This window comes from Hyperolius riggenbachi, chromosome 2 (genome assembly GCF_040937935.1).
Source record: "Hyperolius riggenbachi isolate aHypRig1 chromosome 2, aHypRig1.pri, whole genome shotgun sequence".
Lineage (NCBI taxonomy): Eukaryota > Metazoa > Chordata > Amphibia > Anura > Hyperoliidae > Hyperolius > Hyperolius riggenbachi.
This window is the reverse complement of record NC_090647.1, coordinates 47,483,055-47,601,309: the sequence shown is the minus strand read 5'-3', so window position 1 is coordinate 47,601,309 and position 118,255 is coordinate 47,483,055. Positions and strand designations below refer to the sequence as shown.

Sequence of the window (118,255 nt, the reverse complement as noted above, 5' to 3'; positions counted from 1 at the left end):
CAGCTGTCACAAAGGATCCGGCCACACCTCAGGGTCCCCTCGGCTGTCACAGATCAGTGTCCCCTCTGCTGTCACAGATCAGTGTCCCCTTGGCTCTCACAACGGGGGATGCCACACCTCACTGTCCCCTTGGATGTCACAAGGGATCCAGCCACATCTCAGTGCCTCCACAGCTGCCACAAAGGATTTCGGTACCACTCAGTGTTGCTTGGCTTTCACAGAGGATGCCACCACCCCTCAGCTATTGTGGGAACCCAGACGCACATCAGCGTTCCGTTACCTGTCATAAAGGTCCAACTACACAGTAGTGTAATGTTACCACGGCTGTCAAAGAGACCACTGCCACACATTAGTGCCCCTTCTGCTGTTACAGGAGAACCTGTTGCATGTCCGTGTCCCCACAGCCGTCAAACCACATTTACAAATCACTAAGTCTGGGAAGCCCACATCTGCACTCTTTGTTCCCTAGCCAGATGTAATCCCCCTCCAATGACATCAACTTTACTCAGCTATTGCAGGTACCCCCCCCCCAGCAAATGCTAATTCTGTCAGGTGTCTCCTCAATAGCCACAAATAATTCCACCAGAGTGTGTACCCCCACGTGCGCATATAATAATGGCGCTGCTAACTTTCGGAGCGGGAAGAAGCCGAAAGACGTTTCAACCTGTGTCTGCCGAAAGTCCAGGATGATTTTAATGCTATTCCCCCACCAAGATTGAAAAAAAATAAAAAATACTACTACTAAATGCAATTATATCAACACAAGAGGACAACCACAGGAAGGACTTCATTTGGGACGGGTACATTTAATAAATGTTCTATGCACTTGCTAACATGCTGCAATGCAAAATAAAAACAAAAATATAAATAAACTTAAAGGATATAAGAGGTGACATGATGGGATAGACATGTTTATTACGCTACCAAGCATACAAATAACTATGCGATGTTCATTTTTTCCTCTCTCTACTTAAAAGCATTAAAAAATAAGGTATGCAAGTGACAGTTTCTGTCCAGGGTCAGATTATAGCGTAACCTTCACTGATATGGAATTACGGCCATAAAACACTTCCCTGGCTGAAAACAGCTCCTGAGAGCAGAGAAGACATTAAAAGGATCAACAGTTCATAGACTTTAGCGCTAGCATGCTTCAATAAATGTGTCATTGAGCAGACAACAGTAAAAATGTTAAAAGTAGATTTTAAAATATAATAAAACTCTGGGATACCTGGGTTCTGTGGCTTGGTAAGCTCAGTGGAAGAGTGAAGAGACGAAGGATGAAAGGTCTCCCAAGCCGGAAACTATACAGGACCAGGCAGGGATGTCAAACTCCAGTCCTCAAGCGCCTAATTCTTCACACTTTTTGGCACAGCTCAAATTAACTGAAATTGGGACTGAATCAGGAAAGGTGTGATTGGTTCATCTAGTAGAATACATTTCTCAGTCCATCCTAAACACTGGCATGGATATGAACCTTAAGGACTGGAGTTCGACACCTGTGGTATATGGTGAAATCTCCCAAGGGCTACAATCAGAACAGTACACTGTAACAGGTATGAACTCTAGGGGTCCCCAACCACCGGTCCGCAGCCCAATACCGGGCCGCAGGACATGTGCCGGGCCGCGGTCCCCTGTCTCACTGTAGAGCAGCAGCAGCTCTAACTAACTTCAGTGGCAGCCGCGGCTGTTTGCTGTGTAGGGCGCGGTAATCGCGCTACCCGGAAGCCTCCAGTCCCGCCCCGCTACATCAATGCACTTGGCCTGCCTCCTCCACTGCTCAATTAGCTGAGCTTGGACCGAGGAGAGGAAGTACAATGAGGCTGTGGGGATCGTGGAAGGGGAGTGTGCTATGCCTGCTCTCCCCACTTCACCTATACTGCCTGGCTATTTATACTGGAGGAACCTGCCTAGCTAACCTACACTGGGGGCAACTATACTGACTACCTATACTGGAGGTACCTACCTAGCTAACCTACACTGGGGGCAACTATACTGACTACCTATACTGGAGGCACCTACCTAGCCTACACTGGGGGCAACTATACTGACTACCTATACTGGAGGCACCTACCTAGCCTACACTGGGGGCAACTATACTGACTACCTATACTGGAGGCGCCTACCTAGCTAAGCCAAAAGGCGGCTGGATGGTGTAATGGTTAAGGGCTCTGCCTTTTGAAGCAGGAGACCTGGGTTTAAATCTCGGCTCTGCCAGTTCGGTAAGCCAGCACCTATTCAGTAGGAGACCTTAGGCAAGTCTCCCTAACACTGCTACTGCCTATAGAGCGTGTCCTAGTGGCAGCAACTCTGGCGCTTTGAGTTCGCCAGGAGAAAAGCGCAATATAAATGTTATTTGTCTTGTCTAACCTACACTGGGGGCAATTATTAGGGCTGTGGAGTCAGAGTTGAAGCAATTTTGGGTACCTGAAGTCGGAGTTTGTGTCGGTGGTTTCATAAACTGAGGAGTCGGAGTATGTTTGTACCAAATCCACAGCCCTGGTAACTATTAGATTAAGAAGTCGGAGTCAATGGTTTGCTGAAGTGACGAGTCGCATGATTTTTGTACCGACTCCACAGCCCTGGCAACAATTATACCGACTACCTATACTGGAAACACCTACCTAGCTAACCTATACTGGGGCAACTGTACTTAGATACCCTATACAGGGGGTTCCTATACCTGGCTACCTACCTACCCACCCACTCCAAATGGGGGGGGGAAGGGGGTTGTTGCTGCAAACCCAAGCCCCCGCTGCCTCTTATTGTGCTACACCCCATCCCCAGAGAAAAGTTTGGTCTGGATAGCGGTTCCCAGCTTGAAAAAGGTTGGGGACCCCTGCTCTAGGGTCTGCATTAAACACTGGATACTGAAGAAAAGTGAAACTCTCCTGGCGCTGCAGTCAACACCAGCACAACAGCAATAAACTATAGCAGGTAAGTAAATGGTGAAGACCCCAGGGGCCCATGTAAAACGTATAAGGTGAAGGTAATAAGATAAGAATCTCTGAGCAATACGGCAGCAGGCTAGTACAAGCTGCGACCGACCGGAGAGCACAGCAGCATGTAGGCGAGAACCCCAAAAAGATGGCAGCAGGAAATTACAGAGTGGAGAAATACAGTAGCAGGTACGTATAAAGATTGGACTCATGATCATGAAATAAAATACCAACTAGATACAATATGAGAACCCCCCAGGAATATAGTGGCAGGTAAGTACGAGTCTCCGCATGGAACACACCAGAGAATACAGCAACAGGTCTGTATAAGGAAAGTAAATATGAGAGACTCATGGAATACAGCAGCACATATATATGAGGTAAAAAACCCCATGCAACATGGCAGTAGGCAGGGCTGTGGAGTCGGAGTAATTTTGGGTACCTGGCCTCGGTGGTTTCATAAACTGTGGAGTCGGATGATTATTGTACCGACTCCACACTGTACAAAGCAGTTAGGAGGTATTATTCCCCCCAGGGCACACAGCAGCGAGATGCCCCCAGGGCACACAGCAGCGAGATGCCCCCAGGGCACACAGCAGCAAGATGCCCCCAGGGCACACAGCAGCAAGATGCCCCCAGGGCACACAGCAGCAAGATGCCCCCAGGGCACACAGCAGCAAGATGCCCCCAGGGCACACAGCAGCAAGATGCCCCCAGGGCACACAGCAGCGAGATGCCCCCAGGGCACACAGCAGCGAGATGCCCCCAGAGCACACAGCAGCAGGTAGGTATGAGGACCCCCAGAGTATACAGCAATAAGTAGGTATGTGGACCCCCAGTGCATACAGCAATACATTGGAATGAGGACCCCCAGAGTATACAGCAGTAGGTAAGTATGATGGACCCCCAGAGTCTACAGCAGTAGGTAAGTATGATGGACCCCCACAGCCTACAGCAGTAGGTAAGTATGATGGACCCCCACAGCCTACAGCAGTAGGTAAGTATGATGGACCCCCACAGCCTACAGCAGTAGGTATGATGGACCCCCAGAGTATACAGCAGTAGGTAAGTATGATGGACCTCCAGAGTATACAGCAGTAGGTAAGTATGATGGACCATCAGAGTATACAGCAGTAGATAAGTATGAAGGCCCCCCAGAGTATATAGCAGTAGGTAAGTATGATGGGACCCCCAGAGTATACTGCAGTAGGTAAGTATGATGGACCCCCAGAGCATACAGCAGTAGGTAGGTATGAGGACCCCCAGAGCATACAGCAGTAGGTAGGTATGAGGACCCCCACAGTATACAGCAGTAGGTAAGTAGGATGGACCCCCAGAGCATACAGCAGTAGGTAAGTAGGATGGACCTCCAGAGTATACAGCAGTAGGTAAGTATGATGGACCCCCAGAGTATACAGCAGTAGGTAAGTATGAAGGCCCCCCAAAGTATATAGCAGTAGGTAAGTATGATGGACCCCCAGAGCATACAGCAGTAGGTAAGTATGATAGACCAACAGAGTATACAGCAGTAGGTAAGTATGATGGACCCCCAGAGCATACAGAAGTAGGTATTAGGATCCCCACAGTATACAGCAGGTAGGTGGGTATGAGGACCCCCAGAGCATACAGCAGTAGGTAGGAATAAGGACCCCCAGAGTATACAGCAGTAGGTAGGTATGAGGACCCCCAGAATATGCAGCAGGTAGGTATGAGGACCCCCACAGTACACAGCAGCAGGTAGGTATGAGGACCCCCAGAAAGTGCAGCAGGTAGGTATGTATTAGGACCCCCCACTGTACACAGCAGTAGGTAGGAATGAGGACCCCAAGGAGTATACAGCAGTAGGTAGGTATGAGGACCCCCAGAATATGCAGCAGGTAGGTAGGTATGAGGACCCCCACAGTACACAGCAGCAGGTAGGTATGAGGGCCCCCAGAGTATACAGCGGTATGTGGACCCCCAGGGTATGCAGCAGGTAGGTGGGTATGAGGACCCCCACAGCAGCAGGTAGGTATGTGGACCCCCAGAATATGCAGCAGGTAGGTGGGTGTGATGGACCCCCACAGCACACAGCAGCAGGCAGGTATGTGGACCCCCAGAGTATGCAGCAGGTAGGTGGGTGTGATGGACCCCCACAGCACACAGCAGCAGGCAGGTATGTGGACCACCAGAATATGCAGCAGGTAGGTGGGTGTGATGGACTCCCACAGCACACAGCAGCAGGTAGGTATGTGGACCCCCAGAATATGCAGCAGGTAGGTGGGTGTGATGGACCCCCACAGCACACAGCAGCAGGTAGGTATGCGGACCCCCAGAATATGCAGCAGGTAGGTGGGTGTGATGGACCCCCAGGTGACCCCGCCCCCTCCCGATCACTTACAGTCCAGGTGCTTCTTCTTGGGCCCCATGATCTCGTGGGTTGTGGCCTTGCAGACGGCCTTGGAGACGACGGTGCCGGTGACGCTGTGCTGCGCCGCCGTGATGCGGTCGGTGATGCTCTGTCCGGACATGGCGGCTCCGGGGCGGTCGGGGTGCGGAGAGAGGATCAGGCCTGGGAGGGATCCGGTGTGATCAGACCAGCCGCACACCTGAGCATGGAGGGAGGGGGAAGGAGGCGGGGAGGGGGTCACAGACACCACTGGTCCCGGCACGGGTGACACAGTACGGGCAGCTGGAGGAAAATGGCGGCTCAGCTCCACCTCGGCTCCGTGAGCGAGAGCCCGGCGGTGTCACGTGATCACAGGGGCGTGCTAGTTCACGGCGGGGCGGGGCTTTCCGGAGAGCTCGTATGCCTGGGGCGGGGACCTCTGGAGAGGGGGCGTGGATTCGCCTGGGAATCCCTCTGAGTGGGCGGGGCGCGTACCTGAGAATCAGCAGAGGCCACGCCCAGACTGTCAGCACACAGCGATGCACGGATTGCCCGCAGCAGTGGTGACGAGTGGCACGCTCCAGAAAGAACGGAAGATTCCATCTGTGCAGTGTGTGGGGGGAGAGAGCATAGCTTTGCCTGGTCCTCCAGGCTCCCCCACTGCAGGAATTCCTTGTGCCACCCGAATGGCAGTGAACCCACCAGTATACAGAGCCAGGATTCATGGAATTATTTGAGAATTGTAACTAGGTCTGAAAGGAATCTGAAGTGAAAAAAAATCACTTAAAGGACACCTGTAAGGGTTAAAATAAAAAGAGTAATCATAGCTCCCAACTGTCCCTCTTTTGGAAGGACTGTCCCTCTTTGGGAGCCCTGTCCCTCATTCCTCCACATTTGTCCCTCTTTCTATGTAAATACATATATTTCTCTACTAAAAAATGTGTTTTGACTCTAAACTTTATTCCCATCCTGTAAATTTACATATTACTCATTTTAAAATGTGAATATGAAGGAGAATGAACCAGGATAGAAAGAACCAGAGTGGATTGAAAGATAAAATAACATAATTTTCTTATGAAATCATTATGGTATGAGTTGACAAGAGGTGTGACATGGGCGTGGTCAGGGGTGCAGCAGGGGCATGGCTTAAGTTTCCCTCTTTCTCATCTCAAAAAGTTGGGAGGTATGGTTTAACTTACCTGGGATTTTTACCGGCCCCTTGCAGATGTCCTGTGCCCGCACCGGTACGCAAATATCCTCAGATCCCCCGCCGGGGCTCACTTTAGTTTTCTTGACTCTAATGTCGCTAGCCACTGTGCCTGCGTGGCCCTGGCCATGGACATCCTCGATCGCACTCCCATTACAGGGAGCGCCTTACGCAGTACAAGAAAACCTCGTACTGCACCTGTGCAGGAGGCTCCCAGCAGCGGGAATGAGGACGCCTCTTACACCTAACCTTAAAGAAAACCTGGGGAATACTTACCTTGGGAGGGGGAAGCCTCTGGATCCTAAGGAGGCTTCCCTTGTCCTCCGGTGTCCCGGCAATCCAGCGCGACCACCCCCCGAACAGCGGCAAGGTAAATATTTACCTACCGCGATCCTGCACAGCAGCTCTTCATTGGGGTTAAGAAGGAAATAGCCGAACCCAATCAGATCCGCTCTACTGCGTAGCCGCGAGTTCTTTGCACCTGCGTAGTAGAGTGGATTCGATCCAGTTTGGCTATTTCCACCTTAACCCAAATAAAAAGCCATTAGTTCACCTGCACAGGATCGTGGTAGGTAAATATTGCCTGCGCACCCATGTCAAGCCTTGTCGAGGGACTTTTGGGGGGAGCCAGCGCTGGATTCCCCAAGCTACAGATTACAGTGAAGCCTCATTGGGGCCCTGAGGCTTCCCCTTCCAAGGTAAGTATCCCCCAGATGTGTTTTTTTGTTTGTTACAGTGTCTCTTTAACTGTATCCAGCAATAAAGGGGTCAGCAGCAGGCCCCTCTGCTCAAGACAACTAAGTTCGGTGCAGAGCTGCGCCGATGATTTGGGCTCCGCCATCGGCCAAAATGTGAATTACGGCTATAGTGGAGCTCAGTGACTAATTTGGGCACCGGCGATTGCTACTTCCGGGTCGCCCAAGTCGGCAGCAATATGCAAGTGCTAGGCCCAGCAGCTTGCGCACTGCTGCCAACTTGGGCAACCCAGAAGCACCTTCTGCTGGCTTTAGGAAAGAATGTAGGGGGACAGAGGTGTAGGGGGCACAGGTGTGCATTAGGACTGTACATGCCTGCTTCCCCCGTTCTTACAATCTTCTTCACCTCGGTATCCTGGATGAGCGTGTCTGTACTGCGCATGCGCGAGTATGGTTCACACAGGCCCCATAGAACAAAACCATTCATGCAAAATATTTTGAATTTGTGCACGAGAGCTTCGTTCTACTGGGCCTGTGCATGTACTCGCACATTCGACAAGGAAATATGGGGGACCTAGGTGGGAACAGACAATTCTGGAGATGGAGGGCCGAAACAATTCAAACATTTAATTGCAACATTTCTTTTGTTTTCTTCCCACTTACAGTTTTGTAAGAAGTGAAATGATGATTCATACAATAGAGAGCCATTTGTTACTGTTATCTCTGGCCTTTGGTCTATTCACCTCTGTACCTCTGCAGGAGTACTGTAACTGTGTTTGCTATCAGTCAAAGTAAATATGTTGAATTACTGAAGAACAGTTGGGTAACGGGACAGAACCTCAGTGTCTGGTAATAGTGAGCTTACAAATCTCTCACATTTTGTCTGTAGTCAGCTGACAGGTTTACAGCCTCGTACATAGCATACCTATGAGCAGGATAAAGTCAATAGTCCCGGCGGCGTTAATTACTATTCCCCCTCCAGGCTGCCGTGAATAGTGGGGAATGATATAATTTGGCTTCCAGCTATTGCTAGCGGACGAATTACAGTGCCGAAGTTACTCAATGAGCGGCGCTATAGTGTAATTCCTATTACGGCCTATGGTGGAGGCGGCTGTGCCCAAATCTCCTGCACTGTTTTAACAGTGCTTGCGTACACATGCCTAACTACAGGCGTCCGATAACGACCACTTCAGCCGATAGTCAGAATTGTTTTCAGAGGCGCCCGACCAACAACGGCCGCTCGGCAAGCAATCCGCCTGGTGGAACTACCTGGATGATTGGCGGCCAACCTCCTTGAAGACGCCACACCCCTGCCTGCTGCATGTCCTTGAGCCGCTTTGTTGTCTCTCCCCCCCCCCCACACACACACACATAGCAACAGAACACGTTGCCAACTACACAGCTGGTGCGTCTGTACAGGCCAGCCTAGCGATGTTGCCCGAGGGGATCGGGTCCCGATCACGAAAGGGCGACATTAGTTGTTAGGTGTCTGAAGTGAACGAAAAAAACAAAAAACAGATACTTACCTAAGGAGAGGGAAGGCTCTGGGTCCTATACAGCTTTACCACTCCTCTGCTGGTCCCCTCGTTCCAGTGCTGGCTCCACCGGTAGCAGTCTCTAACCAATGGGTCAGAGACTTCTCTCTCCGAGGTTTTGGAAGTCTTCGAGAGGCCGAGTGTTCCCAAAGATGGGCCACTCCATACTGCGCTTGCACGAGAACGCTCTCTCGCACATGGGCAGTAAGGAGACGTGGTCTTCGGGAACACTCGGGCTCCCAAAGCCTCCCGCAGTGAGAGATTTGAACGGGACAGCCAGCACTGGAACAAGAGGAACGGGAAGGCTCTGTAGGACCTTCCCTCTCCTTAGGTAAGTATCTTTTTTTTTGTTGCTCTTTGCAAACTCCCTTTAAAGATGCTTATACACTTCTGTCGCCACAAATATATCTCATCTATTCATTTTCTATTGATTTTGGGCTCCTTATCAATCAAACGTGTGATCGTATATGTTGGAAATTCTCCATACAAGCAGGCAGTGGAACAATGGCTACATAAATTCCCCAGATTAAGATGTACTTTACTGGCAGTTTGTTTGATGATAGATTTTGCTGAGATGTACTCAAGGTGGAGTGTGCAGTGTGGAAGTAATAGATCAGTAACTGATCGATTTCTGATCAGGGAGGAGTCAATCGGTTGCTGAGCACTACAAAGCTTGCAGTAGCGGCAGGTAGAACTGTATCACATGGGGCAATGTGTAAAGGTGGTAAATGATTGACAACAGGTAGATATTGATCATGTTTACCAATCTAACAAGTGTAGGCCCAGCAGCAGGTGCAGTTTCAATATTAGTCAACAGATGGAGTATGCCAATGCCTAAAGATCCTGGTTGTTTAACCTCCCTAGCAATCAATTAAAACCGCCAGAGGGCAGCGCAGCACTTTAATTGTTTTTTTTTAAATTATGTAGCTAGCCTAGCGCTAGCTACATGATAGCCGCTGTGCAGCGGCATCCGTCCACCCCCTCCGATCGCCTCGGGCGATCAGCGCAAACAGGAAATCCCGTTCAGAACGGGATTTCCTGTTTGGCTTCCCCAGTCGCCATGGCGACAATCGTCAACGACGTCTCCCGATCCACCCTTCAGCGCTGCCTGGCGCTGATAGGCCAGGCTGCGCAAGGGGTCTGGGGGGGGGGTGCGGAGCGGCGGCGATCGGGAAGTACACGCAGCTAGCAAAGTGCTAGCTGCGTGTACCAAAAAAAAATATACAAATCGGCCCAGAAGGGCCTGAGAAATCCTCCTGTGCGGCATAGCCTGACCTGAGGTCGGGCTTACTGCCAGGGAGGTTAAACTTGAGGGACTACACCAAAAGCAATGCTGGACATGGGAATAAGAGGGGGGCAGGCAAAGACCCAATAAAAGAGGTCCCAAGAGAGATTGACAGAGGTCAGAAAAGCAATACCTGGGGAGATGGAATTGGACCAGTTGAGATAATAGTCACATTTAAAACACATATGATACTCCAGGCAGGGCAACTTGTGTCAACTTTAACCCCCCCCAGCATGCAGTGCATGCACACACACACACACACACACACAAACTTGCACTGTATTGAGAGGAAGGCGGAAAAAAGAAATTCACCCTGCTGTGGGTACTACAAAAGCATCAGTCAGGCATTTCACTACAGGGGACACTGGAGTGCTGGAAGACATCACAAATTAATCTGAAAGGCTGGAAACCATTGCAGGTTGGCGCTGGAGCACAATGTACTGTCCTGTGCAGACTTCCTGAAACAGAATGTCATTAATACAGTTGGTGTAGTATTGCATCCTGTACACTAGAGGGCATACCAGGCCTTTGCCTGGACAGCCTGTGCTCCAAAACAGCCTTGCTGGAAGCAAAGCTACATCCTAGCTAAAATAAAAAATGAAATCTACTTACCTGGGGCTTCCTCCAGCCCCTGGCAGCCTGTCGGTCCCTGACTCCCTGTGCACTGTGCTTATGTGGTTTGGAGCATTCTACGCAGGCACAGTACTTCTCCACCTGTGCAGAATGCTCCGGACCACGTGAGGGCGATCACGAGGGGCGCGTCTGCACGCTCGCGCAGATGCAGTAGATGCTGACCTGGCAAGGAGGATATCCTGCAGCACGGTGGCGTAGTGGTTAGCTCTCTCGCCTTGCAGCGCTGGGTCCCTGGTTCGAATCCCAGCCAGGGCACTATCTGCAAAGAGTTTGTATGTTCTCTCCGTGTCTGCGTGGGTTTCCTCCGGGCACTCCGGTGTCCTCCCACATTCCAAAAACATACAGATAAGTTAACTGGCTCCCCCTAAAGTTTGGCCTAGTCTACAGTACTTACACTACATAATATAGACATATGGCAATGGTAGGGATTAGATTGTGAGCTCCTTCGAGGGACAGTTAGTGACAAGATATATATATACATTGTACAGTGCTGTGTAATATGTTGGTGCTATATAAATACTAAATAATAATAATAATAATCCCAGGACACCGGAGCTGCGGCGAGGGACACACAGGTTGCCAGGGGCTGAAGGAAGCCTCAGGTAGATCTCATTTTTTATTTCGGCTCGGACATATCCTTTACCATCCTCTTTGGGTAGGTTGTGAGTGGTTAGAACCTCTATTAGAATTTTGTTGGGGTGGGGTCTTGAGTTTAAGAGAAGGACTGCTTTTGTAAGGTGTTTCTGTGTCTGGAGGTTTTGGTGTGGAATGTTCTGTAGCGAAAGCCTGATGGGAGAAGATTGAAGTAACAACTGACGGGGTGAGATGGGTCGTTTGTTATCCTGTTGGCACTGGTCAAGGTGTGTGGAGAGAAGTTCATTGGTGGCAGGGGAGTCCCGAAGATCCTTTCTGTAGCTTTGATTACTTTTTTAAGTTTGTATCTGTCACTCGAAGAAGCGCCTGAGTACCAGACAATGACAGAGAAGCAGTGGATTGATACAATTGTGGTGTGTAGAAGCTGATCAGAAACTCCATCGGCATTCTCAGTTGTTGCAGGAAGAACATCCTTGGCTAAGCCTTCTTCTGGGTCTTGGTGGTGCCCTCCCGCCATTGCAGATCATTAGTAATGTTAGTCCCTAAGAAAACGAATGCTTGGTACCCTGGTAACTTCAGTGCCTTCAATGGAGACCGGGATGAGTGTGGGTGAGTGCCTCCTGAAGTCCATGGTTAATTCAACTGTTTTGGCTGCATTTAGGATGAGCTCCATTTGCAGATGTTCTCTATCTCGTTTCGGTCTCATGGTCTCCTTTACTATTTATGAGGCCAAGGATGATGGTGTCATCTGCGAATTTGACATTCTAATCTGATATCGGTGGTCTTCTGAACTGGGGAACAGACAGGTTTAAAAGCCAGACTGGGAATCTAACTGTTCTATCAAAAATAAAAAATTTTGGCCGTATTCAATAACAATACTGGATACTACTATGTACGGCCTGTCCAAAAGTTAATGTTTTTTTATTGATATATAGATTCAGTAGAGTCTCATTTATTTGGTACGGGCGTAGAGCGTCCGATGCCCGATATGAATTATTGCCAGTTGCTTGAGAAGTCAAACAACCAGGGCCGGCGCTACCATAGAGGCTAAGGAGCCAGCTGCCCCAGGGCCCCAAAGCTTGTAGGGGCCCCCAGTGGCTACAAGAGGAAACAAAAATTTAAATCGGCCTTATAGTTTTTGAGAAAATCGGTTTTAAAGTTTTAAAGGAAAAAAAAAACACATTTAAAAACCTGCCGACTTCAATGGTTAATAGCAAATCCACCTTAAATGCTAAAAACCCTAAATTTGCAGGATATGTTAAGGAGATCATTAGGAATAAGAGGAAAAAACAATTTTTCAAAAAGACCATATAGTTTTTGAGAAAATCGATTTTAAATTTTTGAAGGAAAAAAGTATACTTTAAATGCGGTAAATGTAACTTTTAGTAGCAAACCTAACGGTAGTGTAAGTTTACATGCATCAAACGAAAGCGCAATACATTTCCTGACGGGGTTTCCAGGGGGTCTATACGCAGCCGCAGCGCTTTGGCCAGTATGGCTGTATGAAGATCCCTGGCATTTTTTCCTATTTTCCCCCCAAAAATTTTATGTTTAGAGTGTGGGAATTTCTGAAAAAAAAAATTATGTGGGGTCCCCCCTCCTGAAACTTTTTAACCCCTTGTCCCCCATGCAGGCTGGGATAGCCAGAATGTGGAGCTTCACACCCTGACTATACCAGCTGCAAAAAAGGTCCCCTAATGCCGATTTTTGTTCCGGGGTATATGTTGGGGGGGGGGGGGGGGCGGGTTTATTTTGCCCTGGGGCCCCATTGTTGCTTAAACCGGCCCTGCAAACAACAGCCCTTAAAATTAAAACTAACCTACCCCTTCCCCCCCACCCCTGTTCCCTGGATGAAGGGTGAATGGTGTGCAGCGGAAATGACTTATGAATCCTCTGGCCACCAGTCTTCCTTTCTCCTGCAGCTCCCATTTGTTTTGCTGCATCCTCCGTGCACAGATCCGATTAGTCACGTGATCTGATGCAGGTCATGTGACACACATGGAGCCATATAAGGACAGAAAAGTAGCTGGGAGCTGCAGGAGAGAAGAAGACCCGCAGGAGGATTTGTAAGTCGCTACCGATGCAGACCTGGCGGGGACGACCCTACTCCCCACCCCCCCCCCCCCTCACCCCCCCCCCCCCCCACCCCCAACAGGCATGCCGGTTATTTGAGACTGCCGAATGCCTGAGTTCTGATTAACCGTGACTTTACTGTACGTCTCTTTTGATACACTTTGGTAGGGTTGATATAAAAGTCCATACCGAGCGTGGATTCCTGGCTGCTTATAATGCTGCTCTTTCCTCCAAACTAATTTGTGAGAGATTTATTTGGGTCATTAACCCAGCAAAATATGTTATAAACAGGAAATGCCAGGGCTTCACATCACAAACTGGGCTGGGGGTGGCTTCATCCTTTGTCATCAGTGGATATTATTAGAGGACATGGTGCATTTTCCCTGTAATGTCATTATCCTGAGTCACGTCCAGTTTCCTCTTTGAAAATTAGGAGTCACCAGTCACGGAGGGGACGGTGCTGTATAGGCAGAAGAATGAAGGCGCGGGATCGCCTTCAAAGGTCACATTAGATATGATATATGGCTCAGTTTAAGGTAGATGCTGATAAACTGAGCCACTCATCGAGTTTGCTAATGCCTTCTGTTTTAGGAAGATAAAATTGTACTTTGCAGTTTTTGTTTCAATAAAGGGGCTTATAGAACCGGAACTCCTAGGAATGTGTAAGGGGCAAAAAAAAAAAAAAAAAAGACCAAAAACCCTCCTTACTAAAATGCTATGCAGAACAGAAGTTTGCGTTCTCAAAACAGAAGGTATTTGCAATTATTCAGGTTGGAGTGAGCATTTGATGTCTCCCATAATGCATCACTACTGAATATACAAATCACCCCTTTGTTGTCCCTGTATGCTAGACACACCTCCATAATCGCTGGAATGCAATGATGTGTCAGTTTGTTAATTGTACAGAGCCAAAATAATCCAACATGCATACAGACGAACGCTAATGTAGCAAACATGACAATACAGGTACATATGAAATGCAGGTTAACATTAACCCATATAAGAAATTCAGTAAACATGACCCCACATATGTAAAGTGGCAAATGTTACCCCACATAATAAATGCAGCAAATGTTACCCCGTATATCAAAATGCAGCAATTGTTCCTCTGCATAGGAATAGTTAACCAAAGGTGGCCCCATAGGTAGTCAAAGGTGTCCCCTCGCATAAATACTCTCCCACTACGGGTAGCCAAAGGTGTACCCCAGTATAGGTAGCCCCCCCCCCCCCCCAAAGAAAAAAATAGGTAGCCAAAGGTGTCCACCTTTTCCCCAGAACTACCCATTACTCACAGACCTGCAGATCAGCACCTGAAGAAGGGAGAGCAGTGCACAGTAACCACCTGATACAATTCAAATGCAGGAAGTGATGTCACTTCCATGTCTGAAGTCCTCCACGGTCACTGTGCGCCACTTACTCTATACAGGTCGCTGCTGATCTGCACGTCTGCGAGTGAGCGGGGAGGCACAGCCCAGCCCAGCACGGGAGGCCTCTGCTGTGAGTGAGTCCTCAATTGGCCACTTGGATCACTTGTACCTAGTGACACCCCTATCATGGGGCCTGATAGCGCAATGATGGTATTTGGTTTCAGTATGGGTAGCCGGAGGTGATTACTTAGTATAGGTAGACCTCTCAGTATAAGGAACCATGGCAGTTTTGCTGACAGTGGGAGGGATTTAAGGTTAATGTCAATATACTGGTGAACAGGTGAGTTGATCACCTTACTTGTAGGTGACTATGAGGATTATACTGTATGAACTATTGTTTATTTTTTACTGGAGGTACTCTTTGGTAGAGATGGCCCGAACCTCCGATTTTTGGTTCGTGAACCGGGTTAACGAACTTCCGCAAAAGTTCAGCTCGAACTGCAATAGACTTCAATGGGGAGGCGAACTTTGAAAACTAGAAACACTTATGCTGCCCACAAAAGTGATGGAAAGATGTTTCAAGGGGTCTAACATCTGAGTTTTTGCATGGATGAGTGGGATAGATGCCAAAAGTCCCGGGGAAAAATCTGGATTTGACGCAAAGCAGCGTTTTAAGGGCAGAAATCACATTGAATGCTAAATTGGAGGCCTAAAGTTCTTTAAAACATCTTGCATGTGTATACATCAATCAGGGAGTGTAATTAGAGTACTGCATCACACGGACACACAAAACTCACTGTGTAACGCACCGCAAACAGCTGTTTGTGTAGTGACGGCCGTGCTGGACTGGTGCGCACCATGGCGAGAGTGCAGGTGATGGTGGCTTTCCAGCCCATATGGTCGCCGGGCTGAGGTAGCTGAATGACAGAACAGTGACTGTCCAGCTGATCAAATTTGGTCTGTCCACAATGAAGCAATTACCTTATTATCGTGAGTGTGCCCCCCCCCCCCCCCCCCCCGACACACTCATATAGCCGTCGGTCATTGCTTCATTGTGATACGCAAGCCCCTTCACCGCGGCAAGGTAATGATCACGAAGGGGAATTGGCACATGTACATGCCTTTGTTTTGTTGTTGCAGCTGCAGTGCAGCCAGAAGAATTAGGCAGGCATGTACACGCACCAGAAAAATTATTATAGCGGCCGCTGCTAGCAGAGGCCTTAAAAATTAAGGAATCCACCTGGAGTCCTGGACCCTGTTGGTGGTGGCGGAGAAGGCAGTCAACCGGCCTGTCTGGGTCTGGCTATGATACTGCACTATTTCCTGTTATGTCCCAGTTTACTGTCTCTTTAAGAGGAGCGGGGATTTGTTTACCTGCTTACTTTTGTTTTGATGTGTGGGTTTGCATTCTTATCCCATGCCCATCGCCCGTCTGGATATATATAGTTTTAAAACATGTTACCCTGTTTTTACAAATATTTTCTATTTTCAGGCTGTTTCATACTTAAAGACAGTTTTTTAATTTTTATTTTCTCTCTGTTGCTTTAGACCACCACAACCCGCCCTTCGCCGCTGGACACCGCCTTCCACAATAAACCAGCACTGGACCTATGCGACTTCCAAGCACCGCCTCCTTGCTACGTTTCACTATGTTGTGCAGAAGTCTCCCGGCGCCGATTGCCCGGTGTGCGCATGTGTGGTGGCCATTTTGGGGTTGGAGTTTTCCTCCCCTGGTGGCTGTCAGCATGTTACCGAGCCTCGCGCTGCCGTAAGTGACGTGATGACGCCGCGGAGATCATGCCGCGTGACGTCAGACGCGTCAGGGGCCGGCCCCCTGTGTCCAGTTCGGCAAATTAGGGCTTTAGGGAGTATTTAAACAACATTGTATGCCGGTATCATCTACAGCAGCCCGATCCTGATATCCAGAACTCTTTGATAAAGGTATACGAAACAGCGCTGTCAGGGTTTTTGGACTTATGAGCGAGGTTCCACTTGGACTTTGTTGCTATTGCTGGTCATTTACACACATTCAGTTTGTATCATTGCCTCAATTTATGGACTCAGCGTAAACATTAAATTTTTTGCTTGTGTGAACCTGTTAACCACTTCTATACCATAAAATGTTGTGCTGATCTGTGCTGCGTGGGCTCTCCAGCCCACAGCACAGATCAGCTAGCAGCCAGGCCGATCAGACTTCCCCCCTTTTTTCCCCACTAGGGGGATGTCCTGCTGGGGGGGTCTGATCGCCGCCGGCTGCTTGCGCTTGCGGGGGGGGGGGGCTCTTCAAAGCCCCCCTCCGCAGCGCTTCCTGGCCTCCTTCCCCTTCCCTCCCTCTCCCTCCCCCTGTGAGCGGCGCAGGACGGATTTCCGTCCTGCGCCTGATGGGATAGGCTTTAGCCTATCAGATGCCGGTGATCCCCGGCCAATCAAAGGCCGGGGATCACCGATCTCCTCTACGGCGCAGCAGCGCCGTATACATGTAAACACCGGGGAAGGTCTTCCCCGTGTGTTTACATTTACCCTGCGAGCCGCCGATCGGCTCGCAGGGTGTTCACGGAGACACCCTCCGTGAACTGATTTTTCCATGGAATAAACTTCAGGATTCAGGGGCGTATAGATACGCCCGAGAATCCGGAAGTGGTTAAAGTCTCTATGTATTGTGTATAACCACTGTGTTAATAGCTGTTGATGTTAACAGGCTATACCAGCCTCACCTGCTTGTGATTTTCTTGTGCTTTACTTTCTCAATACAATTTAATCCTTGAGCAATCACTATTTGGTGTGCGGATCATTTTTATATAGATTTAGTAACTTATGGCTGTGGTCTAATCCACGATCCAGCACCCATGTTAGCCTTATAAAAGTTTATTGCTATTTATGCAAATTTGTGCATCAGGTGTGCATACCTTTCTTTGAATAAATGCAGCTGCAGTGCAGCCAGAAGAATTAGGCAGGCATGTACACGCACCAGAAAATTTATTATAGCGGCCGCTGCTAGCAGCGGCCTTAAAAATTCAGGAATCCACCTGGAGTCCTGGACCCTGTTGGCAGAGGGCCCAACCGTCCCGATCTCGTCGGGACTGTCACGATTTGGGGGGGCTCTCCCGCTGTCACGGTATGAGCCCCCCAAGTCCCGGCGGCAGTGGGCAGCAGTAAAAAAAAAAATGATCGAGGCGCCAGCCGCGCCTAAGTGATATGCGGGATGCCGGCCATATCATTACTACCTCCCTCCCTCCTTCCCTTGAGATCTGCCCCCCCTGTGTCCCCGTTAGCAGAGTGCGCAGCGAGCGGAGCGGGCTGTCATTACCTGCGTCCATGCACGCATACCGATGTCCGGCTTCACTCTGCTTCCTGTGACGTCACAGGAAGCAGGAAGCTGGAGAAAGACATCGGTAATGCGTGCATGGACGGAGGTAAGATGACAGCCTGCTCCGCTCGCTGCGCACTCTGCTAACGGGGACACAGGGGGGGCAGATCTCAAGGGAGGGAGGTAGTAATGATATGGCCGCATCCCGCATACCGCGCGCGGCTGGCGCCTCGATCATCTTTTGGCACCCATCCTCACCCTCCTCCCCACCCACGGGCAGGGTGTATGAGGGTATATTTAATTTAAAAAAAAAAGAATAAGGGCATAAATATTAATAAAAAAAAAAATATTAAAAAAATGATGGTAGGCGTGTCTTGGGGGTGTGGTTGGGGGTGTGGTTAGGGGTGTGGCCAGTGTCCCGGTTTCTTCGTTTAAAATGTTGGGAGGTATGCTGTTGGTGGTGGCGGAGAAGGCAGTCAACCGGCCTGCAGGCAGAGATGCTGTGTGGGGAGCAACTTAGTCTTGGGGCAGGCAGTCACACGGTATGCAGGCAGAGATGCTGTCTTGGGCGCTAACATTCAAGTCTCTGCACGACTTAGGCCCCAGATACCTGAAGGATTTGTTAAAACTGCATCACACCTGCCATAACCTCAGATCAAAAGGATACAATAACTTGACCACCCCCACAGTCCAACTAAAAACCTTTGGGGCCAGGCTTTCTGTCATGCTGCCTCTACTCTGTGGAATGCCCTTCCAAACTTAATCAAGACAGCTCCAACCCTAGACACATTTCAAAACTGAAAAGCCACCTGTTTAGTCTGCCATTTATGGTACTGATTTGAGACACGCTTATGCGCTTTGGGTCCTCTGGGAGAAAAGTGCTTTACAAATGTTTCATTGTTGATGGCCTGAATGAATCAAAACCTTCATAGAAATTCTCTTTTAAAGCTCTCTGGACATAAAGCCCAGGTGTCCTCCCCTCCCTGTCAGCCTGGAGGGACACAGCCAAGGAGGTCCAGGCTTGCTCTCATTTTTGGAGGACGCAGAGACGCAAGCGTTACACACCCATCTGTTCCATTCTCCGGCTCGGCAGAGCTTTGCTCCAGCTTGTATTCTCACTTGTCCCAGCCAGGAAGTGGCTCGCTGCCTCCTGACTTGTGTTAAACATCTGGAAAGCCCCGGAGCTAAGCCTCGTTTTATTTAAAGAAGCAGTAAACTGAAAATAGGAAGCTACTCTATGCAGAGAGCTATTGACAAGCGTAATAAATATGTATGTGAAAGTACCCATACGTTTTCAGGAATTGGTGGCATTTGATATGCTCCTGAGCTAGGCTTGCTTGTCATTGTTAAGGGTTATCATCTTTAGAAAAGTTAAAGAGAATCTGTATTTTTAAAATCGCACAAAAGTAAACATACCAGTGCGTTAGGGGACATCTCCTATTACCCTCTGTCACAATTTCGTCGCTCCTCGGCGCATTAAAAGTGGTTAAAAACAGTTTTAAAAAGTTTGTTAATAAACAAACAAAATGGCCACCAAAACAGGAAGTAGGTTGATGTACAGTATGTCCACACATAGAAAATACATCCATACACAAGCAGGCTGTATACACCCTTCCTTTTGAATCTCAAGAGATCATTTGTGTGTTTCTTTCACCCTGCAGCTATCTTCCACTGAAGTGTCAGGCTGTTTCTTCCTGCAGAGTGCAGACAGCTCTGCCTGTATGTAATTCCTCAGTATGTGAAAGCCCAGCCAGCTCAGAGGAGGATTTATCCAGCTTGTAAAAGATAAGAGAGAAGAGAGAAGCTGCCCTAATCTAAATAATACACAGGCAGTGTGCAGAGAGGGGCTTGGAGGGGGGAGAAGCATCACAGAACCACAACACTGAAGAACTTGGCAGCCTTCCAGACACAGGCTGACAAGTCTGACAAGAGAGAGATAAGTTGATTTATTACAGAGATGGTGATAGTAGAACGTGCTGCAGTAAGCCAGAACACATTAGAATAGCTTTTGGACCTTGTAGGATGATAAAAAACAGGATGCAATTTTTGTTACGGAGTCTCTTTAAAGAAGAACCCTAACGACATAGTAGAATGTAATACATCATTCAGGATTCGAGATACCCAATCAGGGTTTGGGTTCTCCAGGAGAAAAACGTTTTATAAACGTTTCATTGTTGTTTAAAGAGAACCCGAGGTGTGTTTAAAGAATGTTATCTGCATACAGAGGCTGGATCTACCTATACAGCCCAGCCTCTGTTGCTATCCCAAACCCCCCTAAGGTCCCCCTGCACTCTGCAATCCCTCATAAATCACAGCCGTGCTGTGAGGCTGTGTTTACATCTGTAGTGTCAGTCTCAGCTGCTCCCCTGCATCCTGCATAGCTCCAGTCCCTGCCCCTGTCCCTTCCTGGAGTTCTGCAGGAGGCGGGGAGAGCAGCAGACTGACACTATAGAGATAAACACAGCCAGCTCTGACAAGCTGTTTGTCAGCAGCGTGGCTGTGATTTAAGAGGGATTGCAGAGTGCAGGGGGACCTTAGGGGGGTTTGGGATAGCAATAGAGGCTGGGCTGTATAGGCAGATCCAGCCTCTGTATGCAGATAACATTCTTCAAACCCACCTCGGGTTCTCTTTAAAGTAAAACTGAGACAGGAGGGTTTTAAAAAAATATACATACCTGGGGCTTCCTCCAGTCCCGTCCAAGCTAATCGCTGGAGTGCACAGCTGGACTGCACCAACTGAAGGACTTCTGGGGCTAATTGCAGACAATTCAGGAGGCGGAGGAGGACGGTGAGGGAGTTATCAGCCTGGGGTGCCGGAGGAAGCCCCAGGTATGTATATTTTTTTCAGTCTCAGGTACACTTTAAGCAGGGCCGGTTCTAGACTTTTTGCTGCCTGAGGCAAACTTGTGAGGATGCGCCCCTCCTCCCCCCGAATTGCAAAGATCGCACAGCACGCAACAATTTGCACCGCACGTTATAGCTGCGGTGAGCTTCCCAAAAAACACCCTCAGTAAGCCAGTTAATAATTCCAGTATTAGTAGCTAGGTACAGTTGCCCCCAGTATAAGTTAGCCAGGCACTCTCTTCACTTCCTGTTTCTGCCTGGTGCTTCCCCCAGACTTCTGCCGCCTGAGGAAGTCGCCTCACTTGGCATCATGGGCGGACCGGGCCTGACTTTAACCATCAGAAACACTTTCCATATCTCTATATGCTGTAGCTGTACATTGGTATGTCACCCCACCCTCTCAGTAATGTTTAGCCTAGGCTATGAGGTCACGAAGCCGTCTCCTCCCAGTGCACTCTGGGAGACCACGGCCCTTATTCAATTCACTTTTTCCCCCTAAGCTTTCTCCTAGGTGAAATTTTCACACCTTATCAATAAAGTGGTTTTCAATCCACCAGCAAGCAATAAAATACACAGAATAATTTGATAGTGTTGGAGTAGTTGTAGCAGGTTGGCACTACAGTATTCTAAAGGCGAAGGAATGAGCAGTGCAATAGTGACTTGATTGAACATACTCCGTCGTCTAGTGTGGATAGCGTGCTCTAGCGTAGGTTATTCAATAATACAAACTTGGAGAATGAAGAATGCTGACACTGCTATAAAACACTGCTTTGATATACATCGCTTATATCACAAGGTCCATGAACATTGTGCATAGTCCATAACAATTGAAGTTGTTGACATCCAAGTTAGTGGATGATGGTGGTGCTGGGTACAGATGCCTGACAGCCGTTTTGCGCACTGATGCGCTTCTACTGAGGCTGAGGAGAGATTTTACATTGAGCAAACACTGACTCAATAATTTATAAAGTAATACTGTAAAATATAAGCAATCTGAATCATTAAATTACATTCAGTAAAGTTCCTCCAGTGTTCTCCCCAGAATTTTTTTCCAGCCGGGTGGCATGAAATAGTAGCCGGGTGGCATGAAAAAGTAGCCGGGTGGGTTGAGATGAAAATGCAGGGCAACTCTGCTTACAGCATAGGAGGAGGTCAGGAAGTGAGTCGATGACAGCCGGGTGGTCACCAAATCTAGCCGGGTGGAGCACCCGGCTAAAAAAGCCTGGGGAGAACACTGCCCTCTATAAGCCTCATACACATGCTAGACCGGCCTTGTGTATAGGTGTCCCCTGAGGTCGCTTAAAGTCGACCTTCCAGGCTGAAATAACCTATCATTGCTGTAAGAAAAAGTGATATTTACCTGCTGCAGTGTGATGTCCCACAAAGCCGTCCCAAAGACCCCGCATCACTCCACTTCCGGGTGCCTGGCCCCGCCTCCCCACTCTCCCTGGAGAAAAAACGCCCGGCTATTTACTGCAGTAAAAGGTTTTACTCCTTAATGACCCACTATGCTGGATCATCAGGCTACAACTGGTCAGTGACGGATCTAGGGGGGGGCGAGCGGGTATCTTGCCCCAGGCGCAGTTTGTTGAATTTTTAAAAAGGCGGCAAAATGAATGACAGTTTAGGCGCCAAAACCTGACCTTTAGGCGCCAAAACCTGACCTTGCCCCAGGTGCAACTTGGTCTTGATCCGTCCCTGCAACTGGTGGCAGAGTCCATTGTTCCCGTGCTTACCTTGCCTGCATAAGCCCTCCTCTCTCCTTCATAGACACAGAACACATTACTCGGCTGCTGCCTAGTGTAGTCACACTCTGTAAAGTATTTGGGCCCTGCAGTGTCCCCCGCAGGATCGAGTTGATGGATCGAGTTCCATCCTGGTGGAAGACACAAACTGAAGAGTGATTGTACATGTGTACACACCTTAATGCTGGGAATACACGTTAAGTTTTTACTTTAGATAGATGGGTTCGATAGATAAATTCCAACCTGTCGGATCTGGTCGATTCTACTTTCGTTTCGATTCTCCTCATTCAAGTGAATGTAATTGATAAGAAAAGATAAGGAATCGAGAGGGGAATCGAGCAGTGAATCGAGAGTAGAATCTATCGAAAGCGAAAACGACGGCAAAAACGCATCGTGTATTCCCGGCATAACACCTGGTACACACCATGCAATTTTAACTTTAGATCCTATTTGATCAAGCAAGTATCAGACTGATATTCAGATCTGACATTGATACTGTATAGAGGAAGCTAGCATACATACACACATTTAAAAAAAAATAATTCAAATTCTGATCAGTTATCTCATCTTTTTTCCAATTGGCTATTGACAAAAAGTGTATCGAAAGGACACACACAGTGAACGATAGCCAGTATTTCGATCATTTTATTTTTCAGCATGTCCGATCTGCTTCTGATTGAGAAAGACATTGATTTTACACTTGGGATCGGTCGCTGGCAATCAGTAGGCTGTATATTTTTTGGGCCAATTACAGGGGCGTTACTACAGGAGAGCAGCCCCTGCAACTGCAAGCAGGGAGGTCAAGAGCTGTAAGGGGGCTCCAACTACTACTTCACTCCCTCTGATACAGGGGACTATACTGCAGATCAGGTGTTTCTGTGGCTACACTTGTTATGGGTGTGAAGCACATGATGGCCACTCTTGTTTGAAGACCCTTGTGAAAGAGAGGCAAGGGAAGGGTTGGGAACATTAGAGGGCCTATCAAAGTTTTGCTGGGGGACCCCATGATTTGTAGTTACGACTGCCCAATTCTAAAGCAGCCCATACACTCAGCCGATTTTCTGGCCGACCGATCGATCCCGATCGATCGATCGATCAATCGATTGCAAATCGGTTGGCCAATCGACGGCCGATTTCGATCGATTTCGATGGATTTCCATCGAACTTGCAGGGTGGAAAATTTAGGTCGATCTGATGAGATTGCTTATCAGTTTGCATTGGCCTTAATGGAAATCTGATGGCAAAAAAATGCCATCAGATCGAATTTCAATAGATTTCAAACTGAAATCTATTGGAATTCTATCCTGGTAAAAAATGTTCTAAAAACGCATCAGATAGATCATCAGATGCATTTCTTATCTATCTGCTGCCAATCTGACGAGTGTATGGGCACCTTAACTTTTTGTTTGATTGGAAATAGGATCTGAAGTGAAAATTGCATGGTGTGTACCAGCCTTAAAGAACCCTAGCCTGTGCACAAGGCTTTCGTTTTCATTCATTAGCCATCTGAGATGATGCTGACCTAGAGAAATGAGGACAAGGAGCGCAGCAGCAAACACAGCTTTCCTCTCCCAGCTCTATTGTTCCTAATTTATGTTTACTTTGAGTCATTAATGTATAATAAAAAACACAAGTCAGCCAGTGTGTGTGATGAGAGTCACATGAAGGAAGGTCGGGGAAGAGAATTGCCATTTCTCTGTTGCATGAAAGAAAGGATCATTTATAGAAGGATATTATGAAAAACATTTTTAGGAAGAATTGCAAAAAAGTATTTGGGGACAGTGGCGTAGCTAAGGAGCTGTGGGCCCCGGTGCAAGTTTTACATTGGGGCCCCCCCAAGCACTCTATATATAACAACTGATATGGCGCATCACAACCTGCCAATGGCAACTACAGTGTCAGAGGTGGAGGAAGGGGATGGGGAGCAGTGTGTGAATGATTACCACTATTCAAAGCATCTATAGAAGTGATTATTATTAGCACAGGACCAATAGAGAGCTAATACTGTAGTTGAGGGAGGGCCCTTTGGGGCCCCGATGCGGTCGCAATCTGTGCAAGCCCTATTGCTACGCCCCTGCTTGGGGAGTTGTGGCTATTATTGGAATCAAAGGATCACAGGAGGTTATCCAAAACACCCTTAGGGCTTAAAGAGGAACTCCAGTGAAAATAATGTAATAAAAAAGTGCTTCATTTTTTCAATAATTACCGGTATGTATAAATGATTTAGCCAGTGTTTGCCCATTGTAAAATATTTCCTCTCACTGATATACATTCTGACATTTATCACATGGTGACATTTTTACTGCTGGCAGGTGATGTCACTGAAAGTAGCTGCGGCTTGCTTTTTTGGCAGTTAGAAATAGCTGTAAACAGCTATTTCCCACAATGCAACGAGGTTCACGACAGGAAACTGCCAGGACCATGGTCCTGACAGTTTCCTGTGGGAGGGTTTTCACCACAATATCAATCATACATATAGAGCCCCCTGATGATCTGTTTGAGAAAAGGAATAGATTTCTCATGGGAAAGGGGGTATCAGCTACTGATTGGGATGAGGTTCAATTCTTGGTTACAGTTTCTCTTTAATTGCACTAGGAGTCACGGCGGTTTCCGATTCGGCCACAGGTGTACATATGTACGTGTCACCGGTGAGTTGGGCGCCGGGAGAGCAGAATGACGGCTCTCTCTTTTGCTGCAAAACTCCCCGGTAATGCTAAATACTATTCCCCCTCCGAGTTTTCCCAACTCGGAGGGAGATGTAATTAGGGGAATTACTCTTACTCTCCCCACACAGCATTACATTGCTGCTGTGGGGCACCTGGTTTCGGGGCCCTGCACTGAGCGCCATGTGCCAAAACTACCTGCTCCCGGGCTACAGCTCCCGCTCTGCTGCGAAGATCTGCGCTGATTTGTACTATATACCTGGCTACCTACCGATACTGAGGGTGGTTTTTTTTGTTTGTTTGTTTTTTGTCACGCTGTGGCTATAATGCGCAGTGCAAATTGTCAGGTGTTGTGCAATCATTCCAAATAGGGGGGTGGGGGGCCCAACCTCAAGCAGCAAAAGTCTAGCAAAAAAGCACAAAGTCTTGAACTGGCCCTGTGTACTATGCAGTAACAGGTGCCTGAAACAGACCCAGAGTCAGCTCCAGGCTAGTCGCCTTGCTTAAAGAGACTCTGAAGTCTCCTAAAATTCAGCTTTTTATTGCAAAAACCTCTTTAACATTATTGCCCTAACTAAAACGCTGCATCACTGTGGCTGAACTCAAACTAATTCCTCCCAAACTCCCGGGGAACACTGCGGGGAGCACTTCCGTAAGAGGCAGAGCTTCCGGCTGCAGCTCAGCCTCTACACACGTCTATCAGCACGTATCTCCGCCTCCACCCGCCCCTCTCAGTCTTCCTTCACTGAGAGGGGCGGGGGAGAGGCGGAGATACGCGCTGATTGACTCAGAGCTGCAGCTGAAAGCTCTGCCTCCCGGGACAGCAAAATCCATGACCAAGAAAGTCGTGGATTTTGCTAGGGGAGTTTGGGGGGATTTACTTACAGTTCAGCCGCAGGGATGCAGCATTTTAGTTAAAGAGGTTTTTGCAATAAAAAGCTGAATTTTAGGAGGCTTCAGTGTTTCTTTAATATGCGTGGTCATTCCCCACTTTTTACTCACATATATTGCATAAGAACACAGAACGTCATTCAAGGTCAGAATTCAATATCAAACTAAAACATGAAGCAACAGTGTGATGTCATCCGCTCACTAATGGATTGTGCTCAGCCAGTTCAGCTGCAGAAGTCCTGATACACTCAACTTTCTTTATGAGTTATCTCACCTTGGCCATAATGCAATAAATATTGAATGGCTTTACCATCCAATTTATTAAAAAAATGTAATTGTGCATTTAATTAACTGTTATGTTAAGATTCACCAACATTAAAGAGGAACTTTAGTGAGAAGGGGGAAAAAATGAATCAAAACATTGCATTGTGAGAAGTTTAACAAATAGAAGAGAGATCAAGAAATGATTGATATTAGCCGTGTCATTTGTTCATGTTGTTTGAGCCACAACGATCCTGCAGGTCATCATCTTTACTACTGGCAGACATGAAAAAAAAAACTAGACAGCACAAACTGCCATTATTAACCACTTTACCCCCGCGCGTACGTATTTCTCCGCCCCTTTTTCCATCCTTTAACAACCAGGGACGGAGAAACACGTACTTTCTGCATTCCCGACGCTGCCCGCGCTCCCGCTCGTAAACACGCCGCCTGCCGCTAGTAAACACGCCGCCGCCCGCTCGCCCAGAGATCAATGAACGGAAAAATCCATTCCCGTTCGTTGATCTAAGCCCCGCAATGATCAGCTGCTCTCCTATGGGCAGCGCGATCATTGTGAGAAAAAACTCACGTGTCCAGCCTCCTTATTCTTCCTCCAAGCTTCCGGAAGGAAGCTTGGAGGTCGCATTAAAACAAAAAGTTACTGTGGCCATCTTGTGGCCAAATAGTAAACTACACCCTACACATTTTTCACATACAAATAAATGACTTTTACACATAAAATTAACTCATTACCTCCCACACTCCCCAATTTTTTTTTTTTTGTAATTAAAAAAAAATTAAAAAATTTACAATTAAAAAAAATACATAAATAGTTACCTTAGGGACTGAACTTTTTAAATATTTATGTCAAGAGGGTATAACACTGTTACTTTATAAACTATGGGCTTGTAATTAGGGATGGACGCAAAAATGAAAAAAATGCACCTTTATTTCCAAATAAAATATTGGCGCCAAACATTGTGATAGGGACATAATTTAAATGGTTTTATAACCGGGACAAAAGGGCAAATACGTTTCATGGGTTTTAATTACAGTAGCATGCATTATTTAAAAACTATAATGGCCGAAAACTGAAAAATAATTATTTTTTTCCCCACATTTTTCCTATTTTCCCATTAAAACACATTTAGAAAAAAATAATTCTTGGCATAATGTCCCACCTAAAGAAAGCCTAATTGGTGGCGGAAAAAACAAGATATAGTTCATTTCATTGCGATAAGTAATGATAAAGTTATAGACGAATGAATGGAAGGAGCGCTGAAAGGTGAAAATTGCTCTGGTGCTCAGGGGGTAAAACCCCTCAGTGGTGAAGTGGTTAATAACCATACCCACTAACATTGCGATAGGCTAAAAGGTTGTATCTTTATGGATTATGCATATGCAGAGAGCGAGATACTGGTTGCTTGGCAGCTGAAAACAGCTGTTATTTCCCACAATGCCACGAGGTTCATAGACAGCAAACTGTCAGCACCTAGGTCCTGACATCACACTGTGGGAGGGGTTTCACCACAGTATCAGCCATACAGAGCCCCTTTAATGATCTTTTCGAGAAAAGATTAAGATTTCTCATGGGAGAGGGGGAATCAGCTGATTGAGATAAAGTTCAATCCTTAGTTACAGTTCCTCTGTAAAGTGTAGCTGAGCTCAAGAAAAGTTTTGTAAGTGAGTTGTCTTTGTGAGATCCACTTACAAAGACAACTCCACGCACCTTTGTTTGCACATATTCTTTTGGTGGCCCGATCGAACATCTGATTTGATAATTTCATCGGTTTGGATGGAAAAGCATATTAACATTTGGGGATGGCGGCAGAAATAACCTCTCACTGGGCAGATTCCTGAGAGACTTTATGCTGAAATCAAAAGGGAATCGGTCTGTGGTGTATGGGAAGTCAACGCGCATCTCTCTATGATCGGATGCGTTTGGAGAGAGATCTGTCTCTTGGTCCATCTGCCCATCATTGCCAGGTGTATGGCCACCTTTTCACTTTAACCCTCCTGGCGGTTTGGCAAAATCCGCCAGGGGGCAGCAAATACGTTTAAAAAAAAAAATAAAAAAATGTTCACGTAGCGAGACGAGGTCTACATATACTGGGCCGGCGATCGGAGATCAGGAGATCGCGTTCAAAGAACGGGATCTCTTGGAGGGTTTCCCCCGTCGCCATGGCGATGGGGCGGGATGACGTCACCGACGTCATCGACGTCAAAGGGGACTCCGATCCACCCCACAGCGCTGCCTGGCACTGATTGGCCAGGTAGCGCACGGGGTCTGGGGGGGGGGCGGCTGCGGCGACGCGTATAGCGGCGGATCGGCGGGTAGCGGCGGCGATCGGGCACTGCACGCAGCTAGCACAGTGCTAGCTGCGTGCAGCGCAAAAAAAAATTATGCAAATCGGCCCAGCGGGGCCTGAGCGGTGCCTCCCGGCGGCATAGCCCGTGCTCAGCACGGGCTTACCGCCAGGGAGGTTAAGGGAAGCTTAGATGGAAAAATAACCCTTCTGGTGTCTAAGGCTGGATTTACACTTAGAAAACTGTGAATAATTGAATCTTAACTTTATTCCCAACCTTTAAATTGATATATTTCTTATTTTTAAATATTAATATGATGGAAAATGAACCAGATTAGACAGGAGCAGTGTGGTTTGAATGATTAAACTACATATTTTTCTTATAAAATCTTTATGGTATGCATGACTAGGGGTGTGCAGAGGGGCGTGGTGGGGCGTGGCTTAAAGGGAACCTGAAGCAAGTAAAATTATTTAAAATAAACACATGGTGTAGCTGCAAATGAATATTACATGCTTACCTCACCGTCAGTTCCTCTCAGAAGCTCACCATTTTCTTCTTACAGTTATCGCTTTCAGTTCTGACAATATTTTGTCAGAACTGAAATATACCAGTTGTTGTCAGTTATATATCAGTAGCTGTCAGTTACAACTGAATGTGCAAGGTAATTTCCATCTTTCCCTATGGCTCAAGTGGGTGATATTACAGTTTATCAGTGTGCTGACCAGGAAGCTGTTATGGGATAATGGCCATTTTTAAAATGTAGGACAGAGAATTCCATTGATGACCGTGGACAAACAGGACGCAGGAGAGGAGAGAGAGATTGAGGAGTAGACTACACAGGAGGTAAGTATGACCTGTGTATGGTTATTTTTACTTTTTATTTTCAGTTCAGGTTCTCTTTAAGTGATCCTCTTTCTCAAAATATTGGAGGTATGTGTAAATCAGTGGTTGTCCTATAATTTATAAGGCAGGACTGTTGACACTTTATAGCCCTGTTCACACTGCACGCGTTTGGAAACGCGTGCAGGTGGCCGACATGCACGACATCAGACATTGCATAGAGTGCAATGTCTGATGTTCACACTGCATGCGTTCCGGACCTGTGCGGTCCGGGAACGCATGCTGCATGCATTTTTTGTAAAAACGCATGGCTGTCCCATTCACTTTTCAGTGATGGGATCAGCCACGCAACGCATACGAACGCGGATGGCGTGCGTTCGTACGCGTTGCGGTCCGCATGCGTTGCGGTTCGCGTTCTGCAGTCTGAACGGGGCCTAAAGATAGAGGTACATTTGCTGACAAATATGTTCGCACATGCGCAGCTTTCAAACTTTGCGCCAAGGTGAGGAGCCGCCTGTATAAGCCTGTCCCTCCCTGTAACCAGTGCTGACAGTTCGTTTGCGGCTCTGGTTAGCGTTATGGTGGCCATACACGGTACAATAAAAACGTTCGATTTTCCCGTTTATTCGATCTAAATGATCGAATTGAATGAAAGTTGAAAATATTTTTTTTTTCGATCAAGAAATTCGAACGATTATCCCGTTTTTTCGGGAAAAATGATCGGACATGCTGGAAAAATCTTTATATTCGATCTAACAGAATAATTGAACTAAATTATCTAATTGAAAAATTGTACCATGTATGGTCACCTTAAGCTTGTTGCTTGATTGCTACTTTCCTGATTATCTGTGTTTTACCTGGCTTGTATCCTGATCATCCTCCAATCTCCGCCTGCTTTGATCCCTGGCTTGTTATACCAACTACAATTGCGCTCCTCCTGCCCTGATCCTTGGCTTGTTATACTGACTACGATTGTATTCTGCCCAGGGGCGTAACTAGAAATCACTGGCACTGGACCCCCCTGCAAGACTTTGGATGGGGCCCCCATTCCCCCCCCTTGCTTTCTGCACATGTAAACTGAGTACCAATGCATGGTGTGCAGAAAATGCATACATAAAATCGACAGTCGTGCTCCCAGCCTCAGCTTATTACACTCACTCTGTCCATCTCTGATGGAGCAGAACTGGCTCTGCAGACTTCTCCAGCATCACTATAGTACAGAGCACTTGGGGAGGGGTAGAGAGGCTGGGGGCGGGTCTCTTTAGTCTGCAGACTCCTCCAGCATCACTACAGTACATAGCTCTTGGGGAGGGGTGGAGAGGCTGGGGGATGTACACAAGACCCTGCTGCACACTAAATAGGGACTGTCTAGAAATCTTTCTCTACAAAACTTTGTATGATTCCTTTTCAGTGGCTGAACAGATGAAGTCATTAGAACAATTGTGCAGAGAGCAGAAAGTTTTTTCTCTTCATGCCCTTAGTTGTCAGTCTCTCAGGACAGGGAGAAGAAACTTCACCCCCTCACAGTGCCCCCTGAGGCTTCTGGGCCCCCCTGCAGCTGCATCCCTTGCAGGGTCTATTGTTACGCCCCTGATTCTGCCTGCCCTGACCCTTGGATTGTTATACTAACTACGATTGCTCTCCGTCTGCCCTGACACTTGGATTGTTATACTGACTACGATTGCTCTCCACCTGCCCTGACACTTGGATTGTTATACTGACTGTGATTGTACTCCACCTGCCCAGACTCTTGGCTGGTTATACTGACTACGATTGCACTCCACCTGCCCTGATCCTTGGCTTGTTATACTGACTGGGGTTGTACTCCACCTGCCCTGACCCTTGGCTTATTATACTGACTACGATTGCTCTCCACCTGCCCTGACCCTTAGCTTGTTATACTGACTGGGGTTGTACTCCACCAGCCCTGACCCTTGGCTTGTTATAGTGTCTACAATTGCTCTCTGCCTCCACTGATCCTTGGCTTGTTATACTGACTACGATTGTATTCTGCCTGCCCTGACCCTTGGATTGTTATACTAACTACGATTGCTCTCCGTCTGCCCTGACCCTTGGATTGTTATACTGACTACGATTGCTCTCCAACTGCCCTGACCCTTGGCTTGTTATACTGACTGGGGTTGTACTCCACCTGCTCTGACCCTTGGCTTATTATACTGACTATGATTGTACTCCACCTGCCCTGATCCTTGGATTGTTATACTGACTATGATTGTACTCCGCCTGCCCTGATCCTTGGCTTGTTATACTGACTGTGATTGCACTCCTCCTGCTCTGATCCTTGGATTGTTATACCAACTACAATTGCTCTCCGCCTGCCCTGATCCATGGCTTGTTATACCGACTACAATTGCGCTCCTCCTGCCCTCATCCTTGGCTTGTTATTGTAATGCCTGGCAGATCTCCTGCTTTCTTTTCAGCTGCTATGCCCCGATCTATCACCACCTTCTTCACCCTATGTGGATCGTCTCCGCTTGAAAAGGAGATGAGGAAATAACACCTGTCCAACTTCGGTTACACTCAGGCCTTGGAGATTCAAGGTATAGCAGCTGAGGCCAAGAAAGCCAGAGTACCACCAGAACAAACAAGACTATGTAGCTGGGTGATGGAAGAGGCTATACAGATCACCACAGGAGTTATGGATAAGGGAGCAAGATTGCCCAGAGCAACCGGAACTCTGGGCTTCCGATAACCGCCACAAATACACAAGACACAATTGTTGCTCAGAACGACCGCCGCCCTGAGCTTCTGACTGAGTAACAAGACAGACAGACGGAATGCTTGCCAATCTAATCACTGCCCCAGCGATAGCAAGCCTCCACACTGACTTGGACAAGACAAAGTAGTAAGAAGGTAACTAATAGCAACCGCAGCCTATAGTTACGTTCACAGGAAACAGGATTAGCAGGAACAGACAGACAGAAGGATTTTTTGCCTAGCAATAGCGAGCATCCACACTGATACAGACAAGACAAACAGGTAGGAGCGTAACTATTAGCAACCGCTGCTATAGTCATGTCCACAGGAACAAAGCAAGCAGGATAACTACCAGTCACCAACGTGGTGAAGGCAGTCTCCCACTAGCAGGATGGTAAGACTTCACTGACCCCCGCGGGTGCAGTGAACATCCAGTCAGGCAATGTAATGCAAAGCAAAGCAATACAAAATACAATATCACAGCATGGACCCAGCAACAACTCAGGTAAGCTGTATGCTGCTATATCGGGCGCGGTCTGGAATGAGAGGCAGGCTTTTATATGGACATCAGCCAATGGAAACTGACATGTAACTTCCCACACAGCTGAATGGTAATCATGCAATCCTGTGCTACGCTGATTGAAGGCTAGGGATTCTCATTACAAATGCATGCCAGATTATGCAACCACATGCATGCAAGAAATCTGTAGTCTGACTGCTGTTCGACTGGAGTAAGCCATAGGTGGATTCATGACAACATCCTGGGCTACTCTGAACTGCAGTGTGATTGCAAATACCAAAGACTCTCATGGCAATTGCAAACAAAACCAAGCAACTAAATGCAAGTAGAGAAATCAAAACTGCACGGCTGCAGCTCCGCTGCAACCAGCAGGAGGGATCCTTACAGTTATACTGACTACGATTGCTCTCCACCTGCCCTGATTCTTGGAGTGTTATACTGACTACGATTGCTCTCCGCCTACCCTCATCCTTGGCTTGTTATACTGACTATGATGGCTCTCCGCCTGCCCTGACCCTTGGCTTGTTATACTGACTACGATTGCTCTCTGCCTGTTTTGATCCTTGGCTTGTTATACCGACTACGATTAAATGCCGCCTGCCCTGAATCTTGGCTCGTTATACTTACTACTCCCTGGGAAGCCCTCAACTCAGTAGAGAGGTCAACAGTATACCCTGCGATCATAACACCTTCGCTAAATCTTTGCAGTACACACAGATGTCCCAGAGAGAATACTTTTATTTGTTGCATATTCATGATGCATTCAGCAGAAATGAATTGAAGGGAGGAAGGGCAATAAAGGCTGTTTTGATCACTTTACAGTAATCCTTATCCATCTCCTCCTTGATTTGTCCTTGCATCTGGTCCATGATAGCATTATTCTTAATAGGGAAATTTATTCAATTTGATACATTCCATCAAGAGAGATTCTGTTACAGATACCGACAAAGATGAAATTAGCCTTTTGTCTTTTTTTTTATCTTTGGAGAGTAAGAGAAGAAGTCCTTAAAGGGGAACTGAAGAGAGTGGTATATAGAGGCTGCCAGGTTTATTTCCTTTTAAGCAATACCAGTTGCCTGGCAGCCATGCTGATCCTCTGCCTCTAATACTATTAGCCATAGCCCCTGAACAAGCATGCAGCAGATCAGGTGTTTCAGACTTTAAAGTCAGATCTGACAAGACTAGCTGCATGCTTGTTTCTGGTGTTATTCAGATACTACTGCAGAGAAATACCAGCAGGGTTGCCAGGCAACTGGTATTGATTAAAAGGAAATAAATATGGCAGCCTCCGTATACCTCTTACTTCAGTTCTCCTTTAACCACTTTACCCCCCGCGGTATGGATTTCTCCGTCCCTTTTTCCACCCTTATAAAACCAAGGGACGGAGAAATCCATACCTCCCGCGCTACCGCCGCTGTCCGCTCTCCCGCCGCTCGTGCGCCATGAGATGAATGAACGGGAAAATCCATTCCTGTTCATTGATTTAAGCCCCCGCAATGATCTGCTGCTTCTATGAGAAACAGCGCGATCATTGTGATTTTCCCAGCCTCATAGTGCTTACTGTAAGCGTCCTTCCGGACGCTTACAGGTCGCATGAACACAAACTCACTGTGGCCAAATAGTAAAACTACACCCTAAAGCATTTTATATATACAAATACATTAAGTTTTACACAATAAATTAACTCATTACCTCCCACACCCCGCAATTTATTTTTTTTGTAATAATAAAAAAAATACAATAAAAAAAAAAAAAAACATAAATAGTTACCTTAGGGATTGAACTTTTTAACTATTTATGTCAAGAGGGTATAACACTGTTATTTTATAAACTACGGGCTTGTAATTAGGGATGGATGCAAAACTGAAAAAAATGCACCTTTATTTCCAAATAAAATATTGGCGCCAAACATTGTGATAGGGACATAATTTAAACGGTTTTATAACCGGGACAAATGGGCAAATACATTTCATGGGTTTTAATTACAGTAGCATGCATTATTTAAAAACTATAATGGCAGAAAACTGAAAAATAATAATTTTTTCCCAAATTTTTTCCTATTTTCCCATTAAAACACATTTAGAATAAAATAATTCTTAGCATAATGTCCCACCTAAAGAAAGCCTAATTAGTGGCGAACCCCCCCCCTCTGCAGCCGCCATGTGCCTGCGCCGGGACAAAACGATCATCCGGTCCCCCGCGGCGGCTTAGTTTTGTTTTCAGCGACTGAGGCTGTCGCTGGTTTCTGCACCTGCGCGGCCTACGCAATCTACTTTGTGCTCCCTTTGCGCGGGCGCAGTACAAGGTTTTCTCGTATTGGGGCTGTGCAGGATGCTCCAGGCCACGGGAGCGCGAACGAGGTTGCGCGGTGAAGACGCGGTGGCTGCCGACTTGCAAGTCGGCGATAATGAAACTGAGCCATGCCGGGGGTCTGGAGGATTGTTGAGGACCGGTCGTGGGCACATGACGGCTGCAGGGGGCCGGTAGAATCCCCAGGTAAGTTAAACACTTTTTACAGGAGATTGAGGGCCTTAGGTAAATGTTTGTTTTAACAAAATCTGTATGTTCCATCAGCCTGTATTTCTGGAAGTGCCGGGTTTTTAAACACGTGAGGAGCGTGGGTTTACAGCCCCTAGTGACCAGGCTATTTTTTACAATTCATGCCACTGCAGCTTTAAGGGCTCGCTGCAGAGCCGTACAACTGTGCACACAAGTGATTCCCCCACCCCTCAACCACCCCTTTTTTGCCCAGCAACAGAGCTTTCTGTTGGTGGGCTCTGAACGCTCCCAGGATGTTTATTTATTTATTTTGAATACATTTACTTTTTTTTATTTTTATTACAAGCCCCCCCCCCCCCCCACCAGCCAATTACCGCGATCGGCTGTCCTAGGCATCAGCCTATGACAGCCGATCACTCCCGATGCTCTGTAGGGGACAGCCGAGTGACAGGGTCGTAACTAGACTTTATAGGGCCCCACTGCAAAAATGATAACATGGGGCCCCCTTTGTCCCCGAACCCCACAGATTGAGCGCGGACAAAAGGCAGCAGAGAGCTCTGGATGCAGGAAATAATTACACAATTGACTTCATGCCAATTAATTGCCATGGAACGGTTGGCAAGCAGTTAAAGTGCAGCTTTCACAAAATGTAACTCCTGATTACGAACGTATAGACCATATATGGGACATGCGCCGTACTTCCCCTGCATGTTTTTATGGATGAGAAAGCGGTTTTGTCACCCCTCAGTAGCGTCCCTCACGGCTGCTTCTGATAAAAGTGACTTTGGCTGCTGTCCCAGCGCCACTAACTAAATATTTCCTGCCATTTGCCTGCACTCTTCAAAGTCAGACATGAGTCTAATCTAAACCCAAACATTCCACATGATCCGTCCTGACTTCTATTTTTAAACTATAATCTCTGGAATTTTAAGTGTAAGTGAAAACAGGGTACGACGGTCCGGAAAACGTTTCATCTGACAAACGCTAAAAGACGTCCAGTGTATAAGCGTCAACTACTTAATGTAACGCGACTGCTAAAGCCAACCTCCGGGAAGTCCACCGCCATCATGCTTTGTATATTCCCCTATACATCAGCTGGACGGTTTTTACAAGTCTGCAAAATAACTTTTTTCTCCTTTGTTGCTGTACCTAAGCAGTAGAAATCTGACAGAACTGACAGGTATTGGACTAGCCTATGTCCTCATGGGGGATTCTCTGGGTTTTCTTTATATTCAAAAGCACTTCGAGCAGTTGTTCAAAGCAACTGTTAGATTAGTTTGCAAACAGGTAGGGGGCGGCCTGCATCCTTGTACAGTAAAAACTTGGATTGAGAGTAACTAGGTTTAAAGGGGAACTGAAGTAAGAGGCATACAGAGGCTGCCATATTTATTTCCTTTTAATCAATACCAGTTGCCTGGCAGCCCTGCTGGTCTATTGAAACAAGCATGCAGCTAGTCTTGTCAGATCTGACTTTAAAGTGTAAAACACCTGATCTGCTGGATGCTTGTTCAGGGGCTATGGCTAATAGTATTAGAGGCAGAGGATCAGCAGGGCTGCCAGGCAACTGGTATTGCTTAAAAGGAAATAAACATGGCAGCCTCCGTATACCTCTCTCTTCAGTTCCCCTTTAAGGGCGCTTTGCAATACAAACAAACATTTTTGTGAAATTTTAACTTGATATACAAGCAACGTCTTGATATACAAGCAACGTCTTGATATACAAGCAACGTCTTGATATACAAGCAACGTCTTGATATACAAACAAAAAAAAGTATACATGCGTCACGTCATCACAACTGAGCCGATAGTTCTTCTCCCTTTGGCGCTGCAGGATTGTACTTAATTGTACTTAATTGTACTTAAAAAGAACTAGAGGCGTTTTTTTTTTAAATCTTATTAAGACACTGAGGCATGTTCCGGGCTCTGCTGTTCCCCTAAATAATAAGAAGATTGTCGCTAGCCTTCCGTGAACCTGTAAGTGTCAATCACTGCTGATCCACTACATGCCACCCCCCCCCCCCTACCCCCGCCGCTAGCTTCCTCCAATCGGAAGCTAAACAGTGAAGACGACAATAAATAGCCGGTGTAATGTCTGATTGCGCTGCCCGGAAGCTCCCCTCCACACTGAGTAGCACACATGCGCAGTGTGAAGTTAATTATGCTGCTGATATCTCTGCTTCCACACACCCTAGACTCCTCAAATTTTCAGGGAAGGGAGAGGATCCCCCGAACTACCTCTATACCAAATTGCAGTCCCCGAGCCCCGCTGGTTCAGGAGATAGATTAGAGAAACTTATCTCGGGAACCAGTGGGGCTTGGGGGCTGCAATTTGGTATAGAGATAGTTCGGGGGGTCCTCTCCCTACCCTGAAAATTTGAGGAGTGTAGGATGTGTGGAAGCGGAGATATTTATTATGTTACCATCAGCAGCATTATGAAATAGGAAATGTGGCCGCACAGTCTCCTACTGCGCATGCGGGGCAGCACAAATCCACAGGCAGCGTAATCAGACACAACACAAGCACAGTATGAAAACTGGGGTACACAACCGCTGTTTTTAGCCGAAATTTTCTTTGCAGGCAGCCGTGGCACCCACTATTTAGTGAGCATCCAAATTTCCTACTTTTGCCGGTAATTCAAAGGGTGCCTATAACAACGCCCAAACTTCCAAATTGCCTGTCACAGCGTTATTGATCTTTGCCTCTTCGTCAGCTTGGCCTGTGCATCATCACATACATGCTCAGTACAATCTCTGTGCTCTCCAAAACGGCCTATGAGCTGTTTTCTGCAAAATAACGACCAGTAAATGCATATCATGCTGTGCGTCACTCCATCGGAACCTGCCGCACCACAAAGCCGTGTTGGGGGGCAGGTGGGATCGCAGCATGAGGGGAGAGAGAGCGTGGCCATACATCGGCGGGGAGAGGGGACAGTCCCCTCCCCTCACCTCGGACTCTCCCCTCAGTGCTCCCCTCCATCATCAATCAGTGTTTGCAGGCGGCGGCAGAGCCGGGACAAGGTCCTCCAGCACCCAAGGCTAAGACACCAAAGTGCGCCCCTCCATCCCTCCCACCCCAGCCGTCACACACTGATTGCTATTAGACTAAGAGGTGCCACAGGGCCCACAACCTCCCTAACACCTTAATATCTAGTTATCGGGCTTGCAGTCACTGCTATGTATCCCCTTTTCTTATTTCTTTCTGCTTCAAACACAATTAGGAATGACAGCTGAATGAATTCTACGCCCCCTCCTACACTGCGCCCTGAGGCTGGAGCCTCTCCAGCCTATGCCTCGGCCCGGCCCTGGGCGGCGGGCAGGAACATATACCTCCATGCGTTCCACGTGCTAGAGGTTCAGCTCTATAAGTGTCTGACGCTACTTCCTGTTTAAACAGGAAGTAGCGTGAGGCACTTAGAAATCGGACCTCCACAGTGGATGGAGGTATGTGTTCCTGCCCGCTGCCACTGATTGATGCAGGAGGGGAGCGCTTAGGGGAGACCCTGAGATGAGGGAGGGGGGACTGCCCCCCCCCCCCTCCACCGCCGATAAGTGGACATGCTCTCCCCTCATGCTGCGACCCCTCCTGCCCCCAAAACAGCCCTGAGCGGGCCCGGGATTTCTAGTTACGCCCCTGTGGGCCCCCCAGGTTACGCCCCTGCCGACACACATTGCAATAGAGTGGTGCAAGTGGCTGATAACAGTAAAATGTGGTATTGCAATTAGGCAGAATATATTGTATATATAAAAATAAATTGTACTTAGTGATGCAAAACTGAAACAATACTGTCCATACACATCCAATCCAAATCTGGACTCGACCCTTCTCAGTGAAATCTTCAATATTTTATTTGTAATACAAAAATCGGTAGTACACAGTTGCTGTACCACCGTTTTTTGTATTACAAATAAAATATTGAAGATTTCACTGAGAAGGGTCGAGTCCAGATTTGGGTTGGATGTGTATGTACAGTATTGTATAGGTGGCCATACACTGGTCGATTTGGCATCAGATCAACCAACAGAAAGAATCTGATCAGGGAGGGATCGTATGGTGGCCTTTACTGCAAACAGGTTGTGAATCGATTTCAGCATGAAACCGATCACAATCTGTAAAGCTGCCGCTGCTGCCGCCCCCCTGCATGCATTACCTGATCCGGCCGGCATGACTCCCCCGGTCTCCGCTGTCTTCTTCTCCGCGCTGGGTTCCGAGACCGGCTGGCTTCACTGAACTTCCTGTCTGGGGGAAGTTTAAACAGTAGAGGGCGCTCTAGTGTTTAAACTTCCTGCCGGGACAGGAAGTTCAGTGAAGCCTGCCGGACTCGGAAACCAGCGCGGAGAAGAGGACAGCGGAGACTCGCGCCGGCAGAGCAGTTAATGTATTGCCGCTGTACAGGGCCGGTTTAAGCAACAATGGGGCCCCAGGGCAAAATAAACCTTTAAGGGACCTTTTTTTGCAGCTGGTTTAGTCAGGGTGTGAAGCCCCAACCGGTCGGAGCTCCACATTCTGGCTATCCCAGCCTGCGTGGGGACAAGGGGTTAAAAAGTTTCAGGAGGCGGGAGCCCACATAATTTTAAAAAAAAGAAATTGCGGCTGTATAGCGATCCCTGGCCAAAGCGCTGCGGCTGCGTATGGACCCCCTGGAAACCCCGTCAGGAAATTTATTGCTCTTTCTTTTGATACATGTAAAATTACACTACGGTTTGCTACTAAAAGTGACATTTACCGCATTTAAAAGTATACTTTTTTCCTTCAAAACTTTAAAATCGATTTTCTCAAAAACTATAAGGTCTTTTTGAAAAATTGTTTTTTTTCCTCTTATTCCCAATGATCTCCTTAATATATCCTGCAAATTTAGGGTTTCTAGCATTTAAGGTGGATTTGCTATTAACCGTTAAAGTCAGCGGGTTTTTAAATGTGTATTTTTTTTTCCTTTGAGACTTTAAAATCGATTTTTCTCAAAAACTATAAGGTCTTTTTGAAAAAAAAATGTTTTCCTCTTGTTGCCACTGGGGGCCTCTACAGTCTCTGGGGCCTTGGGGCAATTGCCTCCTTTGCCTCTATGGTAGCGCCGGCCCTGCCGCTGTATTGCATCGGTCGTCGGGTATTCGAACGCCGCTATCGACGCACTCCCGACCCGCTGGTGATCGAGCAAAATCTTCCGAACAGACGGATTGACGGGAATCGCCGGGAACGATTGATTTTGGATGGAAATCGATTGCTCTGTCAGCGTTTGTGCAACAATTTCACAGCAGATTCGATCACAGTGATCGAATCTGCTGTATATCGGCGGGAAAATCGTTAGGTGTATGGGCCATTAAAGGGAGAATTGATGAACCTCCCTCCATCTGTGACTCCCCATGGATTATTCACTAGAGCCTGAGGTCTGCAGACAGACACTTGCTTGTGTTGCAAAACTGAAACAACACACCTTTGTTTCCAAATAAAATATTGTCGCCATACATTGTACCAGGGACACATTTTAAATGTTGTAATAACCGGGACAAATGGGCAAATAAAATGTGTTGGTTTTATCCACAGTAGCATGTTTTATTTTCAAACTATAATGGCCGAAATCTATCTGAGAAATAATTTTTTTTCCATTTTTTTCTTATTATTTCAGTTAAAATTCATTTAGAATAAAATAATTGTTAGCAAAACGAAAGTCTAATTGGTGGCGGGAAAAAAAAAGCTATAGATCATTTCATTGTGATAAGTAATGTTGAAGTTATTGACACATGAATGTAAGGAGTGCTGAAAGGTCATAATTGCTCTGGTCCATAAGGGGAAAAACCCCTTAGTGGTGAAGTGGTTAAAGAGACACTACAAAGTTAATAACGTCCCCTGAGGGTACTTACCTTGGAAGGGCAGCACTTGCGCTGGGGACGGAGAAGGTAAATATTGACATGCCCACCGTTCGGTGACCTCTAGCGCTGCCACCGTCGGACGGAGGAGGACGGGGGAAGCCTCAATAGGATCCAAAGGCTTCCCCCTCTCGAGGTAAGTCCCCCCACGGGATGTTTTTAATTTTACAGATTCTCTTTAAAGGCAATTTATTGATGCAATGTGAAAACATCAACTAAGAGAAAACAGGAAAAAAAGTGAATTGAATAAGGGCCTTTATTCACACTAGTTTAGCTGCCGGACCTTCCCCAGAGTTCCCAGAGAGCGGATGGCAGGGGTCCCATGGACATGGTGAACCTTTTGAGAGTTAGCAATGAAGATGTTTGCAGATCAGGGAAGGATGATTTGTGATTTGTTGATTTGAGTTGCTGCCCTCTGGATGTCCTCCTTGTAGCTTTTTTAATGAATTGAGCTTGAGGGGTTCCACAAAGACACATTCAAATACAAGCTGACAGTCATCAGAAAGTCATCAGAAAAATAACAATGAAGTCTAAGGAGGGAAAATAAGAACAAACCTGGGTCACACACAGGACAGCAATCCGGGAAATAGCATTTTAGCATAAGGAAGAGCTAATGTTAATGACTTGTAGCTCAGGCACAGTACACGGCTGATACAGTCCGATCACACCAGACGAAACAAAACTAAAACCTGCTATGCACAATTCTGATTGGCTAACGACTGGCCAGTTATACCATACTACATGGAAGTGATAAAACTGAAGTCATTTGCCAATCAAAATCAAATGTGTGTACAGACTCTTATCCACTGGAGCTCTCTCAGACAGAAGGAGTTGCAATTCCATAGGTAAGTGCCAGTATAGGTTAGATAGTTATGTGTCTGCAGTATGGGTTAGATAGGTAGGTGCCTGCAGTATACTGTAGGTTAGATAGGTATGTATCTGCAGTATAGGTTATATAGGTAGGTTCCTGCAGTATAGGTTAGATAGGTAGGTTCCTGCAGTATAGGTTAGATAGGTATGTATCTGCAGTATGGGTTAGATAGGTAGGTTCCCTCAGTATAGGTTAGGTAGGTAGGTTTCCACAGTATAGGTTAGATAGGTAGGTGCCTGCACTATAGGTTAGATAGGTAGGTGCCTGCAGTATAGGTTAGATAGGTAGATGCCTGCACTATAGGTTAGATAGGTAGGTGCCTGCAGTATAGGTTAGATAGTTAGGTTCCCGCAGTATAGGTTAGATAGGTATGTGCCTGCAGTATAGGTTAGATAGGTATGTGCCTGCAGTATAGGTTAGATAGGTATGTGCCTGCAGTATAGGTTAGATAGGTATGTGCCTGCAGTATAGGTTAGATAGGTAAGTTCCAATATAGGTTAGATAGGTATGTGTCTGCAGTATGGGTTAGATAGGTAGGTGCCTGCAGTATAGGTTAGATAGGTAGGTTCCCCCAGTATAGGCTAGATAGGTAGGTGCCTCCAGTATAGGTTAGATAGGTAGGTGCCTGCAGTATGGGTTAGATAGGTAGGTTCCCCCAGTATAGGTTAGATAGGTAGGTTCCCGCAGTATAGGTTAGATAGTTAGGTTCCCGCAGTATAGGTTAGATATGTGCGGGGGGAGAGCGGACATAGCAGTTATAACTCACCTTCCACCACCGATCCCGCGCAGCTTCAATGTCCTTGCTTTCCTGACATCTGTCTCATTAGTAACAGCGCTCCCTGTGATGACATGCGGTACGTCATCACAGGGGGCGCTGTTACCATGCGACGGATGACGGGACAGGAAGGACACTGAAGCTGCGCGGGATCGGCTGAAGAAGGTGAGTTATAACTACCGTATTATGTCTGCTCCCCCCGCTGCTGCACCCCCCTCCTGCCGCACAATCCGGCACCCCGGGCGATTGCACATATCGCACGCCCATAGAAACAGGGCTGAGTTGGAAGCCCCTGGATGCTTCCATTAGTGGGCCTGAATGATTGTTTCTGATCGATCGTTCAAAGAATCGTATTGTTAATGGTCACCTTAAGAACTAGAACCCCCGAATTTCCAAGCCTGTTTATAACGTGTATTGTAGTCAGTGGCTTAATAAGAGGTGCAGAGGTTACGACCAGAGGGCCCTCCCTCAACTGCAGTATTATCTCAGCACCCTGTCAGCAAATGATGGCGATTGGCTGTTATAGGCTTCAGCCTATGAGAGCCGATCACTCTCCTATGTCTCCTGCCTTAGATTGCAGTGCTGTACAGCCTAATTAGATGTCCGCTTCGCCTTCCAAGTGGAGATGCGCGCACAGTGGTGCACGCAATCTCCTGCTAGCCCCATTGAAAGCTGCTCACGCCAATCAGCGTGGAGCGGTCCTGGGACTGCCGCCGCGTTCACGCCACTTGGCGTGGAGCGGTCGGCTAGTAGTTAATAGGGTGCTAAGCTGGTAATGATCACTTCTGTATATGCTTTGAATAGTGGTAATCATGTAGGGCCCTTTTTCACTAGCCGCAATCTGTTTTTTTGAGCAGATCCCCGGCACTTTGCCGATCGCTAGTGCACCACGATTTAAATCGTGATGCACTTTTCCATTAGCACGTTTTGATTTTCTGCAAATCGCAATCGTCGGGCGGCATGATAATTGGTGCGATCGCGCTTCACTCCCGACGGCTCACGTCGCAATCACGGCAAGTGGAAAAAGAAGCAATTGCGATAGTGCTTGCAAGTGGAAAATGGCCCAAACAAACTGTTCCCTTCCTCTGCTTACACCTCTCATACTCTGGCTGCCCTTGGAAGGTTTTGTTGCACCATATGGATTAATATGTGTAGAATGCTTGGGAGGCCCAATGTAAAACTTGCACTGGTGCCCAAAGCTCCTTAGCTATGCCACTGCTTGTAGTACAGTGTATGTACTGCAGGATGAGCTTCCAGGATTCTAGCAGTTTATGAAAAAAGTATGCTAACCACCCTCCTCCCCTCCCACCACTTCCCACTCCCACAAAAGAAAACCATGGCTAATTTTATCCTGTACGTCACTCGGTGACTAATAAGTAACAGGTAGCTGTCTTGCCAAACCACAGGCAGCGCTAGGTCCAATGTTAGCATCGAAAATAGCTATTTCACCAGAGAAACGGTCACTTGTGGAATGTACCTTGTACTGAATTGAGACTCTCAGTGGCTCACACGATTAACTGTTCTGCAAAGAAAAAAAATATCTGCTTGTGACTCCAGCCGCTGATCTAAATATACCACCGGTATGTTACCTAAGCTGTGTGAATCAAGCTTTCTGTACCCAAAAATCGTCTTAAAGCAAATAAACATACCCACATCATACTCAACTCTCTAGTCTGCTCATCAAGCTCTTTCTCCTTCTCTGCATCCTGTTTGTCCACTGTGATCAATGGAATTCTCCGTCCTAGTTTTTGAAAATGGCCGGTACTCCATAACAGCTTCCTGGTCAGCACACTGTTAAACTGTAATATCGCTTACTTGAGCCATAGGGAAACATGGACATTACCTTGCTCACCAGTTGTCTTTTCAGTTATAACTTGCTTGTGAGAGGTAGAGGTGTGAAAAACGCTGGCACTGCAGTCAGTGGACTCCTGTATAGGTGGGAGGGAAAGGAGATGGCTCAATCCACACAATCAGGTACGGATGGGTGAATCTTCAGCTAGCTCAGGCAGCAGTGTGTCTGCATCGGTAGGAAAGAGGAAAAGCGCCGGCACTGCTGTCAATCACAATTTATTGTTCTACAGTAGGCGACATGTAAATACATGCATGCATGAAAACAACATGGTGAAAACACATACCCCGGGGTGGATAGTTGTGGCGTGGTGGTGGGTGCAGAGGGAAGGAGAGCCTGACGGCCGTTTCACGCTGTGCACTTATATGGAGGCTGCTACCGTAGAAGCGCACAGCGCGAAACGGCCGTCAGGCTCTCCTTCCCTCTGCACCCACCACCACGCCACTACTATCCACCCCGGGGTATGTGTTTCCACCATGTTGTTTTAATGCATGCATGTATTTACATGTCAGTTATAACTTGACAGCAACTTATGTATTTCAGTTCTGACAAAATCTTGTCAGAACTGGAAGGGATCACTGGAAGAAGAAAATGGTGAGCTTCTGAGAGGAACTGACAGCGAGGTAAGTATGTAATATTCATTTGCAGGCAAATCATGTATTTACTTTAAATAATTTTACTCAGTTCAGGTTCACTTTAAAGGACAACTGAAGTGATAAGAATATGGAGGCTGTAATATTTATTTCCTTTTCAAACACACCAGTTGCCTGGCTGCCCTGCTGATTTATTTGGCTGCAGTAGAGTCTGAATCGCACCAGAAACAAGCATGGAGCTAATCTTGTTAGATCTGACAATAATGCCAGAAACACCTGATCTGCTGCATGCTTGTTCAGGGGCTATGACAGAGAATCAGCAGGACAGCCAGGGCAACTGGTATTGCTTAAAGTGAACCTAAAGTCAGTAAAAAAAAACGAGATTAACTCACCTGGGGCTTCCCTCAGCCCCCTGCAGACGATCGGTGCCCTCGCAGCTCCGCTCCGATGTCCCAGGACCCGCTGGCGAGCACTTCCGGTTTCGCCGTCACCGGCCGACAGGCATGGGAACGCGAGTGATTGTTCGCGTTCCCAGCCTGTATATCGCCCCCTATGCTGCTATTGCGACCTCCTGAGAAGTTTAGGCGTGATAAGTTAAGGTGTGATAAGTTTAGGCGTGATAAGTTTAGATCCCACGCAAAGTCCCGCATGCAAAGCAGCGCCATTAAACTCTATGCGAAGTGCACCAGACTTTGCTAGCGCAAAACCTTTGATCAGCTGTGCACTGCGGTGCTAACCCAGTTGGTGCTATAGTTATAACGCCTAAACTTATCACACCTAAACTTATCACGCCTAAACTTATCACACATAAACTTATCACGCCTAAACTGAGTTTAGGCATGATAAAGGGCTTTTCACCGGCGTGCTAACTGTTAGCACCGCTTTGTGAATCAGGCCCAATGTATTTATTCTTGAAAGCGCTGGACAGATCGCTTTCCAAAGCACTTTTTCTAGCGCTTTGCGATTTCCCTATGCTCAGGAAGTGGTGCAGTTGGAAAAAAAGCTCATTGTTCATGTGAGAACACTTACATAGAGCAACATTGCAGAAGCGCTTTTAAAAATCACCAGCGCTTTAAAAAAAAAAAATAAACACAAAAACGCTCTTAGGGCTTGATTCACTAAACCATGATAACTCAAAGATCAAACCTTATCAAATATCACACCTTATCAGAGTAGCGTAGCGAGCACTATAAACTTATGCCTGCTAATTGTCAATGGCACTCGTCCTGCCCTGAGCCCCTGCGGGTTCGTAGCGCTCGCCTTGCTACTCTGCCTTGTTCACTTTGATAAGGTGTGATATATTTTCATAAGGTGTGATATCTTTTCATAAGGTGTGATCTTTGAGTTATCACGGTATAGTCAATCAAGCCCATAGTGTGAACAAGCCCTTAAAGGGAACCAGAGCTAATGGAAGTAAAAGCTGTTATACATACCTGGGGCTTCCTCCAGCCCCATACGCACGGATCGCTCCCACGTCACCATCCACCGCTGCCCGCATATAGGAGAACCGGCTCCCGTTGCTGACGTCATCGGAGCCGCGCTACGCAGGAGAAGTGCGCCCTCTACGTATCTCTCCATACACTGCTGCAGAGATACGCAAAGGGCGCATCTCTGCTACGCTAGACTGGCTCCGACTGGCGGCAGAGCGGGTCCCGGTTCTTCTAGATGCAGCGCTGGACGGCGGCGTGGGAGCGATCCGTGCATATGGGGCTGGAGGAAGCCCCAGGTATGTATAACAGCTTTTACTTCCATTAGCTCTGGTTCTCTTTAAGAATGTAAATCAGGCAGAGGAAACATTTTACAATGGGACCTATGGTAATTATACACTTTGCCTTAATGGTAGAGCCGACCCTTGAAGTAAAGCATAGCCACCTGTGCAGATGGAGCCCTAGGCCCATTTCCACTAGCTGCCACGCGCGGCCGCACTTCGTGGTCTGCGTGTACGCAGACGAATCCCTGAAGGCGTGCCATGCACGGCTATGGGATTCACTCCCTCCTGCACAAAAACTGATGGCAATGTGGGGCGAATCGCTAGGGTAAGCGATTCGGCCAGCGGCGCCATTATTTCCTATGGCAGTGTTTCCCAGTGCAATTGTTCCTGTGGGGAAACTCTGCGGATTCGGCCTGGTTTCCGTGCTAGTGGAAACGGGCTCTAATGCTGTGTACACATGCAGCTATTCAGGTGGCTGTTAAAAGAATTTAGGAACAAACTTTGCCTTCAAAGATGTGGCTGGAAATTTGACTAACCAACATTGCCACCTTGTGGACATAGCAAGCACTGTTGGCAAGTGATACATGTGTTCAGCAGGTGTCCTAGGATAGATATATTCAGCCTGCCAACTCATCAGGATTTCAGCGGAAATATTTAACCCCTATTTCAATGTATGCATGTACTAAAGACAGGAAATGCTTAGGATTGCTATCTTGCTGGCTGAGAGCTTCAAACATACAGTTTGTGCATCCAACTTATTAGATGATGGAATCTCCCTGCATGGAGTTGCTCATCTTTCAGCTACTACCAGCTGTAGTTGTTAGGAGGCTACACTGCACAGAATCATATAACCAGAGGCTGTGGTTCCCACCAGACATAAGAACAAAAAAAAAGCCTGTTGAATCCACAGTGGATGTTTATATACCATAACTCAGATCTAAGTAAACCAGCCTCTTCAATAATGACTGTCAGGCTTGTCTGGTCACCTGCTGTGAGTCAGGCTGTATGCCCATATGACTGACCTATAACCCAGTCCTAACACCTGCGAAAGCTCCTGCCTAATACTAACTACAATACCCTGCAGGAAGATGTAGCATACAGACTGGCAGACAGCAATCACCAAACACAGCAATGCAACGCAACACAGTATACTGAATAGTCACCTGAGGCCTATAGGCTGAGGCCTATAGGCTGAAGCAATCCAGATGAAGACAACGTGGTAGGCAATGGCTGAAGTATAATCTCTAGACAGATGCAAGGTCAATCGGGCCAGGGTCAATGCAGGCAGCGTTCATGTGAATCCTTTAATAAGTCGGGTCGGTAACAGGTATCCAATACGGAAGCATGGTCAGATTCAAGCCGGGTCAGTAACGGGTATCAAATCTAGAAGAAGCTTAGTCAAGAGACAGACAGACACAAGTCAGCAGCAAGCACTTGGTGTGATCACAGTCTCAGCAATAAGCCCAGCGTAGGCTATCACGGGTGATGACAGAGGGTGCTCACCTTTCATTTATACTAGAACTAACCAATCAGAAAGTAAAGGAATCCAAAGTAACCAATCAACGAAGAGCTTGTCAGCAGAGATGCTGACACGCTATGCGCACACGTGGTTAATGTTTACAGCGAGTGCGTCCGCCATTAATCCAATGGGGGCTGAGCGGCATGCGCTCCAGTGACATCAGAGACAGGCTGAGACCCTGAGGCTTGTGCTTCGGTGTGGGTCTCGGCGTTCCGCCACCATGAGCGGCCACCGGATCTTACAATGACACTTTTTGTTTTCAATCAGTTTTTATTGAATTTTAAGAAAAATGGAACAATAGAACAAAAGAAATTTTGCATAAAATTATACATCCAATGTACTAGTGCATGTATTTGCAGAAATAACAATAGAACAATGCTGTATTAGGGGAAAAAAGAACATTTCAATTGTGTATCTATTCCAGGGGTACCACAAGGATAGGGATTAAGCCTTTACTTACACACCAGGACGTTGCGTTTAGGGGACGTTATAGGGCACATAACGTGCCCCTAACGCATCGCCTGGTGCTCTCTGATGTGGACGTCAGAGTGAGCCGCGTTGTGCAGCTCACTCTGGCGTCCGTGATGCCGTGATGCGTACTCTTGGACGCATGTGGCATCACGTGGTCCCGCCCGGCCAATCGCCGCACAGAGCGGCCGCTCCAGGAAGTAAACACTGCACGTCACACCGTGCAGTGAATATTAATTAGCCATGTGCCTGGCCGTTCTCCACTCCTCCCCAACACTACTGAGCATGTTCGCACAGTCTAACACGGCTGCCGCGCATAACGCACAGCATGCAGCACTCTCAACGGATGTGCTGCGTTACAATGTAACGCAACGTGGGCACTGTGAACAGCCCATTGACTTTTCATTACTGTGCGGTGGGGCTGCGTTACAGGCTGCACTAACGTGCGCCTGTAATGTCTAACTGTGAAAGCAGCCTTAAAGTGACCACTATTTAATTGTAGTTAACATTTCATTTCTGAAGAAGTAGAGAACATAACTCCTGAGAATGTTTAATTTAAAGTAAGGGTCAGAAAGCATTAGGTATCGCCTGTTAAAGTTAAAAACGGTGGAAGGTGTCCACCACCCATTAAGGTGGACCTGAAGATTGAAAAAAAAAAGATATTCACTTAGCTGGGGCTTCTTCTCTCAGCCCCCTGCAGCCGTCCTGTGCTGCACCAGTACTAAAAAATCCTCCGGTACCCCGCCGCGGCTCCGTTTGTATGGCCCTGGCAGCGCGCATCCTCATTCGCTTACGAGAAAATGTCTACTGTGCCTGCAAAGGACACGGGACGTTTTCACCTAAGTAGCGAGTGAAACCGATCTTCCAGCGAAGATGGAACAAGATTATGAAGACTTGGTCTATCTGAACCTGAACTGAAAATTATTGTCAAAATAACCACACACAGGTCATACTTACCTCCTGTGTAGTCTACTCCTCAATCTCTTTCTCCTCTCCTGCGACTTGTTTCTCCACTGTGATCGATGGAATTCCTCCTCCTCCATTTTAAAAATGGCCATTACCCCCATAATAGCTTCCTGGTCAGCAAACTGTTAAACTGTAATAACGCCCACTTGAGCCATAGGGAAACATAAACATTGCCTTGCCCATTTAGTTGTAACTGACAGCAGCTGATATATAACTGACAGCAACTGGTATATTTCAGTTCTGACAAAACATTGTCAGAACTGGAAGGGATCACTGTAAGAAGAAAATGGTGAGCTTCTGAGAGGAAGTGATAGTGAGGTTAGTATGTAATATTCATTTGTAGCTATGTTATATGTTTATTTTAAATAAATTTTACTTACTTCAGGTTCCCTTTAAGAAATATAGGGGGTGTATTGTTATCTTAAAGCAGGATTGTCACCATAAAAATCAAATTTCAACAACAACTGGTCTGGGTGTATTAAAGAGAACCAGAGATGAAGCAGCCTCATGTATTTTATTACATTTATCAGTGCAGGGCCGGCGCTACCATAGAGGCAAAGGAGGCAGCTGCCCCAGGGCCCCAGAGCTTATAGGGTCCCCCAGTGGCTACAAGAGGGAAACATTTTTTCAAATCGGCCTTATAGTTTTTGAGAAAATCGATTTTAAAGTTTCAAAGGAAAAAAATACACATTTAAAAAACCTGACGACTTTAATGGTTGATAGCAAATCCACCTTAAATGCTAGAAACCCTAAATTTGCATGATATGTTAAGGAGATCATTAGGAATAAGAGGAAAAAACAATTTTTCAAAAAGACATTATAGTTTTTGAGAAAATCGATTTTTAAAGTTTCGAAGGAAAAAAGTATACTTTTAAATGCGGTAAATGTCACTTTTAGTAGCAAACCTAACGGTAGTGTAACTTTACATGCATCAAACGAAAGCGCAATAAATTTCCTGATGGGGTTTCCAGGGGGTCCATACGCAGCTGCAGCGCTTTGGCCAGGGATCGCTATACAGCCGCATATGGCTGTATGAAGATCCCTGGCAGTTTTTCTTATTTTCCCCCCCAAAAATTTTTATGTTTAGAGTGTGGGAATTTTTTTTTTTTTTTATTTATGTGGGGTCCCCCCTCCTGAAACTTTTTAACCCCTTGTCCCCCATGCAGGCTGGGATAGCCAGAATGTGGAGCTCCGACTGATTGGGACTTCACACCCTGACTATACCAGCTGCAAAAAAGGTCCCCTAATGCTGATTTTTGTTCCGGGGTATATGTTGGGGGGGACCCCCAGGTTTATTTTGCCCTAGGGCCCCATTGTTGCTTAAACCGGCCCTGTATCAGTGGGAACATGACAGTAAACACCTTCTCTGCTTTTAGTTTTATTCTTCTCTGCCTAATCTATCTGTTATCAGCTGTGATAAGAATCCCCCACTGAGCCTTCAGTCTAGGTTTGACCTGGAATCATTATAGCTGAGTCAGTCTTCTGTGGAGTCTTTTGAAGCCCAAGCCTGCACCCTTATGGGTCAGCTTTTCTGCTTAGCATACTTAGTGCTCTGATGACATGGGAGGGGCTGCTGCTGCCAAGAAAGAAGCTCTGAAACAGACAAGTGTATCTGTGTGCACTGTGCAGCCAGTCATTATCTACGGTATGCAGTTTAATTTCTATGAGACACTTCCTACAGGCAGCCACACAGCATGCCAGAATAATAAAGTTGAAAGCACACAGATGAAAGGCTGCAGCAGCCCCGCTTGTCTATAGTCTCATAGAAGCTAGACAGCACATCCAAAACAGCTTATAACCTGGAAGCAGAAGGGATATGAGCCGGCGGCCATATTGGATTTTTCCTGGAGCAATAATGGATAAAAAGCACTCAAAAAGGCACACCAGAGTGGCAAAATTATCAGGTAGAGCATTTATTCTTTACAAGCTATCAACTGATATGTGTAACGATAAGTGTCAGCTAAACAGAGTTCTGATTATGAGGTGATCTGCAGAATCACCTATACTGCAGATATATACCTGATTATATGGTGATCTGCAGAATCACCAATAATGCAAGTATACCAGGCAATCTGATGTAGTCTAATAGGAAGTATCGTGCTTGGTGCAACAGTAGTAATGATAGATTTAGCGATACCTCACCAGAGGAGCTGGGGGGCACTAACAGTACAGAGCCCCTCACCAAAGTCAGGGCCCTCTGGTGAGAGTAGAGTGGTCAGACGGATCGGGTTCGACAACAGACCGGCAGATACAGTACAGAATCGGAAAGCAGAGGCAGAACGGTGAACAGGCAAAGTCGGCAACTAGATCAGATGGGCAAAAATACAGTAGCGTAGAGCAAGGGATAGTCAGGAGTAAGCCAGAGTCATACACAGAAAATACATATAATATAACAATATCCTAATCTGGGTGTGAAGTCCTTGGTTTCAACACCTGGGATCTAGTCTAAGGTCTGAGCGCTAACACAACTGTATTCACGACAGCAGACAACGAGCTACTGAGAGCTCGCTGCCTTTATGCTGGCAGGGGACTCCAGGCACGCCCTCACCAGCCAGACCAATCAGGAGCGAGGAGCGCTCCTGGTGACGTCAGCCGACCCATAGGTCAGCTGATGCGTCTTCGAGACGCGTAAAGGTCTCGCCGATGGCCGCGCGCGCGCATAGCTCTGACACTATGCGCCGGCGACAGGCCAGTGCGCGGCGGACCGAGCTGAGCAGCGGGAATGGCAGCGGTCGTATCCCCGCCGCTCGTTACAATATGTTTATTTTGTGTGAATCGTTCATCTCTGGTTCCCTTTAAGTGATAAAGATGCTAATCCTGCATTCAAAACTTGCAAAACTTTTTCTACTGTTATGGTTTGAAGTTATCACATACCTTAGGCGCACTGGCCCTTTAGTAGTCACTGCCAAACAGTTGAATGCTGGGGGTTCTTTTAATCAATAATATATTCCTCCTCTTCCATTTATTTCCCTGCCTAGCCTGAAACTTGATTCTCTGCTCACTTGACTCAGCGATTGGAGGAGAAAATAAGTGCAGTTCCTAGTATACACCTCAGTGGGAGTGTCTGAAGACTCTGGGAGGAGGGCAGCTAATGAATACACAATGAGCAAGTGAAAGGGGGGGGGGGGGGACAAGAGTCAGAGAGGATATGATGCCAGTGTTAGCTTAGCAAGATGGCCACTGCCTAGAATAGGATTTTCTGCATTTCCTTTATAAAATTAACAGGAATCAGTACGTGGATAGCACAATACATCTGTTATGTAAGTAGAACTAGTAATTATTTACTTATATATGTGTTTTTTTTCCTAGGTTAGCATGGGTGTCGCTTGTTCTTGAATCAGGGCTAGATTTGTACATTTTACTGCCCTCTACTCAAGGAACCATCCCTAGATCTAGATACAGACCTCTCTCCAACCTCCCCTTTGTGTGAAAAATTATTGAAAAGGCTGTATATCTGTAACTTGACATAGGCACTCAAGGAACAACATCTTTGACGCCCTACAATCAGGCTCCAAGGAGCACAACAGCTATGAAACAGCTCTTGTCCAGATTTGCAATGACCTGCTCATGGCCAGAGACAGAGGTGAGTGTTCCATCCTGATGCTGCTTGATCTCTCAGCAGCTTTTGATACAGTTGACCATTAAATCTTGCTTAACAGGCTGCAGGAGTACCGCTGCATTGATGGTTTAGTCCTCCATTGGTTCTCCTCCTTCCTGGCAGAACACAAGGGGTAGCTTTGGGGTCTTTCTGGTCCAACTCTGTACCACTAAAATATGGTGTGCCCCAGGGCTCAATACTATCCCCTTTGTTGTTCACCATATACAAGCTACGACTTGGAAAAATGATCCCAAAACACGGTCTAACATACCACTGCTTGACAGCACCGCTTGTGCAGGCGCAGTACAGGCCGACCTGATGTCAACACCAGGGACCAGGAGGCAGCGGCGGCGAAAGGCTGATGGCGGAGCTGCAGCGAGGGACATGCTGGGAGCTTGGGGCTGGACGAAGCCCCGGGTAAGTAGCACTTATTTTCATTATAATCGCCCTGATGACTCCTTTAAACTAAATGCTGAAAAAAACTGAGGTTCTTGTTATCAGAGGTCAGTGCCTAATAGCAAAGCAGCTCCAGACACAGTCAACACCACTGAGGGTCGGGATCTCAGACCTGACTAGCTCCAACACTGTGCACAGCTTGTGTTTACTGATTGATGGGGAATTAAACTTCAGGAATCAAATCTCAGATGTTTCCTTCTTTCATCTAAAGAATATTGCAAAAATTAAGCACCGCATTGCTTCAGAGGATCTTCAAACCCCAGTTCACGCCTTCATCACATGGACTATTATAAAGCCCTCTATGCTTGTCTTCCAAATAAAGACCTACACCTCGTGCAGCTAGTACAGAATGCTACTATTGCTCACTACACTGGCTATCCATAAAATGGAGGATCCTTTTCAAAATTGGCATGCCAACATTCAAACCGCTACATGACCTAGGCCCCGGATACCTGAAGGATTTGTTGCTACTGCGTCACACCACCCATAGCCTCAGACCAAAAGGATCTAATATCCTGACCACCCTCAGAGTCCAACTAAAAACCTTTAGAGCCAGAGCTTTCTGCCATGCTGCCTCTACCCTTCAGAAAGCCTTGCCACACCCAATCAAGACAGCTCCAATCCTGGACACAGTTAATTCAAAACTGAAAAGCCACCTGTTTACTCTGGCATATATGATCACAGAACTTTTTTCCTGTAACACATAACTATGTACTGATCTTAGACAAGCTTATGTGGTTTGGGTCCTATGGGAGAAAAATGCTTTACAAATGCTTTGCTGTTGTTGTAGACTATGGTGGAGACAGTACACAATTATAATAATAATCAGCAAGTGATACCTTTCAGCATTCAAGAGCAGAAAAGGGTGGTTCAACACACAAAAACATCTGGAGATGAATCTAGCATTGGAAATACAGGCTTCAGTAGTACTAATTTCATGGTGGTTAAAGTATTCCAAACTCAGAATCTGGAGATCATTGTACTGTATGTGCACAATGAACCTATATTGAGCTTATGGTAACTGACCTAAACACCTTTGGGAACTCCTGAATCATACCATTCTCCAAGTACTCCAACAGGTGTGGCCTCCCTTCTCTACTGGTAGGTGGGATTACTACTGATACTTCTATCTCATAGGCCAGTGGTTCCCAACCTTTTTGGAGTTGTGACACATCAAACCAAGCGTTCAGATCTCTGTGACACGTAGACTAAATGCATGTAATGAGAGACAGCGTTTCCCCACTAAATGCACATAAGAGACAGCGTTTCACCAGTAAATGCAGGTAATGACAGACAGTCTTTCACCAGTAAATGCACGTAATGAGAGACAGCGTTTCCCCAGTAAATGCACATAATAAGAGACAGCTTTTCACCAGTAAATGCACATAATAAGAGACCTCTTTTCACCAGTAAATGCACATAATAAGAGACAACTTTTCACCAGTAAATGCACATAATAAGAGACAGCTTTTCACCAGTAAATGCACATAATAAGAGACAGCTTTTCACCAGTAAATGCACATAATAAGAGACAAGCTTTTCACCAGTAAATGCACATAATGACAAACAGTCAGTTGTCCCCAGTATATGTAGCCAAGGATATATGTGTCCAGTATATGTAGCCAGAGGTATATGTCCCCAGTATATGTAGGCAGGTGTATATGTGGCCAGTATATGTAGCCAGGGGTATATGTGCCCAGTATATGTAGCCAGAGGTATATGTCCCCAGTATATGTAGCCAGGGGTATATGTGCCCAGTATATGTAGCCAGGGGTATATGTGCCCAGTATATGTAGCGAGGGGTATATGTGCCCAGTATTTGTAGCCAGGGGTATATGTGCCCAGTATATGTAGTCAGGTGTATATGTGCCCAGTATATGTAGCCAGGGGTATATGTGGCCAGTATATGTAGCCAGGTGCCCCCACAGGAGGAGAGAGTGAGGGAAGGAGAGCGGCACCTCAGAGTGCTCTCCCTCCCTCGCTCTCTCCTCCGGAACGAAGTGCGGTGGCTGGCAGAGGGGCGGAACTTACCTTCCGTGTCTCCGTCTGGTCTTGTCGCAGGCGCGGGATGATTTGCCACTACTCTGGTCTGATCCAGACCAGAGCAGCGGCTGCGGCACCAGAACATCTGGCGCTTGGAGCGACACGGAAGGTAAGTCCCACCCGCTGCAAATGCCTGACTGCAGTTCGTTCCAGAGGAGAGAGCGAGGGAGGGAGAGCACCCTAAGGTGAGGGAAGGGGGGGGAAATGGCCCGCAGCTCTCCCTAAAAAACAGACTGGCACCTTTCCAGTCCCTACTGAACACTGCTGCTCATCTCATCCACCACTCCTTCTGCTCCTCTAATGCCGCCCCTCTCGGCCAATCCCTCCATTGGCTGCCAATCACCTAAAGGAACCAGTTAAAACTCTCACCCACAGTCCGTCTGTCAGTCTGCAAATTCTCAATGCACCCTCAAGACATACCTCCTCAGACAAGCGTATAATTTATTATAGCTAGAGTCACACACACAGTTTTTCCTATTTAACCTGTTGAGGACCACAGGCTTTAGTGACCAGTGGCCAGGCTATTTTTTTTACAAATTAGTGCTCGCTGCAGAGCCGTACAAGTCAGCACACAAGTGATTCCCCCCCTTTTCTGCCCACCAACAGAGCTTTCTGTTGGTGGGCTCTGATCGCTTCCCCAATGTTTGTTTATTTATTTTTTTAATAAACATATCTATTTTTGGTATTATTTTTGTATCTCTTCCCCCCCCCCCCTGCCAGCCAATCAGCGCAATCGGCTTCAGCCTATGAGAGCCGATCACTCCTGTGTCTCCCGCAGTACATCGCTGCCATAGATCACAGCGCTGTACAGTGTAAATAGACTGCGTTTTCGCCGTCTAACAATCTCCTAGCGGCGATCGCCGATGGGAGACTGACGACGGAGCGGAGATGCGCACACCGCCCCAGGACTTGATGCCAATTGGCTTTAGGCGGTCCTGGAGCTACCGCCGCGTTCACGCTACTCGGCGTGATGCAGTCGTTAGAAGGTTAAAGGGAATCTGAAGTGAAAATAAACTTATGAGATAAGGATAGTATTGTGTAGTACAGCAAAGAAATAGAATATTAGTAGCACAGATATAAATCTAATATTGTTTCCAGGACAGGAAGAGTTAAGAAACTTCAGTTGTTATCTTCTATGCAAAAGAGCGTATATATGCTATATATCTACAAAATAAAATAGAAGACTATTTTATTTACTACTAATGTTGTATTGTCAGTACTACACATACAAATCATTACATCATAAGTTTTTTTTTTTTCACTTCAGTGTCACTTTACACTACACATCAATTGTATGCATTTGTACTTGTGTTGCTGAATGCCCTGATTTTGCAGTGTGATGGACTACTCATATCTAAGCTCCCCACTGTTTTGTACTATGTACAGCACTATAGAAGATGTTAGCGCTATACAAATAAAATAATAATTCAGCAAAATGCAAAAGCTGCAAGGTTTCTGATTTCCGAGATGCACGCAGACCCTGAACAGTCACCTCTCATCACAGCAGGATAATTCTCAAGGCTACTAGGCAGGTGCCCGGGGACTAGTGTTTGACAGGGGCCCCTACTTCCACTTGTCCTGTTTCCCACCTCAGATTGCCAAAAGGACTGTCAGGATAAGCTAAAGCCACTACCTTGCCTAGGATCCCATTTCATCTAAAAGAGGATCTGTAAAAAAAAACAGCCTCTGGTGGGTGCTTACCTTGGGAAGGGGAAACCTCTGGATCCTAATAAGGCTTCCCCTATCATCCTCACCCTCTGTGCCTGCACCACCTTGGCTGATTTTTCTGTTGCTGCCAGCGCTGGATCTCGGAGGGTGAAGAGTAGGTGGGAAGTCTCATTAGGATCCAGAGGCTTTCCCCTCCCAAGGTTAAGTAACCCTTACGCCTCATTTCCCACAGACAGTTGATAGGCAGTGAAATGTCTCTCAAACTCTCACAACTGCTTGCTGCTGCCTGGTAACTACTCACTGCTGCCTGGTAACTGCTCACTGCTGCCTGGTAACTGCTCACTGCCACCTGGTAACTGCTTGCTGACCACACAGTTCAACTGCTCGTCACTTGCATGGCAGTTGAAAAAGCAGTTATTTCCCACAATGCAATGAGGTTCACAGACAGCAAACTGTCAGCTCTAGAAGCACAGACACAGGGACAGGATGCAGAGACACAGGGGTTTTATTATATAGGATTGCATCTCATTTGCAGATGATTCTCCTTTGCAGATGAATATGCAGTGTAGGGGAGGGGAAGTCATACAGAACGGTACAAGACTTCTGCAGAAAGAAGGCTGCTGCACCAGCGAGGTTTCTCCACATGGAGGACAACAGCACATGTATTTTAGATTTTTTTTTCCTCCGCAAAACGGACGAGCAGCAGCCAGAAAGCATCCCGCGCATGCGCACTGAGCGGCGTCTGTCTGCTGCTGAGGGCCAGCTGCGTCACGTGACCGTGGCGGCGCAGCGCTCTGACGTCAGGCGAGGCGGTGTGAAGATGTCTGAGGCTTCCGGTCGCGCGGCGGGAAAGGAAATGCCGGCCAAGAAGCAGAAGCTGAGCAGCGATGAGAACAGCAACCCAGAGCTGTCCGGGGATGAGAACGTAAGATGGCGCGGGAGAGGCCGGGGGAGCTTCCCAGGAGGGGACGCAGCGCAGCAGGGCCTCCGTATTGCGGGGAATCAGCGGCAGAGAGAGCCGAGAGCAGCCTGGCCCTCCCATTACCCATCACCAGAGTCCCAGGCTGTGCTATGGGGCTTTGCTGTGAGCTCGCCTGAACTCCCCTGTGCAATGGGGAGCCACAGGGGCCGGAGAGCACCGGGGTATGGCAGAGGAGCTGAGCCATGAGCTGCAGGACTCCATACTACGAAGCAGCACAGTGCTGGACCTGGGGAACCATCCATTACCAGCCTGATTATCCCTCATGTCATAGAGAATCAGAGTGCTGGACCATGGCAGGGAAACCATCCATTACCAGCCTGATTATCCCTCATGTCATAGAGAATCAGAGTGCTGGATTATGGCAGGGGAACCATCCATAAACAGCCTGATTATCCCTCATATCATAGAGAATCAGAGTGCTGGACCATGGCAGGGGAACCATCCATTACCAGTCTGATTAACCCTCATATCCTTGAGAATCAGTGCTGGACTATGGCAGGGGAACCATCCATTACCAGCCTGATTATCCCTCATATCCTAGAGAATCCGAGTGCTGGACTATGGCAGGGACTCATCCATAAGCCTGATCACCATTCATATTATAATATAGAATGCTTGACTATGGCAAGGGACCATCCATAAGCAGCCTGATCGCCCCCCTCATATTATAGAGCACGAGAGTGCTGGACTATTGCAGGGGAACCATCCATTAACAGACTGACAATCCCTCATATCCTAGAGAATCAGAGTGCTGGGATATGGCAGGGGAACCATCGATTAATAGCCTGATTATCCCTCATATCCTAGACAGAGTGCTGGACTATGGCAGGGGAACCATCCATAAGCCTGATCACCATTCATATAATATAGAGTGCTTGACTATAGCAGGGGACCATCCATAAGCGGCCCGATCACCCATTTATATTATAGAGTGCTGGACTATGGCAGGCTGACCTCTTCCCCCCCTCCCCTATTATTGAGAATCTGAGTGCTGGACTATGGCAGGGAACCCATCCATGGGCAGCCTGACCCCAACCACCAATATTATAGAGCTCCAGAGTGATGGACTATGGCAGGGGATACATCCATGAGCAGCCTGATTTCCCTCCCCCCCCCCTACTATTATAGAGCACCAGAGTTGCTGCACTATGGCAGGGGGGTCATCCATAAACAGCCTGATCCCCCCCCCCCCCCTTCATCCTTCATATTGTAAAGCTCCAGTGTACTGCACCATGGCAGGGGAGCCATCCATGAGCAGCCTGATCTCCTTTTCCCCTTAATATTGTAGAACTCCAGTGTGCTGCGCTATGGCAGGGGACTCCATGAGCAGCCTCATAATATAAACAGAGTGCTGGACTATTGCAGGGGACCTGTCCATAGCAGCCTGATTTCCCCCTTTCCTCATATTATAGAGCACCATTATAGAGTGCTGGACTATGGCAGGGGATCCATCCATGAACAGCCTAACCCCCCCCCCCTTATATTATAGAGCGCAGGAGTGCTGGGCAATGGCAGGGGAGCCGTCCATAAACAGCCTGATCCCCCTTCATATTGTAAAGCTCCAGTGTACTGCACTATGGCAGGGAAGCCATCCATCAGCAGCCTGATCTCCCCCCCCCCCCCATATCGGCACCAGAGTGCTGGGCTATGGCAGGGGAGCCATCTATGAGCAGCCTGATCTCGCCCCCCTCATATTATAGAGCACCAGAGTGCTGGGCTGTGGCAGGGGAGCCATCCATAAGCAGCTTGATTTCCCCCCCCCCCCCCCTTCATATTATAGAGCTCCAGAGTGCTGGACTATGACTAGGAACCCATTGTGGGCAGCCTAATCCCCCCTCATAGAGCTCCAGCATGCTGGACTATGGCAGGGGACCCACCCTTGGTCAGCCTGATCCCAAACCCCCCCCCCCCAATATTATAGAGCACCAGCAAGTCTTGGACTATGCACCGTCGATATCTCACCAGCGGGTCTTAGGCTGTGTCATGAGGTGCCTCTTTAAAAAGACACATCCCCGCAATCTTGTGGTAGAACAAAGGGATCAGTGAGATGTGCCAGGAGGGCCAAACTATTACCAGCCTGAACCTCTCCATCTTGCAGAGCAGAGGGAACAACTTATACTGGTCGCTGGACTGTGACAGGAGGCTGTGAGCAGTTGACAGTGTCTGTATTACAGAGTATCTCCGATACAAGCATGCTCTGACTGCCTGATCTCCCTTCATCTTCTGAATTATCACAGTGCCAGTGTGCCCTAACAGCCAAGGTATTTCAGTAGACACAGCTGTGAGCAGCTAGATTCCTTTTGGTGACAGCTTGGAGAAACCTAGGCATCACGGTTCCTAGGCTACTGAGGTCATGTGACCATGTTAGCGGGAGATATCAGTGTAGTAAAAGTATAGGCATCATGACACAGGATTAAGTGTTATTTGTGATTCTTTTAAATGGAGATAGTTTGTAAAGACCACCAGCAAGCAAGAAAATACTCATAATAATGTTTAATACTTAACTATCTTTTGGGTGCTTTTTCAATTGTATAATGGATGTTATTTTAAAGAGAATATGAAAATAGCTCCTAGGAGAAAACTCAGGTGAAAAAGTGACTTGCATATGGCCCCTGGACCACTTTTTGTGAGTTCACTTTACTCTCGACTTATCTCCAAGGAGATCCATTTTTAATCTTTTCTTTAAAATAATTTTTCAGTACTTTGCAATAGAAAAAGTGGATGTAAAAGTACTAAAACAAATATTCTGAGTATTTTCTTGCTTGAGGCTTAAAAGGCATTTTATTGACAAGTTGTAAAAATATCACCTAAGAGAAAACTCGAGAGAAAAAGAAAATTGCATATGGGCCTCCTGTGTCCAAAGTATTTCAGCTTCAGCCTTGTTACTTCCAATTAACAGATGGATTTCATTTCTCTAAAGAACACCTTTTTTATTTCCCTTTAAACAATACCAGTTGCCTAGCAGCCCTGCTGATCTATTTGCCTGCAGTAGTGTCTGAATCACACCAGTAATAAGTATGCAGCAAATCTTGTCAGATCTGACAATAATGTCAGAAACGCCTGATCTGCTGCATGCTTGTTCAGGGGCTATGGCTAATAGTATTAGAGGCAGAGGATCAGCAGGCCAGGCAACTGGTATTGATTAAAAGTAAATATGGCAGTCTCAATTATCACTCTCGCTTCAGTTGTCCTTTAAAGGGACTCCAAGCACCTCTTATGGGCATGCCTTTAAGCCAGACGACTTCTAACAAAGTTGTGCTATGACCCCTCTGGAGGAGCCTCTTGCAATGGCCATGCGTGTCACTTCCTCTTCTTGCTTCATTCAGTGATGCACTTCTCTAAGAGAGAAGACAGGGGTGACCCGGAAGTTATAACATAGCCAAGATGGCAGCCGTGATTTTTAAATTGAAATCGAACTAAAACTATTTGGTGTAGAACGGCGATTCAGGCATCAAATTGAAGAGGAGAGCACAAGCTACAGAAAGGTATGCATCTTTAAAGGGGCATTACAGCGAAAAACTGTAAGATTTAGAATATGTGCAAACATATACAAATAAGTAAAATTTTTCCAGAGTAAAATGAGCCATAAATTACTTTTCTTCTTCGTTGCTGTCACTTACAGTAGGTAGTAGAAATCTGACAGAAGTGACAGATTTTGGACTAGTCCATCTCTTTATAGGGGATTCTCAGGGATATGTTTATTTTCAAAAGCCCTTAGTGAATGGCAGTTCCGTCCAACTGCCAAAAAAACTGTGTAGGGAGCAGGAAAGCTGGTCAGCATCATTATTTAAATCCTTTTTAGGGAATATCTTTATAAAGAATAAAAAGCCTTGCTGAGAATCCCCTATGAAGAGATGGACTAGTCCAAAACCTGTCACTTCTGTCAGATTTCTACTTCCTACTATAAGTGACAGCATTATAGGAGAAAAGTAATTTATGGCTCATTTTACTCTGGAAAAAAATGTACTTATTTGTATATGTTTGCACATATTTTAAATTTTACAGTTTTTCGCTGTAGTGCCCCTTTAAGTACTTTGCAGTACTGGTCGGAGTCTAAAAGGCATACCCATGAGACGTGCTCGGAGTCCATTTAAGGATTGATAAATTTCCTTGCCGTCCAAGTAACTGTCAGAACTCTTATCCAGCATCTTAATTTGAAGGCATTGATTCTTTGGCGCACAGCCTTCCTTCTCACAACCATAAATTACTACAGGAAAAACCATGGCTTACACTAGAAACTATTGTTGGCATGGTGACATGCCTGCTTTTTATTACATTGTCCAAGCTTGTCATTGCTTTCATACAGGGATCTTGTTCCTTAGTCTAGTATTATTTTTCACCCTGTCCAGCCCCTAGAAGTCTGTGTCTCTTGCCCCCATTGCCAGCAGTGTTCTGCATTGCGTTGGTCTGGCGGTCACTGGAGGAAGAGACTGGGCTGGCTACACAAACGCCTGTTGTCCCCACCAGCTACACTGCACTACACTAACCCCTGCTGCCCTCTCCCCCTCCTTCAGATACGCTAACTAGCCACTACAACTACATGGAAAACCTTCAGCTCACAGTATATTGAGTTTAGTTGTGCTTCGGCTGGTGTAGACTCCTGCTTTTCTGTTGCCTGTTTTTCTGTAGCTGACATATGGACTAAATTACAGACAGTGCAATTAAGAGAAAGGGCTCTATAGAATCTGTAATTACAGGCTGCAGACTTGAGAGTAAATAGGGACGCGGACCCCTTACTGGACGGAAAGCACCTGTGTCATGAGATCTTTACACAGAGGGCCTGGAAAAATCCCAGGAGCCAGATATCCGGGGTGTGATTAGTTGAACTCTGGCTATTTTGGACACCATCATAGATCACAATCAATATTTGCAACTAGTGGGCACCGGTGATTATTCAGTAGCTGGTGTTTGGTTACAGTGTAGCTGTGTGTCGGTATTGTGGTATTGGGGTTCAGCTAGTATACAGCTGAGCTCTGGATATCTGCACCAGGGATCATCTGTGATGTAGCCAAGCTATGTGGAGTGGAGATAAGGGGGGGGGGGGGGTTAATAGCCAGGTAGGGACTCTGTTTTGGGGGAGGGGGGGTGTTAATGTTAAGGCACTTACACACTCCTGACTAAAGTCTGCTGAAGCGGCCAATAATCGTACAGCAGCTGGCAAACCACAAGCATTCTGCAGGGTGAATCTACTCCCTCACATTGATGCCGATCCCATTGTTTGCGCCCCTGCCCTCAGCATGATGTCACGCACGTGCTGCTCATTATCCTCCGGCCCCGCACAGCAACACAGAGCGCCGTCATCTACACAGCTGACGTGTGTGCAGCCCTGCCCAGCAATGTCGTACAAGGGAATCAGGTCATGATCCCCAATAGGCGACATCCGTCAGTTGTGTACGCACCTTCAGGCATATTAATAGGGGCACACCAAGGCAGGGTTGTTAGTGTACGGTCTATAGATAGGTGTGTGTGTGTGCTAGGGGGAGGGGGTTAGTGTTGGGCATATAGATAGGGAGTTAATATTGGGCATATAGATGGGGTTTGCTAGGGGAGGGGGGTTAAGCTACATACGCTGGTCTGAATTCATACTTGGCAGACAATGAGACAGCCATGGCTGAGAATCTGGCATCAGAATCTGTTTATTTTGTCAAGCACGGCTGGCTGTGCCCGGAATTGGATTTGGCACAGTAAAAGTAATAAAACATTGGAAATGAAACAACGCAAGTTTACAGTTTATCAGACTAGACAAGACAAATAACATTTATATCGCGCTTTTCTCCTGGCGGACTCAAAGCGCCAGAGCAGAGCAGCAGCCACTAGGGCTCGCTCTATTGGCAGTAGCAGTGTAAGGGAGACTTGCCAAAGGTCTCTTACTGAATTAGTGCTGGCTTACTGAACAGGCAGAGCCTGGTCTCCTGTGTCAGAGGCAGAGCGCTTAACCAGGGCTGTGGAGTCGGGGCAATTTTGGGCACTCTGAGTTGGAGTCGGAGTTGTTGATTTCATAAACGGAGGAGTCTGAGTCGGATGATTTTTGTACAAAATCCACAGCCATGTTACGTATTTGGCTATGGAGTCGGAGCCATTTTGGGTACCCGGAGTCGGAGTCAGTCGTGGTTTCATAAACTGAGTCGGAGTCGGGAGATTTTTGTCCCGACTCCACAGCCCTGCCTTTAACCAGTACACTATCCAGCCACACTAGCGTGTGCACAGCGACTGCACTACAATCGCTCGAGATTCGGCATATTGGAACTTTAGCGACGCTCAATCCCTGTACAACCGCATTGTTCTCTTAACATGCCGGAAAGTGCACTGCCGCCTCCATAGCAACAGACGCATCTCCAGCCAGGGGCTGATGATGCTTCTATTCAGCGCTCCGTCACCCAGCAGGGATTGGCAGACGATCCCTGGAAAAACCACCGTTGAGTATGGGCCTTTAGTGTTAGGTGATAAGTTGATTGTTGGTAATGTTCTATTACGGATCTACAATTACAGCTAGCTTGCGTCTAGGCTCTATATTCCTGTCCTGTTCTAAAGAGAATCTAAACTCCATCCAGCAGTTTTTGCTGACTCTTGGAAGTGTCGCATGGCGTACTGATTCTCGGCCTTTAGTACTTTCTGAATTGCTCATAAACAATGAGTATGCAAATAAGCAGTGGTGACTGCACGCTGGGGGCAGGTGTTTTGACTCAAACTGATTCAGCAGAATTTGTGACTGAAATGTAATTGATCATGATATTAAAGTGCAATCAAACCAGTGAATACTTTATTCCCGGCCAGCAGCAGACACAGATTCTCCATCTAGGCATCTATCCACAAAAAGAATCTTATGGTTTGAATAGTGTAGAATGGTGCCATGTTGCAGTGCTATCATAGGTTTTTAAGTGGGGGATAAACCATAACTTTGCACAGGGCCTAGTCAGATTTAAAGGACCACTTCAGCGAAAAAGTAAGCAGTTAAAATCTGTCAGAACTGACAGGTTTTGGCCTAGTTCATCTCCTCGTGAGGTATTCTCAGGGTTTTCTTTGCATTCAAAAGCATTTTGTGAACGGCAGTTCCTAAGTCTGACAAAATATTGTGCAAACATGTAGGGAGGCTGGCTTTTTTAAAGTACTTTTGAAAATAAAGCAAATCCTGAGAATCCTCCATGAGGAGATGGGCTAGTCCAAAACTTGTCGGTTCTGTCAGATTTTAACTGCTTATTTTTTTTGCTGCAGTGGTCATTTGAATCAGATTAGGCCCTGTGCAATGTTATGGGTTATCCCTCACTTATTCCAATTCCTGTCGATGTTAAACAAACAGGGATGGGAAATATAATGAGCATCTGTAGTTTGGATAGAATCGTTTTAAAGAAAATACCACAAGATGTCGTGACCATGAGAATGGAGGTAAGAGGCAGTAAAGTGTTTCAAATGGCCAATCGACTTGACTGAACGCTGGCTGAGGGAATTGCTTTCCCCACTCGGCACCCCGTTCTTGCATAGCAACAGGATGTGTTGATAGCCTGCAAGCTAGTGACGCTTCTGCACAGCCTCGGCGCAGTACAAGTCCTGAGCCTTCTCAGGCGACAGTCCTTGTGCATATGTATATAGTGGCATTCATTGGCAATCAGAAATTCAGATCATTGTTGCTGCCATCGTGTTACACGTCTTGGTTCTGTGCAGTTCGATCACACGGGTTGTTGGTTCTGGGAGAAGTTCCTGTAGTTATATTGTGGCTGGCTACAACCACGCAACTGTGTGCTGAGAATGCAGGCAGCTTAATTGCTACCAAATGCTGCCATTAAGGGAAGTATGCTTTCTATGAGCGGCACCCCTACGGCCTCAAGGCTTTAAAGAGGAAATGTAGTGAAAATAACAATGAATAAAATTGCTTATTGTTTACAATAATTTATAGATTAGTCAGTGTTTGCCCATTGTAAAATCTTTCCTCTCCCTGATTTACGTTCTGAAATGTATCACTGGTGGTGACATCTTCAGTCCTGCCAGGTGATCTGTACGGAATGTTAGTTACTGGGCGTTCTATGCACAGAGGGAGATGCTGCTTGCTTGGCAGTTGGAAAAAGTCATTATTTCCCACAATGCAATGAGATTCACAGGCGGCAAACTGTCAGGACTTAGGTCATAAGTTGTACAGAGGCAAGAGGGCAGGGATTATGTGAATGAACTCCTTAGGCGTGAGTCCTGGTGGATCGACAGACTGGGTACGCAGTCCCCGGCAGGCCTAAACGAGGACTTTAGTCTCAAGTGTTTCCTTTAAATATATAGCTGTTCTAAGGGTTAAACTACAAACTATAGCCAAGACCCGCCCCCTAATGGTGGGTGTGGTGTGGTCTAGCTTGTTTTTATAATGGAGAATCCTGTGATGGAATCCAAGCACTTGATAAAGGGCATTCCGCCTGAAACGTTGTTGATGTTGCTATACTGTGTACACCGCAATGAAGCATTAATAAAGTGAAGCATTGGAAAAGTTTCCGCTGAGGGTTGAGTTCCTATGGAATGTTCGTGTACAGGACTTAGGTCATGACATCACACTGTGGGAGGGGTTTTACCACAATATCAACCAGACATATATGTCCCTGATGATCTATTGGAGAAAAGGTAAAGATTTCTCATGGGAAAGGGGGTATCGGCTACGGATTGGGATGAAGTTTGAACCTTGGTTAAAGTTCCTCGTTAAGTACAGTTTTTTATTTCTTCCATAGACGCAGCTTATTTAAGCAAGATCAGAGGATGGTGGTTGCTTATTAGACATGACAGGGCATCTCTTGTGCTGATTATACTCTTTACATGCAGAGAGTCTGGGAGCTGCTTCATTGTCTGGCTTCTTTGTTATTCCCAATAGTATGTTTCTTCTCCTGTTCCTTGCTAATTACAGGGCTGTACACATGGGCATTGTTTATTCTCAGACAGTGGGATTAATTATAGGCTGTGCGCCCTAGGGGGCTTCTCTGTGTAGTTCTTATGAGCTATGGGCTCAGCAATTCTCCTTATGATCTATGGCGGCGTGTCGACTAAAGGTGCCCATTAACAGTACAATCTCCCAAACAATCAACAGTCCTATTGGATAAAGTTCAAAACGCTCACCACCTCAAACTAGCAATTGGGGAAGATACTGTACAGTATAAAGACTCTGTGCGAAACCTTGGGGTGATCCTGGATGGAAATCTAAAACTCAGACAGCAGGTATCAGCTGTCGTCAAGTCTTCCTTCTTCCATCTAAGAAATATAGCGAAAATAAAACACCTAATCCCAGCTGAAGACCTACCTGCCCTGGTTCACGCATTTGTATCCTCCCGCCTAGACTACTGCAACACCCTGTTCATCGGATCTACAGATAAGGTTCTGCACCCCTTACAGCTAGTACAGAATGCTGCAGCCAGACTCCTAGCCAATGCCCCCCGCAGCTCACACATCACCCCAGTACTGCAAACTCTTCACTGGTTGCCAGTAAAATGGAGAATCAATTTTAAGATCTGCCTGCTGACATTCAAGGCTCTACACCACATGGGACCCAAATACATAGCGGATCTATTGGAACTTTATGCCCCTCCACGCATCCTCCGCTCTGCCAACAAGATGAAGCTGGTTATTCCCAGGATACACTTAACATTTGGTGCTCGGGCCTTTTCATATGCAGCCCCTACTCTATGGAACTCACTTCCACAATCAGTACGAGAGGCTCCTTCTCTGGACAGCTTTAAAAAAAGGCTAAAAACTCACCTCTTTTCCCTAGCCTTTGAGACTGCATAATGCAGGGTCACAGCGCTTTGAGTCCCCAGGGAGAAAAGCGCTATATAAATATTATTGTTATTGTTATTATTGTTGTAGTTTATAAGAAATGATCGTTCAGGCCTACCAACAATGATAAGCAAATCTGATCAGTCTAATAGATACGATCCAAAATTATGATTTGAGGAAACGCTTGATAGAACGATTGTTTGTGGGCAGTCAGCAGCAGTGTTCTCCCCAGGCTCTTTTAGCCGAGTGTTCAACCCGACTAGTTTTGGTGACCACCCGGCTGCCATCAGCTCACCTCCTCCTATGCTGCAAGCAGAGTTGCGCACAGAAGCACCAGCCCTACATTCTCTCATCTGGCCTCACCCGGCTACATTTTCATGCCACCCGGCTGGAAAAAAATTCTGGGGAGAACACTGAGCACCATTAACTGTACTGGATTCAATCAATGGTAAGGTTGATCGTTAGGCGCCATACATGCGTCTTTTTTTTTTTTTTTCCCATCCTCTGTGGGCCTCTGTACCGATTCGATCACTCTATAATCAAATCTGCCTGAAAACTATTACACAGCCATGTCCTTTCAAATTGCCATGGGGGGGGGGGGGTGGGGGTAAGGAGGCATTCGTGTGTATAGGCTGAAACACGATGCATTTGCTGTGCAGCAGGAAATTGTCACATCATGTCAGCTGCCGCTTACTCAGGTGTACATGTGCCATTCCTCTGTCAGTATCAAGCATTGCAGATACAAAGGAGCAGTTAACAGGAGATGAGCATACGGCTGTCAGCTGGCTATGTGAAAGAGGCCTTATCGAATGAGTGCAGAATCTCTGGCTAGTAACTCCTCCTCCTGCCCAGACTGACCTCCTATAAGCCTATGCTACATTTTTTTTATTTATGCATTTGTTTTATTTATAAAGCGCCAACATATTACGCAGCGCTGGACATTAGTTTAGGTTACATATAATATTTAGGGGTGACATACAGCAATATGACAATACAAGAAAAACCAGATCACGCAGCACAGTATGAGTACAAGGTAATGCTTAGTCACTGGAGGGGAGCATGGAGATTAGGCAAGTTAGGTTCACTCAGATGCATAGCATGGGTTCACAGTAATGGAGGTGCATAATCGGGTAGGACACAAAGGAGGAGGACCCTGCCCAAAGGCTTAAAATCTAGAGGGAGAGGAAGGGACATGAAAGGTAGGGGACCAGAGTTCAGCTGTGGGTTTAGAGCACTTGTGAGGGGTAGTAGGCCAGAGTGAAAAGGTGAGTTTTGAGGGCTGCCTTGAAGATGATGGAGGGGGCTGCCCTAATGGGTGGAGGTAGGGATTTCCATAGTGTTGGAGCAGCTCTTGAGAAGTCCTGGAGGTGTGCATGGGACTGGGTGATGCGGGGGGTGGTTAGGCAAAGTTCATTGGAGGAGCGGAGTGAGTGGCTAGGTGTGTACCTCTGAGGAAGATCAGAAATGTAGGTTGGAGAGATTTGTAGGTACATGGGTCTCATAGTGCCTAGGTGCTGGAGAAGCTGTAGGCGAGGCCTGTTTAGTTTATAGGGAATTGGGGTATTAAATCAAAAAACAAAAAAAGTATTTGGCTTGAGGAATGCCCTATAAACTATATGAAAGGAACACTATTATGCAATGAGTAAAAGTTTATCTCGGATCCACTTTAAAGAGGAACTTTGCTGAAAGATAGGAAAAAATCAATTTATTACAAAGTGAGAAATTGAAGCTAGATTAAGAAATGATTGATGTTCGTTTAATTCGTTCATGCTTGATTCATCCTGAGTTTGCAGATCAGCATCTTTACTGCTGGCAGACAAAAAACAGGACTGCATCAACTGCCATTATCTATAAACACACCCACAGTTGATATTTCCAACAATGTAAAGGAGTTCATAGACAGGAAACTGTCAGGGCCATGGCCCTGCCATCACACTATGGGAGGGGTTTCACCACAATATCAGCCACACAGACCCTACTGACGATCTATTGGAGAAAATGTAAAGATTTCTCGTGGGAAAGGGAGTATCGGCTACCGATTGGTATCAAGTATAATCCTGTGTTCGTGGTAGGAGGAGGAGGTCCGCTCTTATCTATAGAGCAAATCCTTTATTTCTGGACATATCTAAATATAAAATGACATCAAGCATCACATAGTATATTCCTGGGTTCCTCTTTAACTACCGAAAGACCGCCTAACGCCAATTGGCGGCAAGTCCTGTGGCTGGTATTTGCAGGAGATCGTGTGCGCATCTCCGCATGAATGACGGAGCTCCGCTCCACCATCAGTCGCCGCTAGAGACTGTTAGACAGCTAAACTGCCGTCTTTTCACTGCGTACAGCGCTGCGATGTAAGGCCTTCAGAGGATCAAGGGTGATCGGCTGCCATAGGCTGAAGCCTATGACAGCCGATCACAGTGTTTGGCTGGTGGGGGGGAGGGTGGGTTTCGGGGGGGGGGGGGGGGATTACAAAAATAACATACATATTTGCAAAAAAAAACAACAAACATTGGGGAAACAATCAGACCCCACTAGCACAAAGCGCTGTTGGTGGGGAGAAAACTGTGTGTGTGTGTGTGTGGGGGGGAGGGGGAAGGGGGGAGAGGATCACCTGTGTGCGGAGTTGTGCGGCCCAGCAGCGAGCCCTTAAAGCTGCAGTGGCCCATTTAACAAAAATGACCTGGTCTTTAGGGGGGGTTTAGCACTGCGCTCCTCAAGTGGTTAATGTTGCTACCTTACTTAGAACTGCTGGGATTTTTCTTAGGCTTTCTTCTACCCTCGGAAATGTACTGAAAGCACAACGGGACTTTCTCCTCTGCTGAAAGTGTGAAATCCCCTTTACGTGTAAGATGTGATGGGTATCAGTCCGGAAAACCACACAAAGTGTTAAGTTTGCAGGTTATCTGTCTGTGTGTGGCTCTGCAGTCATTCAGAGAATTGGCAACCTCTTTACACGGCACACAGATCTCTCTGAATGGCTCAGCTGCCACACACGGTTCTATCAGAATGTGTCAGCTTTGGAAATATGCAGATTTGACCTTTTGCAGTTCTCTGGGTGATTCAGCCTATGCAGATGACACAAGTGCTGCTTGGCATGTGTATTTTTACAGTAATAAATGAGTTCCTAGAAACATGCAGCAGGATGGATGTGCGTGACGCCCCCATGTATTGCATAAAATGTGGCAACTTAGCATGGGTGTGTTGCTATGGTAGACTGCATAGATTAATAAAGCCCCGGGGATATTGTGGTTGTTCCCTTGCCTGTATGCATTCCCCATTATGGAGCTGCCAGATGTGGTGTCAGCAGCAGTAAAGCAAGCAGCTGAGCGACTATTGTCTGATTATTCCTTAACCACTTGCCGACCAGGGGATTTTTCAGTGATCGGTGCTGCGTGGGCTCTACAGCCCGCAGCACCGATCAGGAGTGCAGCAGGGCGATCAGACTACCCCCCTTTTTTCCCCACTAGGGGGATGTCCTGCTGGGGGGGTCTGATCGCCGCCGGCTGCATTTGCTTAGTGGGGGGGGCTCTTCAAAGCCCCCCTCCGCAGCGTTCTCCGCCGTCTCGCCGCTCCCTCCCTCTCCCTCCCCCTGTGAGCTGCGCAGGACGGATATCCGCCCTGCGCATTGAAGGATAGGCTTCAGCCTATAATATGCCGGCGATCCCCGGCCAATCAGAGGCCAGGGATCGCCGATCTGATTTACGGCGCTGCTGCGCAGCAGCGCCGTATGATGTAAACAGCGGGGATTTCTTCCACGCCTGTTTACATTTTGCCGGCGAGCCGCGATCGGCTGCTCTCCGGCTGTTCACGGAGACACCCTCCGTGAACTGACATGGAAAGGCCGTTTCCATGGTAACCCGCAGATGACCAGTTTACGCCAATCAGCGTTAGCTGGTCGTCAAGAGGTTAAAGCGGACCTGAACTCAGAACTTCCTCTCTGCTCTAAAAGATAAGCAACATCATAACCTTTTAAAGGAAAACATTCTTTGTCACAGCTGATACAAATCCTGCAATAAATCTGCAGTGTCTACTTCCTGCTTTCAAGGAAGCAGACATAGGGTTAACATACTGTTGACAAATTAGCTGCTTTGCCGAGGCAGACAGCTGAGAGATCAAATAACACTTGATAGATGAGGAGGGATTAGACAGGCTAAACTTTTTAAATACATATAGGGGGCATTTTTCAAGGTTTTCTTCTGTCCTGTGCAAGAGTTCAGGGCTTTAAAGAGAACCCAAGGTGGGTTTTAAGAATCCCATTAGCACACAGAGGCTGGTTTTGCATACAATGCCCAGCCTCTGCTGCTATACTGTATGCCCCCCCCCCGCTCTGCTGTCCCCCATAAATCAAACCGCCGTGCTAGGCTGTGTACATGCAGGCTGTCACTCTCCGCCACTCCCCCGCCTCCTGTATAGCGCAGCTTCCTGCCTGCGTACCTTTCCTCCACTATAGAGGAGGCGGAGGAGCGGCGGAGAGTGACAGTGTCCTGTTGATCCACTGCCTCTGTTTAGCTATAGTCCCTGAACAAGCATGCTCACTTCTGGTGTTCTAAAGGGAGGACTTTTAACATTGTTACTGTGATTTTTAAGCTTTCCGTTCTGTTTTGTTTTCCTTGGTACCGCTTTAAAATTATTTCCTTTTGCACAGGAAGTTTTCAGATCCTTAACTTTACCTTTCTTGTTGTTTGTATACAGGATGATGCGGTCAGTATAGAGAGCGGCACAAACACAGAGCGGCCCGACACCCCCACAAACACAGCCAACGCCCCTGGCAGGAAGGGGTGGGGCAAAGGAAAATGGAAGTCCAAGAAATGCAAATACTCATTTAAGTGTGTAAACAGCCTAAAGGTAAGTGCCCTTGAAAGGGAAGGGACATAAACGTACTGCTCTGCATCCCTATATTTATTTAAAAATGTGTTGTATAGTGGGAATATAAATTGTGAAAAGTAAGTTCATAGTGAACAAAATGCAAGACCGTTACTACACTAATTATGTGACCAAAGATCATCTCCAGGCATTGATCTTCCGTTAAAAATCTATTCTTGATGGTGATCACATCAGAAGCACAGACTTCAGCTTTTCTGGTTCTGTGGGATCTGGCTGCTGCAGGCTCTTTGACCACGTCACTAGGCCTGCTCAGACTGCACAGGAGAAGGCACAGACTGAATCTTCCGGGGAAGATTGCAGCTCGCAGCACTGACCTGCAGGATGTTGCCAGTACAGTGTCTGTGCTTCTGACGAGATATTTTGAAGAGACTCTAACAAAATGTTCATCCTTATGTCTTCTATCCTATAAGTTCATATGCCTGTTCTAATGTGGTCTGGCTTACTGCAGCCTTTCCTACTTGCACAGTGGCTGTATTATATCTGTTATATGATCTAATCTTCTCTTCTCTGTCTGCTCTGTCGGGCTGAGGCACTCAGACTGCAATGTGCAGGGCTGCTTGTGATTGGCTAGAAGCTATACACATCCTCTGCAGGCTCTGTATGACTCATACACTCTGCTCATGTGAGCCTATCACAAGCTGGTTAGTTAGTTTTTAAACACTGCCTAAAACTGGCAATTACAAGCCAGGTTTACAGCAGAGAGTGGCAGAAACAGCACAGAGGGGCCCAGGAGAACATAATGAATAGAATAGTATGCTTTTTGTTGTAAGAATTTTAGAGTACAGATTCTCTTTAAAGGTATTCATTTGATATTGGGAACTCTGGAAGATTTCCAAGATGATGCAAATGTGTGCAGTTTGCAAAGAACCAAGCAAATGCAACCTCTAGTGCAGTGATGGCTAACCTTGGCACTCCAGCTGTGGTGGAACTACAAGTCCCATGAGACATTGAAATACTCTGACAGCTCTAAGCATAACTCTGGAGGCAGAGGCATGATGGGATTTGTAGTTTTGTCACAGCTGGAGTGCCAAGGTTAGCTATCGCTGCTCTAATGGATAATTTCCATTACATTTTCATCAACTCCAACAAGGATAAAATGTATTAAAAACAGTTTTAAATGGGAGGTAGTGGTGGACTCTCCTCCCAACAGATGGCACGAAGAAAACCAATATTTATTGGAGTACACGCCACTTTGCGATGTTTCGCAGGTTAAGCCCTTCCTCGGGCAAACTGAGTCACTGTGCGCAAGTAATTTTGCTCGAGGTGCCTCTGCATCTACAGTTTTTAGCGTATTTTATCCATGTTGGCACCTCGGTTTTACCCATGTTCTAAATTGCCTTCTGTCCACTCTTGTTGGAGGGGTGTAACCACTTGCTTTCAACAACTACAGAGAGCACTTCTGCAAGTGGGCTTGGGTTTGTCCTTTCCACTGGCCTTACACAGTGGTTGTCTTAGAGCAGTGTTTCTCAACATTTTATTGATATGTACCCCTTTTAAAATGCTGTACTCACCAAGTACCCCCTAGCATAATACACATTATCACAAGTACCCCCTGACAAATATATATTTAAATTGTAGTACATGATAATTGGTTCTAAACAATGTCCAAGCATTTACTATTGCTTTTAATTAGATAAAACACTAATTTGGTATTGTTTAAATAAGATTTATCATTTTCTAAAACTCTAAATTTGTTATTCTTGGTTAACTATATCAAGCCTGAGTACCCCCTGGAACCATCAGAAGTACCCCCTGGGGTACGCGTACCACACGTTGAGAAACTAGGTCTTAGAGAACATACATGTCAGACATCAAATTTGGAACCAAACTGGTTTCCCTACTTTGCATTATGTTTGGTCCTCTGTAGACCATCAGGGATGTTAGATTGGTGGTGAAGGCTTAGATCACCAGAAAAGTCATATGGGGGAGGGGGGAAAGCACTAGACCCCAGGGAATTGTATAGGGGAGGGAGGGGGGCAATAGACACCAGGGAACTGTAGAGGGGGAGGAGTGAGGACCACTAAACACCACATAACTATATAGGGAACCTCTGGACACCAGGTAACTGTATAGGAGAGGGAGCAGGGCCACTAGACACCTGGGAACTTTGTAGAGGGAGGAGAGGGTCCTCCAGCTTGAAGTCCGAAGTGTACGTAGTGAGGTTTGCAACGTGTCCAATAGGACGCGTGCAAGCTATTTGGAGTGCAGGCAGGATGGCGGAATTGTGGGTAATTAACCCCTTATCATCCAGCCGCACAGCTGCGGCAATTAAGGCTCATTTTAATTACGAATTTGAGTCCTTACGAACTCGTGATTACTCCTGAGCCCATCCCTGATAGACACCAGGAAACTATATAGGGGAGGGAGGGGGCCATTAGACACCATGGCATTTTATTAGGGAGGAAGGGGGGAGGTCACTAAACATTGAGGTTGACTTGGTCCCAGTTTTCAGTTTTTGCCCATAATAGGCTCAATTCACTAAGCTTTATCGAACACTTTATGGATCGTTTGATAATTTACCTCATGAGTAAAATCTAATTTTGAATTCTACTGCACTGTATTGGACCCTCTGTCCCACAACTTAGGCCCTCCCCCGTTGTGTGTTTGCTTCTTTCATCCGTTATCTGCTTGTGTTGCCATGTCCTTGTTTCCGTGTAAGGGCGGTTACAGAATGTTAATGCATGCCTCTTGTGTCTCTGCAGGAAGATCACAACCAGCCACTTTTCGGAGTTCAGTTTAACTGGCACAGTAAGGAAGGGGACCCGCTGGTGTTTGCTACAGTCGGCAGTAACAGGGTACGTGCTGTTATAACTGATGGCCTCACACTGTGGGTAGCATGGGTCACATTCTTTTAGAAAATATCAATTCATCTCATTTTGTTTTTTTTCCTTGCAGGTCACGTTATATGAATGCCATTCACAAGGAGAAATCAGATTATTGCAGTCTTATGTCGACGCTGATGTATCCTTTTGCTGCGATTTATGGCTAGAGCACATCATTGAGCAGGAAGATGGTTTCTTGTTAAAGCAGTAGGATCAGCCATACTATTCCAGGGAAAAAAAAACACATATATAAGTAGATAAATACTTGATCTACTTACATAACACATGTATTGTACTGTCCACGTTTTGATTTCAGTGAATGTTATATAGTAAATGACGAGAATTCTATTCCTGGTGGGGGCCATGTCTTTTGCCCACAGTTAAGGCTAACTCATGATGTCATTTCTGCCCTTTACTTTTTTTTCTTGTCTCCCCCAATCGCTGAGTCACCTCAGCCTTGCTTGTACACACAAGTGAGTAGGGGATCAGGGTTCAGATAAGAAGCTGGCAGGGAAATGGAAGAAGAGGAATAGATTATAGATAAAAAGAACCCCCAGCATGCAATTCTTTGGAACTACTACTAAAGGGCCAGTGTTCCTTAAGTATGTGATAACTCCAAATCATAACAGCAGAAAAAGTATTGAAAGTTTTGAATGCAGGCTTAGCATCTTAATCACTTAATACACTCAGACCAGTTGCTGTTAATGAAATTAAATTTCATTTAAAGCAGAATGAAACCCAGCGTTTCTTCTTTGCTGTAATAGATTATTTACAGCATATTCTATACAACCAGCATTTTTTTTTTACTAGAACAGCATTCAAAGGGTTACACACAGGACTTAAAAGTTCCCTGCCAGCAAAGCTGGACGCATCGGAAGTGCAGATAATGTTATCTTGTATTTAATTGTATCAAGTGAGGAATGTAAACAAACACTTCTCTGACACTGCCGGCTCTGCTGAACAAAGTCAGACAATCAGAAAGAATTTCTGCTTGTTACAACATGAATAAAGCAGTTCTATATAAAATGCAAAGTCAGCTCTGAGAAAAAAGTGTACTTTGGGAACTTATCATTTCTAAATGAATAATACTTATGCACAAAAGCAAATATAACAGTATGGCATGTTTTTATTGAATATTATGTCAGGGTTTTATACCGATTTAACTGTACTTCAGACCTAGCTCTGCACCACTGATATTCCGTATTCACACTGAGAGTATAAGTGGCTTGGGCTGGGTTTCCTTGGTATTGAGATTTTTCCAAATTAAAAAAGAATCCAGCAGATCGGACCCCCGATGTGGTGTTACCAAACTCTGCCAGCCGAATGGCAGAGTGTAGTAACACCGCATGTGACTCATCAGTTTATGAAAATGCCAACTCTGACTCCAGCTACCCAAAATTGCTCTGACTACTCAGTCTAATACTTACCGTACCTGGGCTATATGGAGTCATCATCCAACTCCCCAGTTTATGAAACCACCAACTCCAGGTACCCAAAAATAACTTGGTCCTGGTTACCCGGCTGCCAAAAAAAAATCTCATGTCTCATCTGAGGACAGCAACAGTTGTGCTCAGATGCAGCTTCATATGGGGGTGGAGCGCACCTGTCCAATGCCCGTGTCGGGACACTAGCAAGCACCCGGCTGGGGAACTGGAGCAGGGGTTTTCCCCACCTTGATAGATTGGCAGCAGGAGTATTTGTATTTACAGGGCAGCGCCAATTATACCCTCTCATAATTTCTGTTATCCAAAACTATTTAACATGATCGTGAGATAGTACACAAACTGAATATCCGCCTCATTTAAAGAGTCTGAAGCCTCCAAAAATATTTGTTTTTACTTGACAGTCCTCTTTAGTGTTAATGACCTAGCTGAAACGGCGCGTCCCCGCAGCTGAACGCTCAATACCCCTGAATTCCCGGGGCAGATTTCCGCGACTTTCCAGGACGTGGATTTTGCTGCCCGGGGAGGCAGAGCTTTGGGCTGTAGCTTTGCCTCCATTCCCATCAATCTGCACTGATTGACGCCTCCCCTGCCCCTCTCGGTAAAAGAACACTGAGAGGGGCGGGGAGAGGCGGAGATCCGCTCAGATTGACTCGATTAGAGGCAGAGCTACTGCGCAAAGTTCTGCCTCTTTCAGGAAGGGGCCCTGAAATATGCCCCCCGGGGGTATTGAGCGTTCGGCCGCGGGGATGCGGCATTTCACCAATGGCATTAATGCTGAAGAGGACTGTCAAGTAAAGACAGGTATTTTTGGAGGCTTCAGACTCTTAAGGCCAACTATTCCCAGTTCCACCCAAATGACCGGTGCATGCACACGATGTGCGTAAGGGATGCAGCTAGGTGTTATTTTAGCAGCTGTAATAATACAAGTTCCTTCCATGGTGTGATCTCTTTATTAGACTGGCTTCTGCTCTGCAGTTAAAATGCTACCATGTATAGCTACAGTCATGCGTGTTTTCCTTAAGTGTGAGATATAGGCAGATGAAAACTTTTACACCTGCGCGTGGACATACGACAGCAACACTAGTCACCCGCTCCTGGCAGTAGCTGGCTCTAGGGGCATCATCCGGATAATCAACCCCATCACTATGCAGTGTATAAAGGTAAGCAAATGCTGACACTTATGGGATTACAGATGCAGGTCGCTCCTCAGACAGTAGGGGGGACTGGCTGACAAGCGTGCAGTTCAGCCGTCTGAAAGTCTTTAGGACTGGGACTCGCACTGTTGCCAACCGCTAACACAAATGCAACATGATTTTAAAATCAAATGCATGCGTTTTTGCTTCCGTTTTTTTTTTCTTGTGATTGGCTAAAAGTCTTTCAACAGGAAGTTGCAAGGTCTCCCGAGATTATACCTCGAAAAAACACAATGCAATTGCATCGCGTTTTTGTATGCTACTTTCAAATGCAACGCTCAAAAAGCACTGCTGTCACAGATTGCGATTTTTTTTTTTTCTTTAAATGGCACTCATGTGTACAGTTCATCGTGATTTTCATGACTCTTAAATGCGCATGCGATTATAAAAATACAAAGCACCCATTGTGTACAGTCCTTAACTGTTGTGGACATGGGTGTGAGTATCCCTTAACCATTTCAGCCCTCAGTCGTTTTTCACCTTATGCATCCGAGCAATTTTCAACTCCCATTCATTCGCCAATAACGTTATCCCTAATTATCACAATGAGTTGATCTATATCTTGTTTTTTCCAACACTAATTAGGCTTTCTTTGGGTGGTACATTTTGCTAAGAATTTATTTTTTCCTAAATGCATTTTAACAGGACTATTAAGAAAAACATTGAGAAAATTAATTTCTCAGTTTTCCGCCATTATAGCTTTAACCACTTTACCCCCGGCGGTACGAAATCCGTACCTTCCGCGCTCCCGCCGCTGTCCACGCTCCCGCCGCTGTCCACGCTCCCGCCGCTGTCCGCGCTCCCGCCGCTCGTGCGTGCGCACCCGCCGCTCGTGCACGCCGCCGCCCGCTTGCCCGGAGATCAATGAACGGGAAAATCCATTCCTGTTCGTTGATCTAAGCCCCCGCAATGATCTGCTGCTTCTTTCAGAAACAGCGCGATCATTGTAAGTCTCCCAGCCTCCTACTGCTTCCTGTAAGCGTCCTTCCGGTCGCTTACAGGTCGCATGTAAACATACTCACTGTGGCCATCTTGTGTCCAAATAGTAAACTACACCCTAATGTATTTTACACATACAAATAAATTGTTTTACATAATAAATTAACTCATTACCTCCCACACTCCCCAATTTTTTTTTTTGTAATTTAAAAAAAAAAAATATATATATATATATATATATATATATATATACAATAAAAAAAAAAACATAAATAGTTACCTTAGGGACTGAACTTTTTAAATATTTGTCAAGAGGGTATAACACTGTTACTTTATAAACTACGGGCTAGTAATTAGGGATGGAAGCAAAACTGAAAAAAATGCACCTTTATTTCCAAATAAAATATTGGGGCCAAACATTGTGATAGGGACATAATTTAAACGGTTTTATAATCGGGAATAATGGGCAAATACATTTCATGGGTTTTAATTACAGTAGCATGCATTATTTAAAAACTATAATGGCCGAAAACTGAAAATAATAATTTTTTCCCACATTTTTTCCTATTTTCCCCATTAAAACACATTTAGAATAAAATAATTCTTGGCATAATGTCCCACCTAAAGAAAGCCTAATTGGTGGCGGAAAAAACAAGATATAGTTCATTTCATTGCGATAAGTAATAATAAAGTTATAGACGAATGAATGGACGGAGCGCTGAAAGGTGAAAATTGCTCTGGTGTTCAAGGGGTAAAACCCCTCAGTGGTGAAGTGGTTAAAATAATACATGCTACCATAATTAAAACCTATTTATTTTATTTCCCATTTGTCCTGGTTATTACACCATTTAAATTATGTCCCTATCACAATGTATGGTGCCAATATTTTATTTGGAAATTAAGGTGCATTTTTTCAGTTTTGCATTCACTATTTATAAGCTTATAATTTAAAAAATATTAGTAATACACCCTCTTTACATGCATATTAAAAAAGTTCGGACCCTTAGGTAACTATTTGTTTTGGTTTTTTTAATTGTATTTTTTTTCATTAAATTTTATTTGGGTAATTTTTGGTGTGGGAGGTAAACAGTTAATTTTAAATGTAATACTGTTTATTTAATAAAAAAAAGGTATGTGTATACTATTTGGCCACAGTCTTAGTCTTACAGCCTTAAAGAAGCCGTTGGTCTTTCTGCCGGGGACATAGATCAATGAATGGGAACTATGTTCCCATTTATTGATCTCCGTGCTAACGGGGGCGGCACGGGAGCGCGCAGCAGCCGAATGGACGTGAGTTACGTCTATTCGGCTAAAATGGCTGGAGATCCTCTTTAACCTAAAGTAAAAATGTAGCAGGCTACCTGTAAAAGAAAGTTATAGATGCCTGCGCTGCCTTGTCCAGTGAAGCCGTCCCGAAGACCCTGCATCACCCGACTTACAGAACAAGGCCCCACCTCCCTTCTCTTCCCAGAGAAAAACGCCAAGGTATCTCTTTTACAGGTAGCCTGCTAGATTTTAGGCTGGAGATCTACTTTAAAGGTCCACTATCGCGAAACAATTCCAAAAAGTAAAATACATGTAAACTCATACAAATAGGAAGTACTTTTCTCCCAGAGCAAAATAAGCTATAAATTACTTTTCTCCTGTTTTTGTCACAGTGGGTAGTAAAAATCTGACCTGTTTTGAAGTAGTCCATCTGCATATGTGGAATTCTCAGTTTTTTCTTTTTCAAAATCACTTAGTAAATGGCAGTTGCTGAGTCCAACACTTCTCCAGAAGTGCTTCAGTAAAGAATAAACATAATACTGAAAATTCCTCTTGTAGATGGAGTAGTCTTAAAGGACAACTGAAGCAAGAGGAACACAGAGGCTGCCATATTTATTTCATTTTAAGCAATACCAGTTGCCTGGCTATCCTGCTAATCCTCTACCTCTAATACAGGGATGTCAAACCGGTCCTTCGAGGGCCGAGGTCCTCACACATTTTTGACACAGCTCACACTAATTGATGGGACTGAATCAGGAAAGGTGGGGTCCATCCGGTAGAACACATTTCTCTCTTTCTCAGTCCATCCTAAACACTGGCATGGATCCGGCCCTTCAGGCCTGGAGTTCGACACCTGTGCTCTAATACATTTAGTCATAAACCCTGAACCAGCATGCAGCAGATCAGGTGTCTCTGACACTGTCAGATCTGAAAGATTAGCTTCATGCTTGTTTCTGGCATTATTCAGACACTACTGCATCTTAATAGACCAGCAGGACTGCCAGGCAACTGGTATTGTATAAAGGGAAATAAATATGGCAGCCTCCATATATTTCTCACTTCAGTTTTCCTTTAAACTTGTCAGTTCTATCAAATTTCTACTACGTACTGTAAGTGACCGCAATATAGGAGAAAAGTAAATTATGGCTCATTGTACTCTGGAAGAAATGTGCTCCTTATTTGTATGTTTACATGTGTTTTAAATTCTACATTTTTCGTGATAGTGGTCCTTTTTCATGAATGTTTGTTCCTCTTCTTATTCCAGCACTACGTTGGCCATGGCAATGCAATCAATGAATTAAAATTCCACCCGAGGGATCCAAATCTTCTGTTATCTGTAAGCAAAGGTAATTTTATTGGGCTTCTCAGTGACCTACATACAGCACTTGATTGATTGAATTGTGTATCCTCCCTGTACAATCCTATTGACCTGGCAAACCCCTTCTTTCCTTTTCCTGCAGACCATGCACTGAGATTGTGGAATATTCAGACAGACACCCTGGTTGCAATATTCGGCGGCGTAGAAGGCCACAGAGATGAAGTATTAAGTGCGGTATGTTAATCGCTGGTCCATCTTTTCGCTATACATAAGAGTGGAACAGGCAGTAGTTGGGCAGTGGAAAGGGTTAGGACCTCTGGGGTATGTTGGAAATGCTTGCCTAATGTTTTTTCTCCAATAAGCATGTACAAGTGTGGTCTGTACTCTGATTCCTGTCTGCCCCACAAGTCATTGGAGCACTTGGCAGATGTGAGCACAGTTGTTACAATTACAAGTTGTTACAGTAGTCAGTCAGGTGATGCCATGGTTAGGATCTGTGTTAGGAAAAGGTTAGGACCTCTGGGGTATGTTGGAAAGGCTTGCCTAATGCACAGCCGATGCAAAGGCCAAAGTACCAATTCATAAACACAATGCAGTGGTGGAGGTGAGCTTGGCGGTAGTCTACTTTAGGGGACCCAGCAGGAAAATTCGGCTAACGTGATTGGGTGGATTGCAACACCTAGAACTGCTAGGTTTTTAAGAGGTTGTAGTAAACTACGCCCACACTATTTGGCGAATCATGCTGCTTTGTGCTGTGAAAGTGTACTGTGATTGGAGAACTGTCCATGTGAGGATTTCTGCTGGGTCCCCGAAGTAGACTAGTACCATGAGCTTTAGATATCATGGACATACTTATGCAAGAACAGACCACTGCGGTGGCTGGATAGTGAAGGGCTCTGCCTCTGACACGGGAGGCCAGGGTTCGAATCTCTGCTCCTCCTGTTCAGTAAGCCAGCACCTATTCAGTAGGAGACCTTGGGCAAGTCTCCCTAACACTGCTACTGCCTATTGAGCGTGTCCTGATGGCTGCAACTCTGGCACATTGAGTCCACCAGGAGAAAAGTGCGATATAAATGTTCTGTGTTTTTGTTTTGTTTAGTCTGTTTTGTTCAAATATTGGAATTCTGGTCTTTGGTGGCCATTTGATGGATGTGATTTGTGACTTCCTCCAAGTCCCTTGTAAACAGACTCCTATGGGAATGTGTAGTTTATCGGTTGACTCAGCGGGTCACTGTGAGGCAGAATTGCATTGTGAGAACACTCAAACCATAGCTGAAGACCAGGATGCCAGTAGCAGTCATACATGCATTCATGCGCTTCAGGGTGGATTTCTCCGTTAAAGGGAACCTAAACTGAGTAGGATATAGATTTTTCCTTTTAAAATGATACCAATTGCCTGACTCTCCTGCTAATCCTGTGTCTCTAATACTTTTAGCCATAGCCCTGAACAAGCATGCAGATCAGGTGCTCTGACTGAGGTCCGACTGGATTAGCTGCATGCTTCTTTCATGTGAGTAACTCAGCCACTATTGCAGCAAAGAGATCAGCAGGACTGCCAGGCAACTGGTATTGTTTAAATAGGAAACATCCATATCCCTCTGTTAAGGCTCCTTTTAAGCGGCTTTTCACTCTGTGATAGAGCCGTGGCTACTTCTCAGCCGCTTCATTCAAGCCTCATAATAGTTCTCTACCATTTTTTTTTTTTTTTTTAAATTAAAGTTCTCACAGGTTTTTGTAGTGGTGAGGGTTCCTGAACTCTGTATTATAGATCTGATTTCCACAGAGAAGTGTAATGTTGTTATAGCATGTACCCCTTTATAAATGCACTGACCAATTACTCCTTATTGTGAACATTGTGTCCCTGTTGACATACATGTATTAGTACGCAATCATTTTTGTATAATTCCTTGTTGCCTTTTAACTATAAATACTTACAGTGGTGTGAAAAACTATTTGCCCCCTTCCTGATTTCTTATTCTTTTGCATGTTTGTCACACTTAAATGTTTCTGCTCATCAAAAACCGTTAACTATTAGTCAAAGATAACATAATTGAACACAAAATGCAGTTTTAAATGATGGTTTTTATTAAATGAGAAAAAAACTCAAAACCTATATGGCCCTGTGTGAAAAAGAAATTGCCCCCTGAACCTAATAACTGGTTGGGCCACCCTTAGCAGCAATAACTGCAATCAAGCATTTGCGATAACTTGCAACAAGTCTTTTACAGCGCTCTGGAGGAATTTTGGCCTACTCATTTGCAGAATTGTTGTAATTCAGCTTTATTTGAGGGTTTTCTAGCATGAACCGCCACAACATCTCAATAGGATTCAGGTCAGGACTTTGACTAGGCCACTCCAAAGTCTTCATTTTGTTTTTCTTCAGCCATTCAGAGGTGGATTTGCTGGTGTGTTTTGGGTCATTGTCCTACTGCAGCACCCAAGATCGCTTCAGCTTGAGTTGACGAACAGATGGCCGGACATTCTCCTTCAGGATTTTTTGGTAGACAGTAGAATTCATGGTTCTATCTATCACAGCAAGCCTTCCAGGTCCTGAAGCAGCAAAACAACCCCAGACCATCACACTACCACCACCATATTTTACTGTTGGTATGATGTTCTTTTGCTGAAATGCTGTGTTACTTCTACGCCAGATGTAACCGGACACGCACCTTCCAAAAAGTTCAACTTTTGTCTCGTCTGTCCACAAGGTATTTTCCCAAAAGTCTTGGCAATCATTGAGATGCTTTTTAGCAAAGTTGAGACGAGCCTTAATGTTGTTTTTTCTTAAAAGTGGTTTGCGCCTTGGATATCTGCTATGCAGGCCGTTTTTGCCCAGTCTCTTTCTTATGGTGGAGTCGTGAACACTGACCTTAATTGAGGCAAGTGAGGCCTGCAGTTCTTTAGATGTTGTCCTGGGGTCTTTTGTGACCTCTCGGATGAGTTTTCTCTGCGCTCTTGGGGTAATTTTGGTCGGCCGGCCACTCCTGGGAAGGTTCATTACTGTTCTATGTTTTTGCCATTTGTGGATAATGGCTCTCACTGTGGTACGCTGGAGTCCCAAAGCTTTAGAAATTGCTTTATAACCTTTACCAGACTGATAGATCTCAATTACTTTTGTTCTCATTTGTTCCTGAATTTCTTTGGATCTTGGCATGATGTCTAGCTTTTGAGGTGCTTTTGGTCTACTTCTCTGTGTCAGATAGTAACAGGTGTGGCAGTAATCAGGCCTGGGGGTGACTACAGAAATTGAACTCAGGTGTGATAAACCACAGTTAAGTTATTTTTTAACAAGAAGGGGCAATCAAGTTTTCACACAGGGCCATGTAGATTTGGAGTTTTGTTTCTCACTAAATAATAAAAACCATCATTTAAAACTGCATTTTGGGTTCAATTATGTTATCTTTGACTAATAGTTAACGGTTTTTGATGAGCAGAAACATTTAAGTGTGACAAACATGCAAAAGAATAAGAAACCAGGAAGGGGGCAAATAGTTTTTCACACCACTGTAAAGCACACTTGAAGCACCATGATATAAACATGGGTAAACGTGGTACTAGTGCTACTAACAAATTGTCTGGTAAAATGTTTCAAAGCATTGTCTAAAATAGATGTGAATTGCACTAAAAGCTCATAAGTAGTTTCAAATTCTCAAGTTTTGGGGCCCAATGCTAAATCTTGCCTTTGCTGCCCATCATCCTTTGGCATCAGTATGTGCCCCCAGATATCTGATTGTGTGTTTATATCCAGCGCCATTGCACTCTCCAGCTGCTGAATTAGAAATGGACAGCCTTTCTATTCATTTCAGTGTACTCTATCATCTTTCTGATGGATAATAGAGCCAGAGAAATAGTACGGGATGTACAAAATCAAAGAACTGGGCCCCACTTACCCCTTAGGTGTAGGCCAGGAAATAGCTTGTATTTGCACTCCTTAGAGTACTCTTTTAAAAATGTTAAATTGTAAAATGCAAAGCTCTGTCTCAGAGCTGCACAGATCGATGGGTCTCTGCTGCAGGAGCTCACCTGCCACCCATAAACCCAACCACCCTGGCGTTCTGATTAAATCGCCAGGGTGGCTGCGGGAGGGTTTTTTTTAAATAAAAAAAAAACTATTTCATGCAGCCAACTGAAAGTTGGCTGCATGAAAGCCCACTAGAGGGCGCTCCGGAGGCGATCTTCCGATCGCCTCCGGCGCCCAGAATAAACAAGGAAGGCCGCAATGAGCGGCCTTCCTTGTTTTGCTTATATCGTCGCCATAGCGACGAGCGGAGTGACGTCATCGACGTCAGCCGACGTCCTGACGTCAGCCGCCTCCGATCCAGCCCTTAGCGCTGGCCGGAACTTTTTGTTCCGGCTACGCTGGGCTCAGGCGGCTGGGGGGACCCTCTTTCGCCGCTGCTCGCGGCGGATCGCCGCAGAGCGGCGGCGATCAGGCAGCACACGCGGCTGGCAAAGTGCCGGCTGCGTGTGCTGCTTTTTATTTGACAAAAATCGGCCCAGCAGGGCCTGAGCGGCAGCCTCTGGCGGTGTTGGACGAGCTGAGCTCGTCCAGACCGCTCAGCAGGTTAAAGTTCTGAGAGTCCCTATATCTCTGGTGAGATTGCAGTTTGTCGCGCAACAGACAGCGATCTTGCCATAGAGCGAGACCACCACCCGGAGGACAGGAGGAAGAAATGCAGGGCTGGATTCTGGGGAGGTGAGTTTAATGCAGGGGCTGCTAGAGAATGTCTCTGGGTTAGGATTTTTTTTTGGGGGTGGGAGGGATATTAGGGTGTAAAAGCTCAAAACAATTGCTCTGCTTTTAGACTCTTAAAATAATCAAACCAGCAAGGTGGTTAAAACACCCCAAGTACTTCCTGTTGCAGAAGATGTGTAATGTCCCAGCTACTTAACTCATACTTAAAGTGGGATAAAACTCTGAAATAACATTCAGTATCATTGTGTTTTTTCCTACTTTTAATTATGCTTACAGTTATCCTATTTGCTTTTGTGCACAAGTAATCTTGTCTGTCTACAAATTCACAAAGTACAAGTTATCTGCTCTGAATGCTGCTAATGCATAGCTGCTGTATTTATATATTAAAATCTATCTAGTGATCACTTCTCAGTAGCACACATGCTAGTAGCAGATAGACATCAGTTTCTGCACTTTGCTAATGTTTACTGAAGGTATCTAAACAAAAGATATCACCACATCTGATGCTGCCAGAAGCTGACCACTGAAGCAAGGAGCTTTTTACTGAATAAGAGCTGTGTTAAATTGTTTGTTTGCTGTTCTGCTACAAATTTTGTGGCACTAGATTTTATGCTGTAAATCTATTAGAGCAAAGAGGAAATGCTGAATTTCATACCACCATTAAAAGTAAGTTGACATAGGATAGGAAATGAGCTGCTACACAGTAAATCAGCTCTGCAGCCGAGTGCCTGCACTGATCTAGATTAACATTTGTAATATTGAACCAGACACCCTCTCCCCTTTCCCCAGCAAGCATGCTGAGCCCTGTGTTTCCACAGGACAGATGTACTCCTGATAATATAACTGCTCCTGGTTTATATAGGGACAGGTTTGTGTAGAGCTGCTCATAGCATACATTAATATATCTCGCCCTGTATGTGTGATGTACAGGACTACGACCTGCTGGGAGAGAAGATTATGTCGTGTGGAATGGACCATTCACTGAAACTGTGGCGACTGAACTCCAAAAGAATGCAAGTAGCAATCAGAGATTCCTACGAATACAATCCCAATAAAACAAATAGGTGAGCTGTCTTTCCTGCAAGGACTGTGTGCAGTTTTAATTTTTGTACCCCATTCTTGTGTATCCTATGAGGTCTTTTTATTTCATTTGGACTTTTAGGGCCCGTTCACACTGCACGCGTTTCCATATGCGTTTTGGAAACACGTGCGGGGTGGCCGACACGCAGGACATCAGACATTGCATAGAGTGCAATGTCTGATGTTCACACAGCATGCGTTCCGGACCTGTGCGGTCCGGGAACGCATGCTGCACGCAGATTTTACAAAAACGCGCAGCTGTCCCATTCACTTTTCAGTGATGGGATCAGCCACGCAACGCATACGAACGCGGATGGCGTGCGTTCGTACGCGTTGCGGTCCGCATGCGCTGCGGTCCGCACTTTGTAGTCTGAACGGGCCCTTATTGCTTGGCTTCCCCCCAATTTCATATCTCATGGTTCTGCCCAAAATATGGAAGATACATTTTCCTGAAGCATTGGGTTGATTTCAAAGTGCCTGTGCGCTTATACTTAATAAAATTCTGCATTTGTTACATTTTCTCTGTGCTATACACTGTAGACTGTAAAGAAATATTAACCACTTCACCCCAAAGAGGTTTTTACCCTAACGGACGAGCACCTCTCATTGCTCATACCTTTCATTTGCCAATATCTTAATCACTACTAATCACAATGAAATGATCTATATCTTGTTTTTTTTCACCACCAATTGGGCTTTTTGGGGCTGATATTTGTTTTCAGTAATTACTTTTTCTATGCATTTTAAAGGAAAAAACAGGAAAAAATGAAAAAAAACTTTCTCCGATTTCATCCCCTATAGTTTTAATATAAACACTGCTACTGTACATAAAACCCACACATTTTTATCTGTCTATTTGTCCTGGTTATCACAAATTTTAATTATGTCCCTAGTACTAAGTATGGTGACAATATAGTATTTGGAAATAAAGGTGTATTTTTTCTTTGGTGGGTTTTTTTCACTATTTTCACATGCACGAGAATGCACATGCACACACGGGAGCGCGCACGCGCACAGCGGCAGCTGAACTGTCTGACTTATAAAACGCCCGGGAGCCATTAAGAGGCTCTAGCAGGCTTGTCATTAAGTGGTTAAAGAGATGTTTTTGCAAAGAGGCAGACTGGCACTGTCATGCCATTAGTTTATTGCTTTCATCAACAGTACAGACATCAAGCTGCGAGGGTGCATGTCTCTGTTTTCCTTCTGTCCTGTGCAAGCTGCTGCTACACTCTCTGTATATTAAAGAGAATCTGTGCAAAAAAAAAAAAATCTCCCTCTGGGAGATACTTACCTTGGGAGGGTGGCTCCGAGTTACTGCATTCAGCAAGTAAGAGTAACCCCGGGCCACACTCGGGAATACCGCTGAAGAGGATAAGCTATTTACACACACTAAAAATTGTCCTTTACTGTGACATCCTTGTGTGAAGGTTAGTGGTACTTCTGTAAACATTAAATACTGGAGTTTGGGTTCGTGCTCAGTCATATTATTGAAAACATTAGCAGAGACATGCTTGCAATTTATCTCCAGAACTGTCCTTCATTTCTACAGGCCGTTCATTTCACAGAAGATCCACTTCCCTGACTTCTCAACGCGAGACATTCACAGAAATTATGTGGACTGTGTCAGGTGGCTCGGAGACTTAATACTGTCAAAGGTAAGCTCTAATTTTTTGGGCAGTTTAAAGGGTCTTATGGAAGTTTAAAGGGATACTGTAGGGGGGTCGGGAGAAAATGAGTTGAAGTTACCCGGGGCTTCTAATGGTCCCCCGCAGACATCCTGTGCCCACACAGCCACTCACCGATGCTCCGGCCCCGCCTCTGGTTCACTTCTGGAATTTCGGACTTTAAAGTCTGAAAACCACTGCGCCTGCGTTGCCATGTCTTTAATCCCGCTGATGTCACCAGGAGCGTACTGCACAGGCACAGACCATACTGGGCCTGCGCAATATGCTCCTGGTGACATCAGCGGGATCAAGGACACGGCAACGCAGGCGCAGAAATTTTCAGACTTTAAAGTCTGAAATTCCAGAAGTGAACCGGAGGCGGGGCCGGAGCATCGGTGAGTGGCTGCACGGGCACAGGATGTCTGCGGGGGACCATTAGAAGCCCCGGGTAAGTTCAACTCCTTTTCCCCTGACCCCCCCTACAGTATTCCTTTAACCACTTAAGCCCGAAGGGTTGACATTTTTTTACATCCGAGCAACTTTCACCCCCCATTCATTTGCCAATAACTTTATCACTACTCATCACAATGAATTGATCTATATCTTGTTTTTTCCGCCACCAATTAGGCTTTCTGTGGGTGGTATATTTTGCTAAGAGCCACTTTACTGTAAATGCATTTTAACAGGAAGAATAAGAAAAAAATGGAAAAAATTTATTTCTCAGTTTTCAGCCATTATAGTTTTAAAATAATACATGCCTCCATAATTAAAACTCACGTATTGTATTTGCCCATATGCCCCGGGTATTTCACCGTTAAAATTATGTCCCTATCACAATGTATGGCGACAATATTTTATTTGGAAATAAAGGTGCATTTTTTCCGTTTTGCGTCCATCACTGTTTAGAAGCCCATAATTTATTAAATCATATTGATATACTCCTTTGACATGAATATTTAAAAAGTTCAGACCCTTAGGTAACTATTTGTTTTTTGTTTTTTTTATTATTGTAATTTTTTTTTTTTTTTTTATTTAAACTTGTATGTGGGTATTTTTTGGTGTGGGAGGTAAACAGGAATTTTTTTTAATATATTTATAGGTTTATTCTTAAAACTTTTTTTTTTTTGGGTGTAATTTGCTATTTGGCCACAAGATGGCCAGAATCAAAAAGTCCTGGGAGCGATCGATCTCGCTCCCAGGCAGAAGAAAGGAGACCAGAGCTCAGAAAAGCCGCAGCGTCTGAAGAGACGCTGTCGGCTTTTCTCCGGGGGGGTCCGATCAGCGAAAGGGATTTATAATCCCTTTCACTGATCGGTGGGCTAGCGGCCAGCAGCGGGGGCGCGCACGGGGGGCCCGCGGGCGCGTGCGCAGCCCAACTGGATGAGAAACCTCGTCCAGTTGGGCTTAAGTGTTTAAGGGATCTAATGGGAGTTTAAGGGGTCTAATGGGAGTTTAAGGGGTCTAATGGGAGTTTAAGGGGTCTAATGGGAGTTTAAGGGGTCTAATGGGAGTTTAAAGGGGTTCTTTTGATAGTAAAAAGAAAAAACAGACACTTACCTGGGGCTTCTAACGGACCCCTGTAGCTGTCATGTCCCACGCCATCCTCCTCCGATCACCCGTTCGGCGGCGTCGGTCTGATTATTCCTGTAGTGAGACTGAGGGGGCATGGCCACGAGTGTGCTCGCTTCTGCAGGAGCTCACGGCGCATTACGAGAAAACCTCATACCGCATCTGCGCAGTAATCTCCCGGAGACGTGAGCTGGAGTGCGCACTGTTCGTCTCGTTAGGTGAATAATTGACTGGTGCCGGCCGTGGGGAACGGAGGATCGTAGGAGGACAGCGCGGGACATGACAGCTGTAGGGGGATGATAGAAGCCCCATGTAAGTGTCTGTTTTTCTTTTTTTGTTTCTACTATCCACAGAACCCCTTCAAAAAGCCCAATCTACACGATACGATTCTTTGTACGATTCGATTACGATTCTATTTACGATCCAATTAAATCCAGCATGTCCGGTCAGGATTCGATTCAATGCAATTCGATTTGCTATTGTTTTGCAATGGAAAATCAAATTGAATTGAATCGAATCCCGATCGGACATGTCGGATTTAATCGGATCGTACAAAAAATCGTGTCGTGTAGATTGGGCTTTAGGGGTTCTTATAGGATTTTGAGTGAGTGATGGGCAAGCCTAAATTCTAATGTAGGACTTTCAAGGAAATCTAGCGGGAAGTGATGGTAGGCAGTGTTTCACCTCCGTAGCCTGCCATATTATTATTTTTTACAATATTTATAAACTATTTAGTCAGTATTTGGCCATTGAGAAACCTTTCCTCTCCCTGATTTACATTTTGAAATCTATCACAGGTGGTGACCTCTTAATCCTTTCAGGTGTGGCTCCGTGGAATGTTTGTTTCTGCTCTGGGAGGACCACATTGGCATTCACACTTTTTAACGGTTTTTGGTAGAGGAGCTCACAGTCAGCTATAGAAGACTTAAAGGGAATCTGAACTGAGAAAAATTATTTAAAATAAACACACGAGGTAACTTGAAATGAACATTACATAGTTACCTTGACATCAGTTCCTCTCAGAAGCTCACCAGTTTCTTCTGATAATAATCCCTTCCAGTTCTGACATTTTGTCAGAATTGAAATATATCAGTTGCTGTCAGTCACATATCAGTTGCTGTCAGTTATAGCTGAGAGGACAACTGATGTGCCATGTATCCCAATGGCTCAAGTGGGCGATATTACAGTTTAACAGTGTGCTGACCAGGAAGCTGTTAGGGGGTAATGGCCATTTTCAAAATGGAGGACAGGGAATTCCCTTGATAACAGTGGACAAACAGGCCTCAGGAGAGGACAAAGGGATTGAGGAGTAGACTACACGGGAGGTAAGTATGACTTGTGTATGTTTATTTTGACTTAATTTTCAGTTCAGGTTTTCTTTTAAAGGGAAGGTTCAGGGAGGGTAGGAAAAAAATAAAAATCAAATTCCACTTACCCGGGGCTTCCTCCAGCCCGTGGCAGGCAGGAGGTGCCCTCGCCGCCGCTCCGCATGCTCCCGGTGGTCTCCGGTGGCCGACCCGACCTGGCCAGGCCGGCTGCCAGGTTGGGCTCTTCTGCGCTCCAAGGCCCGGAACTTCTGCGTCCCACGCCGGCGCTCTGACGTCATCGGACGTCCTCCGGGCTCTACTGCGCAGGCGCAGTACTTCTGCGCCTGCGCAGTAGAGCCCGGAGGACGTCCGATGGCGTCAGAGCGCCGGCGTGGGACGCAGAAGTTCCGGGCCTTGGAGCGCAGAAGAGCCCGACCTGGCAGCCGGCCTGGTCGGGTCGGCCACCGGAGACCACCGGGAGCCTGCGGAGCGGCGGCGAGGGCACCTCCTGCCTGCCACGGGCTGGAGGAAGCCCCGGGTAAGTGGAATTTGATTTTTATTTTTTACCCACCCTCCCTGAACCTTTCCTTTAAAGCAAATCTGAAGCCAAAATAAACTTGATAATGAATTGCATTTCTCCTACAGATCATTATAGAGCAGTGGTGGCAAACCTTTTCGAGACAGAATTGCCCAAACTTCAACTCAAGCCTCTTGTCTCTCGTAAAGTGCCAACACGCCAATTTTAACAAAATGACCCCCCCCCTCCTCAGAACATAAGAGATTACAAATACCAGGCCCTCAGACCTACAGTGTCCAGATTTTTCTGGGTTCAACCTTGGACAGGGGAGGGGGGGTGTTAGCGGCGCACGTAGCTAAAAAAAAATGGGTGTGGCCATGACATTGTATGGGCGGAGCTGACGTAATGATGTAACAGCGAGGCATAGGAAAGCAGTGTTTCCGCCATGAGGATTCGCAACATGGGTGTGCAGGAACTGTGTGATGCTATTTATTAGTATACCCGCCGTAACCCCAAAGCAGCAAATATAGCCAACTATGACCATTAAATAATAAATGCAGCAACAGTTACCTCAGACACCAGAAAATAAACGCAATGTGTGCAACATTTCAGCAGAAAACACAATGTTGGCAACATTTCACCAGAAAATAATGCAGTGGGCAACATTTCACCAGAAAATAATGCAGTGGGCAACATTTTACCAGAAAATAATGCAGTGGGCAACATTTTACCAGAAAATAATGCAGTGGGCAACATTTCACCAGAAAATAATGCAGTGGGCAACATTTCACCAGAAAATAATGCAGTGGGCAACATTTCACCAGAAAATAATGCAGTGGGCAACATTTCACCAGAAAATAATGCAGTGGGCAACATTTCACCAGAAAATAATGCAGTGGGCAACATTTCACCAGAAAATCATGCAGTGGGCAACATTTCACCAGAAAATCATGCAGTGGGCAACATTTCACCAGAAAATCATGCAGTGGGCAACATTTCACCAGAAAATCATGCAGTGGGCAACATTTCACCAGAAAATCATGCAGTGGGCAACATTTCACCAGAAAATCATGCAGTGGGCAACATTTCACCAGAAAATCACGCAGTGGGCAACATTTCACCAGAAAATCACGCAGTGGGCAACATTTCACCAGAAAATCACGCAGTGGGCAACATTTCACCAGAAAATCACGCAGTGGGCAACATTTCACCAGAAAATCACGCAGTGGGCAACATTTCACCAGAAAATAACGCAGTGGGCAACATTTCACCAGAAAATAACGCAGTGGGCAACATTTCACCAGAAAATAACGCAGTGGGCAACATTTCACCTGCAAAAAAGGAATTTACTCACTTGACAGAAGTCTCCTCTCCCGGCCGGCCTCTGGAGCGCAGCTCCCCTGGAGATATTGCTCCTGCATATCTCCCGTGCTGAATGCAATAGCAGGGCTACGGGAAGATGGCGTCCGAAACCCTGTACTGAAGATAATTAGTCTCCAGTACAGGGCTTCGGACGCCATCTTACCGTAGCCCTGCTCTGCCTACCGGAAGACTATGGAGGCTGGAGCGGGTCTGCTGGCTATGAACTGGCGCGGCGTCTACAGTTCATGCAATGGACAGGACATAACGCAGCAGCAATGGCGTGCCAGCAGATTCGGCTATGCGTGCCGGGTCTGGCACGCGTGCCATAGGTTCGCCATCGCTATTATAGAGCATTAGTAGCAAAGAAAAGTCTCATATTTTTGTCAGGTATATAGCTTTACTTATAATTTTGCATCTGACTGTTACAGTTGCAGTTTACAATCCACACTCTGTATTTTAAGGTGTATAAGCAGAAGTAATGACCATTTAAACTTTCCTGCAGTAAAATCTTAGATCAAGGTGTCTCTCACTGTTTCTTGGCTGTTTAAACTCTTCAGAAAACAGGACTGAGTTAGATCAAGTCATTGACTAGCTTATAAAAGGTCTTTTGCATAGATAACCCAAGGTTTGTTTCACACTTCCTGTACTGGAAAGCAATACGACATAATTCTCTGCAACTAATGTTCTATTTATTATCTGTATTAGACATACAATTTATTATCGCCTAAGTTCAGGCAGAAAACCATATGCAGTGTTGTTCCCAGAATTTTTTTTCTAGCTGGGTGGCATGAAAAAGTAGCCGGGTGGGGTGCGAGGGAGAAGGAATGCAGGGTCGGTGCAACTCTGCTTACAGCATAAGAGGAGGAGGATGATGAGAGCTGATGACAGCCGGGCGGAGCATCCGGCTAAAAGAACCTGGAAGAACACTGCATATGTGCCTGTGGATTTTATAGTATAGAGTCGATATAAGCACAGCTTTAAGAATGTGCATTTATAACTCCTATAATTCATCATGAGTGACGTGTATTATTTATGAATGGTGTAATAGTAAAACAGATGTGTTGTGTGACTGGAGTGACAGAGAAGTTGTATAGTCATCTCCTTCTTGTATTGCAGTCATGTGAAAATGCCATTGTCTGCTGGAAACCAGGCAAAATGGAGGACGACATTGACAAGATAAAGGCCAATGAGTCCAATGTCACCATACTGGGGAGGTTTGAGTACAGCCAGTGTGATATCTGGTATATGAGATTCTCCATGGACTTCTGGCAAAAGGTAAGACTTTACAGAATAACTCTACTGTGTGTGACGTATGTATATACTGTGTTCTCCCCAGAAATTATTTTCAGCCGGGTGGTGCAAGATGGGAGAATGCAGGGCCGGGGCTTCTGTGCTAAACTCTGCTCACAGCATAGGAGGTGAGCCGATGAGAGCCGGGGGGGGTCATCAAAACTAGCCGGGTGGAGCACCCGGCTAAAAGAGCCTGGGGAGAGCACAGTGTATAAACATATATACATAAATATATACAGAGTGGCCCAAACATTAGACACCTCTAATTTTGAAAGTAAACCAGTCCAATAGTGACATAACAATGCAGAGTTGCTTATATAACACTTTGGTTATCACGCAAATTAATGTAAAAATGGGTAGGATTGAAGTGAACCAGAGACTAAGCACCCTCATGTATTTTACCATATAGATCAGTGGGGACATTGGAGAAAACACCTACCCTGCTCTCTGTTTCATCCTTCACTGCTCAGCCTGCTTGTTATTAGCCTTGATAAAATCTCAGACTGAGCATTCAGTCTGGCTTAGCTCAGGAATCATAGCAGAGTCTGTGTTCTCTGGTGTCTTTTCAAGCCCAAGCCTGCCCCCTCTGGCTCTGGTGTAATGACTCGGCTATGATGATTCCTGAGCAAATCCAGACTGAATGCTCAGTCTTGGATTTTATCAGGGCTGATAAGCAAGCTGAGCAGTAAAGGATGAAACGGAGAGCAGGGTAGGTGTTTTCTCTAATGTTCCCACTGATATACAGGATCTTCTCAAAAAATTTGCATATTGTGATAAAGTTCATTATTTTCTGTAATGTACTGATTAACATTAGACTTTCATATATTTTATATTCAAATATACACAGCTGAAGTAATTCAAGCCTTTGTTTTAATATTGATGATTTTGGCATACAGCTCATGAAAACTCAAAATTCCTATCTCAAAAAATTTGTAAAGAAAGGAGAGGAGCGCTCTGAGTTTTCCAACAATGTAATTCAAATAACACTAGGAAAGGTCTCACCTAGTATTGGTGTGGCTGGTACTCCGTACTCAGCCGTGGTTCGCATACGTCCCTCTTAGGCAGCCGGGGACCGCGCTCTCCGTGGCAGGTGGAGCGGAAGAGAAACGGAGATGACGTCACTGGTTCCAAGCCTCCTTGCGCCGGTTACTATGGGAGCAAGGACGTTTGCTCAAACACACGCTAGGAAGCGTGGTGAGCGGCGTCCAATTCTCCAAGGGGTGGGGGTAAAACAGGGAGTACGGCGGCCACAGATAGCAATCTGGCACAGTACAATAGGGGATTATAAAAATAGGAATTGTTTATTAAAATGACATCTCAAAAAATTAGCATATTTCATCCGACCAATAAAAAAAAGTGTTTTTAAAACTAAAAAAGGTCAACCTTCAAATAATTGTTCCGTTATGCACTCAATACTTGGTCGGGAATCCTTTTGCAGAAATGACTTCTTCAATGCGGCGTGACATCGAGGCAATCAGCCTGTGGCTGAAATCTTCATCTCCATAAAGCTTTTCAGCAGATAGAAGCATGAACCCACTTTTGAACCAGAAACAGCGGCAGAAGCGCCTGACCTGGGCTACAGAGAAGCAGTACTGGACTGTTGCTCAGTGGTCCAAAGTACTTTTTTCGGATGAAAGCAACTTTTACATGCCATTCGGAAATCAAGGTGCCAGTCTGGAGGAAGACTGGGTAGAAGGAAATGCCAAAATGCCTGAAGTCAAGTTAGTGATGGTCTGGGGTGCCATGTCAGCTGCTGGTGTTGGTCCACTGTGTTTTATCAAGGGCAGGGTCAATGCAGCTAGCTATCAGGAGATTTTGGAGCACTTCATGCTTCCATCTGCTGAAAAGCTTTATGGAGATGATTTCATTTTTCAGCCCGACCTGGCACCTGCTCACAGTGCCAAAACCACTGGTAAATGGTTTACTGACCATGGCATTACTGTGCTCAATTGGCCTGCCAACTCTCCTGACCTGAACCCCATAGAGAATCTGTGGGATATTGTGAAGAGAAAGTTGAGAAACGCAAGACCCAACACTCTGAATGAGCTTAAGGCCGCAATCGAAGCATCCTGGGCCTCCATAACACCTGAGCAGTGCCACAGGCTGATTGCCTCCATGCCACGCCGCATTGAAGCAGTCATTTCTGCAAAAGGATTCCCGACCAAGTATTGAGTGCATAACTGTACATAATTATTTGAAGGTTGACCTTTTTTTTGTTTTAAAGACACTTTTCTTTTATAGGTCGGATGAAATATGCTAATTTTTTGAGATAGGAATTTTGAGTTTTCATGAGCTGTATGCCAAAATCATCAATATTAAAACAATAAAAGGCTTGAACTACTTCAGTTGTAGTGTAATGAATCTAAAATATATGAAAGTCTAGTGTTTATCAGTACATTACAGAAAATAATGAACTTTATCACAATATGCTAATTTTTTGAGAAGATCCTGTATATGGTAAAATAGGGTGCTTTGTCTCTGGTTCACTTTAAAGATTTAAAGTAAACCTGAGATGAAATAAATTCATACCTACCTGGGGTTTTCTGCAGCCCCCTTTGGCCTGATCGATCCCTCGCCGCTGTCCTTCGCCTCCTGGATGCTCCGCTATGACTCACAGTAACTTCGTGAGTTGGGGCTAACTGTGCATGTATGGGTGCATCCTGTGCAGAATGCTCCCGGCCGAGAGCGCAATGTGGGATGGCCCCACTGTCTGCGGCAACTGGCCGAAGTTACCGGGATCCAGGAAGTGGAGAACGGCAGCGAGGGAGCGTTCAAGCTGGAGGTAAACCCAGGTATGCATTTTTTAATCTCAGTTGCACTTTAAATTACTTTGAACAAGGGATTATTGTTGGTGCAAAATGAGCTGTGCTAGCATTTCTGAAGCAACAGCAAGGATTTCCTCGCCCAGCAGTATCTTGGGTGTTTAGAGAGTCGCAGTTGAGAAAAAAAAATCTTCAAGTGACGAGGACTATTCTGGTCAAAAAAGCTGGTGAACAAGAGAGGTGAAAGGCGAGTAGCATGCTTAGTCTGCAGCAACAGAAGGGCAACAACACCATTACAGCCAAATTCAATGCAAGTGCATCACAATGCATATCCTAATGCACAAGACTGACTTTGAAAAGGATAGACTTTAGCAGCAGGAGACCATCAAGAGTGCCTTTGGTATCACAGAAAAATAGGAAGAGGCACCTGTTGTGGGCCCTTGCCACCGCGTTCGTTCAGTCTCAATTTGGTTTGAGGAACATCAGTCAGAGTTTAACCTGCTTCCATGGCCAGCTCAGTCTTCTGACCTCAGTGCTATAGAGCAGGGGTCCCCAACCACCGGGCCGTGGCCCACTGCCGGTCCGTGGGCAGTTGCCAGCTGGGCCGCGGCGGATCTGGCCTCTCACCCCCCTCCCCCCGCTCCTGTCACCTTATGAGCTGGCGGCCGCTTCCTGTCACTGATTCCCCGTAGCCGCTTTGAGGATTGCAGCATCTCCTATTACAGCAGCGCTTCCTGCGCAGCTGCTGTAAGGAGGGAAGAAAGCGGGGCAGCGGCTTCCTGTAGCGGCGATCGCCGTTACCATGGAAACCGGCGCTGTCTCGCTTTCTTCCCTCCTTACAGCAGCTGCGCAGGAAGCGCTGCTGTAGTAGGAGATGCTGCAATCCTCAAAGCGGCTACGGGGAATCAGTGACAGGAAGCGGCCGCCAGCTCATAAGGTGACAGGAGCGGGGGGAGGGGGGCTACACTGGGGCACTATACTAACTATCCTGGGGCACTATACTAGCTGCACATGGGGCACTATGCTAGCTATACTGGGGCACACTGGGCACTGTACTAGCTATCCTGGGGCACATGGGGCACTATACTAGCTATACTGGGGCACACTGGGCACTATACTAGCTATCCTGGGGCACATGGGGCACTATATTAGCTATCCTGGGGCACATGGGCACTATACTAGCTATCCTGGGGCACATGGGCACTATACTAGCTATCCTGGGGCACACTGGGCACTGTACTAGCTATCCTGGGGCACACTGGGCACTGTACTAGCTATCCTGGGGCACACTGGGCACTATACTAGCTATCCTGGGGCACTATACTAGCTATCCTGGGGCACTATACTACCTATCCTGGGGCACTATACTAGCTATCCTGGGGCACTATACTAGCTATCCTGGGGCACATGGGCACTATACTAGCTATACTGGGGCACACTGGGCACTGTACTAGCTATCCTGGGGCACATGGGGCACTATACTAGATATACTGGGGCACACTGGGCACTATACTAGCTATCCTGGGGCACACTGGGCACTATACTAGCTATCCTGGGGCACACTGGGCACTATACTAGCTATCCTGGGGCACACAGGGCACTATACTAGCTATTCTGGGGCACATGGGGCACTATATTAGCTATCATGGGGCACTATACTAGCTTTCATGGGGCACCATACTAGCTATACTGGGGCACACTGGGCACTATACTAACTATACTGGGGCACTATACTAGCTGCAGCGGGGTACCTAGACTCCCTATACTGGGGCAACTGTGCTTGCTGTGCCGCCGCGAATACCCAAGCCCCCCCCCCCCCCCCCCCCCCCCCCCGGGCCCCAGAGAAAGTTTTGGACGGTTACCGGTCCCCGGGCTGAAAAAGGTTGGGGACCCCTGCTATAGAGCATTTGTGGGACAAGGTCTAGAGATCTCTTCAAAGCTTGGAAATGCCACCGTCCAATCTGACCCAACTTAGATCTGCCATTGTGTCTGTATGGGCCAACGATCCTCAGCATCTTGTTGAGCCCATGCTAAGAAGAATATAGTCTGATCAGGTGGACTAACTCGTTATTAGCGGCTGTTTCTAATTTTTTGACCACACAGTGCATTTTCCCCCCTGATATTCATATGTGAATTATTTAGTTCACTTACTGCACACTCTTACCGCACCCTCATTAACATTCTTTATCAGAGATGCCGGCATCTTTACTGCTGGCAAGGTGAATCACTGAAATGACAGCGAAAACCACACGAGTACATTTTTATCAGTTGTAGACATTGGAGAAATGTGAGAGTGAGGCTCCTGAGCTTCCCTATTGGTGAGCAAAGCCACCCATTAGACCAGCTTTTCCCCCGCAGGTCTTTGGCAGTTTATCCAGTGATGTGTAACACTTGCCTGGCCCTTCTCATTGTGGAGTAGATAGGGGGAGGAATTTGTCAGCAAGAGAGAATCGGTATTTGAGTAGATGAGTGAAACAAGAGGAGTCTGCCTTGTAAAATGTGCTACCTCTTTGGTGTGCCCCATACACCCCCTGTATCATTTCGCCTTATGTATGTAGCCACGCCTCTACTGGGCATGCAGAAGCTTCAGCACTCTTCTTTTTGCTTACTCTGGCAGGCCAATATGTAAAGAGGCCAGGCTACTGCGGCCAAAGTGTGTTTGAATTACCCTCACTCCTAAAAGATATATTTGTGTGTGTAGACTATACACACACACACACACACCACACACGCCACACACACCACACACACCACACACACCACACACACCACACACACCACACACACCACACACACCACACACACCACACACACACCACACACACCACACACACCACACACACCACACACACCACACACACCACACACACCACACACACCACACACACCACACACACCACACACACCACACACACACCACACACACCACACACACCACACACACCACACACACCACACACACCACACACACCACACACACACCACACACACCACACACACACCACACACACCACACACACACCACACACACCACACACCACACACCACACACCACACACACCACACACCACACACCACACACCACACACACACACAGAGCAGACACAGGCTATACACTAGAACTGTCATTGAAGCTCTGTTTGTCAATTAAAGCAGACCTGAACTCAGAACATCCTCTCTACTCTGAAGGTTATTATGCTGCTGCTTATCTTTTTAAAGAAAAAAAATTCTTACACACCACACACACACACCACACACACACACCACACACACACACCACACACACACACCACACACACACACCACACACACCACACACACACACCACACACACACACACACACACACACACACACACACACACACAGCAGACACACACAGAGCAGACACAGGCTATACACTAGAACTGTCATTGAAGCTCTGTTTGTCAATTAAAGCAGACCTGAACTCAGAACTTCCTCTCTACTCTGAAGGTTATTATGCTGCTGCTTATCTTTTTAAAGAAAAAAATTCTTACAACTGACACAAATTCTGGAAGCAGACATAGGGTTAACATCCTCTATTTGTAAATTCTTTTCTGCTAAGGCAGCCAGCTGACGCAGCTTAGAGATCAAATTACAATTGTGATTAGTCACAGATGAGGGGGAATTAAACAGGCTAAACTCTCTAAATACATACAGGGTGCATTTCTCTTTTTTCCTTCTGTCCTGTGCAAGAGTTCAGCTCCACCTTAAAGCAAACCTAACTTGCTGGTTACCCCACCTCCATTACAGACCAGTTTATACCGTTCTTTATGAAGACTGTATGCATATTGGATTGGTGTGGCTCTGTAAAATGTATTAGCTACAGGCTCACTATACACCAGCGGTTCTGGATGTTAGCCTTGCTTTCAGAGGCATAAAGAGATGATTTGCATATTCAGTAGTGATGCATCATGGGAAACCACACTCACTTAGTTGAATTATCGCACATATCTTCTGTTTTAAGAAAACAAAATTATTTTTAAGAATCTGGAAATTCAGATTTATTATTAAGCCACTCCCCTGTAATGTGACAGGAAAGGAATGGACCATACACAGTGTCATTGCTCAGCCTGAACGTTCAGCGTTTGCCGATTCCTTGGAGCCAGACAGACTTTTAGGTTCCACCTGGATTGAATGTCCTGCTCCCATGTGGCTTCATTTTTGAACTTCTGTTGGTCTATCCTGGCTTAATTGTTGTCCAGATGAGATGCTGTTGCAGATATTCATTGTATGTATAAAGGCCTGAAGAAGGGTCGTGGACCCGAAACAAATCGATGTTGTTGCCTTCTCAACCAATTATATGCATTTTACCACGTTATTGAAGATATTGTATACAAATTTCTGCACTTTTTGCAATATTAAAAAGAAAAAGTACATTTTGCAATTTTTGGTTTCCTGAGTTTTTGATTATATCCCTGAGTATAAAATAGCCCTTGTGGGGGTGAGTGCGGTGCACCTACAGGGATTTTGTTTTGCCTGTTTTACACTCCCAGTACAATATTGCTAGACTTTCTTAGGTGGGCTGAAGCATCTAGAATTCATTTTTTTGCCCCAGCTGTGTATGTAAAAAAAAATTGTTGTAAGCATTTTCCCATCCAGAGTAATGTACAGTGATGGCACTAAACAAGTCCTGTGCTTTTCTCTATTAGATGCTTGCACTTGGAAACCAGGTGGGGAAGCTGTATGTCTGGGATCTGGAGGTGGAAGATCCACACAAAGCCAAGTAAGTGCCTCCTTACCCAGCATGCCCTGCAGGGTTTGCTTTTCTCATGGATTTAGTGCCACGTGAGTTACCCAGCATTCCCTGCAGTGTTTTTCTTACTGATTTTAAAGTCTGTTCCGCTCTGTACAAATTTCTGCAGTGCTCTTACTTGTCCCTTTCCTTCCCCCATGTCAGTTGTGTGTCTGCACTGCTTATCTCTGTTCAGCTTTTAGCAGAACTTCAGCACTTAATAGAATTGACCCGTCCTTAGTCCAAATAACCTTAAAGGGAAGGTCCAAGCAAAATAAAAAAATTAGTTTCACTTACCTGGGGCTTCTACCAGCCCCATGCAGCCATCCTGTGCCCTCGTAGTCACTCATTGCTGCTCCAGTCCCCCGCTGGCAGCTTGCCGACCTCGGAGGTCGGCGGGCTGCATTGCGTACATTTTTACGTATTCCCGCTAGTGCAGGAACATTAACGCATACATTTTTACGCGTTACTGGTTCAATGTGTAAAAATTTATGTGTTAACCACCCTGGCGTTCTGATTAAATCGCCAGGGTGGCTGCGGGAGGGTTTTTTTTAAATAAAAATAAAACTATTTCATGCAGCCAACTGAAAGTTGGCTGCATGAAAGCCCACTAGAGGGCGCTCCGGAGGCGATCTTCCGATCGCCTCCGGCGCCCAGAATAAACAAGGAAGGCCGCAATGAGCGGCCTTCCTTGTTTTGCTTATATCGTCGCCATAGCGACGAGCGGAGTGACGTCATCGACGTCAGCCGACGTCGTGACGTCAGCCGCCTCCGATCCAGCCCTTAGCGCTGGCCGGAACTTTTTGTTCCGGCTACGCTGGGCTCAGGCGGCTGGGGGGACCCTCTTTCGCCGCTGCTCGCGGCGAATCGCCGCAGAGCGGCGGCGATCAGGCAGCACACGCGGCTGGCAAAGTGCTGGCTGCGTGTGCTGCTTTTTATTTCATTAAAATCGGCCCAGCAGGGACTGAGCGGCAGCCGCTGGCGGTGTTGGACGAGCTGAGCTCGTCCAGACCGCTCAGCTGGTTAATGTTCCTGCACTAGCGGGAATGCGTAAAAATGTATGCAATGCGGAAGCTGCCAGCGGGGGACTGGAGCAGCAGTGAGTGACTACGAGGGCACAGGATGGCTGCATGGGGCTGGTAGAAGCCCCAGGTAAGTGAAACTTTTTTTTTTTTTTTTATTTTGCTTGGACCTTCCCTTTAAGGCCTGTACACATGCTAGATTAACTTCCCTAGCGTTCTGGACGAGCTAGGCTCGTCCAGAGACGCCGGAGGCCACTGCTCAGGCCCCGCTGAGCCGATTTGAATAATTTTTTTTTTAAAAAACACGCAGCAAGCACTTTGCTTGCTGCGTGCCTTACCCGATCGCCGTCGCCAATCCGCCGCGATGCAGGGCCCCCCCAGGCGAGACCCCGTGCGCTGCCTGGCCAATCAGTGCCAGGCAGCGCTGAGGGGTGGATCGGGTCTCCCTGTGACGTCACGACGTCGATAACGTCACGACGTGGGTCGCCATGGCGACGGGGGAAGCCCTCCAGGAAATCCTGTTCAGAACGGGATTTCCGAACGGGCCATTGCGCCGGCGGCCATCGGGGGAATCATGTAGCTCGCGCTAGGCTAGCTACATGAAAAAGAAAAAAAAATATGCAAAAAACGTTCCCAGGGCCGCGGGAATCAGAACGCCAGGCAGGTTAAAGTTGTCTGAGGCAGCCGATAACGACCCCCTCTGCCGATAATCTACATGTGTACAGCAGTCCCCTACCACAGCCCAGCCAGCGATCTGCCAGGGGGATCAACCCGACCAAGCAACGGCTGATGGTCTTGTTCCCCCCTGAAATGTTACACCTGCGCCACTCCATCATCCCTCCGCCACCATTGCAACACAATGCGTTGGTGGCCTGCCAACTATGCCTCTGTACAGTCTTTGCCCAGCGATGTCGCCTGAGGTATCGCATTCCAACCCCCTCAGGCAATGTCCATCTAGCACAGTGATGGCTAACCTTGGCACTCCAGTTGTGACAAAACTACAAATCCCATCGTGCCTCTGCCGCCCCAAGTTATGCTTAGAGCTGTCAGAGTATTGCAATGCCTCATGGGACTTGTAGTTCCACCACAGCTGGAGTGCCAAGGTTAGCCATCACTGATCCAGCATGATGAATGCACTGATTTTGCACATTTTTAAGTTTCTGAATTTGCAATCCTTTCGAATTGAAAGCTGAAATTCATAGAATTGCAGCATGTAAATCCTGAAATTATCACAAACCTATTGTGAACACTTTTTCACCAATTCACACTAACCAAAGCTTATCTTATGGTTAGTGCGAAAATATACGAATAATAAATCACAATTTTTGCAATGCTTGAATGTGACGTTCTAAAATGGTGTATGTTCATTATGGGGACATGTGGATATGGAATTTTTTTTTTCTCTTGTTTTTTTTTTTTTTCCTTTTTTTAAATCTTATGCAGGCGTTAGAATACTGCAACCATCATGGTTGCAAACTAAATATCGTTTGGTTTCTATGCTCAATTCAACATAACATATACTGCAGTGTTCTTCACAGAATTTTTTTCTAGCTGGGTGGCATGAAAAAGTAGCCGGGTGGGACACGATGGGGGAAGGCAGTGCTGGCACAACTCTGCTTACAGCATAGGAGGGGGCAAGCAGATGACAGCTGGGTGCCCACCAAAATTAGCCGGGTGGAGCACCCGGCTAAAAGAGCCCGGGGAGAACACTGATACTGAATTGTTGTACTATTGATTCCTAGGCCTTAGCTTATCTTCATCTTTTGATTTGTGTGTTTCCTTCATGTTCTCAATGTAATGGTGTAAAGACCTTTAGGATGGAGCAGTTATATATGCTTTGTTCTCTTATGACTCTTCGTGAAGAAACCGGGTCTAGTGCTCTTGTTTGAATGTCATTTCCAACTTTGTATTTGCATGCATTGGTTGTCTTGTTTACATGGTGGTATGTTTAGATACTGTTTTGTTATTGTATGCTATTCTTTAAATAAAGAAAAAGATTTAACAAGAAAAAGGTAACTAGTTCATGTATTTTAATTTGGGACTCTTAAAGAGAACCTAAAGTAAATAAAAAAAAGGCCAGTTTAACTTACCTGGGGCTTCTACCAGGGTTACATAGCAATACAGCGTTCCCCCCAAGCCCTACTAGCCGGGTGCTCCGCCCAGCTAATTCTTGTGTCCGCCCAGCTAATTCTGGTGTCCGCCCGGCTGCCATGGCTCTCCTATAGGCCGCACTAGTAGAGGAGGCAGGGCCAGTCATCAGAGCAGTGAATACTAATGAAGAGGGGTGGGACACTCACTTGTGAGTCAGCAGCAGAGTGTGAAAAGGATCGTCTGCTTTTCCAGTGTACAGCGCTGCTGCCCCCAAAAGTTTGCTGCCTGAATTACTTGACTCAGGTTTTTGTCATGGTATTCAGGCAGCAAACTCTAGGGGACAGCAGCGGTGTATACTGAAAAAGCAGATGAACTTTCTCACACGCACCGTCTCCTGCTACCTCACAGGATGGGAGATCTGCCAGTGTGTGTCCGCCCCTCTTCATTAGTATGTATGGCACTCCTGGCTGGCTCCGCCTGCTCTTCACATGCTGCTGCCATGCTGGGAGGCAAGCTGCTGGATCTTCGAAGTCCTGTCGTACTCCTGTGTCATGGATGGTGATCGGAGCCAGTAGGGTGTTGGGGTCCTGGGGTTTGGGAGGAGTTTCAGCCATTCCACAGCTTGAAGTTTCTCTGGGATGGTAAGAGGACCTGGGGAGGCTTCTGTAGCTCTCTGAAAATTACAGCAAAAAAATCTGAGCAGGTAAGGTGGGAGGGAGGAGGAGGTCCTCTGACTGGCTGCCTTCAAGGAGACGCCCACACTGTGAGCGCCATAGGCTTGCTGCAGTCCCTAATTGTTCAGCAGGGCAGACCTGGTCCCTAAAAGACACAGCAGCCTCCTGTCTGACTAGTTCAGGGCAACTAAACTGTCACAACCATGACGGAAGCAGTCAAGAGAACACAGGTCATCATAGGGTCCCAACTGCATGCTGGGCTGAAGAGCTGACACTCTATCTGCTTCCTTTAGGGATGCCTGCACCGACTGGCTGAATTACTTTGCCAGATTGCGGAGGATTCAGGCAGTTGTGGTGGATAGTGAGGGACAGATATTTTTTTTAAATCATGGTTTGCTTTTACTTCAGATTTAAAGGACTCTTCAGCCATCCAAGTCCCCCCACTACTCACCCGGGGCTTCCTCCAGCCCATTGCAGATTACACGTCCCACGCCGCAGCTCTGCTCTCAGCTGGTCGGCTCGGGGTCCCTGCCGGTGAAGAGGGCGACTCTCTATGCGCCTGTGCGAGCGCCGTGTCAATCAAGTCCACCTTGTCTGTGGTGTACTGCACAGGGGAAGTAGTTCTGTTCCTGCATAGTACACCGCGGACAACGTGGGCTTGATTGATAGCGGTGCTCGCACAGGCGCGTAGAGACTACCTCAAGGTCTGCACCAGCGGGGACCCCGGGCCGGCGGCTGAGCACGGAGCTGCAGCGTGGGACGTGTCATCTTCAATGGGCTAGAGGAAGCACTGGGTAAGTAGAGCGGGGGGTGGGGACTTGGTTTCGCTGATGACTCCTTTAAGAAAAAATATTGGAAATCCCTGCATATAAAACCTCTATATACTGTCCAACATTCAAGCCTTTAATTCAGTTGTCTCGTTCTTCCTGCAGGTGTACAACCCTCACACATCCCAAATGCGTGGCAGCAATCCGACAAACCAGCTTCAGCCGGGACAGCAGTATTCTTATAGCGGTCTGTGACGACGCCACCATCTGGCGCTGGGACAGGCTGCGGTGAACCCTCTTCTTGTGAAGAGACCCCCCAATCTCGGTGTAATGTATTCTAGCGTTTTTGTAGTCGGCCGGTGGGCCGTAGCTGACTTTAGTGATCTCATTCCTCCCTGTACTGTTCTCTTGCCTACCTTCCAGCTGCTTTTAATAAAAGTTTATTTTTGTACAGCTTCCTGTAACGTCTATGTTTTTATGGATTTTAATGTATTTTACTGTAATGTATATGCCGTTTGTATGATTGTGTAATATGGGCATGACGGAAGCCGGAACGAGTATGTTCTATATATGTAAATATCCTGTTTGTGGCCGCTTTTTTTTTTTTAAGAAAAAAAAATTAAGAAGTTAATTTAAGATATTGCATTGAGGCGGTTGTACGATGTTATGAATCGGTCACGTCGGACGCAGACTGCTCACAGCGAGGCGGGACTGAGATGTCACAAAGCGTCTTGGTGAACCAATAAAATGACACATCAAAACTGCATTTTGGCTGTTGTATTTTTTGTTACACATTTAAAGGGAATGCAGAGCAGTGATTATTTTATTGTTTTTATTATAAAGAAACCTGTTAAAGCTCACATCCATGCAGTTTTTATATGCATTTAATAAAAAATATTTTAAATGTATGCACAGTTTCCTATTTTTTAATAGTTTGAGTTTTATTGTATGCAATATATACTGATAATTTTCTTTTAAATGCATATAAAAAATCGTACCAAAACTGGGGCTGTTCAAAGGCTAATAATTAAAAAACGTACACATGCGCACAGTCCTAATTGTTAGGAATATTATACTCTGGATTTAATTGGAACGCTTCCTCTTTAAAGTTAGAAGAAAAAAGTTTCTTACCTGGGGCTTCTTGCAGCACCTGTGCCTCCGCTGTCCTCCTCCTGCGATCCTTCATCCAGCAACGGCAAAGCTTGCTGGCCATGCTCCTCTTCATTGCGTCCCTGTGCACGGCAGCGTCCTACGCATGCGCAGTACAGGAATATCGCTATTGCTCAGAACGTTCCGAGCAACAGGCACGCAATCGGGCTGCACGTGCCTTGGGGGCCGTGCATGCACAGTTGCCAGCAGCTGGCCAACATTGTGGGGGTTGCTGCCGCTGACTGGGAGGGTCTTGGAATGGCAGCTCGGGCACATGACTGCAGGGTACTACAAGAAGCCCCAGGTAAGTTAAACTGTTTGTTTTTTTTTTGTTTAAATTAAGTAACCCTTTCGGGACCGGCCGCCTAACCCCCCTACAGGGCCAGGCATTGTTGCAGAAGGGGGGGGGTGCGTTTGGGGGGTCAGGCAGCCGGATCCCCCCACCCCATCAGCAGCAATCACTCACCTTCCAGGCTCCAGTGACGAGCCGCAGCGGATCGCTCCGGCCGGCATCTCCGCTCCTACTGCCGCTCAGTTCTGGGTCGCGGCTTGATGACGTCATCAAGCCGGGACCTGGCACTGACGTCAGAAGGAGCAGAGATGCCGGCAAGAGCGGTGGGGAGCGCGATCGTCTCGGGAACGGCAGGGAGGTGAGTGGATCCTCTTCTTTCCCCCCCTACCGCCGCAGCTGCCAAATTGATCACTACGATCCGACGGCGATCGTAGTGATCACGTGATCGGCAGCCATACGCGATGGCTGCTGAACACTGGGGGAGATGCCAGCTGTCATGACAGCTTAATCTCCCCTCTCCAGTGCGCACGATCGCGTCGGGACTGTTAGCGCGAACGTTGAATCAACGTCCAGTCAGAACGGTAGCACCACCTGCTGGATGTTGATTCAACGTACTTGGTCCCCAAAAGGTTAAATATTATGAAAATAGTGCACAGAGGTAGCGCTGCACAACCAAATGAGTCCCAAGAATGAATGACACCCATTGTCAGTTATTGTGCAGTCCGAGGTATTTCCCTCAATAGGGCAACTCAGATTACACTTCCACTCCTTAACCACCCTGGCGTTCTGATTAAATCGCCAGGGTGGCTGCGGGAGGGTTTTTTTTAAATTAAAAAAAACTATATCATGCAGTCAACTGAAAGTTGGCTGCATGAAAGCCCACTAGAGGGCGCTCCGGAGGCGATCTTCCGATCGCCTCCGGCGCCCAGAATAAACAAGGAAGGCCGCAATGAGCGGCCTTCCTTGTTTTGCTTATATCGTCGCCATAGCGACGAGCGGAGTGACGTCAGCCGACGTCCTGACGTCAGCCGCCTCCGATCCAGCCCTTAGCGCTGGCCGGAACTTTTTGTTCCGGCTACGCTGGGCTCAGGCGGCTGGGGGGACCCTCTTTCGCCGCTGCTCGCGGCGAATCGCCGCAGAGCGGCGGCGATCAGGCAGCACACGCGGCTGGCAAAGTGCCGGCTGCGTGTGCTGCTTTTTATTTCATTAAAATCGGCCCAGCAGGGCCTGAGCGGCAGCCGCTGGCGGTGTTGGACGAGCTGAGCTCGTCCAGACCGCTCAGCTGGTTAAAGGACAACTGAAGTGAAAAATATACGGAGGCTGCCATATTTATTTCCTTTTACACAATACCCGTTGCCTGGCATCCCTGCAGGTCTATTAGGATGCAGTAGTGATTGAATAATGCCAGAAACAAGCATGCAGCTAATCTTGTCAGATCTGACAATAATATTAAACGCCTGATCTGCTGCATGCTTGTTCAGGGTCTATGGCTAAAAGCATTAGAGGATCAGTGGGATAGCCAGGCAACTGGTATTGCTTATAAGGATATAATATGGCAGCCTCCATATACCTCTTGCTGCAATTGCCCTTTAAAGAGGAGCTGTTAGGTATAAGGTCTCAGAGAAAATAAACACATATATCAGAAGCTAAAGATTGGCTGTACTTACATTACATATGCATTTCACTGTCAACGTTTGTACTTCACAGAATCTTTATATAGTATTTGCAGAGAATGATGCTCCTGACAGCTCATGGCAGGCTCCATGTTTGTCTGTCTCCTATGAAGCCAAATGTGTCGTCATGTCCTGTCTGCTTCCTGATCACAGAAAAGCTCGTACTGAATAACACTAGTGTGCAGTGAATATTAATTAGCCATGTGGCTAGGAACAATAGCGGACTCCTGCAGTGTACTCTGCCTGAGATTTATTAGTGCTGTGAGCTAGACTGTTACATGCTGTTGAAACTTGAGCCTCACTAGCAGCCAGGGGAGGGCCCCAGAATGCTTTGCAGTATCTGTTATTCGGCTTGCGTCCTCCTTAGGAGCCTGGGAATACGGAGCCTTGCTGTCAGCAAACATCTAAAGTAACAGAGATTTTTAACTGCAGTATTGCCTTTTTGGCTTCCTTCTAAACTGTTTAACACAGGAGAATAGAGGTTTAAATTAGCTTTTGCAGCCTGACAGTTACTCTTTAACCATTTCACAACTGAGGGGTTTTACCCCTGAAACACCAGTGTGATTTTTCCCTTTCAGCGCTGCTTCCATTACTGTACTGATGTACTATGATTGGTTATTGGGGACTGGAGAGTCCCCATAACCAATCATTGTACTGCAGAGCCGGGGTGTGTGTGCGCGCGCGCGCGTCGGTCGCGGGGGCGCGCGATCGTGGGCTGCAAGTTTGTTTACCTTGCATTGTTTTGAATGAAGACGGCATTTGTTTGAAGCCGTCTTCATTCTACTCGCAATCGGCGAGGCTAATTGGATTTAGGAACGCTTGTTCCTAACATCCAATTAGTAACCTGCTGTGCGGGCTGGCTGGAGTGTGCGCGAGAGTTCCCCGCCCACTCCCAGCCAGTAAACAAACAAGTGCGCCTTTCTCCGTCCCTGGGGGTGAAGCGGTGCGCAGAGGGACGGAGAAATTTAGCACTGGGGGGGTGAAGTGGTTAAAGCAAACCTGAACTCTTGCACAGGAGAGAAGGAAAACATAGGGAAACCACCCTGTATGTGTTTATAGAGAACAGCATGTCTAATTCTCCCTTTTCAGGAAGTAATTGGCTAATGTAATTTGAGCTCCCAGCTGTCTGCTGAGGAGTTGAGAGCTAATATGTAAACACAGGAAGCTAACCCTCTCTTTGCTCCCAGCAAACCAAGAAGCAACTACACTGCAGCATCTCTAAAGGAGCACTATAATCTGTAACAAAGAGCAGAGAGGAAGTTCTGAGTTCAGGTCCACTGTAATGATACAGTCTTTCAACGTTTCATTAGACGCTAGACCCTCTTGGATCAATTGGCGCTTTGGGACCGTTATTAGGCTAATAATTCAGAGTTGATGAAAATTTACACGGCCTGGAAATGGACCAGTCGAATGCAGGGGCTGTTGTGTTGGGCTCAATTCCGAGCTTTAATATATTTGCATGAAGTTGGCATCAACTTATCCATAAAGCTAGTTAAAAATTTCTCGTTGAGATGGAGTTGGAGAATTCCTCATTTCGCTGCAGTGCAGTAAGTCAGTAGGGGGTCACACTTGTAATTTTGCTACATTGGGAAACCGCATGCAGTGATTAGTCTATGGGCCAGCTGTGCTTTCAGGAGGCAGCTGCGATTCTGTGCAGCGTTCTGCACGATCTTTCCCACACAATGCATGTGCTTTTTCAATGAAATCTCTGGCTACTGTTAAAAAAGCATGCCTAAAAAGGCATGTGAATACACACAATCAAATGGCAAAATGCTTGTGGGGAATAGTCTGCGGTTCTCATACACACAAGTGTGATGTCTCCCTGATGATCGGTTTACACTGCAGCACACAATGGCCTGATCTCAACAGTCATTCGATGGATCCTTTATAACTGTTCAGTCTGGAACGGAAACCTTTGATCCATTCTAGTAAATGCAAAAATCCAGCTGCAGGAGTTTTCCAGCAAATGCGTTTCAGAAGCCTATGGTGGAAACACACCTGCTCTGAGCTCCAACTGGACTCCAAGCACTGTCAGGGCAAACACTGCACTATCCGCTCCATACGGGCAGTTTGTCATCCAGCCCAATGCGAACTATGGGCCAGTGCACACCAAAAACCGCTAGCGTGATCGTAAACTCAGCACTTTTTGAAGGGATTTTTCTAGGCATGTGCCTAGCGATTTTTGGAGTGGAGTTTATTTTTTGTTACAGTAGAGCTGTAATTGAAAAGCTTCTGTAACAAAAATGCTTGGAAAATTGCTCTGTTCTAGCACTTTTAAGAGCGATTTTCCACTTTCCTATCCTTAACATTGAGGCTGAATTGCCTCAGACAGCCACAAAAATGCTGGAGGACCAGAGTTTGTATTTGGGGGAAAAACGAATGGCTCTGGTGTGCTCCGTGCCATTAAAATACATTAACCAATTGCTTTTCAAAGTGCAAGTGTTTTTAAAAACACTCCAAACCGCTCTTGGTGTGCACCGGCCCTAAGACAATTTCGCATACAACAGTAGAATGTAGTCATTCACCATGTCTTGGGGACTTTGCTTTTGTCATTGTCATAGTTGTTTTCCACAGTACAGAACCTGCACTCTCTTAAAGGGATACTGGAGGGGGGGTCAGGGGAAAATGAGTTGAACTTACCCGGGGCTTCTAATAATCCCCCGCAGACATCCTGTACCCGCGCAGCCACTCACCGATGCTCTGGCCCCGTCTCCGGTTCACTTCTGGAATTTCAGACTTTAAAGTCTGAAAACCACTGCGCCTGCATTGCCGTGTCCTCGATTCCGCTGATGTCACCAGGAGCGTACTGCGCAGGCACAGACCATTCTGGGCCTATGCAATACGCTCCTGGTGACATCAGCGGGATCGAGGACACGGCAATGCAGGTGCAGTGGTTTTCAGACTTTAAAGTCTGAAATTCCAGAAGTGAACAGGAGGCGGGGCCAGAGTATCAGTGAGTGGCTGCGCGGGTACAGGATGTCTGCGGGGGATTATTAGAAGCTCCGGGTAAATTCAACTCATTTTTCCCCCGACCCTCCTACAGTATCCCTTTAAGCACACCACACACACCAGTCAAACCAGCAGATGGCGCTCCTCCTCCTGAATAAAATTTTGTGGTCATAATAAGAAAAAAAAATAGAAGATAATGGAGTCGCTAAAGAACCTTCTGAGATTATGTAAAGTATTAAAATAGCAATTAAATGCCTGTTTCAAAGTCAGATTGAAAGGGGAAGTATGATTATTTTATTTCCATGTTTGTTTAAATTTTATATTGGGCTCTCCTGACCTAATTCAACATTTTTGCACTGAGATTTTATTGATCACATTGATATATAATAAATATTTAGGATTTATTTCCTTTTAAACAATACCAGTTGCATGGCAGCCCGGCTGGTCTATTTGGCTGCAGTAGTGTCTGAATAACACCAGAAACAAGCATGCAGATCTGACAATAATGTCAAAAACACCTGATCTGCCGCATGCTTGTTCAGGGTCTATGGATAAAAGTATTGGAGACAGAGAATCAGCAGGATAGCCAGGTAAATGCTATTGCTTATAAGGAAATAAATATGGCAGCCTCCAGTTTTCCTTTAACACTTGAAGGGAACTGGAAATGAGATGGCTATGGAGGCTGCAATATTGATTTCCTTTAACCTTTTAGCCTAATGCCGACTGGCGGCCATAAGGTGGCTCCACCAGGTCCACTTAGTGCCGATTGGCGTTAAGTCCTAGGGGTGGAGATTGCAGGGTGCGCAACCCTCCGACACTCTGTAAACAGCCTGCTAGCCCGCAATTGTGGCTAGCAGGCTGTCAAAAGAAAATGTGTTTTTTTTAAGTAAACAGCGCTTTGTTGCGCAGCACTGTAAGGGGGACAGCTTTGTGACAAAGCTGTCCCCTTAAGTGGTCCACAAAGTGATCACCTCTCATAGGTTAATGCCTATGAGAGGTGATTAATGATTGGATCGCTGGGTGGGGGAATCTAAATAATAAAAAAATACATACATTTAATTAAAAAACAATTCTTTATAAATGAATAAAAAAAAATTTGTCTGAAATCACGATTTCGATTCTCTATTTCCTTCAAATCAAGCTTTATTCCCCCTCTGTGCCTCTCTGTCCCCGTCTCTCTTTGTGCACCCTTTGTGTTCCCTCTGGGTCTCTCTCTGTGCCCGAAGCTGCGGCAGTGCTGGATGTACCTTCCAGCACAAGTTCAGCGATGCCCACATATCCACTTCTGCAGGATCGAATGCACGGCATACTTCCTGTATGTCATGTGACATACAGGAACCAGGAAGTATGCCGTGCACAAGAGCCAGCAGACGGTGAGAGAGGCTGGACAGGGTTGGGTTTGTGCGGAAGGTATGGTCAACACTGCCGATGCTGCGGGCCGCACTCGCCGGGACTTGTGGGAAGTATAAAACCGCTTCTTCAAACTTCCGCTATGCAGAAATGTCATCACGATACTCGGTGCTTTGACTATTCTGAAATTGTGATCTTGGTGATCGCGATTTCGGTTAAAATTCGATTTATCTTTCAGGCCTAAATGCCACCAACAGAAAGCTCTCCTGGTGGCAAGAAAAGGGGGGGGGACCAGGTTCGCGTAGCTGCAGGCAGCGGAGGACGGCGGCGTGGGAGTGATCCAAGCGGATGGGGCTGGAGGAAGTCCCAGGTATGTATAATTTTTTTTTATTATTATTTCAGTCATCTCTGGTTCACTTTAAAGGGAGCCTGACATCTATGTAATTTTAAACAATACCAGTTGCCTGGCTGTCTTGATGATCCTCTGCCTCTAATTAAGCCAGACCCTGAACAAGCATGCAGCAGATCAGATGATCTCTAGGTCTCTCTCCGCCACCACCAGCGCATGTCATGTGTGCGCACCTGTCTGCCCCCCTGGCCCCATCCTCCTACACATGCACTGTAGCCAAAAACTATGGACGCAGGGACAGGAGGATAATGCAGGGACAGGTTGTATTATATAGGACTAGTAGACCTAAGCCCATTTAAAAACGGGATCTAGGTCTATCTCACTGCCGCATGTTAGCACACGCGCACCCGTCCACCTTTTTGCCAATTTTGTTTTCTATGAATTTTAATGGGAAAACAAGGGGGGGGGGGGGGGGGGGTGAAAGAAAAAACATTATTTCTCAGTTTTACCAATTCCAGTTTAAAAATAAAAAGTGCTACTGTAGATAGGATGTAGATATACTATAGTGGTGGATAAAGTGGTTAATGGCTGCCACCTATAGAGATCGGATGCAACAGTTCGGAGCCCCAATGCTGTACAAATATGACTCTGCCATTGCCTAGCGATGCATCTGTGCAACATCGGGGGCACTTAAACTGTCACCCTTAAGGGGGCCATACACTAGCCGACCAACCAATCATTATAATCGAATTGGATGAAAATTGGTACTGCCAAGTGCATGCCCAACCAACAAAGCAACCAATTTCGGGACAGAAATTGGCTGCACGGTCGATCGCGCATGCTGAAAAATTTCATGCCGAGGTTGGTTGGTCGGGTGCGCAGCGGTACGGCGGCCGAATTGCGAACAAGCAACGAGACGATGAAACCCCTGCTGCCCCAATGTATAAATGTATGTAGTATAGTGCATTTATACATTACCTGTCCAGTGGCAGCCTCCATGCGTTTTCCGTCCATCTCGCCGGGTTCCGCATACACGCCAGTGGCGCTATGTCTTACGTCACAAAGGTGCATAGCGTCTGACGTCAGATGCTATGTGCCGTTAGCGTGTATGCGGCTTACCGGCGAGATGGAGGGATAGACCCGGCGAGCTGCTACGGGACAAGTAATGTATAAATGCACTACACACATACATTTATACATGTTGGGGGCACCGACGCAGCGGCTCAGCCGATTCCCTAATGATTTCATGCTGAAATCGGACGGGAATCGGCCTGTAGTGTATGGGCAGATTCGACTAGACAAATTTATCTCTAAACAGACTTGATTAGAGATAAATTTGTCCCTTGGTTGAATCTGCCCATATTCGGTCTAACGTCCTTAACGCTCAGATCCAATCACTACAAACACACAGGCTGGGAATAATGGTGTGCTATATGCTAAGCTAGTAATGTCATAAAGGCAGATGAGGTACCATTTTCACCAGGAAAAGCCAAAGAATATATTTTCAGGCATTTGATAGTAGTGGCACTTGTCATGTGAGAATTGGGAAGGGTCTATTTTTTCCCTGTAAAATGCCTATAAAATAAAAAATAATTGTTTGAAAAAAAAATATTACCCAGAGAAAGCCTAGATTGTCGGGATGGTCAATGAGATGGAAAATGTTCTGAAATTATGAACATTTTTATGCAATTGTATGCAGTTTGAAGATGGACCAATCAATTTAAACCCAGGTTTCAATTGATTGGTCCATTTTCAAACTGCATATATTTGCATATATTTGCATAAACTTGGAATAATTTGCATATCTGTGATCCCTACTAGAATAATTGTGGTATTAATAACAGCTGAAATGTCAAAATGGCCAGGAACCTGAACTGATTAAAGTAAATGTGGTATGAAAAAAGAGCCCCTGGGGGGGGGGGGGGGTACTTACCTTGGGAGGGGGAAGCCTATGGATCCTAATGAGGCTTCCTCGTCCTCTCGATCCCAGGACCCCCGAACCATCCAGGACCATACCAATCCTGTGAGAGTCTCGCGCAGGTGTACTTACAACCTTCATTCTGGCTCAGACAGGAATAGCCGAGCCTGATCGGATCCGCTCTACTGGGCAGGCGCAGACACCAGTGTCGTAGAGCGGATCTGATTGGGCTCAGCTATTTCCGCCTTAACGAAAGCGGCAAGTGTGCCTGTGCGAGGCCCTCACGGGATTGGTATGATCCTGCAGCCTCACCGCGGTTTGGGGGCTTCCGGCACTGGATCAGGGCTTCAGGAGAGGACGGGGGAAGCCTCATTAGGATCCAGAGGCATCCCCCTCCGAGATAAGTACCTCCGTGGCTCGGGATCCTATAGAGGTTTCCTGTTCACCTCAAGGTGCCCGCTCTCCCCAGCAGGCTCCCCCGTTACTCTTACACACACCCCTCCCCCGTGGCCAAGTCTATATGCTCCTTTAAGGCTACTTTCCCACCAAGATGTTGCGTTTTAGGGGATGTTATGGTCGCATAACGTGCCCCTAACGCAACGTATGGTGGTGTTGAAGTTGGACGTCAGATTGAGCTCCATTATGCAGAACTCAAAGCAGCAGGTTAGTGATAGGAAGTCCGGATCTTTTTACGGATTCGGATCATTTGAATCGGATCATTTAAAAGATCCGGATCTTTGAAACAAATCATTTGAATCATTTTACTAG

General features: G+C 46.3%; 2 protein-coding genes and 1 long non-coding RNA gene across 9 annotated transcripts in view; 1 reads left to right on the top strand and 2 right to left on the bottom strand.

The window, feature by feature from the left end:
- The window catches only part of PICALM (phosphatidylinositol binding clathrin assembly protein), a 158,206-nt gene extending 152,531 nt beyond the window's left edge, over nt 1–5,675 (bottom strand). For all 7 annotated transcript variants that reach the window (XM_068266736.1, XM_068266739.1, XM_068266738.1 and 4 more), the window contains exon 1: nt 5,317–5,675. In XM_068266736.1, coding sequence (XP_068122837.1) covers nt 5,317–5,446 — 130 coding nt within the window. In that variant the 5' untranslated portion in view covers nt 5,447–5,675. The remainder of the gene's footprint in view (nt 1–5,316) is intronic.
- A 35,713-nt stretch (nt 5,676–41,388) lies between these two features.
- Nucleotides 41,389–58,053, bottom strand: LOC137543699 (uncharacterized). The gene is made up of 5 exons (XR_011025570.1): nt 57,969–58,053; nt 48,113–48,342; nt 44,446–44,724; nt 44,274–44,318; nt 41,389–41,680 (listed from the first exon to the last, which is right to left on the bottom strand). It is a non-coding gene; the product is annotated as an uncharacterized lncRNA (long non-coding RNA).
- A 155-nt stretch (nt 58,054–58,208) lies between these two features.
- EED (embryonic ectoderm development) lies at nt 58,209–108,571 on the top strand. Its single transcript, XM_068264813.1, has 12 exons — nt 58,209–58,592; nt 73,077–73,229; nt 75,971–76,063; nt 76,164–76,229; nt 78,570–78,695; nt 82,198–82,279; nt 82,394–82,485; nt 87,878–88,011; nt 89,577–89,682; nt 95,563–95,721; nt 103,171–103,244; nt 107,973–108,571. Exons 1-12 carry the CDS (start codon nt 58,311–58,313, stop codon nt 108,097–108,099), a joined length of 1,494 nt encoding a protein of 497 aa, XP_068120914.1. The 5' UTR covers nt 58,209–58,310; the 3' UTR covers nt 108,100–108,571.
- The last annotated feature ends 9,684 nt before the right edge of the window (nt 108,572–118,255 follow it).

Coding starts and splice junctions, on each gene's coding strand:
- EED (XM_068264813.1), top strand. CDS start 58,311: ATGGAGGACAACAGCACATGTATTTTAGATTTTTTTTTCCTCCGCAAA. Junction 82,280..82,393: donor TCTGTTATCTGTAAGCAAAG/GTAATTTTATTG, acceptor CTTTTCCTGCAG/ACCATGCACTGAGATTGTGG. Junction 88,012..89,576: donor AATCCCAATAAAACAAATAG/GTGAGCTGTCTT, acceptor TCATTTCTACAG/GCCGTTCATTTCACAGAAGA.